Raw genomic sequence first — 136,537 nt, forward strand, 5'->3', positions numbered from 1 at the left:
AAGTCCATCAGCACCCCTCTTAGTCAGTCTGTAGCTGTCACATATTTAACTTCTTTTGAGTCTTGTTGGACCCCATGAATAGCCACTCCTCAGAATTCTAGGCTTGTGGGATATTGGTCACATGCAAACAAAGCCACAATGAACTAGGATCGTGCATATATTATGGCTTTCTCTTCTGGTTATGCATCCAACTTCATTTACAAAACTCAAGTTTCAAGATAAAATGAGTAAGAATTTCAGGACAGTAACGATAGAGCCTTTAATCAAGTGCAGGGTCCTTGTGAGCTAGGATCCTCTGGGACTGGACAAGATGCATATGCATGAAACGAGCCCTTCCCAGTGAACTGCCTTCAGATTTATAGCCAGATTTATGCATGCATATGTGCACCAAAAGACACGCTCAAGAACATTCATAATAGCCTCGTTTCTACTAACATAACTGAAAATAATTCAAATGTCTACTAACACAAACTGAATAATTGTATAGTATAATATATACATTTATAAAATGAGGTACTATATACCAATTAAAATGGAAGAACCGTAGCTCATCCCAATATAGATGACTCCACAAATACAATGGTGAGTGAAAGAAGCCAAACACTAAAAATACATGCTGTATGATTCCTTTCATATAAAGTTGTAAATCTGCCAAAATGATGCTGGAAGTCAGGATAATGTACACTCCTGGGAAAGAAGGAAGTAGGCATGGATTGAAAGATGAATGAAGATGATACTCTGTCTTTTGGCCTGGGTGGTAATTATACAGCTGAGTTGACTTTGTGATAGTTGGTTGAGCGGGACATTAATAATTCGTTCATTTTTCTGAATTCAGTCATACTTCTCTTTTTTAAATTAAAAACTAGAAGTATGGAAAAATATGGGAAATATATGGAAAAAAGTATTCCTTTATTTTTATTTATTATAGTAAAATTGTAGGAAATTATGAGTTGATAAGAATTTTTTGTTTGACAAAATATTAACGATGATATGTAGCATCTGCTATAATAATCATAAAAACCGTAGTAAATGAGTGCGTTACAGACTTAAGTTTGATGCTTAGGAAATTCCTCTTTCGTTACTATGACAAATCACCATCAGAGATCTTTACTTTTCTAATGACCTTATTTCCTTCTGGTAGTGTAGACTGTTCCATATATCTCCAAATATCACAATGATGGAATGACTCATGAAAATTGTTGAGATTTTTGCTAAAGTTATTATTTCCTATAATATTATGATTTTGTAAACATACGTATATAGTGATGTCTTAAATTTCTGCTTACAATTATCATGCATTGAGAAAAAAAAACGAGGAAGGAGAAAAAACCTTGAATTATTTTATGGACTCCAGGTACAAGAGAATAATAGTAACAATCCAGCCTGTAGTGATGACAACAATGTCTTGATTCCTACACCTGTTGAACACATAAAGCATGTGACTCCATAATTATTAGATTCCCACTTCTGATGAGTTGGTTGTAGGAATAAGTAATCCTTGAGAAATAATCTTTGGTTTCTGATGTAACTGGAAGAGGGATCTGTGGGAAGCAGGGAGAAATTCTCTAAGAAGATTGAACTGTGGCCACAAGAGGGTGTGGTGAGGAGCAGAATGGCTGATTCCAAGGCAATGAGATCTAAGGCCATCGAGTGCCATGAGAAAAATGCTAACATCATCTTCATCACTAGCTGCAACCATTCCAAATCCTGTACAGTTTTCTTCCCTGGACCAACGAGGGTAAATTAAGAAAATTAGGTAATCGGTGACTACTTTTCCTGTTTGTCTACTCTACTTAATAAGTAGCTCTCTTCCTTTTCAGGATGTTGATGTTGAATACTCAATTTAAACAGCTCACATGGATATATTAGGGAAGACTAGAATAAATTTTTTTCTCCTATCCTCAGTTCTTCTAGTGAACTCCAGTTCCTACTAGAATAATTATGGATGACAACATAACTATTCTAGAACCATTCCAACCCTTTATGACCATTACATGTTACCTACTTACTGGATTAACACTATCCTGCTCAGCATTTATGTAGAAAAATTAAAAATGTGAATGAAGATTACAATTGGCAAGGTTCTATAACAATTATGTACCTCTCTAAAGAACGAACAGATATGCCATGTCTATACTATATCTGTAATATTTCATTGTATTTTATATAATTTTTATCTATCTTTTTCAGGTCCATGGATTTTCTCTTTATCAGACTTATTCAGGTTGTATTACATTGATTGTTCAAAGTTAACTAGAAATCAACAAAGAGGAAGTATTTACAATGACAAGGTAGGTGATGAAAACCCTATGAGCACATATTATTTAACCACAAATCTGAAAGAAAGAAGCCACAAGATAAAGCCAGAAGTAGGAGTTGTCCATTCTCACTTCTGATGCGAGAATATGCTCAATTCACTGATGTCAATGCTTTATAAATTAGCCATACATGCAAGATTTCTTTTTCCTTTACTATTTGCCTAAGCTAGATTGTGAAATTTAATGATCAATTCCTTTAGTGCCTTCATATAACTAATATTACTTTAGTTAGAGCCTTTTTTTTAAGGGCGGGATTAAGATATTTTATACTTTAAAATCAGACAACTGGGAAACAAAGAGGTTAAAACATCTCCGATGCTGGAGGCTGTTTTAGATTCTAGGAAGATGTTCCTCAGTCAACATGTTGCTTGCAGTGGTTTTGAAGGTATGCCCACAAGTTCTTTGAATCTCCTCCCTTCAAGAGGTAAGGCTTAATTCCCTTCCCCTTGAGTGTAGGTGAGTTTTAATGACTAATTTCTCATGATTTGGATAGAGCAGATGTGATGGTATTCAGTTCTGAGATTAGAGTGTAAAAAATCTACAGCTTCCTCATCAGGAATGTGCTGCTTCTGTCCTGGATCACTGACCCAGGGAGAAACCATGTCATAGCAGGCCTGTGGAAAGAGGCTCATGTGAGGAGGAGAAGCCAGGGGAATGAGTGTGGAAATGGAAGCCCAACCCCAGCCCAGCCTCCATAGGCTGCAGCCCAGCTGACAGTCCAACTACAACCATGTGAGACATCTTGCAACGGAACTATAGCTAAGCCGCTCCAAGCTTCCTGACCTTCAGAAACTGTGAGATAATCAATATTTGTTGTTTAAAGCTGTAGTGTTTGGGAGTAATTTATTACAAAGTGGACAACTACTATAGATCTTGGTATCTGGAAGTGGGAGGTTGCCACAACAAAAATCTAAGGTGTGGGAGTGGCTTAGGAACGGAGTAGTGGGCACCGAGAAAAACACTGATGAAAGCCCAAAGTGTCTTGAAGTAGCTATTAATAGATGCCGCAGAGTCTTTAATAAGGCAGTGGGTAAGGGATGGCAGGAAGGTGATGTAATTGTTTCTTAAACATCTGTTTCAATTGATATTTAATTCCAAAATGAGATGTCAGACTGTATATACATTTGCAAGTATATCTATGAGAACTGTTACAGCACTTGTAAAACCCCTCACCTAGGGGCACCTGGGTAGTTCAGTTAGTTAACAGTCCAAATCTTGATTTTGGCTCAGGTCATGATCTCAGAATTGTGAGGTCAAGTCCCACAGTGGACTCCCACTCTCAGCAGGGAGTCTGCTTCAGGGTTCTTCCTCTGCCACTCCTCCTACTTGCTTTCTCTCTCCCTAAAATAAATAAATATTTTTTAAAATAAAACCCCTCACCTCCTGGAATGATATAAGAAATAGAGAGTAGACTGGGAGAATGGAATCATAAAGAAATTTCACCTACTGAAAAGAGTTTTGGGGATCCCTGGGTGGCTCAGTGGTTTAGCGCCTGCCTTCGGCCCAGGGCGTGATCCTGAAGTCCCAGGATGGAGTCCCATATTGGGCTCCCTGCATGGAGCCTGCTTCTCCCTCTGCCTGTGTCTCTGCCTCTCTCTCTCTCTGTCTCTTATGAATAAATAAATAAAATCTTAAAAAAAAAATGAAAAGAGTTTTGGCCTTCTTCCAGTGAGATGAGGAAACCTCCATGGTGCCCCTGGGAGACCAAACCACATTCCCTGAGCTGGGGTGTGACCCAAATCCGAGCACTCTGATGGGATACTGAAGTGACTGGTCTGAAGGTCAAGATAGAAATATCTAAGAGATTTGCTGCTGTTGACTCATTAACAGAAAATGAGAGCTAGTCTTGGAATCATTTTTAAAGGGATCTTACCTGGGATCCCTGGGTGGCGCAGCGGTTTGGCGCCTGCCTTTGGCCCAGGGCGTGATCCTGGAGACCCGGGATCGAATCCCACGTCGGGCTCCCGGTGCATGGAGCCTGCTTCTCCCTCTGCCTGTGTCTCTGCCTCTCTCTCTCTGTGACTATCATAAATAAATAAAAAAAAATTAAAAAAAAAAAAAAAAGGGATCTTACCTGTTCAATCACAGCTTTGGCCAGAGAGCAAGAGGTCCACAGAGAGTCTGGGCTTGGACTGGACTGCTGGCAATTGGAAGCTACGGAGTGCCTGTCACCAACAGAATGGGGAGCATTACACTCTGCGGGAGTTGAGGTAGGACAGGCCAGACAGGAGCTATCAAAGAGTTCAGGCTGGTCCCAGAGAGAGAAAGTCAACTCTAAACATCAGCCACCCTGAAAGGAAAAAGAGAGAATGAAAGTACCTAACAAGTAGGTACTAACAAGTAGGTACTTTCTGTTCTCTCTCCCCTTGTCCCTCCCTGAGCTCCGTGCTTTATAGTGTTATGTTCAGGAGAGACCTGAGGGTACCTTGGTGGGAGGAGCAACCTGGTTCCTCCCTGCCAAGATTGCTAGGAAGCAACTCAGGATAGAAGGCTGGAGAGAGAAGGGAAGGAAGCCTTACCTTGAAATGAAAACTAAAATTTGGACTAGACATGCTCATTTCTGAATCAAGCTCTGTTTTGAAAGTGAAAGCAACCATGGGACTTCCTATCATTAAGCCCCCTTGAGCTTTTATCCAGCAGCAGGAAAAACATTTCTCTTACTGAATACACTAAGGTGACAATAGGAGCAAAAATAAAATTGCTTTTCTTATTGCATTTCTCAAACCATGGTTATTCAATATACCAGTTGTACTTACTATAATGGAAATATTATTCAGCCTAAATCATGAAAAAATTTTAATAGGAAATTACACTGCTATCATGAAAAAGTATGATTATAAATAATGGCAACAATGCCTTACATTTTAAAAGCTTTAAAAAAAACTTAAAAATCACCTTCACATCTATTTTTCATTATCTCTATAACCCTTCACGGTAGTAGCAGGATAAGATATTAATTAAGTGCCACATCCAGAGACCTACATACCCACAGCTCTCTAAACTCTCAGAGGTTATAAATCTAATATAGATTAATAAAATAAATGTTAAAGGATCCAGCTCATCTTAGTTCCTCAACTCTCTATTTCTCCCCACCCAGCATCACTAGATCTAGATCCAGGTCCCCCCGGCTGCCTAGATCCCAAGACCGGGCCCAGGACTGCTCTGGCCCCGCATCCCAGAGCTACCTGTTGCTCCCTTTGTTCTGAATCTGATTCTGGCACTAGGCCCCACTCCTGGTATCTGGGCCTTCACTGAATTTCCAGTTTGAGCATATTTACCTCCTTCACTTGCAGTTGGCTTCTGCCCATCTTCATTATTTGCCTATATTCCTTTTCCTTTCCAGGGCTTCTTCTGAAGGTCATGTCTGAAGGACTGGAGGCCTGTCCTAGAAATCGGCCCAGGCAGTTGAGCTTTCACATCCATTGACAAATCTTCCTCAAGTCTTCATTGATGCATCTTGCTCAAATGCCAGAACTCCCTGCTACCATTCTGTTGCTGACTATTTGCCTAGTGGAACCTGACTGTATTTTTTGGAAAGTCTACTTACCTGACAACATGAACCTCCAGCTGAGCATATGCATCAGGGTCCAGCTCCTCTGTGGGTGGGTTTATTGTCAGGTCCTATCCCCTCATATGAGCCTGTTCCGATGGCAGTAATTGACATGCTCTACCAAATCTCAATAATAACGACTTAACATCTGTTAATATCTTATTAAGTTCTAGTCATTGTGTGAAATACTTTATTTTTTTATTTGGTCTTACAACGACCCTATGAGCTAGGTACTATTGCCTTTTACAAATGAGGACTTTTTTTTTAAAGATTTTATTAATTTATTCATGAGAGATGCACAGAGAGAGGCAAAGACATAGGCAGAGGGAGAAGCAGGCTCCTCCCAGGGAGCCAGATATGGGATTCGATTCCTGAAACCCAGGATCATGCCCTGAGCCAAAGACAGCTGCTCAACCGCTGAACCACTTAAGTGTCCCCCAAATGAGGAACTTGAGGCACATACTGGTTGTGTAATTTTCCCAATATTAATTGCTGTTAAGTGGAAAAGGCCAGATTTGCTCAACCATGTAGAAGTTTCTAGAAAAATTGGTAATTTAATGCATGCACATTCAGCAGGAGAGAAAGGCATTCCATTGACAGGCAATGACACAGAAAAACTTAAACCTTGTATAAAAGAAGGCTAAGTGCATTTTAGGAAAAGGAAGGACAAGTAAGAACAAATTTTCTCACACAGATGAGAAAAACTATAAAGAGAAAAAAAAAAAGTCGAGTCTGCTACTAGATGACTGGATATTTGTCAAGAGACAAAAGAGAAAAAGAAGAACCTTCTGTCACCAAAACCCTGGAGAGGGAAGGAAGCCTAGTCTTAGCCCTGCTTGGACAAGAGCTGGAATTGCTCCAAAGTGCTGTAGGAAGCTGTTGGTCTGACATGTTGAGTGCTTCAATTCACTTGTCAGGAGAATTTTCTACCATCTAAGGAGAAAGAACATGGAGCTCAACAGAACAAGGGTCCATAGCATCCAGGCTCCACCTCGGACTTTGAGAAAATCATCTCGTTTTTTCTGAGTCTCAGTTTCCTCAGTTATAAAATGGGAACATTAGCATCGACCACTCAAGGTTAAGATGTTGATAAGAGATAAGTATGTCAATAAACACTACAGCTACCTGGTGCAACACAGATGCTTGGCAAATATTTAATGATACCTTGCTGATGTGTGGAGAGAGAAGGGGAAAGACAACCATGATGCCAAGAAAAAGATTCTAAGCTGTATGCCTAGCTCCCGGCATATAGCAGGCAAGCAATAAATATTTGTTGGGTGAACAAAGGAGTAAAACAAGAAATAGATAAATCCTAGTGACTCCATCTCATGACTCAGAATAGAGTTGCTTACATAAGAGAGGGTAGCATATTTGCTGGCATCTGAAGTGCTCTCCAAAGTCCTGTCATCCTCTATGTCTCCCAGGGCTTCTGGATTCTGCAGGCTCGGTACTGCTGCCACACTGGGATGTCCTCGAGGCTTTCCTGCTTTTCTTTAGCATATAGGAATCATTTAAAGTAACGCATGTCATACCTGTTGCATTTCAGAACTTTCATATGACTAATGAGAATTTTCCCAGGCTTTTCCCTGGAGGTAGGGTGGGTGGAGAAAAGGATAAACTGATCATTTCATAGGCTAGCCTCCTCAGTTGCCCGGCTGACCTCATGGTCCATATTCATGTAGTGGTAAAAGGGTGGCAAAGGGCATTACTTGAATATGCACACATGAAAGTTCTGGAGTGGCATAAATGTGACATCTAGTACTTTGAAAAAGAATTGCAAGTTGGAGAGAATCAATAGGAGTTCCAGGAGTACACAGGGTGGATTAAAGGAAAGTCACTATAGAATAAAGTCATTCGAGAAAAATGCTTAGTCACACAGCAAAGTTTTCATCACATTCTGAGAGATCGGCTGTGTTCACTCCATACCAAGAATGAAATAAACTTCAACATCCTAATGAGCTAAAGATTTTTCATCTTTTCACAAAGAAGGAACAGAGAGTTATGTATACTGATGGCTTTGAGGAGTATTTAAAACTAGTAAATGACGGACACCTGGGTGGCTCAGCGGTTGAGCATCTATCTGCCTTCTGCTCAGGGCCTGATCCCTGGACCAGGGATCGAGTCCCCGCATCAGGCTTCCCACAGGGAGCCTGTTTTTCCCTCTGCCTGAGTCTCTGCCTCCCTCTGTGTGTTTCTCACGAATAAATGAATAAAATCTTGAAAAAAAAAATAAAAGTAGTAAATGATGCCAACTTGCACTGCAATTAATAAATACACAAAGCTGGTGACATGGAAAGGGACACCAGCTGCTTTCAGGGACCCACCCTTTGTGTGAGGGCTGAATCCTCAGAGCAAAAATGAATGCTAATGAAGAGAACTGACTATCATAAAAGATGACTGGAGTCATCATATGCTAGTTGGTTTAGTTCCAACTCAAACAGCAGACCAATCTGTGGTACTCTCAGATCTTTCTACAGGCTGGCACCATGCAACAAATAGCCCATCTGTATTGCTGGGGATGGCACCAATGAGAGCAGATATCTATTTACATAAAGACAGATTTCAACAGCTAAAATGATCCTATATTTGGCATGGCTTACTCATAAAAACTGAGCATTTAATATGCCAGTAGGCTATAATTGGTCCAATGAATTGTTTTCTTCATGCATGGTAAATTTTCAGTGTTTTTCAAGAGGCTAAACCTACAATTTGCAAGGGCTTAAAGCTAGCTAACTAGAAAAGTTATTTTACACGAAGTTGAAGTGTAACAATCTGGCCCTTTGTACTCAAAAAATACTTATTACTTCCTTTCAAAATCAAGGGGGTTTTTTGGTTGCTTTTTTTAATGGTTTATAAAATGGTTAAAAAAAAAAAGAAGAAGAAGCTTGCACTTTGAGGTCTACTGGACCTGGATTGTAAACATCTTTCCAGTCCTTGTTAGCTGTATAGCCACAGTTATTTGTAGGACTCTGTTCCTGATCTACAAAATAAGGATGGGAACACTCCCCTCAAAAACTATTCTGATGCTGGATGGGACAAAGAGAGAGCACTTAGCAAAAAGTCTGGAAAAATTGAATATTAGATAAATATTAGTTACCTCTGTTTTCTTTTTCTCTGCACCCAAAGTTCTAAGAGAATCAAATACAACGTTTTTAAATTTTAAATTTATGTAGCTATAATTGTAATAGGTATACCCCTAAAGCTAGTGCACAAATTGAATTTTTAAAAATCTTATTAATACTAATGTTTAATGGAGCGCTGGGGTGACTCAATCGGTTGAGCGTCTGTCTCCGGTCAGGTCATGATCTTGGGGTCCTGGGAGGGAGCCCAGGGTCAGGCTCCCTTCTCGGTGGCAGCCTGCTTCTCCCTTCTCCTTGTGCTCTCTCTCACTCTCTCTCAAATAAATAAATAAAATCTTTAAAACTAATGTTTAAATCAGAGTTTACACTTAAAGAATCCTGTAAAGTATCCTTGCTTAGAATAAATAACTACCCCTAATCAATGTCTATTTTTAAAGATTTTATTTATTTATTCATGAGAGACACAGAGAGAGGCAGAGAGAGGCAAAGGGAGAAGCAAGCTCCCTGTGAGAAGCCTGATGGGGGACTCGATCCAGGACCCCGGGATCACGACCTGAGCCAAAGGCAGATTCTCAACTGCTGAGCCACCCAGGCATCCCTCAATCTGTTTTATAATTCTGGGTTTCTGTCTCCCCTGTGAATACTTTGCCTCAAATGAGATCTATCTCTTTTAGTTCTTTATAAGCCAATAATTACATATTTATTCATCAATGTCAGTAGACTTTGAAAAAGAGTATTGTATAATGTTTATTATATTTCCTATCTAAAAACATACTGTCATCAGGAAGATAATAACATTGGATTTATTCAGAATCATGGGGTCATTGTTACATTTCAGTCTTCCATGGAAAAGGGACTGACTGCCTGCGATGGGGGGCAGGGGTGTATATATGTGTGTGTGTGTGTGTGTGTGTGTGTGTGTGTGTGATCACAAAAAACATAAGCATATACTCCAACCTAGGACGTAATAGATGTTTAAAGACTTTATGATTTCAGCAAATATTAAGCTATTATTAACCACTAACACTTCTTGAATTGGCTTAATGGGACAGAATCTTAAGGGGTAGCAAGAGGAGAAATAGATTGAAAGCATGGAGAGGGTCTTATCCTCTCCATTTGCAGTAGACTTTGGAGTTGTAAACCCTGAAGGTGAAGATAGGGCCATTGAAGATAAAAATTCAGTGCAAATGGAATACGGTTGACAGAAATCAGAAACACTAGACTATTCCTAGTGTATAAAAATTATCGTGTATAGATTCTCATCTTATATTGTTATAGTCTTAAAGTGCTCTTCCATTGTTGCATCATAAAATCAAAACGATAACAAAAATAATAGTGAATTACAGATCAATCTGATTTTGTAAGGAATTGAAAGTTAGTAGTGGTCATCTAGCAACAGATACCAATCATTAATACCATTGCTTCACGTGTTCTGCTTAATCCAATTGTGAATTCTGAATTTATTTCCAATGAGAAGAGATAAGGAATAATTTCCTAAGGACAATTTAGTTTTAAATTCTTCTAGAAACTGCTGTAAGAAACCTTAAAAAAAAAAAAAAGCATTGAAATGCCATCTGCTAAACAAATACTCTGGCATGACAAATTTAAACAATGTGAAATCCAAGAGATTAAAAATATGATTCAATCATATTACCAATCTTGTCTGCCATTGAAAAAGCAGATGTTAGAAGAAATTTTAGAAAATATTACATTTGAATATAATATACCTAAATTTCTCCCAAATGTCTTTGTTTATAACCCCCCAATATTCATATGTCGATGAGGTCTTTGTGATTTTGTCGTTGAAGTTATTAACTTGTCAGATCGCACTGCTTTTTCTGGGTCTGAAATCAAAATTTCTGTTTTAAAATAAGAGAATTACGGTTTTGTGATTAAAATCACCACTTTTAAATATGTCTGTGGTATTCAACTGGCATACCATTTGGAGTCCTGAATGCTACTGAGAAGGTTACTTACCTGCTAATGTATTTTAAATTAGCAAGACAAAGAAAGTGATTTCTAGCTCCCCACTACATGTTCCCTGGCATATATGGGGTTTAGTTAGGTACCTAACTTACCATTTCAGTGGAATATTATTCTTACTGGATGGCAATTTCTCTTTAACCTAACCTTAACAGCAAAGGTTTTGAAATGGTCTCTACCATCTACTTTATTAAACATCTTCAGTGAAAGAAGAAAGCACTTGTCACTCCTAACAATGAGTAGGCTCAGTCTGTAAATCCTCCTTCACTTTGTTCTTACTGAGAAATATCACACTGTCACATACCAAAGAGAGACCAGGTGTGTGCATTTTCTTTTTACAAAAACATAGCTCTTTCTGAAGAGGTTGTCGCAGTGTGGTATTTAAATTGATGTTCATATAGTATCTAACTACTTAGCACTTGAACCACAATGGGGCTTTGGGGGCATGTAGACTTCAACCACTTGAAGTCTCTCAGTTGCCAATTAACCTGAAGGAAAATATTTGCCATGCAGGGCTCTTGCTTTAGGGAAATTGCTCTACTCCTTGCTAAACCAAATAATTTAAGCATATTGAGTGGAAATGGGTCCATGAGCAATGTTCCCAAAATTTTCACTCCTTGGATGACATTAACCAAGGAGATTGCAACATTGTTGGGCTCTGACAAGGCTGATCTCAGAAGCCTTAGGCCAAAGCCAAGGGCCTTTGTATTCCTGAATGACCACTGGGAACATTGTTAGTCCTGCCCTGGCACTCCCATGCATGCCCCTGCTTTTTGCTTTTTTAATTCTTTTCTCTACTGTCTCTTATTCTCCTTTCATTTCTCTCTTCTTTAGTTCTTGAACTCTTCTTTACCTCTGTTGAACTCCACTCCAAATCTTTTTACTAGGACAGAGTATCCATCCCTAGATGAGATGGGTATTGATTGGCTGCTATAGGGCTCACACTACCTCCCTCAAGAGATGCCCGGGGACTTGTGTATCCCCGTATCAACAGTTCTCTAAAAGCTTTCTTCTAAGAAGATTCCCTCAACAAACCACATACAAGGGATTTCCATTTTAGTCTTGCTTCTGGAATGCTAGTCTAACAAGTTATCATTATTATTATGATTACAAATAGATCTTGGGCTTTCCACTAGCAACCATAGACACTTCAAGCACTCAGCTAAAGACAATGCTTATCTATACTGGAGCAAAGTTTCCCTTTCCTAGCTCTACTTCTGGCATGACAGTGTGCAACTCAGTTACTCCTCAGCAAAACTAATGAAAGTATTTCTAAAACAACCATTTAAAAATGCTTAACCCTATGGACATAAAAAATGGAAATGGCCCTATGGGTATACAGTAAATGAGGAAACATTTATTTGAGAATATTTACTAAAACTCCATAAAACAGCCTATCGTATTTGAAATAATATCCATACCCACCCCCACCCCACCCCCCCGCTTACTTCCAGCTCTATGAGATGGGAACTCCACTCCAGACTAGTACAGTCAAGACTACAAGGTTCTGAATTCCCCAAGCTTCTAATTGGAGGGCTATTTTCCTGGGAGAGATAAGACATTAGCATTTCTCATGGTGCCCCTGCCTACTAGTTGCTAAGGCAAATGTCTGGACAAGTGCAGCCAAGAGGAGGGAACTCCAGTCTTCTACTAGCTTCCACTCAGGGGACAAAGTCTCTACCTTGGGCACAATAGAACACTGAGGTCCCAATTTCTCTTGCTTCAACTCATAGGGCAGGGATACCATGCCAAGGGAGACAAGCCAAGGACACCTGGTGTTATTACTCCCACATCCACTGAGTTCTCAGTTCTTTAAGCTAGGGTTTCGCGTAGGAAGAAGTGAGCTATTGTTTCTTCCCTCAGCACCAGAGCTGTGGCTCAGAAATTTTGGCAGGTAGAAAAAGCAGGCCATAGAACAGAAAGCTCAAGCTCTTTCCCCAAAGAAACTAACTTCATTTGCAACAGAATATGAAGTTCAAGCCTAAGGGTGCTTTCAAAAACTGTACAGGTTTTGGGGGAAGACAATTGGGAGGAGACTGATAGATTCATGAGAAATATAGGCTAAGCTGTGAACTAAAGAGTTGCTGGGGAAAAATAAGCAAAGAAACAGGTAGAAGAGCTTTCCTAGAGTCTGAATAAACCTCAGACACTGATGTCAGGAACTGTCCCTCCAAAGGAGCCTAAATTTGATTAGATTAGTATATGAAGCAATTTATTCCCCGGAGCATTATTACAAACAATAGAGCAAGCAACGAGCAATTACTGGAGCTACGCAGATGTATGTGGGCACATAAACAGGCAGAGAACCACACCAAAACCACTGTCCCCCCGGAGTGACTGTGAGCATATCCAAGGATGGGCCCCCGAGGAACATCGGAGGTTCATCGTATGTGTGTTTATCAAGGTGGAGGGGAGAAGCAGGGAAGAGACTTCACTAAAGTAATCTAACCAGTCCCTAAACAAGTAAACAAGCTAATAACAACAAGCCCCAGATGAGGAGAGAGATGAAGCCAGTACCCAAGTTGCTATAATATATGATCTAAAATATTCTGTTTCCAAAAAATATGAAACATACAAAACAAACGGGAAGAAAATGTGACCCATATATCAGAAGAAAAGCAACAGAACTGCCTCTAAGAGTGATCAGATGTCAGACAGAAAGACTTCAAAGAAGCCATTATAAATATATTTAAAGAACTAAAGGAAACCACGATTTTTGTAAAGTATGATGACAATGTTACATTAAACAGGGAACATTAATGAAGAGATAGCAGTTATGAAAAGAACCAAATGGAAATTCTCGAGTTGAAAAATGCAATAACTGAAATTTGAAGGTTCACTAGACAGGCTAAGTTGAAAATTTGAACTGGAAGAATAAAGAAGTAGAGAACTCAAAAATAATCAACAAAAATTATACAAGCCAAAGGACAGAGAGAAAAAAAGAATGAATAAAAAGAAACAGAGCTTCAGAGAAACTTGAGACCCTGTTACGTACACGAAAATACATGTTATGGCAGTACCACAAGATCAGAGAGAACAAAACAGAAAATATTTGAAAAATTAATGGCTGAAAATTACCCAAATTTTCTGAAAACCATAAATCTACACATCCAGGGAGTTCAACAAACAATGAGGGTAAACTCAAAGAGATTCATATAAAAATAGATGCATTGTAGTTAAAATGTCAAAGAAAATCTTGAAAGCAGCAAGAGAAAAATGATTCCTTACTTATAAGGAAATTCAATTACTATTAACAGTCAACTTCTCATCAGAAATAATGGATGTCTGAAGGCAATGGGATAACATAATCAAACTCTTCAAATCTGGAAAACTGTCAACCAAGCATCTTATCATTCAGAAATGAAAGTGAAATAAAGACATTTGGATAAATAAAAACGGAAAGAATCTGTTGCTAGCAGAGCTGCCTTTCAAGAAGTACTAAAGCAAATTCAACAGACTGGAAAGCAAGTAACCTCAGAAAGTAATCTAAATCCATACACACAAACAAAGAGTACTCGTAAAGGTAATTCTGTAATTATAAAAATATAATACGTATGTATGCAATTGTATTGTTGGGCCTATAACATACAGAAATGTATTTGCACATAATAGCACAAGGAGGTGAATGGGGACAAAGCTGTCCTGGGCCAAGAATGGACTCCAGATGTTAACTTGAATCCACAGGAACAAACGCAGGGGATCTCAGATGATAAATAAGATGGTTAATATAACAGAAGTTGCAAATTATGTGCTTGTTCTTTCCTCTTCTTTCAGCTTCTTAAAAAAAAAGATTTTATTTATTTGATAGAGAGAGTGAGAGAGAATGAGCAGGGGCAGGTGCGGCAGAGGGAGAGGGAGAAGCAGACTCCCCACTGAGCAGGGAGCCTGACATGGGGCTCGATCCCATGGCCCCAGGATCATGACCTGAGCTGAAGGCAGATGCTTACTGACTGAGCCACCCAGGTACCCCTTCTCTCAGCTTCTTTAAAAGACATACAAGTAATAATAATTGCAACAATGTGTTATTGGGTTCATAATATATAGAGAGGTAATACGTAATAATATCACAATAACAGAGAAAAGAGAATAGAGATATATGGGAATGATGTCTCTATATCTCACTGGTATTGTTAATATAATTCTGAGCTGTTTTTTGATAAGTTAAGATCTACATGGTAAGACCTAAAGCATCACTAAGGAAATAACTGAAAACATATAGCAATAAAATCATTAAAGAAATGAAAATGCAACTTTAGAAAATATTCAGTTAATGAAAAAGTAAGTACTAAAGGAAAAATAGATGAACAAAAAAAGACTTGAGGCATATAGAAAACAACATGGTAAGTTTAAGTCCATCTGTACTCATAACAAATGTGAATAGACTAAATACTTCAATCAAAAGGCAAAAATTTGTCAAACTGGGTTTAAAACAAAAAACAGGATCCAACTATAAGATACAGTTTGTTTCTAAATTACAAATAGATTGAAAGTAAAAGGATAGAAAAAGATACATCATGTAAACAACAATAGAGCTGGAGGGACATTTTATAATGAGGAAACTATCAATCCATCAGGAAGGTACAATAATTATAAACACATGCACCTAACAAGAAAACACCAGAAATATGAGACAAATATTGACATAAATAAAAGGAGATGTATATACATGTATATAACATTCCATATCATTTTTAAGCCCTGGCCAGCATTCATTATAAGTCCAGATGCACAGTTTGGGAGTACTTGATACAGAATTCATTCTTGTATATTTTTTATTTTAAAAAATTAGCATACCTGAGAGTTTGCCTAAAAGAAGGTAAAAAGTTTATAAATTCAATAGAACCAAAATAACCAAATTGCTTTCTTTTACTTCTTAATCAGTTGTTTTGGCATTATACAAACACAACCTCAGATGATTTTTTTTAGTTGAAAACAAAACAGAGATGCCTGGGTGGCTAGTGGCTGAACATCTGCCTTCACCTCAGGGCGTGATCCCAGAGTTCTGGGATCGAGTCCCACATCAGGCTCCCTGCATGGAGCCTGCTTCTCCCCCTGCCTATGTCTCTGTCTCTCTCTCTGTGTCTCTCATGAATAAAGAAATAAAATCTTTTAAAATTAAAAAAACAAAACAAAACAGAAATCACTTGACAGGTTTACCTCTCCAGGAGATCTTTATATGGCAAAGTACAGGTTTAAAAAATCCACGAAAGCCTGACATTTTGTCCTATGGTTATTGCAACTGGGTGTATTTAGAGGACATTGATTTTGTTTAATAGCAGTTATACTGAGATGTAATTCACCACAAAATTCATCTTTTTAAGGTATACAATTCATTGTCTTTTAATATTACGCACACAGTTGTGTAATCATCATCACTGTCTAATGTTACAACATTTCATCACCCCCAAAATAAACACCCATTAGGTGTCACTCTCTGCCCCTACTCCCTCAACCCTTAACAAACTATTTGTGTGTGGATTTGCCTATTCTGGATATTTCAAATAAATGGAACCATAAGATATGTGGTCTTTTGTAACTCATTTCTTTCATTTAACATGTTTCCCAGGTCCGTCTATGTTGTAGACTATACTGCATTACTTTTTATGGCCAAAAAATATTCCGTTATATGGATATACCACAATTTCTTTATCCATTCATCAGTTGATGTATATCTGGGCTGTTTCTACCTTTTGGTTATTATGAATATTATGCTGCTATGAACATTCAAGTATAGGTTTCTGTGAGGTGATATTTCACTTATTTTGAGGAATAAAATTGCTGGGTCATAGAGATATTCTATGTTCAACATTTTGAGAAGCTGCTAGGCTGTCTTTCAAGGTGGGTACATCATTTTACAATCCTATCACCAATGTTACAAGGACTCCAGTATCTCCACATCCTCACTGAGACTTGCCATTGTCTTTTTATTTTAATCATCCTAATGAGTCTGAAGTAGTATCTCCTTGTGGTTTTGATGTGCATTTTTCTACTGACTAATGATGTTGAGTATCTTTTCATATGCTTACTGTCCATTCATATATCTTTTTTAAAGAGATGGCAACAAATATTTTGCCTATCTTAAAATATTGTGTTTTTTGTCTTTTTGCTTTCTCAATATTGATATTTTAATTAATGATGCCCTTCTCTTCTTATTCACAATGAGTGAGAAAGAATACAAAATTTGCACAAATGTATAGATACAAATGCTCTGAAGAAAGGTCAGAAATAGAAGGCAAAGAAATTTTGAGTGCAAATCATGTCATCTCCAGATATGTACTTGAAACAGTAAAATGTATCTATCTGCCAAATCCTATTTCTAAAATCCAGGACTTCTGAACTCAAACCAGAATCTGCCATCAAAAGCTAATTAACTGAATTCCTGCACTATGAATATCTCCAGTAGAGAGCACTAATGTTTCTTTTTATTATTTTGTGTAAGTAATGCTAAAATTAAAAAAAGGCTTAGGAAGCAGTTACTACCCTTTCTGATTCCCACACATCTGGGAACATAAGACACAAAGGCATTTATTCCACATTCGTTAGCAGCTTATTGAGCACTCACTATCCCTAGATACCATGTTAGACCTTGGGATATGGAAGAAGAAACCTTATATTTTTCACTCTCTAGAAATTTAGAGTCTAGTACAGAAGCTTGGCCTAATCTCCCAATAACCCTTTCTTTCTTTCATCAATCAGAGAAAGTATTTACTAACTAATCATCCACTTCCCTATCTCTAACCACACATATATATATGAATAAAGATGCATAGACCAACTGTCCTTGTTTGAGAACAATAGATTCAGAAGGGCCTCAAAGACAATCTACTCAAAACCTCTCATTTTGTGAATGGGAACTCTTAGTACAGAGTGGGTCACTTACCAAGGATCATGATAAGAGCTAAATTAATGTTTCTGGAGCTATCCTAACCATATTACTCATCTAATCCTTACCACAACCCATTTTTCAAATAGAAGACTAAGGCTAAGAGAAATTAAGTAATAGCAAAACTTAAACAGCTCATAAAGGCAAAGCCAACATTTGAATCCAAGTAGCCTTGCTCCAGAATCCATGCTTTTAGCCACTAGGCTATTAGGTATTAGGTAGCTATTTCTAAAGTAGTCATAATTTGTTAATTCACATTTTTGCACTGTCCTGCATGCTGTCTTGTATGCTAATCATCATGGGTTTGGGCCTCTCCAAAGCCAATCCTCTGGTCAAATGTTATCAAAGAAATCTCAAGGTATTATGACACTTCATAGCCACGAGACACTCAAGTTAGAAAAAAATGGCCCAATGCCAATGTGGATGTATATGTTACCAAGAAAGAGGAGATGAAGACCTCCACAGCCATGAGAAATGTAAGTGATCTTGTAATAAGTAAATATTTTTTAGCTAACTTTGGAAAATATTGCAGCTTTGTCGATCATCCCCTTGTCTTCTCAGATTGTCCCTATGTACTCCTTTGCACTTCCAAATCCCAGTCTCTTAAATTTGTTGCTTCTTCATGCAGTGAGAACATATTAAACCTGGGACCTGAAGTGGACAGAGCTAGGGCTTAAATCCTCAGACGACCCTGGAGTATACCGAATAGAGAATGTGTGCGTTTTAGAAATTTCAGACCTCTTTTACTTCATTTATTCATTCATCATTTGGCAAATATTTATTCTGTGCCCGGCATGAGCAAATCACTGTGTCAGTTTCTGGGGATATACTAGTATATGTGATGGATGTAGCCTTCATCCTCCAGAGGATGTTAGGGATCTGCAATTAAGCAATTGTCATCTTTCCGCCCACTGGGCCTCTGAATGATGGCTGGGCTGTAGGAGGTTTAGCAGAGTGCCTCAGCAAGGCCGGGGACTGCTAATAGGTGACAGCACTATTAGCATACAGAGTATAGAAGAAGTAAGAGAATGTGGTTCAGAAATGACTATCATACATTGAGTGATTGGTGTGAATTCGAAAGTAGCTTACAAATAGAAATTATTTGCATTTTTGTTATTTACTCAGAATGCACTTATCTTTTTAGTTCTGGACCCTGAAGAGCAAAATATTATATTTGCTTATTGAACTGATAAGTAAGTTTAGTAAATCCAGGAATTCTGTTTGACATTCAAGTTCACTCAAAGATGAAGATAAAATTGTAAAATTTCCACTCACCTATATACCTGTTTTCATCCTTCAAAATGCTTCCCCCTCATCTTTACTTGTAATCAAGTTGTCTGTAACTCCCCCACCTACACAAGGCCTTTGTCAGCCACCAGAAGCTGTTCTACTCACTAAAACAACAGGTTCCATGGAAGCTCTGAGTTCTTTAATTCACTCATCAGATCTCAATTTCTCCAAGAAGTTTTTCCTACCTTAACCCACACTGTCCTCTACCAGTGTAAGCTTTACTACTTTTGCCCACCAGCTTTGCAATGAAAAAGAACATCTGCTTTATTATCTTACTGCCCTTTTTCATAAGGTAACTAGATTAAACTAAACTATTTTTTTAAGATTTTATTTATTTATTCATGAGAGAGAGAGAGAGGGGGGCAGAGGGAGAAGCAGGTTCCATGCAGGGAGCCGGACGTGGGACTCTATCCCGGGTCTCCAGGATCACGCCCTGGGCTGAAGGCGGTGCTAAACCGCTGAGCCACCTGGACTGCCCAAATTAAACTATTATAAAGTATATTTGAGTCATAGGCTCTGAGCCATGTCAGTATCCTGTGTTAGGAGATTCTCCTGGGTCCTATATTGCTCACTTTAACTGGTGACCTATTCACCTCTATTTTTTCAAGTTTTAAAAACTTCATGCTTCTTGAGGGTAAGTGTCCTTTTGCCCTTATATGCTCTGAAAACAATAGTTTGGTGGAGTTAGTAAATTAGATGCAAAGAAGCTTGCAGGGATAAGTCAGTAGAATAAGTAGGTAATTGGAAAGTGTGTCTGCATTTAGATATGCAGGGTTCAGAAGACCAAGCCAAAGAGGATGGTGTTGTGGTGACAGCCTGGAGTTTGGTTAGTTAGTCCTTATTGATTTATAACATCCAGCCTACCAATGCTCAGACATTGTGGACCTCAGGAAGGCAGAGACCACATCTGTCATGTGGACCGGTGTATCCCTAGAAACTAGTATGGTATTTTGCATAGAATAAATGCTTGTTGGATGATAAATGAATGAGTGAAATGAAGTCTGGGACTTCTAAAACATGAATGAACTATTTCTATCTTCTCATATTGTTCATGATGGATACTATTAAATACCTTGTAAAATATAAACTCCTCCCTAGTCTGTTAGTGGCTTGACCTAGGTCTCATGGCCAGAAGAGCCACCAGTAGAACCCAAGACTCCAAGTCCAGTGCTCTTTCTTGCATGTAATCTTTTTCTTCTCCAGCTCTAAAATGTTCTGAATTCTGTTCTTTTACAATTATTTTTTCTTCTTAATAAACCACAGTGCTATAGTACCTCCTACCTTTAAACAATCAGTTTAGGGATGCCTGGGTGGCTCAGTCAGTTAAACGTCTGACTCTTAATTTTGGCTCACGTCATGCTCTCAGGGTTGTGAGATCGAGCCCCATGTTGGGCTCCATGCTGGGTGTGGAGCCTGCTTAAGACTCTCTCTCTCGGGATCCCTGGGTGGCGCAGCGGTTTGGCGCCTGCCTTTGGCCCAGGGCATGATCCTGGAGACCCGGGATCGAATCCCACATCGGGCTCCCGGTGCATGGAGCCTGCTTCTCCCTCTGCCTGTGTCTCTGCCCCTCCCTCTCTCTCTGTGACTACTATAAATAAATGAATTAAAAAAAAAAAAGATTCTCTCTCTCCCTCTGCCCCTCCCCCTACCTCTCTCTCTCTCCCATTCCCCCTCTTTAAAAAAATAGGTTTAGATGAGAATTGAAGTCAGTATTCAAAGTATATTATATTATTTTTTAAAGATCTTATTTATTTATTCATGAGAGACACACAGAGAGAGGCAGAGACATAGGCAGAGGGAGAAGCAGGCTCCATGAGGGGAGCCCGATACGGGATCTGATCCCAGGACCCTGGGATCATGCCCTGAGCCAAAGGCAGACGCTCAACAACTGAGCCACCCAGGTGCCCCTCAGTGTATACTATAATTAGCAAATGACCGAATATCAGACAAGAAATGCACAGGCATGCGCACACCTACACACAGCTGCTGAAGGGTAAAAAATGGGCAGAAATCAAGGTGTGGCTGCTTTTAGACCTGAGTTACTCTCAACCAATAGACAGGTTTGCTATGTCGAACCTCAGAAACCAGCCACGGTAACACCACCAGGAAACCTCTTGCCCAGATTCCAACGTGGTTCATGGAACACAGTGCGACTCCTTGCAGGGATCCCAGCAATCACTGTCTCAGTCACAGGCAGAACTCAGCAGGGCTTTTTAAAATCACTTAGCAGAAGCTGAGGAGCACCAACTCTGCTTTAATTCTAGGCTTTCAGCCTGGCTTCGCTTGCAAATATTTTCTTAGAAGTCGCCTCCTTTTTATGGATAGAAAGGGACAAAAGTCAGTAACTGGCTGGCTGCTGTATGGTGGATTCCAATATGTGACCCAGATGACAGTATGTATTCTTTAAATGGGATGCATGGGAAACTTTCAAAGAAATATTTGGACAACTTCCCAGAAGACAGTTCAGCTGGGGATGTCGGGCATCCTGCTGCAGGAATTGGTGTTTTTCCTTTGGAGAAGAGGCCTGGAGGTCACCTTTATAGCACTTTTCTCATAAGTAAGGGGCAGCATACAGTTAAGGCGGGGTGTGTGTGTGTGTGTGTGTGTGTGTGTGTGTGTGCAATCAGCAGGGTGGGTGGTGAGAACAGAGTAACTCGACATGAATATGTCAGCCTGGGACCATGATAAAGGATTAACTCACACTGAAGTGCACAGCAGCCTTGCACAATTGCAGTTTGGATTTTTAGGTCAGGCTACTTTATTCCAAACACATGTGCAATGTCCTACTCATCCTGTCCTCAGAATTCCCACCACTGAGCTCATCCTCGGGGGTTATTCTCAGAATTTTCCTTAGGCACAGGAACACTCATGTGAAATCTCTGAAACAAGTAGATTGAAAAGGTCAGGAAAACATGGTGAAGTGTTGGCCAAAAATAAAAATTCTTTATCAATAACAATGTGCTTGGCCATTAGCCGAAACAGGGGATTCAGGCAAACTCTGAGAATGCAAAACTGTGAATAACTTCTAATTTTTATTCTTTTCTTTTGGCCTGACATCTCAGTAAAACTAACAAACTTGAACCATGATGCTGAGACAATATTTAAAAGTAATATTCCAGTTTAGAATCTTAAAGCTACCCAAACTTCCTCAGACCCGTTCTAAGTATGATTCTCCTTCAACTCTACGTGGACCACCAACTCTCCTCTTTAGACGCCATCTGGGGATCCCTGGGTGGCTCAGGGGTTTGGGGCCTGCCTTCAGCCCAGGGTGTGATCCTGGAGACCTGGGATCGAGTCCCACATTGGGCTCCCTGCATGGGGCCTGCTTCTCCCTCTGCCTGTGTCTCTGCCTCTCTGTGTCTCTCATGAATAAATAAATAAAATCTTAAAAAAAAAAAAAAGACACCGTCTGGGTATACCTCCTGTATGCTATCTGGATATACCCCCCCATACTTGAAACCTTAACTTTAAGAACATGATTTATTATATTTATCTCCCTCACTTCTGAGAGAGATCCCCAGTCTTTTATATTGTGTAGATATCAATGTTTAATTAATTTAATGAAAGAGGATTTTTTATTATCATAAATCATTTTTAGAATGCAGAATTGGAAAAGAACTGTTAATATTAGATAATATTCAGTCTTCCATTAATCATAACAATTTTCTCAAGATTCAGAAAAAATGAAACTCTTACCAACATAGCTACATGGAGCATAGCTTATGCTGATGACACTCAGAGATGTGTGTGGGGGGGGTTGTTTATTTTTCTGTTCTCAGAGAATCAGCTCAGAAGTAGCCTGACAATATTTTGGACTTCAGTTAATTTGGCTGTGGAAATAGTGACTGAGTCTCGTAGATTTTTTTCTTTTCTTTCTTTCTATCTTTTTTTTTTTTTTTACCAAAATAACTTAATCAGAGAGTCCCTTAGAGAATTTCAGATATTCCTGTAATCCTGTAAAGACTGACATATTCTAAGTCATATTCTAAGACTCCACGGGTCCTGTTTCCAAAGAGATTACAAGGTAGTGGTAAAACTGGGTACAGACATGAGAGCCAAACAGGATTTGTGTTTCTCATTATAAGGTCTACCCTGGGATTCCAATAGTTTCCAGTTAGTAAATACCTTCTCCTCATTATGGTCCCATACCATGTGCATAGTATTAAAATTCTCAGAGACTAGCATTAGAGGTTATTCATCTTTCTCCTCACTGTAATGCAAGCAGAAGCTTATATGAAGCATCACAGGAGGAAGAAGAAACGAGAAACATATATTGGATGTTTCAGAGGAGGATTCTCAGAAGCAATATCACAAATTCAAAAGCCCGTGTTCTCCAGTGTCAATAATAAATGCTGCCATCATAGATGGTGACTTTGTTCATGAGAATTGGGATAAAATAACATATTTATAAGCTACATGCCGGAGATTCACCCAGAGCTAATGCAGTCTTAATGAACTTGATGACTTTAACCTCTTGCTAATGGTAACTTGGGTTACCTAGCATGGAAGTCACTTTTTTTTTTTTTTTAAGATTTTATTTATTTATTCTTGAGAGACACACAGCGAGAGGCAGAGACAGAGGCAGAGGGAGAAGCAGGCTCCATGCTGGAGTCCGATGTGGGACTCGATCCTGGGACTCACGCCATGAGCCGAAGGCAGCTGCTCAACTGCTGAGCCACCCAGGCGTCCCTGGAAGTCACTTTTTAATTCATACCATCATTAGAATTGGAATCTTAGCAATCACCTAGTTTATAATCTTTTATAAATGAAGAGCTTGATTCCCAAGGAGGTGAAATAACTACTGTAGTGATATTGCTGTCATAGAAGATGGATTATCTGTCCATGAATTTGGAAGGAAAGGGAAAAAGTCCTTTCCAAACATTCAAAGATACATATGGAAAATTAGACATTTTCAATTTTGAATCTCATGACTTTATAATCAGTTTATAACACTCACTTTTTTCCTGGTTTCATATTTAATTCTGTTTATCTTCCTCTCCAGGTGGTAAGCCCTTTGAGGAGCACAACTAAACCTAAATTGGCTTAATAGATCTGCACATGCACAGCATCTCACATATAAACTCAATAAAAACTCTATGAATGAGGAAATGCCGAAATGTTCTTTCAACCTTTCCTCCAAGACTCAGGAAGAAGACAGCTGCCAACCCAGAATGGAATGGACAAGGAAAGAACAGAGCAGTGTCAGAAAGACAGCATGCTTCCTACTCCCTTTGAGAAATTTATTTTTTAAAATTTCTTTTTATTGGAGTTCAATTTGCCAACATATAGCATAACACCCAGTGCTCATCCCATCAAGTGCCCCCCCCCCAGTGCCCGTCACTCAGTCACCCTAATCCCCGGTCCACCTCCCTTTCCACCACCCCCTTGTTCGTTTCCCAGAGTTAGGAGCCCTTTCAGAGTGATATAAATTGTAGTCCCAACCTCAACAGTCTTTGCGGACACAATTTGGTCTCACAGAACTCAGTCACGCCAATGTCTTTACTCCCATTTACACAAGCCCACCAGATACGCCGCCCCAATGCTGTCTTTTAGGGTCTTCATTTTATTCCTTTGGGCGGCCCCTGCACAAACATTTTTTTTTTCAAGGTTTTATTTATTCATGAGAGACACAGAAAGAGAGAGAGAGAGAGAGGCAGAGACACAGGCAGAGGGAGAAGCAGGCTCCATGCAGGGAGCCCGACGTGGGACTCGATCCCGGGTCTCCAGGACCACGCCCTGGGCCGAAGGCGGCGCTAAAGCGCTGAGCCACCGGGGGATCCCAACATGTTTTTTTTCTAATGGGAATGTGGTTGCCATAGCAACTGAGAGATGTAAATGTCGCCTAATTGAATCATTGTGTTGATGATAGTCTGTGCTAAATAAATAAATAAATAAACAAACAAACAAATAAATAAATAAATATAAAAATTTAAAAACCCAGATAAATCTGGGGTGGGGATGCGAGTGGGGCCTGAACGAGAACGACAAGGCTTAGCCCCCGAATTCCTGGGTTCGAATTCTTTGCCCCAGGACGCGGCGCGCCCCGACCTCGCCCCCACCCCGCCGCAGGGGAAGCGAGCGGGGCCCAGCGGGCGGCCGGCACCGGGGACCTGAGCCCGGCGGGTCGGGGCCCGGGGGCAGGCGGGCTCCCACGTGCGCCGGCGGGGCTCCCCGGCGGCCCAACACGCCCGGGGCAAGCGGGTCGGGGGCGCCCGCGGACACGCCCGGCCCCGGCCCTGCTGCCGGCGAGCGGAGCGCGGGGCCACACGGCGCGCTGGGGGGTGGGGGGGGCGGGGGGCGAGGCCCGGGGCGCCGGGGTCCCGCGGCGGCCGCCGCCTCCCGGTCCTCTTCCCCCGCCGCCGCCGCCGCCGCCGCCGCGCAGGCCCCGCCCCCCCGCCCGCCCACCGAGTCAGCGGTTCGCGCCGCCGCGCCGCGATTGGCCGGCCCGACGCGCCGCGTCACAATGGAGCCGGTCGGAGGCGGCGAGCCCGGCAGCGCGGGGGCTTCCCGCTGAGCCCGCCGCCGCCGGCAGCCGGGGCCGAGCCCGCGCGGGGCCGCGTCCGGGGGGCGCGGGGCACGCGGCGGGGAGCGCGGGCGCCCGGGGCCGGGGTCGCGCAGGCAGGTAGGTCGCGGCGGGGCGCCCCCGGCTGGCGGCGCAGGAGCCGAGCGCCCGCTGCAGGCGGGGCCCGGGGCGCGCGGCGCGGGGCGCGGGGCGCGGGGCGCAGCAGGTGGGGCCGCGCGCAGGTGCGAGGCTCACCTGCGGGCCGGGCCTGCGGGCAGGTGGCGCGGCGGCGCGGCTGCCCGGGCGCCCCCGGGAGAGCGGGAGCGAGCCCCCCCTCCCCGAGAAGGGGCGCCGCCGGGTGCCGGGGTCGTTCGGGGCGACGGGGCGGGCGGCCGCGGCCAGGAGGGCCCCTGGGGGTCCGCGCCGCCGCGGGGTCCGGGCGCGGGGCGGGGCGCGGCGCGGGGCGGCTGCAGGGCCGGGCGGGGGCGAGCGCACCTCTCCCGGGGGCGCCCGGCCGGCCCCGCCCGGCGCTGCTGCCGCGGCTGCCGGGACCCCCGGGCGGGTGCGCACGTCTGACGGCGCTGGCGCTGCTCCCCCGCCGGGAAGGGTGCGGCGGGGCGAGCTCTGCCCACGCGGGAAGCCCGCGCTGCCCTCCTCCCGGGCTCCAGTCGAGCAGGTCCCGAGAGGTCAGAGGTGGTGGCTCGTGACTCTGTGTCCCAACTGACTTCCCAAAGTCCATAGGTCGCCTCCAGTCAGATGACATTTGGGGAAGACTTTGTCTTGGTGGTCGCAGAGACTCCGCGACCCCCTTTCCCCTCCCAAGAAAAGGAGATTTCAAAGCAGAACCCTGCGCCTGGACTTTCTCGGATACGTTTGCTTTGCCTGAAAGAAAACTGTTTTTGAGACTCCGTGAAGAGATAGCAGTAGGAAGATCTTTAAATTGCAGATGTGTAGCCAGTTTGAAATAGTCCATTTGTGCCCTGCTTTCTAGGAGAAAATCAGATGGCCTGTGGCTTCATCAGTCGGTCCCGTCCCTTACACCTAAGTGTAGGCTTGAAGTGCTCAAAAGGAGTCAAAACGCAGGATAACCATATTCCCAGGATGTCCAGGTTGCACCTCCTGAGAAACCAAAACTGCTCCTTTGAGTCGTGGGTGCCAAGGTGACTTTCTTTGGCCCCTGGCCTTCCTAGTCGGTAGCACCACTCTTGAAGGGGATATGAGGTGACAGCTAATCCCCCAAGTAGTTGGGCCTGTGTGGTTTAAGAATATAAGCCTTAACCTGTGTGACATTACCTTTAGTTCAGGTAACGAGGGAGGCGAAGTTGTCACAGGTTGTACACTTGAGTCACGGCACTTTTTCTTGTACCCACTACCTCCCTAAAGTGTTTTTATTACAGCAAAAAATAAAAATCTCCACTTTAGAATTAAATTTACTATTCTTTCAAACCTGTTCTGTTTTTCTTCACCCGGAAGGGTGTTCCAGCATATCCAGCCTAACGTGTATTTTCACATATGGAGTGATTTTACTTGACTACTTGGTAAGATTTGCTTTTGTGAGACCATTCCACGTTGCTGTTTCATTCTTCGGAATCCTCACAGTGAAAGCACCACGTTAATTAAGATGAAAATGGCCCTAATCAATACAACTGAAAAAAAAGATACTGGATCCTCCAAGTTGGTTTTTTTTTTTTTTTGACTTTATTTTTTAGAGCAACTTTAGGTTCACAGCAAAATTGAAAGTAAAGTGCAGAGGTTTCCCTTAAAGCACCCCCCACCCATGTGTAGCCTGCCCCATTATCAACATGCCCCTGCCAGAGTGGTACATTGGTTACACTCAGCCTACCCTGATACTTCGTTATCACCCAAAGTCCATAGTTTACATTAGGGTTCACTCTTGGTGTACAAATATATGGTGACGCGTATCCACCAGTTTCATAACAGACTGTGGTACTAGATCACATTATCACTGCCCTAAAAAATCCTTTGTGCTCCACCTTGCATCCTTCCCTCCCCACTAACGACCACTGATCCCCTCATGGTCTCCATAGTTTTGCCTTTTCCAGGATGTCATAGTTGGAGTCATACAGTCCGTAGCCTTTCCAGACTGGCTTCTTACACTTAGTGTTATGCATTTAAGTATCCTCTAGGTCTTTTCATGGCTTGATAGCACACTTATTTTTAGCGCTGAATAATATTCCATTGTCACTCCAAGTTGTATAAGACTGTGTGGGTAATTTTCCTGCAGTGGCCTGAAATTTGTGTTGTTTTTGTCTTGTTTCCTTGAAACGGGCAAATATTTTAGTAGTTAGAAGATTCTTGCTTTAGCCAAAGTTTTTATTTGTAAACGAGGTAAATTTTATTTTCAAATCCTTCTTAATGGTATCTGAGTATTTTTATATGCTTTTCTAATTTTTTTTTTTTTTTTTTTACTGCTCATACAGAAAAAGAACCCAGCCTATTCAATCCTTAGGTTTTATTTGGTGTCTCTCAAGTTGAATTTCCACATTTTATTTTTGTTTCTCCTTTCTATCCTCCTTCTAGCATACACTGAAAATATCAGAAATGAACATACGCCAGACCTGTCGTGTTACTCCAGACTTGGTGGAATGGTTTGCATTGCCTTCCACGTAGCATGTCCCTCCCTGGTCCCCCTGACTAAGAGAATGCTGGATGTTCCACAAACAGTTCAGGCCTGTGACCACTCAAAGGGAATCTGGGAGGTCCAGTTCTAGCATAGGATTTTTTTTTCACCAGCTGTAGAATGCATTCTGATCTCTGCCGTGTATATTTTCATATTCCTGTCTTTACTTTTATTGCTATCACCTACTTTCATTTTATTTCCCATCTATATTTTCTACACTTTCCACATACCTTTATTGTGAATTTTTTTTTCTGTCATTTAAAATAATGTCTTTGGGCAGCCCGGGTGGCTCAGCGGTTTAGCATCGCCTTCAGCCCAGGGTGTGATCCTGGAGACCTGGGATCCAGTCCCATGTCAGGCTCCCTGCATGGAGCCTGCTTCTCCCTCTGCCTGTGTCTCTGCCTCTCTCTCTCTGTGTCTCTCAAGAATAAATAAATAAAATCTTTTTTAAAAGTAAATAAAATAATGTCTTTGGTGGACATTATTTTTCCTTTTCTGAATCATGAAGATTGATCTTAAATAAAATGAGGCCTAATTCTAATCACTGAATCTCTCTGCTAAGGTCTTACCACTGCTGTTCATTTAGAAATTGAGGAAAGGGTAATAATAAACTCCCTGTTCTATGACTTCCTCTCATTTAGGATTCTGTTCAATTGCAATACAATTTAAATTCACTTCTTCGATGCTGTTGTGAACCTGTGTAAAGGAAATGAATAAAAATGAGTTGTCGGAGCTCGGTTCTTGAACTTTCCTTTTGCCTTTTCGACCTTTATGCTGTCTTTGATACGGGTCACATGCTTCTGCTTGTCCCTTTCCAGACTGTGTATCTTTGAACTTCATCTCCTGCTTCTTCAATTTCAGAGTTCCTTGTAATTCTTCCTTCTTGTCAGTCTCATCCTGTGGCCATTTCCAGGGCTCCATTCCCCAGTGCTTACTCCTCAGCCAACATGCAAACAGCATCTTTCTCAGAAGCCCCCAACTGCACTGCTTCTGTTTCTCTTCCATTGCCAGCCCTGTGCAGGTGACTGAGCTCTCCCGCCACCCATCCCTGATGGAGACTAAATTCTTTATTGTTGAGTACCATATTCCTTCCAATCCTTTCTCAGGTGTGCAGATTTGAGAGTACATTTGAACCTTACTACTTTTCTTCCATCAAATTCCTTTTCACCATTTTTACATTGCCCCCTTCCCCCAATATATTGCAAATGATAAACAGGAGTTCTTCAGCTTCTGCCTGAGTGTGGACTTTGTAGAGGGGCCTGATGAACTAGTTGCTGGGTTAGTTAAGATTAGCTGCCAGTTACAGAGACTGCAAAGAACAGTGGTTTAAACAAAGTGTTGTTTCTCTTTCACTAAAAAAAAGTTTTTGGAGAGATAATCCAGGCTGGTATAATGATTTTACAGCCTTTTGAGACCTAGGCTGATTCCAGCTTACAGATCTATGACACATCAGAAGAGGCCCTCAACTTCATGGTCCTAGATGGAGCCTTTGCCATCACACTTCGGTTCCAAGTAGTAGAAAGGAGGAAAGGAAGGTAGGAAAAAAGGGGAAAGGCAAGAGACCATGATCTCTTACAGAAATTTCATCATACACTCCTTGTCACATCTCTTTGGCCAGAACTTGGTAATGTGACCTCACCTAGCTAGAATAGAGACTGGAGAATATTGTCCTTATTCTCAACAACCTTGGGCCCCATTCAAATGTGAGTGATTCACATCCTTAGGAAGGAGGGAAGGAACATTATGGCAGCCAAACACCACAGTTATTCTACACCTCTTCTTTCTTGACTATTATTTCCTACTTTACAGGATGCTTAAAATTAAAGGAAATATTAACATTAAAGCATCTAATACAATATCTGGCATAAAACAAGCTTTCAGTAAATGATAGTTCATGTGTCTCTATATTCCTTTGTCATAAATTGTATAGTTTCCCTGCTAATCCTTGGCATCCAAATCCTAATTTTTTAAATTAAACTTAAATATTTGCCCCAGTTGGTAGAATGAGACTGTTTGTAGTCATTTGCCTTTTCATGGGAGAGTGCAATGCATTATTACTATCAGCATTTACTTCTGAGCTTAACACATGGCTTAGATTAAAAATATAGCTCTTATAATCAAATAGACCTGCATGTGAAACCTGGCTCTGCCACTTACTCAGGATGCAACCATAGCCTCTTGTATCCTCAATTTTCTTATCTACAAGCAGAGGGTAAGAATCAGGAGGATTAAAGCAGAGTCTCTAATAAACTGCCTGATAAATTAAGTGGTAACTTTTTTTTTTTAAATTTGGCTTAATCTGGGTGAATCTTTCTGAGAATGAACTCTTATTCCATTTTTAAAAAGTTTTAAAATTGTTCATCTTCATACATATCCAAATAAGCATTGTTAAATTGGTGTACACTTTTTGAGAATTGTCTCCAAAATCAGTTTAAACACAAATAGCAGCAAAGTCTTTCCTGTGTTTTTTTTTTTTTTTTTAATAAAAAACAGAACAGCTCAGCCTTAACCTTCCTCAACCTTGACTTGAATGATTTTTTTTTTTTTTTTGGTTGATCTGCTCTCAGAAGCTGAAGCATTTCCACCAATGACTATATTTCATAGTATTTTTTTTTTAGCATCTATTTCGTAAACAGCTCCTGTGTGCCAGGTACTGTGCCAGGTTCTGGGGATAGAAGGTAAGCAAAAATGTACATGGTCCTGCCCCCATGGAGGTTGCAGGTTACTAAAGGAGACAGGTGAATGAAGCAAGTAAATGTAAGTGGCAAGTGAAAAATTGCCACTACAAAAGTTGTTAAGAAGAAAAGGGAAACCTGGATGGCTCAGTCGGTTGTGTCTGCTTTCAGCTCAGGTCAGGTCTTGATCTCAGGATTCTGGAATCAAGCCTGCATTGTCTGCTCCCTCCCCCTGTCCCCCTGCTCCCTCTGTCTCTCCTTCTGCTCATGCTCTCTCTTTCAAATAAATAAAATATTTTTTTTATTTTTTTAAAGGGAAGTACAGGTGGTATAGAAGCACATGTGAATGTCCTATGGTCAGAGGTTAAATGATGACTTGAGGAAGAAAAAAATTGGCCAGTGAGCTGAAGTAAAGAGATGGTGTGGGAGTGTAGTTTGAAATGAGCTCAAACATGAAATGAGCCTGCCCCTAGGCATGAATCGTAATGTGTCACAGGTTTCCAGCACCATTCCAAAGAAGGCATTTCATAATGCTTAGAGCCATCTTTAAAGGAAGTGCATATAAGCTATACCTTCTCAATGTGATACTCGGAAAGGGGCTACATAATTCGGAAATAATTTAATTCTTTTATAATTTATTCATGCTGCATTGGCAGAGTTTAAATACAGATACTTTTTTTTTTTTTTTAATATACCAAGCAGATGCATCTGAGAAAGTTGGCTTTAAAGTAGAGTCTTTTCACAGAGGGTCATAGGGTTGATCTGCATCACCCTTAGCAAGTGGAACTTAAAGCCATTTGGTTGAGTGAGGGCCATATGAAAGATTGTTGGCAGAAAACTAGGGAGCCCATAAAGCAGCAGTGGAAAATGGCCACAGGATAGGAGGCATGGGCAGTGTGTTCCAGATCGCTGGCTAGACTACTGTGCCTCAGGTGGCCTGTGTTAGTAGACAACTGCAACATCCAGTTGCTCCTCAGCTTTCAGGAGGACATAGACAAGAACCCAGCTCAGCATATTGGCAATGGGGTACCATTTTTTCCTGCCCTCTAGCTGAGCTATTGGAGGAAACTTTGGAGGAAATGTTGCCTTTCTGATCCAGCTGAGAGTCTTGGAGGGTGGGCAAAGAGGTTCTGCTTCTAGGTAGTGTGTTAGGGCATGACCAAGCCTTGGGGGCAGAGCCACCTGCCATTTTAGTGCAGATTGTTTCTTGCTCTGAGTGGATAAATATAAAATGAATTTTGTTCATCTAAAGATTTTAAAGCTCATCTCTCTAGGCAAAACTAAATGAGTTTGTTCTTGGCCCTATTTCAATGCCAAAATAGGCAGTCTTCACTGAGCAATGGCTTGTCTTCCAAAAGCGTTTGTGAGTCATGGTGCAGTTTCTCAGATGCCAGTGTTGTGTATGGTGGTCAGGTTGCAGGCTTCCCCAAGAGAGTTTGTGCTATGCCAGTGCTGCCCTAAGGGGCCGCAGGTTTTTCACCTTTGCCCTCCCACACCCTCCCAAGAATACCCTTTGAACTGGGACTTGCTCTCACTCCACACCTGCCCCGATATTTGGCATTTCTCCCTCAGTGACACACCAACTTTGTTCCTACCTCAGGGATTTCTCAAAAGCTGTACTGTGTCTAGAAATGCTCTTTATGAATTCACATGAATGCTTCCTTCTCAATGAAAGGTCAGCTCAAATGGGACTTCAGAGATACTTTCTCTGACCTCCTCTGATAAAGTTCCTATGCCCCCCTCACCTACCCCATCATAGTCTTTCTGATCTTGATTAATTGCTTATTTGTCTTCTGTTCCCCTTACCAGAAATTGAATGAATGGGTCTTCCTTGTTTACCTGCACTTGAGCCTGGTATATAGTAAGCTTCCCAAACTATTGCATGTGATATTCGGCAAATTTTTTTACTTCTTTGAACAGAGATTGGGGCTAATACTTGCGCTGCCCACTTCAAAGAATAAATGAGGGAGTTACTGTACTAAACGTACTTTTGTTTCCCCAAAACTTGTTATTTGTCTTTTTTTAAAAAATTATTTTGTTATTTGTCTTTAGACTCCATATTTTTTGTGAATAGCAATACTATTTACCCAATTACATCACCCATAGAACCCTAGAAGTCATTCTGGGTTTCTCCTTGCCTCATTCCCCAAAACTGCTCCTTATACAGTTTGTAACCAATTTGTCCAGGGGCCATTCCCTTCAGTTTTTTCCCATCTACACCCTTCCTGCACAGCCCTTTTACTGCCTTGAGTATCTTCCAGGATAACTGCTAATGGTCTTCCAGCTGGTAGTTCAGTTTGTAGTCTTCTGTATCCTCCACCCTGCAAATTAGTTGTCCATACTGCAGGAAAATAATCATTCTGAAAGGCAAATCTCATACCATAACTGCCCAGTTCAATAACCTTTAATGACTTGCTTTGCCACAGGATCAAGTCCAAAGGCCTTGTTGAACCATATAATCAAGTCTTCCTTTGTCTGCTTCCACAATTTTCCAGCTTCACCTCTTGCCACCCTGTCATTTCTAAATCACCAATGCATCCACCATGGACAGTGTGCATGGTCACAGTCGCATACCAGCCATCCTAAACTATTTGCAGTATAGGGAGCAAAGCATGAGGTAGCCAGGTGGCTGTACTCCATGGCTTTGTTCCTTCCCTCTACCTGGGGTGCTAGTAGCCTCTTGTCAAACATCTGCCCATTTTTCAAGGATCAGTTCAAGTACACCTATACTGAAAGACCTTTGCAGACAGACACCCTCTCTCTGCCTGCCACCCAGCAGAGCTACACATTCCCTCCCTTGTGCTGCCTCTGGGTTTTGTACACCTGTTGTAATACCTATGCCAGAGAACACATCTGTCACCTCCTAGGTGCCCCATAAGGATTATTTTGTTCATCTCCTGGGCTTCCTGGCCCAGACATCATGCTTGGCATATACATGAATTTCTGGGAAAGAATTAGGAATAAAACCCCACATACTTATTACCTAGTCCTGGGATTTGTGTCGGTAAATACTTTTGACTGATATTTGACCAAAATTTGAAAACTCTGTGAAGATTAGAAGTAGGAAGCAATTTTGCGTATATATGCTGTTAATAGATATCAGTTGAATGGCCAAAATATTTTGTCAATGAGCTAGTGTTTACTGAATATTTACTGTGTTGAGTTATGGATTTGGTAACTTGCAGGGGATGCTTCCGACAGATTTTGCACTTTTCTGAAATAGTCTTGGTTTTGTTTATTAGAAGTAAAAACTTCTTTTTTTAGTGTTTTTTTTTTTAATTTTTATTTATTTATGATAGTCACACAGAATGAGAGAGAGAGGCAGAGACACAGGCAGAGGGAGAAGCAGGCTCCATGCACCGGGAGCCCAACGTGGGATCCGATCCTGGGTCTCCAGGATCGCGCCCCGGGCCAAAGGCAGGCGCCAAACCGCTGCGCCACCCAGGGATCCCAGAAGTAAAAACTTCTTAAGTCAGTACAAGCTCTTCGCTTAGAGGTAGTTTAGAGTAATATCTCTGAATGTTTTTCTTCTAGATCTCTTAAAGGATTTTGAAAAACTATGTGCTCTCCTCATACATTTTAAAAGTTAATATCTAGGGATACCTGGGTGGCTCAGTTGGTTAAGCATCTGACCTGGACTCAGGTCATGATCTTAGGGTCCTGGATCAAGCCCCATATTGGGCTCCCCACTCAGTGAGGAGTCTGCTTGTCTCTCTCCCTCTGCCCCTCCCCTGCTTGTGTTCTCTCTGTGTGTCTCAAATAAATAAAACATTTCAAAATAAATAAAAAGTTCATAACTAAAGTTTTTAATTATGATTTAAATAGTTGTGAAAGATGACATTTGATACTATACTGATTTCCTTAAAAAACTCTTTGTAATGTACCCAATGGAAGCTAAATTAAATACCAAAGTGATTTCATGTCTATTATAACATCATCTAAAAAACATATGAATAAAAAACATATGAACAAGCTTTTCCAGAAGTCAGGAATTTTACATAGTTGTTTCATTTATGGAACTCATTTCATTTCTCTTTTCCTATAAAACTTTTAATTCCAATGTAACATTCTTATGTTTGAAAATCTTTCATTGATTACCTTTTCAAACTCTTAAGAGACACACGCATTTATGAGTACTGTATATCTTTTTTAAAACTTCTTGTGACAATAAGGCCCTGTTAAATAAAATTTCTTTTGGATTAAGTTGTCATGATTTTTACTGGTAAACAATTGATCAGAACAACAAGTATATTAAAATTTTGATGAATCATTTTTAGATATAGGTACACTTTTGCAGGCAAATTATCTCTCAGTGAGATGCTTGGGGCTTAAAAATAGTTTATACATAAATATTACTTAGTGGTAGAGTAAGGTAGCCTTTATTATCAAATCAAGTGTTTCTTTTTTAATGTAATATTTAAGAAATCTTGCTACATAAATAAGTATATAGGGAAGAAGGTAGTATAATTTTGCTGTTTCTTTTTTAGAGGAGAGGAAGGGCAGAGGAAAAGAGAATCTTAAGGAAGCTCCGCACCTAGCATGGAGCTGGACACAGGGCTCCATCTCATGACCCTGAGATCATAACCTGAGCCAAAATCAAAAGTCGGATGTTAAACTGATTGAGTCACCCAGGTGCCCCTACTCTATTTTTTAAACTCCTAGTTACATGCCAAAAGTTAGCTAGTGATTGATCAGAAAAATGATTTTCAGTTTTTCTTTTCTGTTCTTTTCAGTTTTCTATTGTCTATTGATTAGGTCTTGCTCTAGCATTTGAAGCAAAAAAAATTGGAAACTTTCTCCTGACTCCAAAAAGATTTGTTTCTTAGTCATGAAAGTCATTCACTTTCATTGCATCTATAACTTTTACAGGTATTTCAAAATGGCCCTCTGCTTGGGGCTTGGAGAGTTTTATATCCCAAGGCAATGCACTCACTGTAAGCAGACTCCTGAAAAGTGAAATGTTTGCCTTTCTTTCAGAATGTGGGAAAAGATAAATGGTGAAAAAGGAAAAAGGAGCTGGCTAGAAAGAATCAAGAGGACATCTGGTGTTTTGAAGCAGGCTCTTTTAGACAAAGATTAATTGGTGATCTAGAATAGATTCTACCAAAGTTCCCTTCTCTCCAAAAAATGACCCCCAAACACCAGACCCTGTTTGAAGATCAACTGATTTGGCTGCTACAGAAAACTTTTCAGTCAAATTAGCTATCAACTCTAAGGGAAAGGGCCCCTAAGAGGCCAATTTAAAGATTTCCTCTTGCAGTGGGTGAGGGGGGCGGGGAGGGAGACAGGAACATTCACTAGGGAAAGAGAGTGGTTAGAGCACACTGACTTCTTTATATATAACCAATGTAAGCTAATTTGATACCAAAGTGATTTAATCACCATCATCCACTTTAAAAACACACAAACTCCCAGAACAGTTAGAAATTATACATAACTTTATACTCGTTGTTAGACTAGAAAATAGAACATTGCAAAAAAACAAAACAAAACAACAAAACAAACAAAAACAAAAAAACAACAACATTGGTAAAGATCACCAGACCCTTATTTGACTGATAGTGAGCTGGGTCAGTAGGTGACTGATTTCTTTCTTTTTTTTTTTTTTTTAAGATTTTATTTATTTATTCTTGAGATACACACACATACAGAGAGAGAGAGAGAGAGAGAGAGAGAGAGAGGCAGAGACACAGGCAGAGGGAGAAGCAGGCTCCATGCAGGGAGCCCGACCTGGGACTCAATCCCTGGTCTTCAGGATCACGCCCTGGGCCAAAGGCAGCGCTAAGCCACTGAGCCATCCGGGCCCGCCCTAGGAGACTGATTTCTAAGAATAAGTCTCAATCCTACTGGAGAGAAAAAAAGTGTTTTTCAGAGATTTATCAAAAATGATAATTTCTAGGGTTCCTGGAAGTATCCAGCTCCCTGCTCAGCTGGGAGTCTGCTCCCCCTCCTTCACCCCCACTTCATGCTTTCTCTCAAATAAATAAGATCTTTCAAAAAAAAAAAAAAAAAGAATGCTAATTTCTTCCCAGGAGGAGGTTGTGAATTACAGCATGCAAAAATGTTTGGTCCCAGGTTAGATTTGGGACTTTTTTTTCTTTACAGAGTAATGCATCCTGAAGGGAGAGGAGTTGAGCCTGGCTGTCATCCTGTTGAATAAAGAGGCTTTACTGGGGTCCTCCTAGTTCCTGGATGCTCTGGCCTTGTATGAGTGAACTCTACAGGTGTTGCCTGCTGTTGTACCTCCCTCCAAAAGCTTATGGCAAATCTCTCCTGAAGCACTTTACGGGAAACCCCACCACATTACTTATCTTGGTAGATTGCTTTTTTTTTTTTTTTATGTAGATTACTTTTAACATACTAAAGCATTTATTCTCCTGATGACCTGCAGTAGGTGGGGCAAATATATTTGCATGATATAAATGTGGAAATGGAGTTTGTAAAGGGACACGTGGCTTGTCTAAGCAAACCCAACAAGTTAGCGGCAGATCTGATATCTGATGAAGCAGCTTTTTCTACGGTATATTGCTTGGCTCCTTTTCCCAGATGTGTTATAAAAGGCGCTAAGGATTGGAAAACTTCCTGTAAGGATTAAGCAAAATAGATATGCTTGCAACATGCTTAGTAAAATGCACGCTGTTAGCAGGCCCCCCGACCCTTAAAAAAAAAAAAAAAGAATGCACTTGAGTTTTTTGTTCTCCCATGCTTTATTTTGTAGCTTTTAAAAAATTAAATCATTTGGGGTTTTTTTGAGCACTTAATGTGTGCTAGGCATTGTGCCAGACACTGGGAATAAATCCAACAGTGAAAAGAGAAAAAAAAAAAACCCTTTTGCATGGAGCATACATCCTGGAGGAGGGGAATATAGATAATAAGCAAGTGCAAGATAAAATGTCATGTGCTATATGCTATGAAGAAAAATAAAGCAGTATAAAGGACTAGAAGGTGGTTGGTGTGGGGTTTAGGTAGGTGGTCAGGGACAGCATCCCTGAGGTGGGGACTTGAAAGGACCTGAGTATTATGCTCACCTGAGTCTGAGTTCAAAGCCTTGGCCTTATTTGGGTAAGTTGATTGAAGTCATGGTATTCTAGTGTCATGTGGAAGAGACCTTACAGAGTATTTGTTGATTTTTAACTTTATGTCATAGATATCCTTGAGAGTTTCTCAGAATAATACGCATACACTCATATGCATAGCATTTTAACATGCCTTGAGATCATCCTTAGATCCCCTCAAGTTCGCATCCCTGGTCTAATTCAGTCCTTTCTTTTTACTAATAAGACATTAAGGTTGAGAAAGGCAAAGTAAAAATTGTCCGCAGAGTCATAACTAGTTAGTGGCTGTGTAAAGATTCCCACAAAGTTGTCTGTTGCTTTTCCCACTAAAATCTATAAGTTTCTAGAGTGGTTTTGGTTTGTTTTGTTTTTGAGAGAGGGAAGGGGGGAGAGGAAGATGCTGAGGGAGAGAGAATCCGTGCCCAGTGCTGAGCCAAACAGGGGGCTGTGTCTCATGACCCTGAGATCATGACCTGAGCTGAAATCAAGAATCGGACACTTAATTGACTTGAGCCACCCAGGTTGCTAGAGTGTTAAACTCTCACAAACAGGGATCCCTGGGTGGCTCAGCAGTTGAGCATCTGCCTTTGGCCCAGGGCATGATCCCGGAGTCCTGGGATCGAGTCCCACATTGGGCTCTCTGCATGGAGCCTGCTTCTCCCTCTGCCTGTGTCTCTTCTCTGTCTGCCTCTCTCTCTGTGTCTCTCATAAGTAAATAAATTTTTAAAACTTTTAAATATGTTTAAAAAAACTCTCTCAAACAACTGTAGTCTATGAAGCATCTCCTGCCTTTTTTTTTTTTGTATATACATCATTTTTTATTTACGTAGAGTAAAACCTGTGTCTTAAAAAGCCTATGGTAGTAAAACAAGTAATTTATGTGGCTAGTAAGGATCCTTTTCCTATTTCCTGACAAGTAATAATGTAAATAAATCGCAGGTATTCCAAATACTCTAGAAAGGAAGACACAGGCTGGCAGCAAAAAGGAAAGAGAAGAAAAAGATCTTGGGAAGATTTCTTACAGATGAAACTTGGGCCCTCATGACTTTAAAGAGCATAGAGGGCCTGATTGTGCCTTTGAAGATCTCTGAACCTAGGGACAGCAGAGGGGCGGGCTGCACATGGGAATGGCCTTGTCCCAGTTTCAACAGGGGCAGTGCCTCCCTAAGATGAAACAACAGTCACCCCCCACTCACTACACAGTGATTTCCTTTTGGGACATTTTATACAAAAACTTGGAAGATGAATGTGTCACTTTCAGAAAAATATCCATTGTATCAACTTATATTCTCAGCCACACTTTCTTAACATATGTCTCAACTTTCAGTACTACAAAGTAACCAAAAAATCGTAATAGTAATCATCCATACTGTGAGATGAGTACCTGATTTCCCAAATTGCAAGCTGTTGTAAAAATTTCTATTTGCATACAAGATTTTCTAACAAAATATATTTGGCTTTAAAACCTCAGAAATCTAGCAAGTCTACCTTCTGTAAATAATGATATTTATTGAACTTTTAGGCTGCTTCCTACTGTGGCCTACTTAAAGACAAAACCCACTTTTTCAGTAGCTTGCCCATTATAGGAATGACAGCTCTGATAGAAGAAACTTTAGCCTTTTCTCTCTTAATCAAAGGCCCTTTCCCCCATATTCCCCATCCCCACCCCCATTTTTGGGTATTTCTAGCCTACTTTTCCATCTGTGTGCCTTGTTACTATGGTGATGGGCACCATAGAAATAGAGAACAAAGCAGATGTAATGCGCATCTCCTACATGGTTTACAGTGCTAAAAACGGATCTAGGTTTTTCAGGCATGGCTTGATCTTTATTGGTGGCAGAACTGGACCAACCCAACTTGGGGGAGTACCTGGGGTTACAAGCTGATTTTGGCTTCACTATTCCCATTGTTCTACACTTCACCGGACCTTTCTCTACCCATGAGTGAAGGTGAAGGAAGAGAAATGGGAGCCTGCAGAGAGGATATAGTACAGAAATTAGTGCCTTGGAGTCAGCCCACCACAAAAGACAATATTCCTGCCAAAGCATATTCCATGAGCGGGAATCTTGGACTGGTTTTAAGGTTTACCAGTTCCTAATCCTATTGCTTGATTTTGCATTATTTGACTGAATCTTTCAATAGAGCAGATATGCTAGTTTAGGTTTTTCTTCCTTTCAAGGTACTTAAATTCTTTTTTTAAAAAAATCTTGATGACTAACAGCTTGTAGTGTTAGCTCCCATTCATTGAATTTGTTTAAGTGGTTAAATTACTAATGTGTGCTTATTGTATGCTTGCTTAGGATTACAATGAAATGTTTCCTAGATATGGTAGGAATTGGTGTCTTCCATAACATCTAGTAGAAGGTGCCGATAAGTATTTTTTTACATTTTATTTTATTTTTTAATTTTAATAGTCACACACACACAGAGAGAGAGAGGCAGAGACACAGGCAGAGGGAGAAGCAGGCTCCATGCACCTGGAGCCCGATGTGGGATTCGATCCCGGGTCTCCAGGATCGCGCCCTGGGCCGGCGGCAGGCGCCAAACCGCTGCACCGCCCAGGGATCCCTTTTTTTACATTTTATAAAGCAGTCTTTACACCTAATGTGGGGCTTGAAGTTACATCAAGATCAAGAGGCATGTGCCCTACTGACTGTGCCAGCCTGGTGCCTTCCTGTAGGTATTTTTTAACCTTCCACATGCCTTGTTTTTCATATATTCTATCTTCACGAATCATATTCTTGAGTGCTCCTAAATTACCCAAAGATTAAATACAGTGTTCCAGTTACTCCAACTTCCAGACAATTATTTATTATATATATATATTTTTTTTTTGAGAGAGAGTGCCTGTATGCAAGTGAGGGTGGAAGGAGAGGCAGAGGGCAAGGGAGAGAGAACCTTTTTACCTTTTTTTTTTTTTTTTTTTAAGATTTTATTTATTAGAGAGAGAACCCGGACAGGAGAGGAGCTGAGCGAGAGCATAAACAGGCTCCCTGCTGAGCGGACACAGGGCTTGATCCTAGGACCCTGAGATGATGATCTGAGCTGAAGTTGGACACTTAACTGATTGAGTCACCCAGGCATTGGAGGGACTCTTAAAGAGCATGTACAGGGTAAAATAATTTAGCATAGTGTTTTAGATATAAAGTCCTTGTGTATGAACAAAGTTTTGGAGCTAAGGAAGTTGAATGTTCCATGTCCCCATTGCAGTATGGCATGAGAGCCTGAAGTTCCTTCTAGCTGTAGCTTATTATTTCTTTGGCCATGTGGTTCCTTTCTTTTTACCCGATAAACCTGTATTTTGCCTGTTTGTTATCTGCTGTAATGGCTTACACACTGGTGTGAAAATATGCTTAGGTCAACCCCATACTCTATGACTTTCTTATATACTTACACAGTGTACCTCTCTCTACAAAGGCAGCTTTCCCCCTTTGTGGAATGAATGAAGACATCCCTGGAGTGGGAGTTGGGAGACACGGTGCTGACGCTGGCTTAGCCTCCACCTGGAGTGGGCTTGGAGATGCATTTATTATATTTTATTTCATTTTAATTCAGTTAATTAGCATATAGTGTATTATTAGCTTCAGAGGTAGAGTTCAGTGATTCATCAGTTGTATGTAACACCCAGTGCTGGGGGAACCAGGGTGGCTCAGTGGTTTAGTGTCTGCCTTGAGCTCAGGATGTGATCTGGGGTCCTGGGATCGAGTCATGTATTGGGTTCCCCACAGGGAGCCTGCTTCTCTCTCTGCCTGTGTTTCTGCCTCCTCTCCCAGTGTCTTTCTCATGAATAAATAAATAAAATCTGAATCACACACACAAACCCATACCCAGTGCTCATTGTATCACATGCCATCCTTAATGCCCATCACCCAGTTATTCCACCCCCTTTCCTCCCTCGCCTCCAGCAACTCACAGTTTGTTCCTATGGTTAAGAGTCTCTTATGGTTTGTCTCCTTCTCTGATTTTGTCTGATTTTATTTTTCCCTCCCTTCCCCTATGCTCCTCTATTTTGTTTCTTAAATTCCACACGGGAGTGAAATCATATGATGATTTTCTTTCCCTGGTTGACTTAGCATAATACCCTCTAGTTCCACCTACATCTTTGCAAATGGCAAGATTTCTCTTTTTTGACGACTGAGTAGTATTCCATTGTATATACATGGACTATACCACATCTTCTTTATCCATGTCTGTCAGTGGCCATCTGGGCTCTTTCCATAGTTTGGCTTTTGTGGACATTGCTGCTATAAACATTGGGGTGCAGGTGCCCCTTCAGATCACTACATTTGTATCTTTGGGATAAATACCTAGTAGTGTGATTGCTAGGTCATAGGGTGTCTCTATTTTTAACTTTTTGAGGAACCTCCACACTGTTTTCCAGAGTGGCTGCAACAGTTTGCATTTTTACCAGCAATGTAAGAGAATTCTCCTTTCTCCACATCCTCCCCAACAATCATCATTTCCTGGCTTGTTAATTTTAACCATTCTGACTGACATGAGGGGATATCTCATTGTGGCTTACCCTGATGCTGAGTAATGTTGAGCATTTTTCCATATGTCTGTTGGCTGTTTGTATGTCTTCTTTGAAGAAAAGTCTGTTCATGTCTTCTGTCCATTTCTTGACTGGATTATTCTTTGGGCCTTTGGAAATGCATTTTTAACCATATAAGCAGCACACAGGTTAATCAGGAGGAGCCACAAGGAAGGTTTTAAAACCACGGCAGCCCCGGTGGCACAGCAGTTTGGCGCCGCCTGCAGCCTGGGGTGTGATCCTGGAGACCCGGGATTGAGTCCCACATCGGGCTCCCTACGTGGAGCCTGCTTCTCACTCTGTCTGTGTCTCTGCCCCTCTCTCTCTGTGTCTATGAATAAATAAATAAAATCTTTAAAAAAAAAAAGGAAGGTTTTAAAACCAAAGGTGACATCAGATTTGTTTGGGGACATAATGAAAGTATAGAGGATGTGTTGGAGAGTGTTAGAGATAAAAGAGATTATCTTGGGAGACCAAGTAGAGCAGTGGGGTTGGAAAAGAGGAGACTAATATGAAAGAAATTTGAGAAAGAAGTCATAAGATTAAATTGTCCCATTTCCTTTCATCACAAGGATCCTATGGCAATTACTTAATACAAACTATGCTCACCAAAGTTTTACTGGTCTGTATATACTCCTAACTTTTCAATTGTTTTTCATAGAAGGAATAGAATACTCTCCTGATTACTTATTGGGTTCCCCAAAAGCCTCAAATTTCAGAGTATTATTGAACATATATTGGCACAACTTTAAAAATCATAGCTTCTGCTATAGACTGCTTGCCTCCCTCCCTTAATTCATATGTTGAAACCTCACCTCCAAGGTGAGGATATTAGGAAGTGGAGACTTTGGGAATTGATGAAGCCATGAGGGTGGAGCTCTTATAAAAGAGAATCCAGAGAGCTGCCTTGCCCCTCCTCCTATGTGAGAACATGGTAGAGAAGAGATTTGTCTATGAACCAAGAAGTGAGTTCTTACCAGACACCAAATCTTCTGGCATCTTGATATTGGACTTTTCGGCCTCTGAAAGTATGAGAAATTAATGTTTGTTGATGAAGCATCCCCATCTATGGTAGTTTGTTATAGCAGCCTGAATGGACTAAGACGGCTTCTTAGCATGGATATCCTGTGACTGGAAATGAGAAGAGACTTGTTAGGAGAAGTAATATTTGTTCTGTGGGAAGAATAATGACTCTGTGCACAGGAGAGGTCTGCTGACACCAGGTAATCACTCCATGCAGGACAGCTCCTTGTCTTCCAGAAGGCCTGAAAACTGTGGGCACATTGGCTATATTTTGTAGCCAGAAGAGAACAGAGCTTGTATTTGTGAAGAGTTTACTCCTTTGTGGGTGACTGTTCTCTGATCCCTCCTAGGCGAAGGGAGTTTCCGTTGCTTTTGATGGTATCATCAATGGGAAGGTAGAAAGCAGGCTAGCTAGTATTATTTCTGTTTCTTTGATTAAAAAGCTGGCATCCTGATAGATTGCGTAGCTTGGCTAAAGTTAAGGTAGTTGGTAGGCAGGATTCAGTTCACTGTGCTCAGTCACCTTGCTCAGACTTCTGCTGCACTTTTTACTGAATGAAGGAGGGCATGGACAAATGCACATTTCATCTTTTGTTGGTTCCATGGAGATAAGCTACTCTTTATTCTTCTCAAATATCTCTTGGGAGATCATTCCTGGGGCGCCTGGGTGGCTCAGTGGTTGGGCATCTGCCTTCGGCTCACGTCATGATCATGGGGTCCTGGGATCGAGTCCCACATCAGGCTCCCGCGTGGAGCCTGCCTCTCCCTCTGCCTGTGTCTCTGCCTCTCCCTCTCTGTGTCTCTCATGAATAAATAAATAAAATCTTTAAAAAAAAAAAAGGAATTATTCCCATTCATGCTACTTCTACTATTACGAGTTTACTAGTTGTTCAGGCTTAGGTAAATCACACAACTGCTTCAGTTGCTTCATCTGTAAAGATGACCCTCCTGGAGTTGTTGGAAGCATTAAATAAGTTAACCGACATAAAGGGTTTAGAAGAATATTTAAGGTATGGTTACCTTGTGATGAGCACCAGCTTCTGTGATTCTCATAATGAACTGCTCGTTTTCAACTACTTCAGCCTCACATCAGCTACCTGGGGCCTAAGCATTCCCACACGGAGCTTGTTTTGTCTTATTTACCTGGAAGGAACTCGTAGGGCAAGTTCTACTTGATTCTTTGGATAATTTGTAATTTGTCATTTCAGTTAACTAGGCTTAAATGGACTTTTTCCCTGGTCATTTTTAAAGTACAAATTGCTTAATGTTGACAAATTAGGCTTGCATAGTTATTGATCAAATAGACATACTATAGACAAATTAAGGAGAAATTAGAGCTGTCCCAGCCCCAGATCAGAAAAGTCTCTTGAGTTTTTGTTATAGCCTGGAACTTTTTCAATCCTCAAGTTGTCCAGAATTCGATTTTGAATTACTCAGCAGAGAGACAAGTAAAAAAGAAAACTGAAACCCCAAAAAACAATAGTTTCATGTTTTTAATGGATATTTGGAGATGGGTAGGCTTTAACCTTGGAAAATCTTTCATGCAAATTGACCATCATGGGTACAGTACTCAGTCACAGAAGTAGAGGTGTTATAAAAATTCTTTTTATTTGTTAGAAGTTCTAGAATTCCTTTTTTTTTTTTTTTCCTCCCGTTGGACATGAAGGTAACAGAATCAGAGACTGGTAGTTTCCTTATTTTAAAAGAGTCTATATGAGAGAAGGTTCATTCTAATCATCTCATTTTTGATAGACAAACCATGATAACCATGATTTGAAAAATCTCTGTGAGCGTGTGTTTATGGAGAGCAAGATGTAAGGATACACAGGGGTTACCTGGTGTGTGCAGGAGGAGAGGAAGGAGAGGAAGGAAATTCTTGTTCTCTAGTTTACCCTTTTGATTCTTGTGTTTTTCCTCTCCAGGGAAGTCCTCAGAGATGTGGCACATGGTGAAGTCTTACAAAAAAACTTCTTAAACAAAATGTTTCCTTTCCTAATGAGATTCTGCTCAACTGCTTTGTTGTCAGTGTGCTGGGAATTTTGAAATATCCTCTGCGTATTTCTGTGGTTTTAACCTAATAATTTTATTTGGATTTACCAGGTATAGCAGCTGTTGTTTTCACCGACCATGGCTAAATTGCATTAATGTCCAAAGTTGAAAAACTCTTTTTTTTTTCTATGTTGGCCAAGATTACTTAGAGTTTTATAAAATGTAAGGCTTTTCTCCAACTCTTGTCATTTTCATTTTCTCGCAAGAAAACTTATAATATGAATATTCTAAAGGATGGCTTAGGCTGAACGTCTCTCTCCAGACACTGGTGCAGCTTGTAGTGTGGTAATGTAGAACAGTGTTTTCCTGATAAAGTCATCTATCCTCTTTTCTGCTGGGAGAAGGAGGGACCTCAATTCCATTATAATTTATGTAGTGTTTGGTGTGATATGCTATGGTTGCAGTTTGATATTAATGATTATCCTTTGGCAAAGCAGACTGCAGTGAGGGGCCAACGGCTTTAAAAATGCCCTCAGAGAGCATAAACTTAGAATTACAACAGCTTTGTTAGATAATTCTGCAGTCTTGTTCGGAGGGCATCAGATGATGAATTTTGCCTTTCCATTTAATTATTTCATGTAACATGATTCTTTGTAAATATTTTGCTTTCTATCCAATTTCTTTTTAGGGCTTCTTCAGTTAGTCTGAATTGCAAGGTCGTGGCTTTTGAAATCTCAGAAAGATATGCTCTTATATTGCTCACAGGGTTAATTTTGTGGTTTCTGAATCCCACCTGATCTCTATACTATCTATCATATTCCCATTTTCTCTGTTGAGAGCTTAAATTTTCCTCCTACATTCAGATTCTAAGGCGATAGTTTTACTTGTCAAATCATACAGCCAAGCATTTCTGCATTTATAGGTAACAATGTATATCAACAACATGCCCTAACAATTAATAAGCTATTTTTACATGTGTAATTGAGTTTGATTCTGACAGTCCAGTGAGGGAAAGAGGGGGCATGGCTGCAGTTAATTCCTATTTTATGGGTGGGCTCTGAGAAATTACTCAGACCCAAAATAACACACAAACAGAAGGGTAGGGACAAGGATCCAGGCCTTTTAACTCCAGTCCAGTGTTATTTCTCCCTGTCATACTGGGCCAGTGAACCCTGGTCTGTGCCATGAGACATTTCTCATATAAGGAGTCTGGTCAATATACTGTGTAAAATTGTATTTAAATTATGTTTAAAGTCAATTGAATTTAATGCACTTCATAAAATCAAAGTAGTATTCTTAAGTTCTTTCCCTTCTAAGCATTTGTTATTGCTCTGTATGTGTAGTGAGAGATGCTTTCCAGGCTAGGGACATTGTTAGTGAACAATTTAAGAAGTAAGGAACAACAGAAACGCAATAAGAGAGACGTCCCAATGTGACATGACTAAGTGACAAGTTCAGTGGAAATGACGTAGGAGGTGAGACCTGAGCTGAGCTTTGCAGAATGACATAGAATTTGGAAAGATGGGGGTGGGTAGGGAGAGAAAATATCTAAGCAGAACTGTGCAGCATACATGTGATGCTGAAATAAATGAAATGATATATTCAGGGTGGCTCAAAATAATCCTGAGCATGTGATGGGAGTTGATAACTGTTGAAGCTGGATGAAGGAGATATTGGGGTTTCCTTATACTATTATTTATAGTTTTGTATATATTAGGAATTATCTTCCTGGTAAAAAGGTTAAAATATAAAAATGGTACAGAAAGGTACCAGGTTGGCCTACCTGGAATGAAGGGTTTATTCAAAGGCATAGTGGGAAATGATGTTGGAAAGATAGTTGGAGATCAGATTTGGTGGGAGAGGGCGTTCATGACTATACACTGTAGAGTCTGGGTGAGTGCTAATAAACACTAGACTTCACTGACTGGACTTGAGTCTTACTGCAAGGTCAAGGTGGAGTTGCAGTGCAATCTGCCATCTTCATCAAGGATGAAAGGATGGCTGCAACCCACTTACGTCTTAGTAGGCCCTACGACATCTCATCTGGCATATTCAGTTCTGGAAGGCACCCGAGTTTCCGTGGTGGGACATCTTAGGCACAGAAGAGTATCTCACATTTTGAGAATCTTCCTAGCAGAATATTTCATTAACTGAAGGTTGTCTATCTGGAAGGGACTTATTTTCCCTTCTGCTACTGCTTTCCAGACCTCCTCTCTTGTGGGCCTAAGAGTGGGCAGTTAAATGGAAATATAATCATCACTATGATTCTCCAGTGATATGAAGATATGTGTGCATGGTGGATTCTAATCTCCTGAAGACCGTTTTTAACAGAAGACTGAGTTATACGTGGTGGCTCTGAACCATTTAGAAAGCCTTGATGCGGGGCAGCCCGGGTGGCTCAGCGGTTTAGCGCTGCCTTCAGCCCAGGGCGTGATCCTGGAGACCGGGGATCGAGTCCCACATCGGGCTCCCTGCATGGAGCCTGCTTCTCCCTCTGTCTGTGTCTCTGCCTTCGTCTCTGTGTGTCTCTCATGAATAAATAAATTTAAAAAACGTTTAAAAAAAAGGAAAAAAGAAAGCCTGATGCTTTACTGTAGCTTTCTGAAGCAGAGCTCCTTCTTTTTTCCCCATTTAAAATGTTTCTCTACTGCTAGGGAAAAGGAGGAAAGACATGTCAGAAATCTGGAGAGTTGGTAATATTGATGAATGATTATTAGGATGGGATTCAGTGGCATGCTAGAGTGGACAAGAGCTGATTGTTGTGTTTTCAGGAACTTTGCAAGCCACTTGTTAAATACACCCATTAAGCAATTAAATTATATAAACTTGATATATAAAAATAAATGATACTCAAAGCTCATCATTTCCTAAACATTTTACTATAATTTGCTATTATCCATGCTCCTAAGATTACTTATGTCTCATGTATCTGCAGAGCTCAAGTCCTATATAATAGCATCTGTATCAGGGATCCCTGGGTGGCGCAGCGGTTTGGCGCCTGCCTTTGGCCCGGGGCGCGATCCTGGAGACCCGGGATCGAATCCCACGTCGGGCTCCCGGTGCATGGAGCCTGCTTCTCCCTCTGCCTGTGTCTCTGCCTCTCTCTCTCTCTCTCTCTCTCTCTCTCTCTCTCTCTCTCTGTGGCTATCATAAATAAATAAATTAAAAAAAAATAGCATCTGTATCTTTGTTCTCAACCCTGCATTCAGTGCCATCATGTTAGTAGCTTGAAATGGACTCTGGTGAGAATAGTTAGGCCATGCAAATTGACAAAGACTACAAATCAGGGCCTTTTCTTCCCCTGCCGGGAACTGATTTATTGAATATCTACTATTCAATTGATCTATTGAATATCTAGGTTATATTCAGGTTTTAAAGACTCTTTACCTTTTAGAGATATATTCTGAAACAAGACAGAATATGATATCTAGAATTTATTTCAAGTAATCCAGTGGGAGTGGTGATTGTTGTATCAGAGTGATGGGCGCATGGGCTTCATTATACCCTTTTTTTACTTATATGTATGTTTAAAATTTTCCATAATAAAAAAGTTTAAAGCAATAATTAAGGAATGCTACAGTGAAAATAAATAAGTTGCCTATACCTAACAGATAATCTGGTACCTGTCAGTCCCCCAAACTTTGATGCCAACATTCCATTGATAAAGTATTTTCTTTTTTTTTTAAGCATTTTTTAAGAATTTCATTTATTTATTCATGGGGGACAGAGAGAGAGAGAGAGAGAGAGAGAGAGAGGTAGAGACACAGGCAGAGGGAGAAGAAGCAGGCCCCATACAGGGAGCCCGATGTGGGACTGACTCAATCCTGGGTCACGCCCTGGGTCAAAGGCGGTGCTAAACGACTGAGCCACCCAGGCTGCCTGATAAAGTATTATTTTCTAAATGTAGATCCCTATTTGTAACTGTTCATATAGATCACTGAGTTTAAATGGCTGCTTCTCATGAAATAAAATCAAGAAATCACTATGTGCAGTTAGTTACCCATATCCATGAGGACAGAGGAATCCAGGAGAACCCTCCCTAAGACACCGAAAACCTCTCTCTCCACAGTGGGGGAAAATGCATTTGTTGGAATGCAATCCTGTTTGCAGAACCAGTTGTACAAATAGATGAAAATGAATCAAGTTATTGCTCAGAGGGCTACTTTAGACTACATGACAGCTGTGTACCCTTTAGATTTATTTTCAGTCTAGCTGATTTGAGTCATTGCTCAAGAAAGGAGTGCTGTCAAGTGAATTGTCTTCTGTGCAGATGACAAGAGCCTTTCTAAACATTGCCTCGCTGGTACAAGTGATGTGTTTAGAATTGTTGGCCTATGAATTAAATTAGACCCAATCCAGTGACTTCAGAAGCATAGCGTGGGTTGTGTACTGACTGTACTTCACAAAGAGTGCACAAGCACAGTGTGTTTCCTCATACACATCTAGACATCAAATGGAAAATGTGTAAATTACATAGACTAAATCTCTTCTTCCCTAAGTTTAAAGTTCTTTTCATTTCATTCTTAATAGGAACTTAGATTATGGTAATACCTTCTTCTTGTCTTTGATTGTGTCAGAATTCATAGTAACTAAATTCAGTTGACCAGAAAAAAAATGATGGTGAGTGAGGGAAAGCAAGTGGTCACTGTGATGATCCCATCACATGGTGTGGTGAGGAAATTATTAGGTTTTATAGTTAGGATAGGGAAGGACTGTAAGAACCTTGAAGAGAAAGTAGTCTAGAGTATTGTTCTGTAATTTTAAGTTATGTGAGTCTCCGGTCTGTGTAGAAATACAGACTTAGACTGTTCATTAGGTTTAACCACAGGGGGAAAAAAAAATCAAAGTGTCAAGCAATGAAAACAACAGATGTCAAACTCAAACTCAGGTACCCTGGGTCAGAATACCAAAAGGAAGCCTAGACTGAAACAGAAATTAAGATCAGGAAACCAGAAGTGAGAGTTGCATGCATAGAACAAGAACCATAACTCACCCTCCTAAGACAGAGGCCAGACAGAGGAATCAACAGGAGAACCTGGAAGGTTTTGAGACCCAGCTGCAGTTTTCCCCATGTTAAAACTTCTTTGCATCTCTAACCTTTAGTGTCCTGTGGGGTCCCACCACAGTGTAAGTCCTGAAAGAATTTCTTCACAGTCTACAAATTGAAATCGTGGTTCAAGGGATCCCTGGGTGGCGCAGCGGTTTGGCGCCTGCCTTTGGCCCAGGGCGCGATCCTGGAGACCCGGGATCGAATCCCACATCGGGCTCCCGGTGCATGGAGCCTGCTTCTCCTCTGCCTGTGTCTCTGCCTCTCTCTCTCTCTCTCTGTGACTATCATAAATAAATAAACAAAAATTAAAAAAAAAAATCATGGTTCAAGAGTTAAGAGTGCAGATTGAGACATGAGTGCTAATGAAAAACACATGTTAAATTTTTGAAGTGTAAGAATCACAGGACTATAATTGATTCATATACAATATTTTTTTGAGCCCCTATTATCTGGGCTATGCGCTGGGTATACCTCAGTGCACCCCACAGGTAAAAGCCCTGTGTTCTTGGAGCTTACTGCCTACTGGGTAGATCTAGACAATAGACTAAATAATTATATAGTACATTAAACAGATAAATTAGAGGAAAACAACAGGAACTATTCTCCAAAATTAGATTCCTCAAGGGATACATTTTCCAACTCTGTCAAAGCTAACGAAGATTGATAGTTCTAAAGATACAAAACACCACATCTGGAATTCCTTCATGTTTCTATTAATTCTGCTGATAAGCCAAATATATTCACTGTTTTTATAATTAGCAAGTTTAGAGCACAAATGAAGGTTGAAGTACTTTTTTTTTTAAAACTGAAGTAAAATGAAATACATGCCCTTACATATTTTGTGAGAGAGTTGGCAGTTCATGATCAGGAAGGCAATGGTGATTTCTGTCAGGTGTCTTTGATTACTTCCAATCCTGTTTACCTCCAAATGAACAGACAAGTAGAAGCCATTCAAAGCAAAGAGGCTGGGGTGTGTGTGTGTATGTGTGTATGTGTATTACAAAACACAGACTTTATAGATTAGTCAAGTTGATTGCCTTCATTAAAAATTAGTCTCATCTTTAAAGATTTTTTTATTTTAATTTTTATTTATGATAGTCACACAGGGAGAGAGAGAGAGAGAGGCAGAGACACAGGCAGAGGGAGAAGCAGGCTCCATGCACCGGGAGCCTGACGTGGGATTCGATCCCGGGTCTCCAGGATCGCGCCCTGGGCCAAAGGCAGGCGCCAAACCGCTGTGTCACCCAGGGATCCCTAGTCTCATCTTTAAATGGAAATATTTAGAAAGGAGGGTACAAATGAATTTTTATGGGAGATGGACCCAGATTACATTCAGTTTTTTATCTTAAATGATTTTTTTTCCAAGTTACCAAGGTTATAAACCCAGTATTGGCCAGAGCCAGTACCAAAAATGTGCTAAAAGTTCATTTATATGTCCTCCTCTCCCTGGGGGCTCCAGTTTGTATTTCCAGCAGCCTACTAGACCTCACCATCTCGATGGCCCACAGATATTGCAAACTCAATATTTTAAAAACCACACTCATCACCCTCCACCAATTTTTAACCATTGACCATTGGCCCGGACTAGGGTGGTCACTTGTCCTTGAGCCCTGAGCATCTGGAACATCTAGTCTGCCACCAAGTCCTCTTGATCAATACCTGAGTAATCCTAGAATCTATGTCCATAAGCTATTTAGGAGAGTACCTGCTTGAGGGAGTTAAAAGTGTTTGCCTTTATCCCCTCTTCTCCTCCCATCTAGCCACATCTTTGTTTAAACCATCTTCCTTGTTTTACCCCTTGGACTATTGATCTGGTTCCCTACCTGCCTTGTACATTTTCCCCTTCTAATGAATCCTCCATGCTACCACCAAAACAGGAGATTCTAAATTTCTACACTTAAAATTTGACACTGACCAGATGACATCACCCCCTTGCATAAAACCCTTCACTGAGTCCATGACATGGTGCCCATGTTTCTTTATGATCTAACTCTAAATGTCCTTTTGTTTCACCCTTCTCAGCTTTCCTACTGGCTTCACTCTTGAGAGCTATACTCAGTCGAAACTTAACTATACCAGACCCCTTATATGAAACCTTAATTAGGTTAATAAATTATCTTTGATTTAAAGTGAAAGAGCAAAATTCACAGACTTGCTCATGGTCTTTAACTAGCACTTTATGATAAGGTCCTTTACCAGCCCTGGTTGATTCCTCTTTCCTTTCCCCATCTCTCCCAGCAGCATTTGGCAGATTTTCCCTCATAATACTACTTAAATTCCTTCATCCCTGGTCATTTTCACTGACCCTCCCCTATTCGCATCTTTGCTAGTTATTGAATTACTACAGTAGGATCCTACCTGGTCCCCTAGTCTTTATTCTGTCTTGCTCTCTTTTCTTGCTGCCTGTATTTCCTGTGCCCACTCCCCCTCTGGTTAGTCTTCCTGAAACATCACTTGTATTCTGTTTTAGAATCTCTCATGGTTCTCTTTTGTGAATCAAGTCAAGCTATACTCTTCATTCTGGAATCTTTTTTTTTTTTTTAAGATTTTATTTATTTATTCATGAGAGATACACAGAGGCAGAGACATAGGCAGGGAGTCTGATGCGGGACTCGATCCTCAGACTGGGATCATGCCCTGAGCCAAAGGCATCAGACGCTCAACCACTGAGCCACCCAGGCATCCCATTCATTCTGGAATCTTAATCCTAGATGTCCTCACTATGTCATGTATTTGTGAAATCATTACCCTCTGACAGCGACTATTCTGTCCTCAGTAGGACCTGCTGCCTATGGCTCTTAACTCCAGGCCTCTTTTGCCTGGACAGCTTTGGATGGTGGGAAGAACATGATGGTTGATGTCAGCTATGGGATCAAGATTTTGTTCACAAAACGTGGCTTAGGCAGCTTGTTTTTTCCTCTCTGAACTGGTATCCTAAAGTCAAGCAAATGATTTCAATGACTTATGGGGAAAAATGCTCCATAAACTTTAAGGTGTCATGCTATGTATCTCGTTTCAACTATATACTGTTTGTAATGTATTTTGATGTTGATAATATATTTTCCCGTTGCCTAATCACTTGCTGTATATTTCCTATCTTCCTAACTTTTATGTGTGTTTTAAGGGTAGACATAAGACGAAATATAAAAATAAAATGAATTCTCATTTACTGATTATTATTGCTTCTTGTCTTATTCATCCCACACCATAGCAAATGTTTAATAAATTTTCCCCTATCAAGAGAATCCAATATATAAAAGTGTAAAGTTTCAGGCACTATAGGAAAGAATAGTATTTGATACAGAGAGTGAGAGAGTAACAGGAAGAAAAGGTGCTAAGAGAGAAAGAGCCCATCTAGGGAACAGGCTTGCCTCAGTATTGACTTCTTTCATGGGTCCATGGGTAAGCTTAGGATTCAACTCCTAGGCAGTCTATGCAACCTTTTTATACCTCAACAGTAGAATTGCCTCATTTTCTTAAGAGTAACCATTATTGCACAGAATAGGCTTTCTAATGTTTGTTGAATTCACTTACCCACATACTTTTCCCACTGTTACATATCCATGTGAACACACAGTATGTTTATATGCATACGTATGTCAGTGGATTTGTCTATCACTCCTCGTAATTATTCACATTTCTCTTTCCCTTTAAATTTCTTTTTTTTTTTTAAGATATTTATTTACTTATTCATGAGAGACAGAGACAGAGAGAGAGAAAGAGGCAGAGACACAGGCAGAGGGAGAAGCAGGCCCCATGCACCGGGAGCCCGACGTGGGACTCGATCCCAGGTCTCCAGGATCACGCCCTGGGCCGAAGGCAGGCACTAAACCATGGAGCCACCCAGGCACCCCTAAATCTCATTGTCACATGTAGCAGGAGTGTGTGTCTGTTTTGTCTGCAGTGTAGCGCTGATAGTCACATTTGCAACGTGTTTGTGCAGTGATGGGGGTGCCTAAACACTTGATAAAGCCATAGGTACTTCCAGGAACTACCTTATTTATTTCAATTACTAAGAAATGTCCATAAAATTTGCATTATAAAAGTAAACTTATTTCAATCATATTTAAATTAATAAGCATAAGGAATAACAATCAGCAAATAACTCATTTTTGCATCGGTATTTTCTAGCCCCTCTCCCACAGGCAATTTCCTAGGCACAAGAGGCATGGAAGTGGAGTGCAGGAGTTTATGATTCTGCTTAGTGTCCACCTGTGAAGGAAAATCTAAACTGACAACTCTTATTGGATAACACTATCGTTGTAACTTACTATGCCTGGATCACCAAGTCTTAGTACTCAGTTGAAAAACAAACTAATCAAACAGCAAAATACAGTTCCTGTTTTCAGGGAATTCACAATTTGTGGAGGATAAAGGAATCATAGGAACTACAGCAAAACAATTAGGAGAGGTGGGATTTGCTTGTTACCTTAGAAGCAAATTGTGTATTTCTCCAAAGCAAGTCATTAAGGATTTGTGATTGTTTTGTTTCAGAATAGATTTAGTGGCGTGGAAAATGCTAGCTTAACCGTGTTCTCCACTCACCAGGCGGGCTGGGCGAGTGCTCACATTTCAGATGATCCAGCCTGGCTGCAGGACAAGATATTTGCATAGAAGATTGGGGAAATTGCCAAACAACAAAATGAAGACTTATGCTTTTGAAATTCTTCTTATTGCTGCTTTAATTAAATTGAAGTTTCCAAAGGAATGGACTTTCAAATGAAATTTTAATAGTGCCTCAGCTAATTCTAATGTATTCTTTCATTTTACTCGGCTTTCACAATGTGATCATACTTGGTTTCACTTCCTGGTTTGTCCACACAAGCCTGTTGTTGCTGGGAAATATTTAAATAAAGTGTTTATGAAAGAAGAATATTGTTTTGTAATGGATGAAAGCATTTGGATTTGATTTTGATTTAGTTCACGTAGTAATTTTTATAGTAAGATTTCTGACGCCTGAACTGGGAAATCGGTTGCCCAAAGAAAACTTAAGAAACAACAACAAAAACCAAAAAAACCTTTGGCATGGAAGTTAATTAAGTTACCTTGTGGTGAAGTGGTCTACAGAACTGTTTGATTAGGCACCAGTTGTGAAACAAATGAAATGTCGGCCCATAATTAGAGTAATTGTAACTTGATTTTAAGCAGAGGCTTGATTGTATGGTGAGTGACATACTGCCTAAGGATTTTTCCAGGAGGGCCCAGCATATTCTTAAACTGATGGCTTACTTATGGTGTGTTTCATATGGCCACTAGTCTGTCTGGCACCATTTTTTGTGTTTTTTTAAAATGACTGTTTTTGTGTGTTATATAGCATAGTATGAAGTATTTGGCTATTAATTCTCAAAGTGATATTTTTACCCCAAAGCATCTAATTTCACCAAAGTATTCAGGTACCATCTAGTGTTTTGTTTTGTTTTGTTTTAAAGCTGATCAAATCTATTTCTCTTTTAAAAACATCAGTGAAGCAGGAAAAAAGTATGCTCACTCAAAATCAAATTGTTTTGTCCAGATACATCATTTGACTGACTAATCTGAAAGTTTAAATTTTTTTTAAGTAGGCTCGACACCCAGCATGGAGCCCACGTGGGGCTTGAACACTCAACCTCGAGATCAAGACCTGAGCTGAGATCAAGAGTCGGATGCTTAACCGACCCAGCCCCCCAGGTGCTCCTGCAAGTTTAATTGTTTTAAGCATAACTATTTTTCTACTTGAGATTTTACTTTTACAGCCATTTATGTTTTATTTTATGATAATACCTTAATATAGAAGTAGGTCTCCTGGTCTTATTGTCAACTCCCTGCAATGAAGTCTTCCTGATGCTTTCAAATTAATTTTCCTAATACACACTAATATGCTTTTAAATGTATTTTTTTCCATCATTCCTCTGCTCCGATACCATCAATGGTTCCTACTGGTTATATGATCAAATCTAAATTACTTTCCGTTATCATAAAAATTATTTGGTGATTAATTCTAAAAGTGAAATTAAACTGATATAAAATGATCCTGGAATAGTCATTTCTCAGGTGCTTGTTATGCACTAATAAGACCTGAGCTATCCTTGAGAAGTTCTTAGCCTGACATTTGAGACTTTCTTTATTATTTGACTCTAATCTACTTATCTCCATTATTTCTGTCTCAGAAATCCCACTCCATCTGTATATGTCTCTTCACTAACTTCTAAAATTTACCTTGGCATCCTCTGAGCTTCTTGATTTGTTCCTCCATTCCTCTACATAAAATACTATGTGCCCTATTATTAATTCTCATCCCTTCACCTCCCATCTTTATAAATCTTATGCATCTTTCTTGGCCCACTCATAACTCCTATGCAGTAACTGTTATGCCTTCGTTGTATATTGCCCTAAGATGCAACTGTAATCCATTTGAGCTTTTTTGTATTCATGCTTTATTTCACTAAAGCAAAAGTTCCTTTTGAGGATCTGGTCTGAGGTTGACACACCCTTCTGTTCCCTTCAACATTTGGAATGATGCTTTGCACCTTTGTAAAGGCGAGGTCATGATTGTCCAGTACACCTAGTGTCAGAGTGGCTAGAGATGATGACATCTCTTGCCATGACAAAGTTGGTGGTACATAGGGTCCTCTTTATTTCTACATCCGTTCAACTAGCTATGTTGTCGCCTTCCTTGAGTGGGTAAGACTTTCCACAATAAAAACAGATGGTGTTGTCAAATATAAATGGAAAAATATTATTTCTTGTGTGTGGTAAGGGGAAGAAAAAAGGACTTAGGAAAAAAAAAAACACACCATTAGCTTTCTTGGCACAATCTCTCTGCCTTTCAAGTTTGGTTGCTAAGAAATAACTGTAGATTCATTTGCTGTGTACAAAGGAGAAACTTAGGTCGCTAACCCAGAGATTGTGCTACTTATGCAGCTGAACTTGTCATTGAGCCAGGAAAAGCCCCACCCTGATTTAGAAGTCATGTGTTAAACTTCCAGATGGGGAATGTGACTTCTGTTTCCTGAGAAGCCATCAAATTTCTTAAATTCCCAGAGGGAACATGGCTTCTCTCCTCTGCTAACACCAAATGAAGCTCCAGAACCCTGCCGAGTTCTGAAGCCCAAAGCCAAGCCCAAGAAACACTCTCTGTCACCTTTGCAGTATGGACATTCTACCCAATTCCTACTACTTATTTGTGGGTTCTTTTGGAAGCCTGACCTTACTCCCTCACTTCAGTATGCCTTGAGTGGACTGAAATTATTCTTAATGCCACGGCTGAGCTAAATCTTTCATCTTTGCTGTTAGGGCTTGGATCTGCTAACTGATTCAAGAGTCTTTACATGTCAAGCAGAATTTGGAGAATTGAAGACATGATGATGTAGCGATTGTAGGAAGTTGCTGTAGTCTTTGCTCCAAGCAAAGGGGTCTAATCTTAATTCTTTTATTCACTCACTTAATGTTTAATAGCGGCTTTTGCCTATGGGACACAGGGAGACACAGCATGAGACATGTAAGCCAGATGTCATAATGTGAGAGAAATAAACTTTTAATTAAATAATTGTGTGAAGGTGTGTGATGAGCCCTATGAAAGCAAGGGATAGAAAAGTAAAAGAGCTCACCGTGATGGGCTTGGTCAGAGTGGTCAGGGCAGGCTTTCCTTAGGAAGAATGTAAGTCATTGACTCAGGAAGCCAGTGGCTTAAACAACTCTGACTCTCCTGGTTGGGCCTTAAAAGGGAGTTTGACCTTCTAAGTCAACTGCTTTGTACTCTTTCAATTGCAACTATTTTGAATGAGAATAAGGCTTTTGTGACTGTTCTTATGGAGTACTGTACTACAAGTGGTACAGTGTGCATGTGGTCTTTGCCCTGGGCTCCTGGCACAGAGCTTAAAAACCCTTGAAATTTCCTGTTAGGAGCATCTTTTGTTACTCATAACAAGCCCCTCTCCACCATACCTGAATTTATGCTAATGAGGTGACTCAGGCTGAGCCCAGAGAGAGCTTCAGGTTAGGGGCTAGTCACCAACTATGTAACTAGAGGATTGGAACTTTCCATCTATCCCCAACCTCTGGGGAGGGGGGAAGTGTTGGAGATTTTTAATTATCGATGGCCAGTAATTTAATCGACCATGCCTATGTCTATGGGGAGACATAGAGAGTGCTTGGAAGAGTGACATGTTCAGATTGGGCATGGGAAGCTCCACACTCACATCCCTGGTCCCCACCAAGACTACCCCCAAATACCATGCCCCAGGCATCTCTTCCATTTGGCTATTCCTGGGTTGTATCCTTTGTAATAACCTGCTGGTTTGTGTTTTCCTGAGTTCTGTGAGTCACTCAAGTGAATTAGCAAACATAAGGCAGGCGTTAATGGGATCCATGGGAACCCTTAGATTGATAACTAAGTCAGACAGAAGGCGGGGGGGGGGGGGGGGGGGGGGGGGGGGGTGTGGGGGGGGTGGTTGTCTGGGTCCTGAGACTTATGACTGGCATCTAAAAGGGGGGAATCTTGTGTTGCTGAGCCCTTATACTCATGCTGTGTCACGCTAACTCGAGGTTGGGTCAGAATAGGACTGCATGGTAGGGCACCCATATGGTGTCAGAAAAAAGGACATCTCACCATGTTTACTCTAAATGTAAACCGGACATTTTTCTGCTCCAGCAGAGGAGCAAATGGAAATTGGTGATTTTGACTATCAGGAGCCATACCCAAGTTACAAACATGAAGTACCGGTTTAACACCAAGAGGAGCATGGACTTTTTACATGAAACATAGATGCCATAAGAGCTTGCTCTTTCGAAACTGACCTGTTTCTCTGTTAATACTCTTGCTGGATGTTTCACTCTTCCCACACCTTCCAGGGAAGAGATAAGCAGTGTCAGCTGATTGGAATGTTTTCAAAGGCCTTCTCTGGGCTGGGCAGATAGGCATGGCTGCACTTCATTGGTACTGTGAGCCAGAGGTTGTAGGTGTTGTGTTATCTCTTCTTCTTTTCTTTTTCCAATTGACAGAATTATAAATGGTCCAGTATGAGCCCATTATTGCAAGGTTGATTTGGAAAAGAATTTTCTACTTCTGTTGTTACCTTCTTCTCACTGTACAATTCTATGTTTGGGCTACATATTTCTACCCGGACCCCTGGGCCTTTTGGAAAAATTCCTTTTGACTTTTGTAGTGGGACTTAAGTGTTAGGAAGTGTCAGTGACCTTGTAACACTCACTGTTTTGTTTCCTTGGAACCAAAATGGAATAAATTAAGCTCACTTCATGGGTTGTTTTGTTTCGATTTAAGATAATGTTCCAAGGCTAAAGGTATCCTTTTTAAAAATTACTGGCAAAAAAAGAGAAAAAATTGGCATTCTTTATAAGAGTTCACTCTTATATTTATGTGCTACTTTCATGGTTCCAGAGTACTTTCACAATATTTATTTCATCACCAGTATCAACCCTTGCAGCCTAAATGATTGTCCATATTGTAAAGGCAAGGACTGGAGGCCTGGATTGGATGAGTTGATTTGCTTCAGCCCATAAAGATGGTGGTGGACACAGGCCGCGGACTCAAAGTACACATTTTCCACACTTCAGCAATGGGCCCAGGGTTGGGGGGAACAGGAGATAAGTAAGAATTGGGCAGTTTGCATTTACCTAACGTCACTCTAGAATATTTACAAAGCAGCATGTCAGCAGGAGGAGCAATCACTCTATATTGACAGAATTGACTGTCCTAACAATGACAGCTGCTGACCGAGGAGAAGAAAACTTCTGTAAAAATGCCCAGTATCTGGGAGCATAGATGCCAGTAACATGTAGATAGAAACAGAGCTAAAGGCTTTAAAAATCCCTTCTCATAGCATTAGTCTCAACTGTATCAGAATCCATGACACAGGCATCCTGAGCTGGACTTGGGGGGTGGGGTGCAGCAGGGTACAGCTAACCTTTGAATGAATGCCCACAGTGAGCCATAGGATGAAGCATCCTTTCTTCCTAGTCCAGCTATTCTCAAGTGATTGATGATCACAGGATATATGACCCATCTGCCCAGCCTTTTGGAGTCAAGCCCTAGCGTTCCTGGGAAGGAAATAGCAAGAGCCAAGAAGATGGCAAGAGAAGCTGGGTAGTATTTGTTCCCATCACATTTCATTACCAGGCCCCCAGACCCCTCCCTGTGATATTATTTTGACTTTATAATCACACACACACACACACACACACACACACACACAAAAACAAATCAAGAGGGTTTGATATGTTTTAGAAAGAGCTCTCTGACTGCAATTTAAAAATGGGACCAAGGAAGACAAGAAAGGAAACATTTCAGTTGTCTTCCCCAAAGATCCAGCAGGCTCTACCCAAGACAGTGGGAGTAGGAATGCAGAAGGGGCTAATTTAAGAAAAGAACTGGTATGTTTGAGGGAATCGAAGGAAAGAAGGTTTGGAGGCCGTTGATGTTGCTGTCAACCTTCAGCATCATTCAGCTGTCAGTCTTGTTGCTACCAACATTCGGCGATCCAAAAAAAAAAAGTTACTGTGGTGTGGGTGTGAGCAGGAACGGTGGATTTAGTTTGGGACATACTGAGTGTGAGTTGCTTCCACACCTCTCAATGGATAGCCAGGAAGGTGTTAGGGAGGTGATTCTTAGGCTCAGAGTTAGAGAGCAGGGCTCACTATGTTGTTTTGGGGATCACCTACATAGTGCTGATGGATGACCCTTTAGAGTAGAGTATGTCACTTGAGAAACACATATGCATGAGCAGAGAAGCTACTGGCCAAGGACTGAATCCTGATGAACCCCAGGGCTTCAGGGATGGGTTTGTATTAGGACCCTTGCGTGGTTCCCAGTTACTTTTTTACCTTCAATTAATATCAGTGCTTTTGTTACTATGCTTGACCCAATAACCTTTTCTTGCTATGACCTACTTTGACTCTTTTTAGGAAGACTGACTTATTAGTTACCAATCCTAGACCTTTCATTGCTCTCTTTCTAAGAAAACCTATACTGTTTGTCTTTGAGTTCATGTTTTCCTTGGTGCTGTCACCATTTTCTTTTTAAAGCCCTGATCAATTCTTGCCACTCCAGAGGAGCCTTTTCAGATTAAATGTCCCCCAGATCCAGCTGCAATTAATCAACTCAGAGGACAGTGGAATGTTGGAAGTAGAGGGTCTATCTATCATTTGGCTTTCCCTCCAATGTGACAAGTAAGGAAAGTCAGGTCAAATGAGGTGAGGTGACTTACTCAACATTATGCTGTCAGATTGGTGGAAAGCAGGGAGTAGAAATTGAGTCTCCTGACACCTAGTCAGGTTCTTCCTGTTAAGCCATGCTGCCTTGTAGTCTTGATTCTTCCCTATGCCACTGTGATGGTTACTTTCCTTCATTTAAACATCCAGTCTCATTCCTGTAATTCCCTCATCCTCCTCCAGAATAGCCCTACAGAGAGGCAGAGCAGTGATTTCTTTTATTAAATTAGCTCTCATTTGATATGGATCATTACCTCTACCCTCTTGTGCCTTGGATGGTCATTTCCGCCCTATATATCCAGACCCAAAAAAGTAACAAGGCAGTCCTACAAAGAATGAGTTTATAATTATGAGAATCTCAGAAATTGATTGATTGATTGATGAGTGTTAAGTGCCCAGTAAGTATATCTGCTGTCACTAATGCAAAGGGTTATGATTGTTTTTCTTGAACTACTTCCCAACACACAATCTCTCCACATTACCACCAACCTCCCTCTACTCTCTCCATCTGTCCCTCTCCCCAGGCCTCCCTTGATGCCTTCTGTTAGATTGACCTCTTAATAAAAGAAGATTAATAAGAGACTCAAATACTTTTCAACCAATATAAAGTTATTGGTGATTTTTACAAACATGTAGGTGCTTCCATGGTTATTTTAGGGAGAAAAAAAAGATCTCATATGAGTGCTTACCTAGATGGTCACTAGAAGATTTTTGAATATGTTACTTCATATATAGCTTATTTCTCTAGTATAAAATAAAATCTATGCCTTTTTCTGGACAAATTAGTAGGGTCATATTCTCTCATGCAGCCAAATCCTTTTAATTCAAGGTAACAAAATTGATAATTAAATGGCATTTATTATAATCTAAGAATTATGGATTAAGTAAATTTGACACAGTAAACATTTTTTATATGTCAGTATGCCTTCTAGTACATGGAGGCCCACTGTATATTTAATTTGTGTAATCCACTTATGTTCATTTTAAAGCAGTCAGAACAGTTTTTGTTTTACATGATTATAGGTTTTTTGTGATAAAATATATATCACTTAAAATGTACATCTTAATCATTTTTAAGTGTATAGTTGTGTGACGTTAAGTTCACGCACACTGTTGTGCAACTATGAATTGTAAAACATGGGTTTTGCTTGGGTGACATTGGCTATATCTGACTTACCTGAACCATGACGCTTGACTGGGAAAACAGGCACTCTATGGGGAAGTAGGGGTCACTTGCCTGGGGTAACTCATTTTTGCATCAGCGTGTATTGTTTTGGCCTCACAACACTGTCTTCCCTCTGGGCCATATGCTAAATAATTGAGATAAGCTATGATTATATTTCACAACACTTTCTAGTAACTGGAGTCGTGATATATTGTAAAATCTGGCATAGAAATCACTCATTTTCGTGGAGAACCAAACCCCCTGACATCCATTCTGGTTTCTCTTACAGGATGATACTTTAAAGCCAATCTTTAAAGGATTAATTTTAGATAAAATTGCTACTCTGTTAATAAATTACCAATTTTGAATGCTTGCTGGGTACCTGCTGCTGTGCTAAACATTTGATTTATAGTTATCTCATTTAATTCCTAAAATAACTCTATCGTCTCTGTTTTATAGATGAAAAAATTGATACTAAGCTTATCTGAGATCAAGCAGGCGGTAAATGACAAAGTTAGAATTCCATCAGACCTTAACCATCCTGCTGTGCTCCCTTCCAGGTTTCTCAAACATTCATAAGAGTTTTATGATAAGAACTAGGCCTATCAACGTAACTCACATATTGAAAGTAGCTAACCTGCTGAAGGCATGTGATACTTCTTTATTAAGTTATTCAGAAAGAATGTCCTATGTAGGGGATATGGTATTAATTTGTTTTAGCCACATTTTAATAGGAAAGCCAAGAAGAAAAGCCTTGTAAAATATCATTTAAATATAGATTAAACTTCAGTTATTCCTCTTGTTATTATATCGGTGGGAGAATGTTTCTCTGTAAGAGGCTGTGCCTGCAGGATGCACTCTTGCTCTAGCTATCTAATGTGTCAATCTTAATTATATAATAGAGACAGGCAGGAGGGAGGGAGCATTTGTTGATTCTGTTTCACGAGATGGAATACTGAGTACGAGCTGGAAAACCTCTATAGATCTAGCTTTTAGACTGTCTTTTGGTTCATCTAAAAGATAGCTTGTAGATTTTTTAAAAAGAGAGCTGCCACTTTCTATATAAAACTCCTTTTTATATAGTTCACTGGAGAGGCTGTGCAGCAGATGGCTCATAGTGCTGGATGGTGTGAATTTGGGGTTCGCTTTGTGAGCTTGAGCAAGTTTCTTAATTTCTCCATTCCTCAACTTTTTCACCTGTAGAGCTAAGATCATAATACCTACCTCACCTACCTGACTACCTTTTTAATTTAGCAGTTATTACTAAGAAAGTCTCATGTGTTAGGTCCTGTCCAGTACCCTGTATTCTAAGAGCTCAAAGTGACAGACAGGAGGGCATCTAACCCACTCTTTGTGATGCAGTTTAGTGGCAGTATAATAGATCTATCAGGACTCCCTAAATGTTGAAGAAGCCTGGAGTATGGAACAACTACTTGTTTGGGGGGTAGAATGGGGGTAGCAGCTTTCATTTTAAACATCTTTTGTGTTTAGCAGTCATTTAATACTTGGTGAACATTAAACCTTTACATTTTAGGGTCAGGAGTTAACTCGACCTAAATACTAGGCTGATTTTCAGTGCATGACAATTTGATCTTTGTCATTGGGTTAAGAATATGTTCTACTGGATATAGCATTCTTTACAGCTGAGCACTGTCAGAAGTTATTGATTTCAGGAGACTGAAACCATCCAGAGACATGTAATATTTTCAGCTTGATCATAGCTCCCGAGAATTGTGGAATTACAGTACTTACAGGGCACCTCATGTCTGGCAGACCCTGAGGAGACAAGAAATGTCCTTACCATCCCAGAGCCCAAGGTCTTGGGGGAAGGAGAAGAGGGAAAGGGCTCACAGATCAGCATGACACACACCATCCTCGATGAGATGAAACCTTGATAGTTCCCCTGGTCTTGGCATTATTCCCATCTCATTGTACTTTTAACTTGTAGAAAACAATGGTGAAATCATAATTTGATAAGATATTAAGGTCATATAGGAATGCTGTGGCATTTATCCAGTGATCCATCACTGATTCAAAGTGACTCACTGTCATTGGATTGTAGCCAGTCATGCTAAATTTGACAGCAGTTCTCGTTCAGATTTGCGAGATGACATATTTGATGACTAAGTTGAAGAGTATGAGTTTTTCTCCATTCCCTCTGAAGGGTGAAGGCCCAGCCTCTGCTTCTGAATCTCTGGGCCTGTCCCCAGATGATGGAAATGCCAGAGTTTCTGTCCCCTCTGCTTTGTTTTCCCACCTTTCCAGACCCACTGTGTGTGTGTGTGTGTGTGTGTGTGTGTATACCAATTATGTTCATAGATCATTCAGAGAGCTGGGACTCTTCCTCTGTACCCTTGGTTCCTAACTGGGTGGTAAAATCTGATTTGGTATTATTTGTTCACTCAGTAATCATTTGCTAAATATTCATGGTAGGTATAGGGGCAGGGTTGAGAGATACGGGGGTACAAGAGATAGGCTAATAATTTGTTACCCTGGGCAGGCTGATGATTTGATGCCACTTCAGATTATTATTCTTTAAATATTTGTTCACAACATTTTTAGGAGGAAAAGCCAAGCCTTATGTTAGAGGGAAGGAGGTAGCCAAAGAATCCCTCATATTCTCCTTATGCCCATTTTGAGGATCTCAACTGCCCAGAAGAAAAACATCAGACCCCTTCTTTTTCCTTCCAACCATATTCTCTATATTTCTCTCCTGAGAAGAGTTCTGATGGATACTATTTTTGTTTAATTTAGTTAACTTTCCAGAGATGTTTTCAACACCCCACTGATGACTCTGTACATGGAAATTGCTGTAACATCCAGGCTTTTAATCTAGCCCTGGAAAGATCCCAGAAATGTAGATAAATAAGATGCTGCCTCAGCGCTCAAGGAACTTGAGGCAATAGCTTATTATATACTACAAAACAGTGTGAGAGAACTGTTAATGTTATAGGAACACAGATGGAGAAGCAGTGAATTCAGGCTGTGGAGGTCAAGGTGGCTCATGGAGGTGATTCATGGAAGTGATGGCAGGGTGGGACAGATGGGGAAATGATATGTCCCTCTTTTAAGTACATCTGGTATTCTTAGTTTGAACTTTTCAAACTGATGAAATAGGCTAATTTTATATAACCTAAAACCTTAAACTTATGGAATTGCTCAAGGCAGGATGAGTAAGTGTGATATTGCAGTGATTCTTGCCATATCTGACTTACAAAATGAGATCAAGTTACTCAGAAGAGATTCTTGACTTCTTGCTACGGCTTAAAGGGCAAGATTTTATTTAAACCATCACTAAAACACAAATTCATGCAAATGTAAAGCCATTCTCAGACTCCAGAGTTTTAGAGCAGTTCCTTGCTTAACTACAAAGGGGTTCATTTTTTTCAATCTCCCCTATCTCTACTGACCAGAAGGAAATAAGAGCATCCAGACTTCTCAATTTTCAAAGTAAAAGGCAGTGGGGCCTCTTGTTTTTCTATCGTAGTTGATTGTCTCCTATTGTTCTTTAATCCACAGTCACTTGGAAATATTCCCTTGTATGTCCCTCACTGGGAAACCTTTTGAAGGGAACTCTTCTTTGAGAAAGGGAATTCTAAGTGTTATATTTGTCATCTCCAAATCTTCCAGATTTTTTAAGATTCTCTTGGAATTGACTTTTTAAGTGAAAATGAACATGTCTTGTGTACCACCAGTGGGGAGAGAAAATGTTTTTGAGGGGGTAGGTAATGCCAGTTTTGTAACACTCCTTAGCATGGCAATTGGAGAACCCACTGACGCTGCAGCCTGCGGTAGCCCCTGCGTCCCGTCTGCGTCAACCCTGATGGTTGAGTCCTGGTTTTTCCAGCCTTACATGGACTATTTATTCTATTCTAACAAGCATTGTCGTTTAGTATTTTCACATTTCATTTTTTCTAACTTGTACTTTTGTTTGCTGTTGGGGAGGAAGAAAGGCAATAGCTTTTGCTCTAGTTTCGAAAATTAGTTTGAGTGATTTGGGTTTAGCCTGGATAAAGAAACTGAGCTACATTTTGTTGTTTTTTCACTTGACAGCAGTGGCTTCACTCTGAGATGACAATTTGTCATTATGAGGGAGCTTTCATTACACTTCTGTCTTCTCAGCAGAATATTCCTCTGGTGTAGGTAAATGTTAAGTAGAAAAGAAGAATGAAACTTGTTAGTAAAACATGTTGAAAAGCATTCAACTCAACCCCATCAGAGAAATGCAAAATAAACAATAAGATAATTTGGAATGCAATTAGCACAGGCTGTTTGTTTTGTTTTGTTTTTAAGATTTATTTGTTTGTTTGACAGAGAGAGGGAGAAAAAGAGAGAGAGCAAGCACAAGCAGGGGAAGCAGCAGAGGGAGAGGGGGAAGCAGACTCTGCTGAGCAAGGAGCCATATGCAGAGCTCAATCCCAGGACCCTGGGATCATGACTTGAGTGGAAGGTGGACACTTAACTGACTGAGCCACCCAGGTGCCTCTTGTTTTTGTTTTCTAATGATGATTCCCATATCTGGATGCTACTCATACATTGTTTATAGAAAAAAAATTAGTATAATATAACCTTCTTGAGAAACAATTTGTTGTTATATATCAGAGACCTTAAAATATTTATGCCCTCTGGCCTATTACTCTCACTTTTAGAGATCTATGCAAAGGAATCATATGAACAGAGTACTGGGATGTTTACAGTATTATTAGTAATAAGGGAAATTTTAAGATTCAATAGGGAAATAATTTTGTGAACTATGATATATCTATGTGCGAACTATTATGCTTCCATCAAAAATAATGTTTAGAGGGGTGCCTGGCTGGCTCAGCCAGTGGAGCATGCTACTCTTGATTTCAGGCTTTTGAGTTCAAGCCCCATGTTGGGTGTGGAGATGGCTTAAAAATACAATCTATTTTAAAAAATGCTGTTTAGAGAAACTGTGAGAACATTGAGAAAGCCTATGGTAAATAATAAGAGGCAAAGTATTGTGCCATTGAATTTTATAATGGCATAATTGTGTGAGATAGGCCAGCAAACAACAACAAAACAAAACAGCAATAAAAAACTAGAAAGAGAAACTACCCCAGATATTTCCCCCAGGCCTCCCAACCCTTTTTCTAGATGGAACACAGATATTTTCAATGGGTTCTTCTATTATTCATGAAATAAGGGTACCTAAGATATAATGCTTATCTCATTCTGAATTAAAAATTTAATGTTTATACTTTATGCCTTATAAATTGCCATGGTGATGACATTAAATGTGTAATGTGACAGTGATTTGTGTCTCTCCCTGGGTGTTAATTGACAACCTTTACAAGAGATAAGAGAATAATAGCACTCACTGTTTAAGTTGTATGCTTCATAAAGTTGTTACAGATTTTGGAAATCTTAGAACCACGTAAGTGCATAACTTGTCTTGCAATCCTGTGATGAATAAAATGTAACAATATGTTTATGATTTCTTTTTAGGAATTTTTCAAATAGAAACTAATTGCAGAGTTTCCGGTTGACCAGCATTCATAGGGTAAGATTAACATTCTGAATTGTGAACACATGGTAAAGATAATTATTATTACATTGGTATCTTGGGGCAAATACTGAATACTTAGTATGTAAAAAAGAGATTATTATTCCTACAGACGTTTTGAATAAAATCCTTTTGATATTTTTAAACAAGTTAGTAAATCGAAAAATCAGTATACATTTTGGTAAAATGTCCTCTTCTTGTCCTTTGTTGGTCTTGTATGTTGCAGAGTATATGTGTGCATATGTTTGATGTTTGTCATTTTTCTAAACCTTAAAGATCTGAGGAATGTAATGTCTGTGACAGACTTAGACTCCATGATTCCATGTCTATATTTTTCTGATTTTTGTTTAAGATAGTGGTTTTTTTTTTTTTTTTTTTTAATTTATTTACGATAGTCACACACAGAGAGAGAGGCAGAGACACAGGCAGAGGGAGAAGCAGGCTCCATGCACCTGGAGCCCGATGTGGGATTCGATCCCGGGTCTCCAGGATCGCGCCCCGGGCCAAAGGCAGGCGCCAAACCGCTGCGCCACCCAGGGATCCCAAGATAGTGTTTTTTATGCCTGGAATTTGTTTGCCATGTTTCCATAAATAAACAATGGCCATCCTTTCCCAGATTACGTAAATCAGAAATACAAAAGCCCTATATCTGTTGCTTCCTACAAATATCATTCATCTTTTATAATTTGGAAGATTAATCTTAAATTAGCTCTGTGGCAGAACTTTTGACTTTGACATAATGAATGATTAATTTGTACACTTTATTAAGTAGCATGACTCGCTAGTATTGTGAACATGACAAATGTCTCAAAAAGTATGTCTGCTGTCCGGCTCTGAACATATATAAACAAGGTGAAGCAGTGGTGAGGACATATCCTCTGTGTATTGTGAACACTCTTCTTTTTATAGATGAAGGTATGGATCCTTTGACTTCTTGAATATATCCACATATCCCTGCTGATTCATTGTGTTGACTATGAATTTTTGAAAGCTAATATCAGGGATGCCTGGGTGGCACAGTCAGTTAAGCTCTTAGTTTTGGCTTAGGTCGTGATCTGAGGGTTATGAGATCACGCCCTATGTGGGCCTGCATGCCCTGTGTTGACCTCTGTACTCTGTATGGAGTCTGATTAAGCTTCTCTCTCCATTTCCCTCTGCCCTTCCCCTCCTCTCTGTAAAAAATATCTTAAAAAAAAAAAAATCTAATGTCAGATCAGCTACATCTCTACTTACGGCCCATTCAGTGGCTTTTCCATCCCTTCTGGACTATTTATTATCCAAACTCTGTGTTTTGGCTGCAGGCCCTCTCACTCTTCCGCCTTCCCCAGGCTCCTAACATCTCAGCTGAGTGGCCTCCCTTCTGATCTGCATCCATTCTAAGCTTTTTGCTCCTTCTACTTGGAATGAGCTTCCCAATATCATTGTATGGCTGGCTTTATTCAGATCTAAAGAGACCTTCCTGACTAAAGCAGCTCTATATTCTTCATGGCATTTGTGATTTTATAGTGTTTATATATTTGGTTGTCTCTCTTCCCTTCCTCTTTAGTGAGGTCCCTTAGAACAGGGATCTTTCTGTCTTGCATATCTGTATCTCCTGGACACTTAGAGCTCCACCAGGCACATAGCAGGTATCCTATAGACTAAAATCCTGACCTCTCTTTGAGAAGTGCTACTGTTCACTGATGTTCCACCCATTCTCTGTGGGTATTTTGTTTGTATAGAATCAAATGTAGTAGTTATTAGGTTTAGCCATCATCCCACCCATTTGGGACTGGTGACAGCATGAGATGGTGGTGTTTTCAGCTATGCAAGTCTTCTCTCCACAATGGGATTGTAAATCCCACAAAACTAGAAACAAGGCCTCATAATTCTTTGGTATGCCTTTGTAGTCCTCGCCTCCCAAATTGAGTGCATTTAAATGTTAACTTTAGGGGGTGGGGGTGAATGGGTGACGGGCACTGAGGGGGACACTTGACGGGATGAGCACTGGGTGTTATTCTGTATGTTGGTAAATTGAACACCAATAAAAATTAATTTATAAAAAAAAATAAATGTTAACTTTAGAGAAAGGGTTAAGGCTAGTGGCTTAATCCTATTTTCAGTATTTCTAGAGTACACTGGTGTGTCTGTCCCAAAGCTAAAACAAAAAATTTCTCATTTTGATTTATAGCTAAAAAATTGTTTCATAGAAATTTTCTGGACTACATTTGCAAATTCATGTTACAAAGCCCTGTTTATTTTATTAAGAAGGCGAGATGGCCTTCTTAATAATAATACCTATTATTAATTAGGTGAGGTGGCCAGAATCAATGCTATCAACATCCCAGTTCTTTTCAAATTAGGAAATTTGCCCATAATTCCATGCCCTAGAGAAGAAATTTAAACACCTCTACGCTTTAGTTTTCTTACTTGTAAAGAGTTAGACTCTAATCTCCATGGTTTCTTCCTGAATTAAATAGCCCATATGATTCTGCTCTTGTGAAAGGTAGGTCACCTATGGAAGAAGTAGGAGAAGCAAATGGAATGATGATCTCTGCTATCAGCCAGACATTCGACCGGAGAGCATGTAGATTCACAAGAGACTATACAGGAAAAGAGTCTGGCTCTACTTGATGACGGGCTTACTGTGGGTGGTGGGAGGGGGGGTCAAGAAAACGTTTTTGTAAAAAACGGAGATGTTGGAGAAGGGTTTAGGTTGCCTTCTGTTTACCTAGTCTAAGAATCATGTAGCCACCGGTGGCTTCTGTGTTAGTGTTAATATTATAATGTGACTGTACCTTCTTTCATTTTAAATGTATTCTAGATAATTTGATAGCTTATAAAATGCATAAAAAAGGGATCCCTGGGTGGCGCAGCGGTTTGGCGCCTGCCTTTGGCTCAGGGCGCGATCCTGGAGACCCGAGATCGAATCCCATATCGGGCTCCCGGTGCATGGAGCCTGCTTCTCCCTCTGCCTATGTCTCTGCCTCTCTCTCTCTCTCTCTCTGTGACTATCATAAATAAATAAATTAAAAAAAATTTTTTAAAAAATAAAATGCATAAAAAAACTGAGAGGCCTTTTCCTACAAAGACAATTATCATCTGCATTAAATAAATCATGTGTTCCATAACTGTCAGAAACAAAGAAAAGTAAAGCATTTTTTTTTAAAGTTCAGAACTCTGATTTAATTAGTATTTCTAGAGTTATTCCCCTGGTGTTAATTGTCATATTCAGTAACTGTCTTCTGGGGCTTCAGATGACTAATTTTCCTAATGTTTAGGATATTATTTATGATTGTTTTTGGAAACCCATTACCACCGTGCAGCTTTGGGTAAGAAACTGCTGAATTGTAGCTACACATCACTTTTTTCCTCTGGTGTCTCTGTGTTGTTGACCATGATGTCAGACTGTTTCCTTGAAACTGATTTCTGTGTTCCAGAAACACTGTGCTTCTCCTTTATCTCACTGACTCTGCCTCTCTCTCCCCCTTTCCTCTACGAGTCCTTCTTCATGTGATATATTATCCAGGGGAGAGAGTCTGTTCTTCAGTCATTCAATTCTTTCTCACAAAGAACTACTTCATTTCTACAGCAGTATCTGCTACTTCAATGTTCTTGAGTTTCTGTGGTGAATTAAAGATGGCTGGAAATACTGTGTGATTTTTCCAGTTTGTTTCCCTTCCCTTTAAACATCTGGACTGGTCTGGTTACCTTCTTTTAACCCTCCAGTCTGGCAAAAGCGGTGTGGAGTAATTTTGAAGGTTGGATTTTAAGGAGATGTGTCACTTCTGCTATTGTGTACTTGCAGTGTTCCATAGAACTTAGCCACCTTGCCCCCGGGAAAGCCTAAACAGCCACGTGGAAGAGTGGCAAGGCCCCTGGTTGTTAGCTTAAACTGAGCTGCAGGACCAGCAGACAGCCCAAGTGCCAGTCCTGTGACCGAGGCATTTCAGACCTTCCAGCCTTCTCCGCATTCTAGCCAACACCATGTTGAAACAGAACAACTGCCTCACCATCCTACAGAATCATGAGAAATGATAAATGGTTGTTTTAGCCACTCAGTTTTGGAATGTTTTTTGGCATAGCAATAAAGAACTGAAACAACAATTGATACCCAGAAGTGAGGTGCTGCCCTAACAAAACATCTGGCATTGGATTTGAGACCGGGGGACACAGTGAAGATCTGAAGGGAAGTAAAACAACTATTAGTGATGGCTGGAAAGAGCAGTGAGGACATTGCTATTGGGGGATGTGAAATTGTATCCCTGTTTCATACTGACAGAAAAATTGACAAGACTGACACCTCCGGTAACATGAAAGACAGAAAATGAATCTAATGTATTTGTGTGTCTAGCTTAGGACATTTTCCAACAGAATATTAGAAGTGCCCAGGCACCTGGGTGGTTCAGTTGGTTAAACGTCCGACTCTTGATCTCAGCTCAGGTCTTGATCTCCGGGTCATGAGTTCAAGCCCTATGTTGGGCTCCATGCTGAGCATGAGCCTACTTAAAAAAAATATATTGGAAGTGCCAATTGACTTTTTTTTTTTTTAACCACACACGACCAAAATATTACAAGAGAGAGATAAATCAAAGAAGAGACTATTCAGGTTTTAAGTAGACTTTAGAGGATATATTTCCATCCAGAATTGTCTAGGATTGTAAATAAAACTGTTCCTCATTCCCAGCTTTTCCACCCAGCAAAAGGTACTCAAAGTAAGAAATGCCCTCAGGTTGAAAGATCAGATCCTACTACTGTCAATAAAACTTAATCTCACAGTACAAATAAAACCCAGAGCATAGCTGTAAGACCCTGTATCATGCCTTCAAAAAGATATAAGGCTGTGCCTCCTGGATCTTGTCAGCTAGATAAAGTCTAAGGACTTTAAGAATGCTGTCCCACAGCCTCCTAGACCTAATTTAGATGACAAGATTCTAGACTTCAAGCCTGAGCTTGATGCCATAGTCAGATGAGATTTTTAGGGGGTTGGAAGAAGGTGAGTGTGTGTTGCATATAGGACTATAAATCATTTTGGGGCAGGGAGACCCAGGTAAGTTAAGCATGGATGTACATCTTTTACCACTCCTTCCATTGAGAAGTCACGTTTCCCATCCTCTGGAATCTGAGGTGGCTGTATGACGCCTTTGACTGATAAAATGTGGTGGACATGACCCTGTGTAGCTTTGAGGGCCTGTGCCATGAAAGACCTGTAGTTTTCACCTTTGTGCTTAGAATGCATCATCTTAGAGCCCAGCCATGTTACATGGGGACGGTCAAATAGCTATGAGAAGTTACAGTTAGAAGTGCTAGCCAGCAGTCAGCTCCAACTACCAGCCTGATGAATGAGTACATTCTGGACCTTCCAGCCGCTTTTGTGCCAGCCAATACCATGAAGTAAAAGAACCACCCACAGAATCATGAGAAACAAAACCGTATTGTTTTTTTAAACCATTAATATTGAGAATATGCTGAATAGTTCGCCAAAATCCTTCCCATCTACATGTGACGGAGGGCTAGCCTCTCCCAGGAAAGCCTTATTACCTTAGATACACTCTGCCTAACCTCAATTTATTTTTTTTCTGCTCTCTGATATGCTCAATTATTTACTGTACAAATATTGTAGACCCCGTGCTAGAAACTGTGGAAGATACTGCAATACTATAGACTCAAAATCTGAATCCATTTGACCCCTGCTTCTCAGTTGACCCTTCTATGGGCTATTGCTAAGTGGTGTTGAATTTTCATTTACAGTCACTATTTTATTCATTTTTTTTTTCAAACCTACTGCAAAATTTTCCTCCATTACTTCAGCCCACACTATTGAAGTAGCCTTTCAACTGGGCTCATTGTCTCTGATTCTTCCTCAAGTCCACTCTGCGAATCTCTATAGTTCAGTGACCCTCTGTTCTACTGCCTCGCGCCCATGGGTCTTAGGTCTCTTAAGGGGTCACAGAGCTGCTGGTCACTGTTACCGGTAGTCTTTGGGGAGAGGCAGCACTCTAGACACCTACTGAAACTTCCAGGAAGATTTCAAAGGTCAGCACTTCCCCCACATATTTTATTGCCAATCTATCTTGTAAGCTTTCTCCTCCTCAGGAGATTTGGAGAAAACAAAAAAAGTACTGGTCTCAGCTACATCAGTTGAGTTGCTTGATCAATTGTAGGAGTAGGGCTTGGATTTGAGTTTTTTTAAAAAGGTGCTCCAGGTTATTCTAATGTGAAGCCAAACTTAAGAACCACTGTCTTAGATTTTAAAAAATGGTCTCTGCATCAGCAGCATCAACATTAACTAGATGTTTCTTAGAAATGCATTCTTGGCCACCTGGGTGGCTCGGTGGTTGAGCATCTGCCTTTGGTTCAGGTCGTGATCCCAGGGTCCTGGGATCGAGTCCCATATCAGGCTTCCTGTGGGGAGCCTGCCCCTCCCTCTGCCTATGTCTGCTTCTCTCTTTAGGTCTGTCATGAATAAACAAATAAAATCTTTTTAAAAATAGTTTAAAGAAGAAATGCACATTCTTAGGGCCTACTTCAGACCTAATGAATCATAAACTCGGAGAGTGGGACCAAACACTTGAGAATATGCTGAGTATATATTATTATATAGTAAGCTCTCCAGTGATTTTTATGGACATTAAAGTTAGAGAAACACTTCACTGTATAAATCTTAGCTCCCTTCTAGGAAGTCTCAAGACTGCAACTAAATTTGGGAAGGGTGTTTAGTATTTGAAATTTGCTCTATTGATAAGATCTGAAATAACTGGTAAAGGACATAAACTGGCATACCAAGTGTCTTGCTAGTGATCATTTAAGTCCTTGAGAAATGCTGAATGATTATCATCAGATCTCTGAAGAATGGCTTGAGGGGTTATTTAGTCTGAAGAAAATGAGCAAATTAATCAAGGGTACTGACACTATTTCCCAGAGAGAGAACTTAAAGAGGTGAATTTAAACTTCATTTGGGTATATGTTAGACCCAGGAAAATATCTTTTGATGAGTAGTACTAAACATTTTGAAGTGATATAAGGCAATTTCTAAATTAATTTGGAGTGAAAGCATAGAGAAACCCCATTTTGAATTGTTTGGTTATATCCCTGCCTGGGGTCAGAGATAGACATCTTTGAAGTAGTGTCCAGTTCTCTGCATAGAATGACTCTAAATACCATCTGACCATCATTTGTTTATTTTTTCACTGGTTATTTTGGAAATGCTTTCAAAGTAAAATAGGGACTAGTGGGAAGTAAAGATGCCTAACTTGAGTGTTCTTGTTTCAATCCTAGAGGCTTTGGGGTGAGATTGTCAAATGAATTCATGTGCTTTCAAAAGCTTTTATGATTTTTTTAATGAGGTTTAAAAGCTGAAGGAATGGGATTAGGACCATAAAATCCTTTACTCTTAACGTTGTTTCTTTGAACTGATTTAGTGGATTTGTATATTAGAAATAGAGATCTGATTTAGATTGAATTCTCGTTGCTTGCAAAAATATGGTCTGGAAAAAATTTCCTGGATACATAAACAGTATTAAATATTGTAATGACAAAGGATAGCTATGCTCTAGTTCTTGAGTTAAACACTTCAATTAGAAAAATTAACATTTTTTATGTAGGAATGCTTAAGATTCTTCATCATTAAATCCGGATGCTATATATTTATAAGTCTTAGTTCAGTAGAAAATGTTTGGTATAAAAAGTTTAGCTGCGAAAGTAGACTATATAATATGTTACAGGGGACATTGTAGAAGATTGTATATTTGCATCCTTGTTTTTCAAAAGATTAAAATAGAACCCAGTTACAATGCAGTTGTTGGGGTAAGTTGATGTCTTAAGCCTGTTCAGGCTGCTTTAACAAACTGCCACAGCCTTGGTGACTTAAATAGCAGACATTTATTTCTCACAGTTCCTGGAGGCTGAGAAGTTCAAGATCAAGGCATGGGCAGATTCTAAATGAGAGCTCACTTCCTAGTTTATAGACAGCCACCTTCTTGCTGTATCTTCACATGATGGAAGGGGCAAGAGAGCCCTCTGGAATCCCTTTTATAAGGGTACTAATCCCATTCATGAGAGCTCCACCTTCATGATCTGAGGCTCTACTTCCTAACACTCTCACATTGGGAGTTAGGTTTTCAACATATGTATTTTAAGGGGGACATAATAGGGGACCCCGGTGGCTCAGCAGTTTAGCGCCACCTGCAGCCCAGGGCGTGATCCTGGAGACCCAGGATTGAGTCCTACTTTGGGCTCCCTGCATGGAGCCTGCTTCTCCCTCTGCCTGTGTCTCTGCCTCTCTCTCTCTGTGTCTCATGAATAAATAAAATCTTTTTAAAAAAGGGGGGGAGGGAACAAAATATGTATTCCATTGCAGTTAGGGAAGAGAGATAAATACTCAGCTTTTTCTTTAGCCTTTAAAAGAACTGAGTGGCATAGTTAGTTGGATTTAATGAGACAGCGTGGTCAGCTGTCAGACATTTGAATCTGAGGACCTAGGTTCTAAGTGCAGCTATTTCTTGACAGTTTTGTCACCTTGGACAGGATAGCTCCTTTGGGCCTGCTTTATTTTCCATATTTTAAAATGTGTAGAATAAAAATATTTGCCTAATGGTTTATTATATGAAACAAATTAATGTAAATTGAAGTACTTTGAAAGTAGGAAATCAGATATTAGATTATAAATAGTATATTTTTATATGTTCTCTTATTGGCAAGGAATTCCTCAATGGAAATCTGAATTAGGTGATTAGATGGAAAGTTTATAATTCTTAAAAAGGTAAACAGGAAAAGTTCTTTATAAATCATAAGTTAGTATAAATATGGTAAACCTGTCATTAGCTGTGGTTCTCTTAGCATATTAGTTATAATAGTTTCTCATATTATATGAAAATTTGTGTTTTAAAATATTACTGTAGTTGAAGGTTTGTGACTCTCTTCTTTGATAGAAATACTGTGTTTAAAGTAGAAAATGTGTTTGCAATGTTTAAAAGAAACTGTATTTTACAAGAAATATCAGGATGGCTGAGCAGCATTCTGGAATTATGCAATAAATTCTTTCCTGGTACATTATAGATGCAATACAATGGAAGAATATGTAAAATGTTTCACACCTTAAATATCTTTATCATACTTGCTGCACATAAATGCAGTTGTGTATCATATGGTGTAAGCCTTTTAAAAGCGAACTGTGAATGAGAAACTCCTACTCTAGCAGTGCTAAGTATGGATTAGTACACGGCTAGATTGTCATACATACTAACTGTGCTTTCTGGCCTGCAAAATAATTTGATACTGGATAGTAGTTATTAAGCAGGCTTTTTTGCACATGGATTGGTAAATCCAAAGTAAATTTCAGACATGCCCAACTTTATGATCTTTGAAAATGACAAGGTCACAAGAGTATTACTAAAACCATCTTAAATACAATTTGGGGTTAGTACATTGAGCTGGATTTCAAGTACTTAATAAACCAAAAAAAGATTGTATCTTCAGGGCAAATATATCAACATTCCCAGCAACCTTTCAGAGGTGCCATAGGCACTAAAAAACACAATTTCCATGCCAAGTTAAAGTTTTTTTGTATGTTTTAGAATGTTCCCTTGTTTCAAACTGATCAATATATATGCAGTTTAAATTATTACAAGTGATTGCTTGAAGTAGATGCTAAGAATGGCTTCTATTAACCTACTAGGTTAAAAAAAAAGCTAATATAAAGGGAAGCTACATTTAGTAATATCATAATTTCAGAGAATTACAGCCATATTTCTGAGCTGTGTCTTTAAAAGTTATTAACTTGTGACTATTTCTAATGAAATCAGGCTAAATTTGAAGAGCACTAAATCTTCTTTAGAGAGATGTGTGGTTTTAAATTAGGATGCAGAAATTACATGATTTGACAGGCCATCTGATAAATGCAAATAAGACCAACTGTGTATGAGGACTGAATGAGAGAAATTAACATATGTAGGCTGCTTGGAAAAGTTAAGTGTTCATCTAAGTGTTGTAAATATGACATTTTAAAATATATTAACATCAAAGTTTCTGTAGAACTTCTCTGTAATTTAAGGGAGTTCATGGGCTGAGTATGATCTCATATATGGATGGGGTCTTGTATATATAGCTTTGCCAAAATGTCCTCCAGTGTGAAAAGTAAACTGACCTATGAAAATCTATTTGCCGTTTCATGTCTTATTATGATGGGAAGAGGGTCTCTGGAGACAGTATCTCCATTTTTGCTTAAAATACCACAGCTTTTATAAGATATCTATGCTTTCTCACAGAATGAAGACAAACACAGAGATGGTGTGTCTAAGAAATTTCAAAAGGTGTCGGCCTCCCGATTGAAGCACAGTCAACTTATTGGATTCATTTTTTTCATCCAGTGAGTATAAATATTTAAAGTACATGATTTTGGTCAATGTTGACTTGTGTTCTATGTTGAATAAATATTCGCTCTCTGTCAAATACCTTTGTCATGGTTGGGGCCATTTGTGTTTACATTCTTCTGCAATTTCAGTTGTATGTCTTAAAAGAATTTAACTCTCAGGACCTTTAAGAGGACAAATACAGCCATAAGCTGTAAGGTAGCAGAGCCTTAGAGATGATCTGAGTTCATTCTCTTTATCCATTAAAACACGATACTATTGTGATTTTCTTTCTTCTTAACAGATATGTTATTAGATCCAAATATTCCCTTTTGTTTGTCTTCTAGGTGGTCTGGGTTTTACTCATTAGCAGTCTTTTAAACAATTGATTTATGTAAGGTTGAACATTACAGAAATCATTGCTGTAAGGAGCACTGTCTGGATACTTTTTAATATGAAAAAATGCAAAATCTACCTCTTGTTTTTTGAAGGTAAAAATAATTTAATAATAGAGTATACCCTCAATAATTTATCCTATTAGTACTTTGCCATCAAAACAGTAATCATGAGAGAGTCCCCCATAGAGCAATGTTCTAATTGGGTTTTTCTTCGCTATCCCTTTTTAAGCCACTACTGTTGTTTTGTCAACTTTTAAATCTCTGAGTTGGACGTGAACTTAAGTTATAAAGCAAGAGCTTGGGGGGAAAGGAGATAATGCATTAACTCACAGTTGGTTTTGAACATAGAACTGATAGATCCCTATAATCCTAAAGGATAATTCTACAAAGCAGTGCTTGCTCAAGAGTCTCTCCCGATAGTAGTTGAAACACAACTCTGGAGCTATAACTGATGCACCCAGACATGGGGTGGGCTGTGGAAAAGCACTTATTCAGACCATTTGCAAGGTATAAAATGTGGCCCTAAGAAATAAGTAGCATAAGGATAAGTTTTCGTAATGTTGATTGAAGAAAACATGGCTTCTAGTTTTTAATAGCTTGGCAGAGGATAGTCAAGATCCAGGAGGAAACTAGATAGTTGCTTCACAATCTGCCCCGAACACCTTTATAGATCCAGTCTGGCTACCACCAAATGGTCTCTCAGCTGAAGTACTTCATAGTGCACAGCTGGGATGGCTGAAGTTTTCAAATGAAACCAGAAGATGTTTGTATTGTCCAATTGGCTCTGCCTCTGCCAGGTTTTGTCCCTGAGCTAAATCCCACTCGGGACGTACAAGCCATTAGAGTTAAATGCTTATTTTGGATACTTGCGTCAATGGCTTTTCTTTTATTTTCCTCTTCCAGTTTCTGTACTCCTATAAGGGAAAGTCATGATTACACTAACAGAGCTGAAATGTTTAGCAGACGCCCAGTCATCTTATCACATCCTAAAACCATGGTGGGACGTCTTCTGGTATTACATTACCCTGATCATGCTGCTGGTGGCTGTGCTGGCCGGAGCTCTCCAGCTCACACAGAGCAGGGTTCTGTGCTGTCTTCCATGTAAGGTGGAATATGACAATCACTGTGCCGTGCCTTGGGACATCCTGAGAGCCAGCGCAAACATGTCCTCTGATCCCGGGACACCGCTTCCGCTCCCCCTCAGAATCCAGAATGACCTCCACCGACAGCAGTACTCCTACATTGATGCCGTCTGTTATGAGAAACAGCTCCATTGGTTCGCCAAGTTTTTCCCCTACCTGGTGCTCTTGCACACGCTCATCTTTGCAGCCTGTAGCAACTTCTGGCTACACTATCCCAGTACCAGTTCTCGGCTCGAGCATTTTGTGGCCATCCTTCACAAGTGCTTCGATTCCCCGTGGACCACCCGGGCCCTGTCCGAAACGGTGGCCGAGCAATCAGTGAGGCCCCTGACATTCTCCAAGTCCAAGGTTCTGCTGTCGTCCTCAGGGTGCTCAGCCGACGTCGATTCCAACAAGCAGTCATTGCCCTACCCACAGCCTGGCTTGGAGTCAGCTGGCATAGAAAGCCCAACTTCTAGCGTCCTGGACAAGAAGGAGGGTGAACAGGCCAAAGCCATCTTTGAAAAAGTGAAAAGGTTCCGCCTGCACGTGGAGCAGAAGGACATCATTTATAGAGTGTATCTGAAGCAGATCATAGTGAAAGTCATTTTGTTCGTCCTCATCATAACTTACGTTCCGTATTTTCTAACCTACATCAGTCTTGAAATCGACTGTTCGGTTGACGTGCAAGCTTTCACAGGCTACAAGCGCTACCAGTGTGTCTACTCCTTGGCAGAAATATTTAAGGTCCTGGCTTCGTTTTATGTCATTTTGGTTATACTCTATGGTCTCACCTCCTCCTACAGCTTATGGTGGATGCTGAGGAGTTCTCTGAAGCAATATTCCTTTGAGGCGTTGAGAGAGAAAAGCAACTATAGCGATATCCCCGACGTGAAGAACGACTTCGCCTTCATCCTCCATCTGGCCGATCAGTACGATCCTCTTTATTCCAAACGCTTCTCCATATTCCTGTCGGAGGTCAGCGAGAACAAGCTGAAACAGATCAACCTCAACAACGAATGGACAGTTGAGAAGCTGAAGAGTAAGCTTGTGAAAAACTCACAGGACAAGATAGAGCTGCATCTTTTTATGCTAAACGGTCTTCCGGACAACGTCTTTGAGCTGACAGAAATCGAAGTGCTGAGCCTGGAGCTGATCCCTGAGGTCAAGCTGCCCTCTGCGGTCTCGCAGCTGGTCAACCTCAGGGAGCTTCACGTGTACCACTCGTCCCTGGTGGTGGACCATCCAGCGCTGGGCTTCCTGGAGGAGAACCTAAAAATCCTCCGCCTGAAATTCACCGAAATGGGGAAGATCCCACGTTGGGTATTTCACCTAAAGAATCTCAAGGAACTTTATCTGTCGGGCTGTGTTCTTCCGGAACAGCTGAGTACCATGCAGCTGGAGGGCTTCCAGGACTTGAAAAACCTGCGGACCCTCTACCTGAAGAGCAGCCTCTCCCGGATCCCACAGGTCATTACAGACCTCCTGCCTTCTCTGCAGAAGCTGGCCCTCGATAACGAGGGAAGCAAGCTGGTTGTGTTGAACAACTTGAAAAAGATGGTCAATCTGAAGAGCCTCGAGCTGATCAGCTGTGACCTGGAACGCATCCCACACTCTATTTTCAGCCTCAACAATTTGCATGAGTTAGACCTAAAAGAGAACAACCTTAAAACTGTGGAAGAGATCATTAGTTTTCAGCATCTCCAGAATCTTTCCTGCTTAAAGCTGTGGCACAATAACATTGCTTATATTCCTGCCCAGATTGGGGCACTATCTAATCTAGAGCAGCTCTCTTTGAACCATAATAATATTGAGAATCTGCCCCTGCAGCTTTTCCTATGCACCAAACTACATTATTTGGATCTAAGCTATAACCACCTGACCTTCATTCCAGAAGAAATCCAGTATCTGAGTAATTTGCAGTACTTTGCTGTGACCAACAACAATGTAAGTAAATCCATTCCTCCCTTTGTTTAGCCAGTCTTCTGAGCCTCTGCTGTTGCAGTGTATAAAGTGGGTAAAGTAAATGGACTTAGGGGCAAACTAAGCATCATCTGGGCCTGGCCTGACTCCCACTTACTAGATATGTGACTGTGAGTAAATTACCAAAATACCGAGCATCAGTTCTTAATCTGACTTACAAGCTGTCATGGAGATTTTATGAGAAAAATATAAGCGCTGGGCATAGTTCCTGGCACATAATAACTGCTCAATGAATGTTCTCTTTATTCTCTTTCCCCATTTTTTTTTACATAAACATCGCAATTGAAGTATTTTAGACTAATTAGTTATAACAGAGCTTACTTTTCATTTTGGAAAGATCTTAAGTAGTTAGAAAGCTTCATAAAAGTTTTTAGCTTTCCAAATCTGTCATAGGAGAAGAACTTTTTGTTAAAAATACTGGGATCATGAATTATTCATAAATCTTTTTTGTGATGCAGTAAAAGAGACTTGAAATCTACATGCATGTCTAGAAAGACGATTCAAAATGAAAGGCCTGGTTCTATAATGCAACACTAGGGCTTCTTAGAAGCTTTTTCCAGCATCCATACTTTAAAAATGAACCATAATTTGCAACAGTAAAGCCAAGTTAAGGAAAACTTGACTTCACTGAAACAAGAAAAAAAAAAACAAATGAGTAGTTTCTTAGGTTAAAATGTGAAGCAGGAGGGAAAAGAAAAAAAAAAAAAATCAAGCTAGCCAAAAGGACAAGAGAGTGATGGTAATGTCCATATGAGAAGAAGAAAAAAAATCTTTCAGAAATCAAGTCTGCCAAAAAATGAAAGTGATCTTCCTGTAGTAGAAAATGGGGGCTGTTTTCTTCTACTCTGCCCCTCAAAATGTATTATCTCCTAGACTTTTTGTAAGTCAAATTTCATTCTAAATGTGACTATGAACATGGTATTGGCTAATGAACATATTAATCACCAGACATTATTTTCAAAAACCATGAATTGTTGGGAAAATACCAGAAAGTTGGGGAATGAGAGCAAAATTCGTGCTGATTTTTTGAACCCTAAGACCTGACTCACATACTAAAAGGCTAGAACCCATTTTAAGATAAATGCAAAATCTTTGGGTCTTAAAGAATTATGAGGCTGTAAAACTCCTTGAGGGTTGAGTTACATTAGCAGCGTTCATAAGAATTACCCAAAGGGCTTGTTAAAACACAGATTGCTGGACCCCACTCCCCGGGTCTTCGATTTAGTCAGTCTGGTGTAGGATCCAAGAGTTGGCAGTTCTAAAAAAATCCCAGGTGAAAATTACGCTGGTGCTGTGATGACCATACTTTGAAAACTATAGGTCTATAGATTTTTCATTAGTGTTGTTTATTTATGCAGTTGATTAATACTAATATTTAGGTTATATTTTCCCATTGCTAAGTCAGTAATAAAAAGTATAAAGAATTATATTGAAAGGCATTGGTTCCACTAAGTTATTATATGGTTATGTCACTACATGAATTTTTGAAAGTCGCAGCTGATTAAATTATTAGCTGGCCATGAATTATTTAAATGTATGTTAATTAATAAGTTAATGTGTTTTTCTGGTTTGATTTAATAAAACCTTAAGACCATTTGTACTTTTGACACTAAGTTTATTAACATCTTGACTGTGTCTAAAAGAAAAACTAGGTATAAGTATCAGACACAGTTTATCTTGAGTAAGGGAGGATACTTGGCACACATGAAAAGTCCTCTTCTGAAGGCAGTTGATGGCCAAAGTAGAGTGATATCTTAGCCTGAGTTGTCTCAGAAGTCTGATAACCAGCAGTTGCCAAGCATCCCAGAGCCATAACAAGGACCTTTGAATGGGTGAAGAACACTCTCCTCAGAACTGTGAAGAGACTTATTTAATCAGGATATGGAGAAAGTGGAATTCACTCTGAAGACAGCAGCCAGAGAGATGAAAAGTTCTCCGGTGGAATAGTTAACCTAAAGATGGGAAGTATTGGGAAAGGAAGAAAAAAAGAATAGTTCACAATATTGGTCTTTAAATATTTGGAAGACTTAATCTTCTTGCAGGTAACCATGAATCTTAGAACCAGGACAAGCAAGGGAAAGATTTCCCATATTTCCCAAAAAGCTTCCCCAAAGTTAAATCTTTGAGAAGGGGGAAGTGATTTCTTATTAATTAAACTATCCAGATATAGATTGTCAACCACTTGCTAGGAGTGTTGTTAAAGGGAATCAAGGATTCAAGTTTCAGTTTCAGGGTTCCTTCTAACTTTGAGATTCTTAAGATTCTATGAGATAGACCAAAATATTTTTTTAATTAGAAAATAAAACATGAAATTGGATGTGTAAATATTTAGATATGCATATACTCAAAAATGTGAGTTGATTCATCCATTTTGAATAAAACATGGTAAAGGTTCCTGAAAGGAGAGCTTTTATTTTTTTTATTATTTTATATTTTTTTTATAAATTTGTTTTTTGTTGGTGTTCAGTTTGCCAACATATAGAATAACACCCAGTGCTCATCCTGTCAAGTGCCCACCTCAGTGCCTGTCACCCAGTCACCCCCACCCCCTGCCCACCTCCCCTTCCACCACCCCTAGTTCGTTTCCCAGTTAGGAGTCTTTCATGTTCTGTCTCCCTTTCTGATACTTCCCACTCATTTTTTCTCCTTTCCCCTTTATTCCCTTTCACTATTTTTTATATTCCCCAAATGAATGAGATCATATAATGTTTGTCCTTCTCCAATTGACTTATTTCACTCAGCATAATACCCTCCAGTTTGAAAGGAGAGCTTTTAAAATACTCTTCTAAAGAGTTGGGCAGTATACTAGGTTCATGGATGGATGCAACGAACGCTCTCTGTGGTTAAGGAGAAGAGACATTCATTGTCAGGATGTTGTGTCTCATTATCACAGAAAAGCCTGCAGAATCAAGCTTAGAAAACAAGCGTAAAGTTAGATAACCAAAAGGTGAAAGTCATAGCGCAAAAAACAAAATGGTAAGGGTATCCTGCCACTGACCATCAGGGGCACAGTGCTTCCCCTGAAAATTGGATACTCCTGCTACTGCAGCCCTTGCCCTCCTATAAAATAAGTTCTTCATGGTTTCTGCTGCTTTATGACACTAGCCCCAATTTAAAGTCCAAGTCTGAGCACCTGATTGGCAGAGCTTATGAACACCCACCTCACATTCAAGCTGTAAGGGGATCTGGGAAGACTGGAATCTGATGTTGTCAGTTCCTCCAATGGGAAGTGGACTCTGCTTCCCACCAAGAGTCCCACCACCAAGATAAGGTAGGAAATTCTCCAAACATTGAAGATAGTGGGCATCCCCCAAATGACAGACATTCACAGAGAGGGCACTCTAGAGTTTCTTCCACAGGGTAGTAATAGATGTTATCACACAAAACATTAAACATTTATTTTTTAACATTTTTTTAAGATTATTTATTTATTCATGACAGAGAGAGGCAGAGACATAGGCAGAGGGATAAGCAGGCTCCCTGTGGGGAGCCTGATGCAGTATTTGATCCCAGGACCCCGGGATCACCACCTGAGCCAAAGCAGATGCTCAACCACTGAGCCACCCAGGTGCCCCCCTAAACATTTATTTTTATCATAGTTTTTGCTGCAGGATTCCTTAGAGCCTTTAGTATTTGAATATGCATTGTGCTTCTCCAAGAGTGGGGTATGATATGCAATGTTTGCCAAATAGATTTGAGCAAGCTGTTCTTTTTTTTTTTAAAGATTATATTTTTAAGTAATCTCTACACCCAATGTGGGGCCGAAACGTACAACCCCAAGATCAGGAGTCATATGATCTACTGACTGAGCCAGTCAGGCACCCAAAATGTTCTATTTTTTTTTATAGTAACTCTTGAGAGGAGTGTTCCTAAGACTCTGGGGGTTTTGGAAATGTAGAAGGATAGAGGTCATGTGCAGAGGATTGCAACAAGGATACCCAGATGTAATAAGAGATGAGAGCATTTAGAAGGTGGGTTGGAATGGAGAATGTCTTGAAGACTGCCAGTCAAGTTCAGATTTGAGTTCACTAGACAGTAGCTGGGGTCAGACTTGAGCTTGAAAGTGATACTTAACATGAACTGGTACCTTCAAAGGACGCTCTAATTGTAACCCATTTAGAAGGGTTGGGAGATTACAATCAAGAAATAAAACCCCTTTAAAAAGTTTAATCAGTTATGATTTTGAAGTAGGACTATAAATCCAAAACAAGATCTAAAGATTTACATCTGAAAGGAACACCACGGGCAATCAAGTCAGCAAACTGCAGCCTGATCCCACCCAGGGCCTGAGCTAAGAATGTTTTTAAAATTTATATACAGCCCCGACCTAAGAATGATCTTCTAAATTTTTTAATGATTAAGGAAAAAAATGTTTAAATAACATTCTGTCTCACATGAAAACTCTATGAAATTCAAATCTCAGGATCCATGACTAAATTCCATTGTTCTCATTCGTGAGCCTATATTATAAAAAATATTATACTCAACCATTATTATATTTTGAATTTCCTTATTTAAAAATGTAGGAAATTTTTTCTCTCTTAATTGTATAAGTACCTACATAATATTTCCAGTTTTACTTCTTAACCCATAAAGCCTAAAATATTTACTATCCTACACATTTAGAGAAAAACTTTTCCAACCTCTGCTCTAGTAACTGCCTTCATACTGATACTGACACTGATGCTCAGAGTGATTTGCCTGAAGTCTGAAGCTTCTTAGCATGAATCTGGGATGGAACCCAAGTGTTCCAACTCCCACTCTGGCACTCCCTCTACTGCATCTCAGATGCGTCAAGGCAAATGCACGCGGGAAGCAGTGGTGTGTGTGGATGGACGTGGGAGACGGGAGAGGAGGAGGAAGCATCTCTATGCCAGTACCAAAGTGTAATTCAATTATGATGGTATCAAATGTGATGGAGAAGCATAGGAAAGGGGGAGGACTTAATAGTTTCACTCAAATCTTAAAAACCACTCCAATTTACACCTAGGTCTTCCAACTTCTACATTTGTGCATTTAATGCGTTTCTTTTATTGACTCAAAGACTTCTAGCTGGAAGTAGAAATTCCTTCTAAAGATCATTTATGTGATGGAGCTTGTTTTTGACATCACTACTTAGAAATGGAAATATTCATTTTTGTTTCCTGAAATGAATGGCTTTTATGGATTTGCTTAGCATGTACTGAGATGATGTGTTCACAGCTAGGAAAAAAGGGAAATCTGACATTGAGACAGATTCTGAAGCAAGGTCTCAGCCTCTGGAAACAGGGGAGTATTTCATTATCAGATGTCAGCAATACATATAGGAAGAGGACCATCCTTCCTTAGATGTTCTGGGAGCTTTACTACAATTTGTTCAAGATATTTTGTTGTCAGAGAATTCTAGGATGTAGCATTAGTTTCCCTCTTTTTTTCAGTTTGATAGCTTGTTGTATGTATAACTTGTAATTTATTCTATAAAATCATTCTGCATATGAAGTGTATCAACTCCTTGATAGTCTGCAAACATTTCTTTTGATTTTTTAAAAATAAATCAGTAGTCCATTAAGGTCATTTTTTCCTTTTTGGGGGTGTCTATCATATTGTCTAAGAAAGAGCATGTTAAATGAATTCAGAATAAATAAATGCTATCTAAAATTTTATTAAATGTATCAGCCTGGGCAAAATGTTTTTGATGTTCTTGTAATACAGCTTCAGGGTAAACTATTTTTAAGGGTTTAAGTAGATTTTTCAGAATAGAAATGCTGAATTGAAGGAAAGTCTTGCGTCCCTACCACAGCTCCCCAGCCTTCTTTAACATAATTGAATTCAGGCAGGTGAAGAAAGGTTTTGTGCCTCAGCTGGGTGCTGACTCTGAAAGAAAGTCCCTGAGTTGGACACTTGGCACTCAGGAAGTAGAACCGCTGAGCACAGCCCTTGACTCACTTTCATGACAGCAGCACAGCTGAGGGACCCTGGGGGCTTGCTCCCCTTGCCTCATGAAACCCCTCTCCTGGCTTAGGGGGCTGAGAAGTTGCTAAAATCCCAACTTTGGAAATTTGAAAGAAGATTGGTGAACACATGGTAGTGTTGATAGACAGGAGAGTGATGGCAAGGGCTTCAGGGTTTTCACCCAGTTGGAAAGGAGTCCAATTAAGCAAGGTCCTTGCTGGGCATCTGGAGGCTATCTGAAGTAAGGAGATGGAGCAGTCCCTGCTACAGTCCCTGCTACTGTCCCTCCTTCCCAGCGCCCATGACAGACTAATTATTGATTTAATTGTTTAGTATTTCTCAGTGCACCAGTGCTGCTCAAAATGGGGCACTTTTGCCCCCCAAGAGACATTTGTCTGGAGACATTTTTGATTATCACAGCTGAGAAGAGGCATAGCACTGGCATCTAGAAGGCAGAGGCCAGGGATGCTGCTAAACAGTCTAAGATACACAGGGCCCCCCACAAAAGGAATGATCTCACCCAAAATTTCAACAGTGCCAAGGTCGAGAAACCCTGCATTAGACCATGGTTCTCAAAGACCCATCTGTCTATCAGCACTTTATCCCCAACACCTAGCTGGGAGCCTGGCACGAAAGGAGGCTGTCTGCCTGCATTTACTGAATCAAGATGAGCCAAGCCTACCCTCTTTTTCTCAACTGGCCTCCCTGAGTCATTGCTTAGACACTAATAGGCACTCTCAGGGTTGAGCTTGGGTTGCACAGGATGGATTATTTACTCTACTTGTACGTCACTGACCGTACTTCTGAGCTGCAGGCGTATGACCAGAAGAGGTTGCATGAGAAAGGGGTTAGATTTCTCCTGTCTCTTATCTCTGCCATAGCTTCATATCAAAATCTACATAGTTATGGTTTTGTATCTGCATTCGAGAAGGGAACGAGATAGAAGGGTCAATACTTTTCCTTTGCTCCTACCTAGTATTGTGGTGTACAAGGAGGAGCTTTATTGAATGCCATACTTAGCAATGGTGATCATTTGATTTATTTCCAGGGATAGCCATACCGAGTGTATGTGTGGACGATGGAGGAGAGAGGAATTTCAAATATAATGAGCACTCCTGAATGCAGTTTGACTATTTTTTAGTTTGTATAGAGAATGTCTATCTTTTTGAGGAATAGTTCTGGATGGCCCTGGAAATTCCAGCAGAGAGCTGACTCAGTGGGACTGTGTTAGCCCATCAGAGGCGCAGGCTGAGCTCTTGAGTGCCCCTTTCATCCCTGTGTCTAACAAAGCCCCATCCTGAACCAGGAAGCCTGCACTATTTCACAGTTGCGGAGATACCCTCTGTGCCGCATTATAGATCGGCCTGCGTGCTGTCCAGCACCGCCCGGTACAAACTCCCCTCTCAGTGCCATGACAAGAGTTGAGGATGCTGGCTCTCAGCTCTTCCGTGGATGTCTTTTCCAATCAACTTTCACAGATGCCCTGTGGCTCGCTTAGAAATTCACGTGCAACGGACCGACCACATGGGGGAGCAGCTCCTTTGAGCAGCTGGAGGAGTTGACCTAATTTCAGGCTATTTATCATATTTTAAATTATTTCTCTGTGATACATGATTTAATTGAAACTGTCAGAGGGCAGGAAGAAGGGTAAATACTCACAGAAGTGCATATGTAGAGGGAAATGAAATGTGTGCGTCTATATGATCATATCTTCTTGTCTGCTTCTGTCGACTTTTTTCTTTTCATAGAATGAAAAGAAACCCTTAGAAATAGCCTTGTGTCTGTACTCACAATATTTTTGAGGATATTGCTCATTACACTACACAGTAACTCTTTATGAGGACTCTTGAGAACAATTTACTTCTGATCCTCAGCCTCAAGAATAATTACGATTTTCCTAAAATACTGTTGTTGTTGCTTTTTATCCTAGGGGCAATGAGTAGGTGACTAATTAGGTTTTGAGAATTGCTTGTTGGAATGCCCTGAATCAAATCTTTTACCCACCCACGTATACAATAAGATTTTAGGGGTGCTTGGGGGCATCAGTACCCGCGTCAATTCAGGACGTTCTTAGGTTTCCTTTTTCTTTTCCATCCCCTTCACATTTATCATCATTGTTCTCCATATTCCTGTAAATGATCAGAAGTGTCTGTGGGAAGAGGTAGGGGTATAAATAAGTAAATGCATTGTCGTAGGCCATAGAAAACCAGTTTTACTGGCTGCTTTCTTTTCCCCTTTCCAGATTGAGATGCTACCAGATGGGCTGTTTCAGTGCAAAAAGCTGCAGTGTTTACTTTTGGGGAAAAATAGCCTGATGAGTTTATCCCCTCACGTGGGTGAGCTGTCGAACCTTACTCATCTGGAGCTCATTGGTAATTACCTGGAAACACTTCCTCCTGAACTGGAAGGCTGTCCATCCCTAAAGCGGAGCTGTCTGATTGTAGAGGAGAACTTGCTCAACACTCTTCCTCTCCCTGTGACAGAACGTTTGCAGACGTGCTTAGATAAATGTTGATCCAGAGAAAAAAGAATTTTTATAAGTGTGCCCCCGGGGCTTTAAACAAGAACTAAAGTTTCCTAAGTTATAAAGATGAAAAATGGGTAATAATTATGACTTGACTATAACCCAATGTCTCGAAAGCAACTCAAGTGTCTAGCCCTAAATTAAACAGGTAAAAAAGTGTTAACACTGAACTAAAGTTTTGTGAATAACTGATCTTTAACTTATTAAGATGTGAGACGTACTCTTCGAGGGTGGCATGGGGGACATGAAATTACTGAATCTCCGCCTTGCGGTTTTTACCTTGAAGATGCGATATCCTTTCATGTCCTTCCCCCAGTCCCCAGTTCTTACTTATTTGCACACTTGTTTTAACTGGCTTCTTCCTGTTTTGATATTTATCACCTAGACCATAAATTCATCAATATGTCCTTGATGTATACTCAACACTGTCTTTGATCTATGGTCTTAAATATTTTTAGGCAGGGTGTACATTGTGCTTCGCAGAATTCCTTCTTGGCTTGATTTTATTTCCTTTCCCAGCCCACTCGAGTCTTCCTTCACCTTGTTTTCTCTTAACAATGGCGAATCCTAACAAAAGCCCCCAAACGAGGGTGAACCCTGAGAAAAGTGCCTGCCTTTGGCCCTTCCATAGAAAAGGACAGGGTACTTAGGACAGGTCACCCTCGGGGCATCCTGAAAATTACTCCTATTTCCTAAAATTAATTCAGACGTATCAGCAGAGCCTTTTTTATTTGCTAATAATTTTTCTATTAAATGTAAAACATATACTTTCCATGGCATAATCTTGGATTCAAAATCTGTGAAAATAATTTTTGTAAGGTACAGAGAACACATGCATTTCTTTAAGAATTCACTGTTAATATACTTGGTTTTGGCTGCTCTCGAGTCGCATATTTGTGTGCATCCTGCTCCAGAATGTTTTTCTACTCTGCAACTAATTACTTTTGGATAACAAAAGCCTTGTGTTTCTGCCCTAAAATATTTGGGGGGTTTCCTTATAAGAGGATGGCCACATCATCTACCTCTCTCTTCCCTAGTTGCTGTGCTATTGTACGGGTACAATTAATTACTTCAAAAACTGTGATGGAGGGGAGAGGTACAGATTTGAATCCTTAAAGTTGATTTCAAAAACACTTGGAGAAATTAAGGCTTAAAGCAAAATACTTTTCTTCAAAATCTGCATGATCTCTAGATATGATTATAATGTAAAACACTCCACCTCAATTCAGTATTTAAGAATTCTCAAAGCTCACAAAGAAGTATATCCATTTAACTGAAATTCATCTCATGCCTTTGTCTAACTTCCCTGAAATACATTTTGCTCTCTCTCTCTCTTTTTTTTTTAATAAAGAGCTTTGTGTTTAGCCTTCTATTATCATGCATATTGTAAAATGAATAAAATCAATGGATTCATTTTGCAGAAATGTACATTCTTACCATGTTTTTCTCTAATGGGTCTAGGCACTATGACGCCTGTCTCATTTTGGATGTTAACTATGAAGTAACCTATTAACTGCATCTAGACAAAACTGGAAAACATTATGGGTGAATACTGTAAGCATGGAATTGTGATGTGTACTATGTTGTTTCTTGCTCTGCCCCTCCCAGAAAGATGAAAGTGAGTCTTTAAATGATAGCAAAATGTAGCTCCCCTCACCTACCACACACCCCTGAACTGACACTCAGAGAAAGTAATTGCTTGTGTCAAATGTAAATTGAATAATATGAGCTATAAAACTGTAAACACCAAAAGCTGCCTAAAACATTATTTTTATTCTGAAGGAGAAAGAACAGTGTAAAAATGTTAATTCTTACCAAAACTTGCCTTTAGTCAGAACATTCAAGTTCTCAGGGACCCAGGCATAACTGATGAAACTTTCTTCTAGGACTTTAGAAAACACATTCTGACTATATCTAGGGTTTTTGTTATTTCCATTTTTTTAATGTAAGTTAATGGCCATTTTAATGTTTCACAATAAAATTGTCATGTGTACTGATTGCAGTGTTGGATAGGATTTATCTTAAGTTTTTGGAATATGGAATACAATGCATGGAGAGGTATTTAAATGTTTGTGGCCATATAATTAGCCATCGTTTCTCTGAAAAACTCCACCCCCCACCATAAAGAAGAGTTTTCAAAACAGATTTCAGATTTGCTACCATTTTCACAAACTAGAACTTCTCCACAGCTAGGCACACTGGTTGTGTTCACCCGCAAAAGTCATTAACTAAATCTTCCTTATCACTTCTCTCAATTTCTGGAAGCATATTACTTACCATCAGGATCAATAATGAATATTGTAAGCTGCTTTCCAAACACTAGGGTATAGTTACTGGTACAAATCTTGTTCCTTGATGCCATAGTCTTTAGATTTCTGTTTTATTTCAATCTTACACACCAGTGTTTAGGTAGCTTTTGAAATAACGTAGCCTCGATGCAATGAACTCTGAGACCACCACTTGACATTTGAAAATGTGGTGTTTGATGCCACCTTTACTGCATTGTTGGAGCAGATCTTCATTTTGCAAGTGTTCATATCCATTTAAGAGGATCTTCAATGAGGAAAATGCAGTTTATTCAATTATGACACTTCAGTTGACATATGATTTCCAAGAATGCATAGTTCATTTTCCAAAAAAAAAAAAAAAATACATGGGGATGTTCAGAACAAAGTTGATGACTTATGCTAGCAATGGCATAGGTTCGTTTTATTTGCATACGCACACAGACACACACAGATGAGCCTTGTGCACACAGAGAGACACACACACCATAGGCAGTTTTGAGCACTGCTGGTAAGGTATGGTGTTCTCTCCCTAACCTACATTAGGATACATCTGTGTGGCACACAGATACTGTGTTTTCATTCTTCATCCTCAGTCTTAATTTTTCTCCCTGGATGTCACCATACTTCACTATCACTTAACAAATGTTTGTGTTAAACAGGGTAAATAGAGATCCGTAGGCTCTCAGCGCTGTGGCGTGGCTTCAGTTTGTGTGGTAAGCTTACTACTGTGCTGTGGTAAGCTGCAGTGAGTTATTTGCATAATATTATTGTTTGAGAGTGACAATATTTGTTTCTGTTCTTCCTGTGTTTCATGATTCAAATTTTGTATGTTTAAGTAGAATATTGCATAATGATGGGTTCAGAAACCATTAAAATAATCAAACAGTTATTCTGTGGGTTTAGAGCTTTATTTCCTTGTGTTTTCAATAAAACGCTCCTTCCATCTTCACATTCTCTTAGCATCATCCTAACTGCATAGGTATGTTGCTTCCCCTCTCTACTCACCTCCTTAAAGTTGGTCAGCACTTGTTTATAACAGAATAGATTTGTGCTAAAGAACTCGCAGTGATACTTGAGCATGTATTTATTTGGGGGGAAGCCAGGGCCTTTAATGAGGCCTAATTGAGTAGTTCCATTTTACCCATCCCTGCAGTATTTAGAGCTGATTGATTCCATGATTTCTCATCCCTACCAAAAGCATGAGAATATAACTGTAAGTCCACTTTGTTTCCAGGAACTGTATATGCATCAAAATCTGTGTTCATTTCTTTCTGGAAACAAGAGGAAGGCCGATGGGAGGGGGAGGAGCTACTTTGTATCCTCGTTTGAATTATGAAGACATTATATACGTGAAATGGTATAAACTCATGACTGTTGGAAAATGTCCTGGATATAATTATTTCTTATCTTCAGTTGAATGTGAAAGCAGTGAAAACCTGCAGACCTGTTTAATTGGTTTCTTCCTGTTTCTGGTCCATCACTCTTACATCCACTGGGACCTATCTGCTCAGTACCTTTGGTAATGGACAACATTCTCCTCAACTTTTATTTTAATATGAACAATTTCATCAACACTAAAGTGTTAACACCGACTATATGAGCTGAAGTACTGAGTTGAGATAGCTTCCAGTTGAACCCAATTCATGTTTAAGTTTTGCATTTGATTTGTATAATACACCACTGCTGAGAAAAAAAAATTATGAATGCCTCCTGCATGTTCTATATTATCTCTAACAGAGATGGTGCAATTTAAAAAATATAAAGGGGCATAGAATTAGAATGGATATGTTTGTGCATATGCGTGTTGTATGTAAACCTAAATATTTATGTTTAAATATTTTTAAAGCTCCTCAAATGTTTCACTCTGTGTGAAATAATGGGCCAGTCTTGGGTAGAGACATTTTCTTTGGTTAGCTTCACGGTGAGAGCTGGCATTTGTTATTTTATCTTTGTCACATATTTTGAAACATGTACATAACCGGGTTTTGCTTCTGGTAATGAATTATTAGAAAATAAAAGATTTTTTTTGTAAGTTGAATATTTCTGGCCCTCAGGTTTACCATGTAAATCTGCATTTTGGTGGTGAATCCCTTTGCCTGAGATTCAGTGGTTTTTGGTAACCTTTACTGTTTTAAAGTACCTTTTGTGTAAAACAAAGATTCAATTTTTATAACAAATGGCAAATAAAAACAGATTAAATGTTGGAAGAAGTTGACTGTACTGATTTGTCCCTGTGCTGTTGTATGGTTATATCATTCACCAGATGATCAATTTTAGATTTATGTGTGAATCTCATAACAAGTGTTGTAGTTTTCAAAATATGCTACAATGATCACAAAATAACAAGCCCCCAAAAAAGCTGGATTGATCCTAGACAACGATCTTTCTAAATAGGTCAGTCTCTCCAGGGGTGCTCATCCTTGGGGACTGATGCTCACAAAGCACCCCAGTTCTCCCTCTCTTCTTGGCTCTCATTTCTCCATGTACTGTTAGTTTAGCACTAACACTAATATGGACCAGATCAATAAAAAGTAAAGAACTGCAAGACGAAATTTTAAGAAGCTTTAGTAGAGGATCCTTGGGTGGCTCAGTGGTTGAGCATCTGCTTTCGGCCCAGGGCCTGATCCTGGAGTCCTGGGATCGAGTCCCACATCGGGCTCCCTGCGGGGAGCCTGTTCTCCCTCTGCCTGTGTCTCTGCCTCTCTCTGTCTCTCATGAATAAATAAATAAAATCTTTTTTTTAAATAAGCTTTAGTAAAGGGGGGAAATGGAATTATTGGGGGAAATAAGCATATGATAGTTCCTTCTGGAGACAAGACTTTCTTCTCTGTCTCCCTCTCAAGCTCATACCCACCCCCCAGCCCCCCAACTTACCCTTTCAGGAGCACATTAGAAAGCTGATAAAAGACTCCTCTCTGCTGGAGGACAGAACTCGATGTAAACTGAAGCAGATTGTGAAGGAAAGTGATGCTGCTGACACCAGATGGCCGGATTTTACCCTGGAAATGCGGTACTTCAAGAAAGGCGTGGGCCCACCTCGAAGCTTTGGGAGACCCGCTGAGGGAAGGAGGCCAGCGTCTGACGTAAGACCTCGGCAGCCATTCGGGGACTGCCAGGGCCTCCAGGGCAGTGACCGGGCATGCAGAAGCCACATTCTTCGGCATTCCCTTCCACGCTGCAACCTGCCTTTCCAGCATGCGGTGAGGGCGGGGAGAGGCTGTGCCCCTGCTGTTGGGGACACGCTCCCCTTCTCCTGGGGTCCTCTCAAATACTGCAGCCTCTGTCCCCCCCTCCCCCAGGGGCTCTGCAGAAAAGCTGGTTATCCAGAAGCACAGAGGCACACCTTGAACTCGAGCCCTCTGTTCACAAAAGAAGATAGATCTGATGCCAAAGAAAGATGAGAAAGAAAAAGTTCATTTTCTAAAACGCATAGTTTTTTTGTTTTTGTTTTTGTTTTTTTTAAATTACAATCTCCTCACCCTGTGTCGCCTCCTCATCCTCTGGACTAACTAGAATCATAAGTCCTGCCTCCCAAATACCAATGATTCTATAGGACTGCCTGTGTGCTACTCAGAAGCTTTTCAGATTATTTCTTACAGTAAACACCTTAAATTTCGTTTGCCTTTTTACACATGTCTATTGTTTGTGCAAGTAAGGCCTGCCACACACCGTTTTTTACTCTCTGCCTCCCTCTGCTGCTGAGCTGAGAGTAAGTCAAATAGAAGTTGACTGGCTTCTACTTCCTCCCCTTTTATTCGGTTTCTCCTCGCCTTGCCTTTATCAAAGGCAGCCCCCCAAGGTAAGCTCTTGACAATTCAAGGGCCCCCACCTAATCCCAGTGACTCCATCTCAAATGAGATGCACTTGGAAAGCCTCATGCAGAGCCCGACACCAGGACCAGACCAGGCATGTGGGGGCCCTGGGCAGGTAAGAATTTGGCACCTTTCAAAAACCTGCTTTGAATATCTATTCAATATGCATTTGGTAGAGATAAGGGAATTGATCTTCCATTAGTAAAAGTCATGAACTTTGGGGGCCCTTGAGTGGCTCAGTCAGTTGAGCACCCAACTCTTGATTTCAGTTCGGGTCATGATCTCAGGGTTGTGAGATTGGGCTCCAAGCTCAGCATGAAGTCTGCTTGTCCCTCTCCTTTTCCTCCTCCCCTCGCTCTCTCTTCTCTTTCTCTCTTTTAAATAAGTAAATAAAATCTATAAAAATTTAAAAAGCATAAACTTTTGTGTCCCTAATTATTCCCTTCTCCCAAAACAAGACTCTCAAGAGTAAGGTAGGGACAGCTGGAGGCAGGAGTTGTAGAGCCAATGAGAGTTCTCAAGGCTCATAGCATTTCTGTCAGACACCCCGGGTGAGAATCTCCTCCCAGGCCCCCTGAGCAGGCCTGGCAGCTGCTGGGGTTCACCTCTCCTTTTTCCCCTTGCAAGTGCTGAAGCACCTTACTCTCCTGGCCCCCACCCTCTCTCCCTTTCCAGATCTCTCTCCCTCCCTCTTCCTCTACCCCTCCTCTGGTTGTGCTATTTAGCATTTTCCTAATTACATACTCCATGCTTACATATCCTCACCCATTACTAAATGCCATCTTTGAGAATATTAAGTCATACTAAGAATGACATTTTAGCTTGTGCTCACCAGAATAAGTGTCTTTTGCTTAACAAGATGCTCCCCTCCTGAAAGGTGGTTTCTTACCATAATTTCAAATTACAAATAAGAGACTTCTTCAATATACAGAATGGGAGTAAGACCAATTTGTATTCCTTAGGCTGGTAACCTAAAGAATTGCATATGGAAACCTGACTTAACTGGTCCCCTAATTCCAATTAGTTCATTGGTATTAGTTCTGTGTAAATTAGTACCTGAGGCAAATGTTTAGACCCCAGGAGAACCAAATGCCCCCTGTGTGAGTGGCGTCTCCTAGCCTTTGCCTGAACCGGGTTTGGATTTACACCCTTGTCTTTTTTTTTTTTTTTTAATTTTTTTCTCCCATCTTTTTATTTTATTTTTTATTTTTTTTATTTTTTTATTTTTATTTATTTATTTATTTTTATGATAGCCACAGAGAGAGAGAGAGAGGCAGAGACACAGGCATAGGGAGAAGCAGGCTCCATGCACCGGGAGCCCGACGTGGGATTCGATCCCCGGTCTCCAGGATCGCGCCCTGGGCCAAAGGCAGGCGCCAAACCGCTGCGCCACCCAGGGATCCCTACACCCTTGTCTTGCTGTCTCTGTAGTGCTTCCCAGGGAAACCATCTAGATCATTGTGGGGAGAAGAGAAAAAACAGTCCTGTCACCCTTTTCGCAATAGACGGAGCCAGTCTCTGGCAATTGCTCTGTGAAAAGGAAAAGCCTGAAGAAGCAGCCAAGTGGAGGAGAATTGACTCAGTCTGCATCAAGTGGCTCGAGGAAAGCTTCCCAGGCTTGCGATACCTGGGCATCATCAATACATCATGAACCACGTTGATGATTTCAAACTGAGAAAAGATAAAAATCTAATTATTTTGTCCATGCTCCTTCAGCTTGGTGTCCACGCCGAAGGGGAAATAGCCTAGTGGAACAGAGCAATAACGTTATTTAGCACCTGCCACATGCCACGTATGTAGCAGGCTCTTATTCTGTGCTAGCTCGATCCATCCAATGGTCTTATTTGGTGTGTTATTCCTATTTTACGGATGGGAAGACAGACTTGAAAATGGTAACATTTTCCAAGGTCTCATGACTGTTCAGAAGAGGAATCCTATTCCACCTACAGGTCTGCAAAGCCTGTTCCTACAGAGTTGTAGGTAAAGAGCACTTGACCTCAGCACTGTGTCCTCTTGGGCCCCCCGTGGAGTTTGAAGTCTCACAGATGAGGCTCTGGTTTTCAGAGCTCACTGCTCTCTTCCCTTCACTGTAAGCCCCTTGCTTCCTCCTGCTCCAGGTCTGTCCTACTTGTTTTCTCCTGAGCCAATGAGTCACTTCCTGTCCATTTCATTTGCTCCCTCATTCCCAAATGTAATTCTAGAATTTTAGAACTTTCCAGCTGGAAGGAACCATGTAGACTTTTCTGAAGAAAACCTAACTGGTTCGTTTGAGATCACAGACCCACTGTCTGAGGGAGCTGGCACCTAGCTGTTTGTCCCCTCCGTTGAGTACTCTTTGCATTCTGTGGGGTGGTCCTCAGAAGCACTGAAAATCTGTATTTAACCAGAGTGGAAGGGCTGAGATTAGCACCCAGGCCACCTCCCTAACTCCAGTCCTGTGCCTCTGCTAACAAGCTGCATTCATCTGAGCTGCGTCTTGCATCTTGATAACAACCCCTCCCTGTGCACAGTGCATTACTGGGTGCTAAGCACTTTAGGTCCCTGTCCCCATTTCACCTACAAGAAAACTAGGCTCCAAAATAGACATCTTCAATAGTCAACATATTGAGCATCTGCCATAGACTTTATAAATATCCTTAATGCTTAGAACATACTAAGATAGGCATTATCTCCACTTTAAATGGAAAAAGAAATAGGTCCAAGCAAGTTAAATGACCTATTAGGTTCTATAAGAGATTGCCTAGGTTTGGGCGGAGCCAGGTTTTGAACTGGGGACTCTAGCACTAAATCTCCACTTGTTCTATAGTGCACACTGTCATGGTCATATGGCAAGGGTTGTGAGTACAGCTGAGGATTTCGGCATCTAATACGATTTTCTATCCTTTATGATGTACGGGCTCTGAATAATCTGGAAAAAGATTGGCATACATACACGCACATGCACAGACACAGCTTCAAACACCCTTTAGTGTAAATATAAAACTTCATCCAAAGCGCGAATGTATTTTTAAATGTGGTTATTTTTGAAAAATGCTGTTTTTATTTAAATGTCCGAACCTAAACCCTGAGCACATATGCAATCATTAGAAGAATGGCATGCCATTGTGAATTTTGAGTCCTGTGGGAGATGTTGGATAAAGACCCTCATCCCGTTAAGAGGAGTTGTTAACATTTTGGTGTTTTTTTTTTTTTTTTAACATTTTGGTTTTTGTTTCAAGGTACAGATGAGGCTCACAGTCAGTTTGGGTCTTACAACAGAATTGCAGTTTAACTCTCCGAGAGTCCAGGTTTATTATAGGGAAATGCTGGCAGACATTTTAGACTTGCAAAATGACTACCAATCACAGTGCAGGCTAAATTCGTTCTGCTGATTTAGACATTTGGAGGAGCGGGTTATGCTGTCCTTATTGAATCCATGCCATGCTCCAGATAAGAAGCTGTGTTTCTCACCCCAAGCTGATGGTGTGTCCCTCCCTGGCTTTGCCTTTTAGCTGAGTGCACAGCTGAACATGGAAAAAAGCCTTAACCCAAGCAAAGAACCCACTCCCTAAAGCACTGATTCCCTTGGCATTTGCCTTTGGCTTCTTCAGAATGCCTGCCTTTCAAGGCAAGTGGCATGTCGGGTCGGCTGTCTCCGGAGTCCGTGCACACAGTGGGACTACAGCGCTTACATGGTGCCTGTCCTCCACTCTCCACTGAGCTCTGCTAAGGAAGGGAAGCTTACTTACCAGGCAACTTTGTGCAATCACATTAGTTGTTTTTATATTCTTCTAGAAGATGAAAGAAATTAGCCCCCCTTTTTTTTTCTGGTGGTAAGTCTAATTCCTCCAGCTTAGAAAAGAGGCTCCATGGGGAATTTTTTTGCGAGGATGGAAATGAGCCAGATGGCTTGGGTGCTGCCTCTACATAACCAGCGGAGACCCTGGCTGGGCCCATGCCTGAAATATGTGTAGGAAAATAACACATTTCTCCCTCAGGGTGAGCTGTGACTCAGGGAATCTGGTGGTGCTGAGGATGCTGGAGGCTGGCTCATCAGGGGAGAGGATGTGGGCTCCCTGTGACTTCTGGAATTTAGCATCTGCCCTCAGGATGGCATTTCCAGCATGATCTGCATATATCAGCTTGCTCAGGGGCCGGGCCTAACTGAGCCTAATGAGAGGGTGAACTGAGGTGTTCCCTAGGGTGCCTGCGACTCTACTGTTCTGATCTACATGGAATGCTCAGTGAGTAGGAAGTGTTGATTAGGGTTAATATTAATTTTCTTAAGAGTTTGAGTACATCATACATTTATTTTTGAGCTTTTGAAATGACTCATTTTTATGGCATATGAATAAGACTTTTATTCACTAAAGGACCTAAAGCATTAATAGCAAGCGAAGGAGGTTGGGATTATTTTAAAGTGCTCCCTGCCATGCCTCTGCACCAGGAGGGCCTTCATCACGCTCAGGCTACAGTTCCCAGTAATGACAAATGTCCTGAGGTTGCACAGGTGAAGAGGTATCCTGTGAGGTACTTGACCCTCTTGGGCTTTAGTCCCAAAGCCAGAAATCTGAGCTAACCCATCACCACTGGCACTGAGCCCAGACTCTGACTTGGGGCCCATGGATACCTCCAAGTTTTCAGTTCTCAGGTTTCTGTTCCATGGGGCTCTGGGCCTCAGTGTCCAAGCAGCAGACACGCTCAGTGGGAGAGCCGTACCTCCGGTCTTAGTTGGGCTGGGACATGTCGGCTTCTCCCTGCATTTAGGGTACAGCTCCAACCGGCTGCCAGCTCCCACACCAAATCGCGTGGCGTCGGCCTCACCGGCCCTGTGGTGGGCTGTCCTGGAGCTGTGTGCTGTGGACCTCTCCTCTGTCCCCTGGTGCCCAGCTCAGGACTGTTCCAGGGCTGGGCTTGGGCTCCCTTGTGTCTCAAAGAAGAGAAAGCAAGATCATTGTCCTACACAAGCGGCCAAGCAGCAGACTACTGGGAAGGCGCTGAGCTCCACCCTGGCTTGGAGTCCTCTCTCCACCAGTCACACTTATATCTCTGAGCCTCAGTTTCCTCTTCCATAAAATGTGAACTCTAGTCTACAAATATCAAGTGTCTGCTCCTACCCAGCTGCTGCCCAAAGTGTTGAGGATTCAGTGGGATCAACGAGGACAAGACAAACAGGGCCCCATCTTCATGGAAGCATGACTTTAGGAGGATTCCATGAGATTATCTAAAATGCTGAGCCTCCTGTCTGACCCTAGTAGGTGCTCTCTTCGGGTTAGCTCTGATTACTTTTCCTCCAAATACGGTAGAAACTCTCTTAAAACCAGCCCTTTCCCACCTCGATCTTGCATATGTATTCTTCTTTGCCTAGAAGGCTCTTCCTTGCTCCCTTGGCCTAGCTAACTCCTGTTCATCCAGTTCTTGAGGTAAAACGTCACTTCATCAGTGTAGTGCCTCCCCAACCAGGTCCATGTTCAGGGTCCCCTGTCGTGTGTTCTCATTGCAACTGACACTCTACTTTGAGGTATCCATCACTTCAGTGACTTACTTGTTAAATGTCTGTGTTCCTGACTAGATTGTAAAACTAGTTTGGACAGCATCCATAGCTACCAGAAGTCTTGGCTCCCGGCTTTGAGATGCTCTACAAGTATCTGACCATCTGACTGGCTGACATGTGAATGGGATGTTCTCTTCCAAATGAAAAAAGTATCCTGGATCAGAAAAAGGAGAACCTCATCCATCAGGAGTACATGGGCCCTTTCTTTCCTCCCTCTCATCTCTGGCCTAACATGAAGAGGAAGGACAGCCAAGAGATGGCTGAAAAAACAGGCCTTGCCCTGGGCAGCACCTACACGTCCCTGGAGGCAATTGGGTAGCCAAGTCACAGTGAAGAGGATGGTATGTTGGGTTGCCCATTGGTAACAGGATTTATCCATCACCACTCAGGGCGCTGCTGAGAACAGGGCAGTAGGAGTCTCTTTTGGGACCATGTACCATGGTCACACCATTAGCTGCCCCCACCCACAGCCAGGCAGTGTGATTTAAAGGAAAAAGCCTTGTCTCTGTAACCAGATAGAAGCTTGAACAAATTAAATCCAGCGCCACATGGCCAGAATGATAGCACAAATGTAACTGTGTTGACTTTTCACTGTCAGGCGGTATGAAAGGTGTCCCCAGCCTCAGTACACTGAGAGAGAGACTTCCGCAAACACAGTCGTTTACGTGTGACTCACTGCAAATGTTAATGTTCTTGCCCTTTGGGGCCCTGTGGGATTTAACACAGCAGCGATGTGACCTGACCCCAGTGGTTTTCTTTTGGCCAGAATCCAAATGCTCTGGGCAGTGCTGGACTTCCCACATGCATTCCTGCAAGCCCACCGTATGGAACTACATGGCAGTCCTCTTTGCCAGGCCTTTCTTCAACTTGCATGTGTCTTTGCCCACGCTGTTCTCTCCACCAGAAGTTCCTTCCCTCCATGGAAATATGGAATAGTATCTGTCATCTATCTACCTGTCATCATCTATCTGTGTATCTGTCAAGCCTACATTTATTCTTCAAGACTAAGATGAAATATCATTTTGTCTCCAACACCTTCTCCTACCACTTTCCTTCTCCGAAATTGTAGTTAGGTGCTTTTATTCTGAATAACTATGTAATGAGTTTATTTATAGATTTCCTCCTCACTAAACTGATGACAGAAACCAAATCTTGTTCTTTTTTTTTAAATCCCCTTCAACAAGTACAGTGTGTCGCATGTTGCAGGTGCAGAATAAGTAAATGGCAGAAAGCCAGGCATCGGCAAACTGTGTCATGGGGCCAGTGGGTTAGCCAGGATGCCTAACTGCAGAAACTACTAGTGGGTACTTTTGTGGATAGACTGTGAAAACGATAAAGTAATTGAAGGCTTGTGGGCAAAGAAACAGCATAAGGAAGTAGAACATTGGGTACAGTATTTGAAGGTGCAATGCGTATGCTGAAATTAAAGGATGAACATCTTACGCCCATTCTACAGATGAGAAAACTAAGGCTCGAGGAAGTTAAATGTTTTACCAAAACACACAGAGCTAGTAAGCAAAGCAATCTGCTTTAGTAGATCTGATTTCAGATCTGATTTTAGACGCTATGCAAAAACTCAACCAAATCTGGAAACGCTCCCTTGAACTTGGGTGTTCCTTCAGCACTTGACTCTACCTCTAATTCTGCATCATAGTGAAATGAAGTCCAGCATTGCACGCCCTAAACCTCGGGCACCCCACCCCATCACAGAAATCTCAATCGCACATACACGCAATTCTCTGACTTCAGGCTGAATTTTAGGGTCGAACACATCTGAAAATGTCTGTGTGGTTCAGAGTGAACTCTGAAATGAAAAGTTCCCACCCAAACCACTGAATAACATCCTGTTGTTTTCATCAAATCTATGCAGTAACTCCTTTGATTTGGCTTTCGTTTGGAATAATCTGTCCATTGCCATTTTTCTGAAACATTCAGAACAAGATACAATCTCATTATGGTCGGCTACATAGAGTGGACCTTTCAGAGCATAAAGAAACATCTGTCCTCCATCTGCAGTGCCTAGAAAATAGGGCTTTCAATGGAGTACATTGTAGGACGCTAACGCTTTTTAAAAGGCAAAAGATCCATTTCTACTAAAATCTCAGTAAATGTGTCTAACAGAGTATTTTCATCTCACAAACTGTTTTCCAAAGAGCATTTCAAAGAGCAGAGGGTTTAAGAGCATAATCTCTAGGTTCAGCCAGACCTGGTTCAAATACTTGTTCTGTCATAGACTAGCTGCGTGATCTGGAAAAGTGACTTAGGCCTGATGATTTTAAGTTTTTCTGGGACATAAAATAGAATCATAATACCTACCCAAGGCGATACTGTTTTCAAAGAGATGGGCCACAGCAGAGCACGAAGTAAACATCAGTTCTTGTTTCTGCTTTGTTACTGCTGTTGTTCATACCAGGGGCAGAACGGCCTGATTTCCGCTGCAGTTGAAAGAACACGGCATCTGGAATGAGAAGACCTGAATTTGCACTCCACCTCGGCCCTGCTTACTAGGTGTGTGACCTTGGGGAAATCACGGAATCCTTCTCCACTCAGCTCCCTCATCTGTAAAACAAGGAAAATAAAAATAGCTAACTCACGGGTAAGGATCATGAGGTGCAAATGAGGTGGTTTATGTGAATTCACTTTGCCAGCTGCTAAGCTGTGTGTGTGTGGACTTGTTATTGTTAGTATTGTGGACTGAATGTTTGTGTCACCTCAAAATGCAAATGTTAAAACCTTAACGTCCAATGTGATGAATATTAGGAGGTGGGGCCTTCTAAGGTAATTAGGTGAGGTCATGAGAGTGGGGCCTCCAGGATGAGATCAGGGTCCTTAAAGAAGAGGAAGAGGGGCACCTGGCCGGCTCAGGTGGAGGACCTTGCAACTACTGATCTCAGGGTTGTGAGTTCGAGCTCCATGTTCGGTGTAGAGATTACATAAGTAAATAAAAGTTTAAAAAAAGAAGAGGAGGAGGAAAAGCTCAGAGCTCTCTCTCTCTCTTTCTCGTGATGGGCAGGAAGTCAGCCAGGAAGAGAGCCCTCACCAGGAACTGAATTGGTGACATCTTGATCTTAGACTGTAATCTCTGCAACTGTGAGAACTCTTTACTGTTTAAGCCACTCAGTCTATGGTATTCTGTTGAAGCAGCCCAAACTGTGACAATTACACCACCAGAACTGAAGAACATACCTAGTTGTTTTTTTTTTTTTTTGGGGGGGGGGTGGATTTCAATTTATAAAAATCTTAGTGGAGCACCTGGGTGGCTTAGTCAGTTAGGCATCTGACTCTTCACTTCAGCTCAGGTCCTGATCTCAGGCTCGTGGAATCAAGCCCTGCATCCAGCTCCACACTCATCTCAGAGTCGGCTTGAGATTCTCTCTCTCCCTCTCCCCTGCCCCTCCTCCTGCTTGCACTCTCTCTCTCTAAAATAAATTAATCTTTTTTTTTTAAAAAAAAAAACCTAGTTATGTTCTTGAGTGATCATAAACTGACTTCCAGTTAGCCACAAAAGTAGGGATTCTGGGGATGGACTAAGGCAGCGCACATAAAAGTAGAATGTCTACTCTTCCAACAAAACTTCACCATCTCTGTGTCTGTATTAGACTGGGCCTCTGTGAGTACTTAAAACATGGCCTAGTAAGGAGTTCACATGTCTGAAGAGGTGCTGAGACAGAGAAGGGTTGTCGTCTGTGGTTTCTGCCTATTGGGTGTGGTTTCGATGTTACAATGTTAGTCAGATTTCACCTCCCACCCCCTCCTAGAGCATTTAGAGCAACTAGCAGATCAGCCATCTCCACCCTCCTGGTTCTCTGCTCCCCTACATCCTTCCCAGAGGGTGGAAGTCGTTGGGCCTGGGACTTTGATATCAGCCAGACTTACGTTGAATCTCGCCTCCAAAACTTTCTAGCTGTGTCACTTTGGGCAAGTCACTTACCCTTTCTACAGTTCAGTTTTTTCACTTGTAAAATGAGAGAGAATAATAACCATCTCCCAGGGAGTTGGGAGAAAATTAAGTAAGATAGTACCTTTAAAATTCTTGGAGCCCTATCTGACAGTAGATAGGTACTCATCAGTTTCCCCTCCCTTTCTCTGAGCTCTCTTCTCACCCACTTCTCATTCCTTATACTTGATTATTGGTACCTCTCTGGAACCCGTGGTGAGGCAATTGCTAACTGTGTCAGTAGCTACTATGGTGAGCCTGCAAGAAAGTGTCCCTGGGGAAACATTCATCAGTACTCCTAAACTAAAACTCCTGCCCCAAGCTTTTATGAATGCTATGGCTTTGGAATATCTCAGTTAAAACAACAGGCTCCTATGGAATACATTTGTTCCTTGAGTATTTGAAAGTGTGTGGGGTGTGTGTGTGTGTGTGTGTGTGTGTGTGTGTGTTTAAGCTTGGATATTCACATACTATCAGGTGGATGCACAAAAACAGGCAACCCTTGCGTAAGATGAAATGAAACGGGGCCACTCATGTCAAGGGATTTTTTAATGGACCCAGGAGGCCATTAGGGAGATGGGCCTTATGCATGTCCTCACCTCGTGGAACCATGAACTTATGAACCAGGCCAAACAGCAAATATTCCAAGGACATATCGCAAACACCTGCAACTTCCTTTAGTAAGAGACTTATAGCTTTAGTGACCAATTATATTCAGGCAAGACTGGCTTTCTGCCACCAACGCCAATCAAAAAAAATGTTTAATTTCTTTTTTCAATAAAAAATTTTTGTATACAGCATATACATTCCCTTTTACAGCATATACAGCATTCCCTTTTGTCTTTTAAATCTTTTTTGGTGGGGAAGGGAGGCGTTACTTGGGTTGCTGCCTGAATCTGTGTTTCCTGAATTGCAATTCTGAGACTTCAAATAAATGCTTTTGCTTTTATGCTAGCTCTGCCTCTTTTCTCAGTTGACATTTCCGGTGTCTGGAGACGCAGGATCTGAAGTGACACACTACCTCAATTTGGTGCTGCTGTTGGACCAGCAAGGTAACTGCTTGAACCTTTTGTGCTATGTCGTCTCCCCACAGCCCAGGCTCCTGTGCCCAGTCCTCCTGGCTCTGAACCTCCCCCTTGGTTGTGGTTCTAGCCTCTCTTTGGGGGTCATTTTGCTGCTGGCTTGTACAGAGGAGTTTCTCCTCTGACCCAATTCTGTTAGGTAGAATTTCTCACAGGGGATTCAGACATCCTTGTCTGACTCCATCCAGGACTCACAGGGGATTAACACTTTCCCATCCAGAGGTATCTGGAGGAGTGTTCTACCTTTAAAATTGCAATGGCCACTTTGGAGATCCTTTGACATTCTAAAATTCATTTATTTGCATGCACAGCTAGAAAGGCATATAACCAAGTAAAATAAGTATAACCAAGCATACTTCAGTTGGTATTCGGAGGCCTCCAAGTAATCAAATGACTCAAAACTCTCTTCCTTACAATAGACTAATCCTGGCTTTCTAAAGACAACTCTGACCTTCCCCAGAGTAGAAAGGAGATGGGAAAGCTTTCTGGAGCTCCTGAACCAACCACTGTCACTGCTACTTCTCCTCTGTCTTCTTTCCCCCAACTTCTACCTATATACCCCAAAGTAGCTGTGCTTCTCATCTACAACAACCTTGAAGCCCCCCTGAATCTTCCACTCAGTCAAGTGCCCTTTGAGAAAACTCTAATGAAGGGGATTCAGGAAATCCTTCTTGTTTCTCATCACCCTTGGACTAAAGCTAAATCGTGAGCTATTACTGAAGAATTTCCTAATACCCTTCAAGATCCTCTAGAGTTTGCTTAAAAAAAAAACCCTGGTCATTCAAACTTATAAACCTAGTAATTTTGATCTCTACCAACTTACTCATATGCTTGTTAAGTGAAAGCCATGCTGGGTAAACTTGAACTTAGATCAATCTACCTTAAAGGGGCACCCTTAAAAGAGAGGAATCCAAACTACTGGGAGACAATAGAATATGCCCTTTGATTGATGTACAGAAGTTTCTTTTCTTTTTTTTTTTAAGATTTTATTTATTTGAGAGAGAAAAAGAGAGTGACAGAGAGAGAGAGAGAACATGCACAGGAGCTGAGGCAGAGGGAGAAGCAGACTCCCCACTGAGCAGGGAGCCCAATGTGGAGCTTGATCCCAAGACTCTGGGATCATGACCCAAGCCAAAGGCACCCAACCAACTGAGCATCTCTGTATATTTCATCTTCTAAAAGACCAGTGATTTCAAAAAACAGTTCTAAAAGGATCCTTATAACATACAAATAATAGAAAAGACTTTAATAAAAGAATTTGGCCATCTAAGCTAGTAACCCTAACTTTGTCCATCTGCTAAAACCATAATTTGGATCCAACTATTCTTATTGAGTGTCATACCTGAGGCATGGCTTAAATTCAAAACAAAACAAAACAAAACAAAAATAAAAACGATTATGTAAAAAAAAAAAAAAAAAACGATTACATCCCTGCATCTGTATGCTTATATGGATATGTTAGAGATATGTGGTATTGTTCTACTTCAGAATTGTATTGCCAAAATTAGTTCATAAAAGAGCTCTATTTAATTGGCTTAAGAAAAGTCAAGTGCTTATAAAATAAGTATTTTTTAAGATTTTATTTATTTATTCATGAGAGACACACAGAGAGAGGCAGAGACATAGGCAGAGGGAGAAGCAGGCTCCCCAAGCGTGGAGACTGATGTGGAACTTGATCCCAGGACCCCAAGATTACAACTGGAGCCAAAGGAAGACACTTAACCACTGAGCTACTCAGGTGCCCTAAATTAAGTATTCTTAAAGTTCTCAGAAGTATAATAAAAACTAACCCAAAATTTTTTCAAGTTCATATAATCTAAAATAATCTTTAATAAATAAAAGCTAATTCAAATTTGTTGGCTTAATCCTGTCTTCAGAATTATCAGCATTAAATATAATGAGATCAACCACTTTTTTTTTTAAACCTGGGTTTACTAGTCAAATAAGCTCATATTATCTCTATAATACAAAATTTGTCAGCAACAGCAAAAAATGACTTAAAATGATAATTAGCTGTATAATGGTTAATCCAAGTGTAATTACTAAAAACAGGTAATTTAAATAAATATAAATAAGATCAAAGCCTATACTAAGTTTAAACTAAATCATGGATATTCATTGAATATCTAAATTATCTTTCCAAATAAGACAGACAACAAATGCTAAACGTAAGTTTATCTACTTTTGGCTTTTTACTCTAAATTTTAAAATATTATGAGAAAAAATAGTTTTATAAAATGAAAAATTAAATGTACACATGGGATAGATTAAAAATAGAAAATATGTGTCAGTTTATTAAACTCTTATTTCAGCCACTTACATAGTCGTGTGTGCTGGGACATAACACACACTATGTTTCCTGCTGTGGAAGGATCCAGCATATTAAAAAGCCATTTTTCTTAATACCGCAGTAAACTGAGCGACAGAAGGTCTACGCAGCCAGCTGAAAAGGCCAATACCCAAACCACCACCCTTTCTGTCCTGCAGACCCGTGGTAACTCCTCAAGGCCAGGCTGTAATCACTGTTTGATGGGTTCGTACTTTGTTGCCTTGTCTTTTCAGATGTACAGCCTGGCAACATTCCTTGTTTACAAGGAACTTCCCCCATTTCTTATAACTACTTGCAAGGCTGGGGATTCTGGTGGTGGTTGCCCTGGTATATACAGCTCTGTCATCAGTGTAGGAGCTGTCCCATCTTTCAAATCTTTATTCTAACTCAACTTAGAACAACTGTCCTCAGCAACAGTATGGGGATCCTATTGCCCTTGCCTGTTCTATCATTTCCAGACTAGCAGAGCAATGTCAGGATGAGTCTGTAGACGAATAAATCTCACACTGTAATTTTCCTAGAAGTGTATGGCTTATTTTAACTATACTATGTAGAAGGAATTATATTCATTTAATGCAATGCATAAGCAATTATACTATCCTGTAACAGTAAATCTGTTAATTATTCTGTAACAACTGCCAAACATCACTTCTTTTCTAGATAAGTTTTTGAAATTAAAAAACGACCACTTGAGGGGTGACTGGGTGGCTCTGCCTTCAGCTCAGGTCATGATCTCAGGGTCCTGGGATGAACCCTGCTTCCAGGCTCCCTGCTCAGTGGGGAGTCTGCTTCTCCCTCTCCCTCAGTCTCTCCCCCTGCTTATGCTCATGCGCACTTACGTGCACTGTCTCGCTCTCTCTCAAATAAATAAAATCATTTCAAAAAATACCCTGGTACGTAATTGGAATTCAATTTTTCTCTCTGTTAAAAGGACAAAGTTTCCTAAATTATTGGATAGCTGCCCTTAATAGAAAATTGTAAACAAAGACTTTTCTTTACCATTAATATAATCTACCTAAAAACAAAGGCTCTATGTTTTGTCTTCATCAAATCTTTGTTTACTCAAGTAAACCAAGTCTTCGGGTATTGAGAGAGCTGTTTTGCTTCCAACTATGTGACCCTTTGTATTTGCCTTTGAAGTCTTTTGGTCAAATAAATACTTAAATATTGCTTTTTAATAATCTATGATTCTATTTCATCAAATGTTTAGACCTTTTGATATTTTTGACAGAATTCCCCAAATCACATTCTAAATAAAGTCTTTTTGACCTCAAAGTAACTAAGAATTTCTCGAGGGTTTCTGGAATTTCTCAAAAGATCTGTTCCCTCTCCTTATAAAAAGAGAGATACAACATTAATTAGGATTATTTGATATGCAAATTAATGGGAAGCAATGTCAAATAAAAAATAATACTAAGCTTCTCTATGTTGTATTTACATAAGTATATATTATAAATGTTATAGAAATTATATGAAATACCTAAAACTCTAATTAAAAAAAACTGTTTTCTTAATGTTTTGTTTTCCAAGTTTAAAGGATCTCCTTTTCCCCTTTGCTTTCAGCTGTCTCTAACTTACCACGATTTGGTACAATGTCTTTACAACAAAGGTCAAACATTTATTTTTTTCTCCCTACATCCAGAGTTTAAAACTCTTGTTAAATATTCTTATTTTTCATGACAAATGTATGTATTTGCATAAGTTTAATAGGAATTTGTTCCTATAAAAGGACACCCAATACTCATAGCCTTGGTTTCTTTGATCCACAGTTGACAAAAGACAACACACTTCAATGTTGGAAGGGCCTAATTGCTTCTATTAAAATAATTGTGCTTTGGTAGAGCAATCTTTTCACAGTGTGCTCTTGGGGAATGAAATCTTAAACATCACACCTTATAACTTGGAGATTTTACCTGTTAGAAAAGACATCTCTTGAAGAAGAAGAAGAAGAAGAAGAAGAAGAAGAAGAAGAAGAAGAAGAAGAAGAAGAAGAAGAAGAAGAAGAAGAAGAAAGAAGAAGAAGAAGAAGAAGAAGAAGAAGAAGAAGAAGAAGAAGAAGAAAGAAGAAGAAGAAGAAGAAGAAGAAGAAGAAGAAGAAGAAGAAGAAGAAGAAGAAGAAGAAGACATCTCCAAAAAATACTCCCTTTGACCCCATTGACAAGACTCCCATCAGGTACAATTAACCAATCCTTGTGCCAGCAAACTCCAAGAAAAAAGACCCTTGGATTCACAGGTCACATCTCAAAAACAAAACAAAACACCAAATCCTGACCAGACCTACACACCACCTGGTGACCTATAAATAAAATTTTCCAGGAATTGAAGCAGATGAAAGCTGAAAGAGACAACTTTCCCAGGATGACCCCACCAGGTCTGTTTACCATTTTCTCACTGTTGCTTCTACCTTGTTTTTTTGTTTTTGTTTTTATCGCTGTCTCTTGGAGAGACAGTGCCCTTACCCACATTTCTCAGCTTACTGCATGCAAAAGGAAGAAACCTCTCTGTTAGATCTGTCACCAAAAACTGATTTGTTCACAATGTCAGAGACCTCCTACAACTAAGTTCTCTTTAGTTCCAAATGTTACTGTTGATTATAACCACAAGCCTTTAAATGCTACCTTACAACCAGGTGTTTCCATACTCGCGACAGCCTTTCCCCAGTCATATCTGTCCTAGCTCAACTAAACACTATGAAAGAGGAGTTGCTAACAATGACTCCATTTTTGAACTTTGTAATCAATCTTGTTAAAAAATGAAACTGTCCTGTGCCTGCTGATTTGCCAAAATTAATGTAAAGTTTTACTTCCTTAGATCTGCTTTATACTGATCCTTAGATACTTAATAATCCAACACTCTTAACAATTTCTTAGATTAATGTCTAATGTCCATGAGGTTTATAATTTTTTTTTGCTAATTGCTCTGCTTATGCTTATAACCTTGCAAAAACCTCTATAAGCATCTGATTATGGTCAGTGCACAAATTGATTCATCTGGAATGCCAGGTGACCTCATAAAGCCCCACATGAGTAAACTGCTTAAGACCATTTCCTGACAGCCATCTTATTGCTCAAATGGGGCCTGACCCTAATGACAATCATCAGGGATTTAAAATTCTCCCTAACACCAGACATGACTTCCTGGGACAGGTGCATCTCAGCAATGAGGGACTAAGTCATCTGTGGTTGATCAGTGTTGCTTTTTGAGCACGATCTTCATCAAAAGGAGACATGTGAAAGGTGAAATGAGATTACTTATGTCAAAAGGTGTTTAAACAGAGCTAGGCAGTTATTAAGGAGATGAGCCTTATCCACATCCTCACCTGATGGAACCATGAACTTTTTTGAACTGGGCCAAACAGCAAATACTCTAAGACTGAGTCTGAACACCTGCAACTCCCTTTAGTAAGAGACTTTTTAGTGGCCATATTCAGCCAAGATTGGCTTTCTGCCACCAACACCAATCAAAATTTTGTAAACAACATATACAGGCATTCCCTTTTGTCTTTAAAAACACTTGATTTTTGTTCCCTCTATGGCGGCCACAGGGATGGGGAGTGGGAGGGTACACTTTCGATTGCTGCCCAAATCTTTGTTTCCTGAATTGCAATTCTGAGACCCCAAATAAATGCTTTTGCACTTATTTTAGCTTAGCCTCTTTTCTCGGTTCATATACTGTATACCCTTTTCTCTGCATATCTTGTTATTGTATTATCTTTTAATTTTGTATCACACGCATGTATTACCTATTCAGAAGTCACTTTGGAGTACCTGGGTGGCTCAGTCAGTTAAGTGTCTGCTTTAAGCTCAGGTCATGATCTCAGGATCCTGGGATCAAGCCCCGCATCGGGCTCCCTGCTCAGCTTCTCCCTCTCCCTCTGCCCTCCTTCCTGCTCATGCTTTCTCTCTCGAATAAACAATTTTTATTTTATTTTTTTTAATAAACAATTTTTTAAAAAAGAAATTACTTTAAAAATGTTAGTGATGCTGGGGGGTACCTGGCTGATTCAGTCAGTGGACATACAATTCTTGATCTTGGGGTTTTGAGTTCAAACCCCACATTAGATGTAGAAAATACTTAAAAATAACATCTTTAGGTGCACCTGGATGGCTCAATCAGTTAAAGGTCCAAGTCTTGTTTCGACTCAGGTCATGATCTCAGGATTGTCAGATCCAGCACAGCCCCACATAGGGCTCTGCTCTTGGTGCAGGATCTATCTGCTTGAGAGATTCTCTCTCTACCCCTCTTTCCCCCTGCTTGTACTCTCTCGCTCTCAAATAAATAAATAAAATATTTTTAAAAACAAAAATAAGTAAAAGCTTTAAAAAATGTTAGTGACATTGAAATAAGTTCTTGATTTACATAATGTAGAAACAATTCTCTGATATCTTGGAGTATATCCTCCAAAGCTTTCTAATATATGAACAAGGGAAACTGTGGCTCTTGAAGCTGAAAACCACTGTCTATTTATAGCCTGCTAATAGCTAGAAAAAAAAAAAGAGTTTCCAGTCCTGTGGTCTCCTTACCGGAGAACATTTGTAACCTCTTTCCTCAAGATTTGTAAAGTAACCATTTGTCACCAATAATAGTAGTAACCTTTATGGAGATCTTACTAGATGTCAAGCACTGTTCTGTGTCCAAGTCAATTTTCACAGCCACCTTATGAAGTAAGTCCTTACGTATTAGAAAACTGAATCTCAGAAAGTTTCCTAACTAGCAAGTGACAGAGCTGAGATTCAAACCTGTTACAGGTTTGTTATAAGGAGCATAGGACAATTACAAGGATTAAGTGCATTAATGCAATTAAAGTGCCTGGAAGTCTTACTTGTAGTAACTCTCTCTGCTAAGTACCAACACTAAGAATCTGGACTCGGGGAGGAATTTTCTAAGTTAGAGATATGATTGGGTCTGCAAAAGTACATGAAGTTATTTTGATAAACTGAAATGTAAGTTAAAGTATCCTTTATCCATGTATCCTGTGCCTAAGAGCTCTGTTTTTCTTTTTTTTTTTTAATTTTTTATTTATTCATGATAGTCACACACACAGAGAGAGAGGCAGAGATACAGGCAGAGGGAGAAGCAGGCTCCATGCACCGGAAGCCTGACGTGGGATTCGATCCTGGGTCTCCAGGATCACGCCCTGGGCCAAAGGCAGGCGCCAAACAGCTGTGCCACCCAGGGATCCCGAGCTCTGTTTTTCAAGATAGTTTTCCCCTTGTTTTTATTTCCTATGAGTGCCATTTCTCAGAAGATCTCCTGCCACCAGTTCTGAGTTATTTGTATCCCTCCCCCCACTACTATTTTTATGCTTTTTCATCATAGAGATTTTTAACATAAAATCAGAGGAAGGCAACATTTTAAAGCGCGGCATCAGGATGACCATAAGTAATATCTGAGCCTGACTGCCTGAAAATACACCATGTTTCTGTAGTTGAATGTCAGGCTCATAAAAATATAAAGCAAGAGGAAAAAAAAAAAAAAAAACCTCCCTATTGCCACCAGAACCATGCTGTCCAGTATGGTAGTCACTAACCATGTGTGGCTATTAAGTTCTTGAAATGTGGCCAGTTGTAATCGAGATGTTCTGTAAGTATGAAATACACACTGGATTTCAAAGAATTAGTTAAAAACAGAATAAAATATATCAATATTTTTATATGGGTCACATGTTGAAAGGATAATAATTTGGGTTAAGTAATTTCATTAAGATCAATGCTATTACTTTCTTTTTATTTTTTAACATGTCTATACTAGAAACAGAAAATTACTTCTGTAGCTTGCATTATATTTCTACTTGGTAGCGCTGCTCGAGATTAAAGTCTTAGCTTTACCTTGACCTGATCCTGAAGTCTCCAGGACCTTAGAAATATTACTATATGTTAGAATTAACATATATATAATATAAATGTATTAATATATAAAGTGAGTACACTCCAATCTGGAAATAAGCACATTATTATGTACCTACTCAGAGTTCAAAGGTTAATAACACAGAGTTCTTGTCCTTAGAGTCCTACTATGAGCCAGGCCCTGGGCCACCTTGCAAACTAGATATCATCATTTCTACTACACAGCTTAACTCCAATTTCACAGCCGTCTTTATCTGTGGGCCAGAAAGTCTCTTCAAACTGAGATGGGCATAGGCACCATGGTCTTCTCTACTCATCCTTAGTCATAAATACCCTCCTTCTAATCCCAGCCTATATGTCTTAGCCCATTTGGGCTACTATAACAAAATGCCATGGACTGGGTGGCTGCTACACAACAAGTATTTATTTCTCACAGTTCTGAATGCTGGAAAACCTAAGATCTGGTGCCAGCAGGGCTGGGTTCTAGTGACGGTCCTCTTCCAGGTTGCAGGCTTCTGACTTCTCGCCATGTCCTCACATGGTGGAAGGGGCAGGACATTCTGTGGGATCTCTTCTATAAGGGCCTCGATCCCATGTATGAGGGCTCTCCTCACGACTTCCAAAGGCTCTGCCTCCTAATACCATCACATTGGTGATTAGGATTTCAACATATCAGCTTGGTAGGGTCTGGGGGGCGGGGGGGGGGGGGTTGGGAGAGGGAGATACAAACATTCAGACTATGGTACTCTGTAACCTTCCTAAAGAGACCAAATAAATGGTTGGGTGGATGTGGGCTTTCTTTTTTCTTTCTTTTCTTCTTTCTTTCTTTCTTTCTTTCTTTCTTTCTTTCTTTCTTTCTTTCTCTTTCTTTTCTTTCTTTCTTTCTCTTTCTTTTCTTTCTTTCCTTTCTTTTCTTTCCTTTCTTTCTTTCTTTCTTTTGAGATAATTTTAAGCAGGCTCCATGCCCAGTGCAGAGTCTGACTTGGGGCTCCATCACACAACCCCAAAATTATGATCTGAGAGGACATCAAGAGTACGTTGCTTAACCCACCAAGCCACCCAGGTGCCCTGGACCTGTGCTTTCTATATTGTATGTTCCAGTGACAAGACCTTTCTTTACCTTCAGATTTTGGAACCTTTGAAATCCCATTAGATAATTAACTGCAAGGAGATAGCAATGTTAATAGTGACCATGCTGGGAAAGCACAGAAACTTCATTTCTCAAAATGATTTACTTCTCAGGCTTCTTGGCTTCTCACCACATGGCATCACCAGAGGTTACTCCTATTTTTCTTGAAGACAAAAGTAGTCATTCTTTTAGATCTATTGATTTGATAAGTTTTACTGTTTGTTGAGTACCATGTTTTCATTGCACTCATTTGGCTTTCCAATTGGCATCTCACCATTCACATGCTCCAAACTGAATTCCAGATGTGCCATCCCTCCCTACCTGTTCGCCTTAACTACTGCCAGTCTCAGAAAATGAACGCTCCATTCTTCCTTTAGGTAACCAGTCTAAAACTGTGGAGCCAGTCTTCCCTCCCCTATTTCTTTTTTTTTTTTTAAGATTTTATTTATTTATCCATGACACACACACACACACACACACACACAGAGAGAGAGAGAGAGAGAGAGGCTGAGACACAGGCAGAGGGAGAAGCAGACTCCATGCAGGGAGCCCGACGTGGGACTCCATCCTGGGACTCCAGCATCAGGCCCTGGGCTGAAGGCGGTGCTAAACCACTGAGCCACCCAGGATGCCTCCCTCCCCTATTTCTTTCACACCCACATCTACTCTGCAGCACCAGCAGTTCTTCCTTCTGAATAACATATAGGCCACAATTCAAGCCCTTCTCTCCACTAAATGCCAAGTCCCCTGGTGTTTTCCATCCCGGGCCCCCTCTCAGTCATGGTGATGGCAGCCCAACTTTGTCCCCCTTCAGCATATTCTCCATGTAGCAGCCAGAATTACCTTACCACAACTTAGATCAGATCCCCTCAGCTCAAAACCCTCTGGGAGCCACCACAGGCAAATCCTCTTCAGTGGCCTCTAAAGCCCCACGCTCACAGATTCTAGCCATCCTGGGCCTCTTGCTCTTTCTCAAAAACAGAGGTAGTCCCTGACTTGAGGGCCTCGCCACAAAATGCTCTTCCTTTGCCATCCACCTGGCACACACACCCACACACCTGCTTCCAGCCTCTCCTCGGCTGCCTCCTGTCTGGGGAGGACTTACCGGACTAGCACGTTTCACACCTGCAACCGTCCTGTGCAAATACTCCCTTTCCCTGTTCGGTTGTACTCCATGACTCCTATTACCAGCTAATATATTACGCCTTCTACCCTCTTATTTGCCCCCCCCAAAGAATTAAAACTCCACAAAAGTGAGGGTCCTATTTTCTTCGTTACTGTCTTCCCAATTCTCAGAACAGTGCCTGCCACAAAATAGATGTTCAGTAAGTATTTGCTGGATGATTGAATGATGTTTTCGGATGAGGAAAAGGGAGCCCAGAGAAGCACCGTTTCCTCCCAAGGTCACAGGACGAAGGAGAGCAGTGGTCAGGGGGGCTCGGGCCCGCTCCTTCCACTCTGTCTGGGCCTGGAGCGGAGAGGGGCGGCCCCGCTGCGGAGAAGCGCACACCAAGGCTCCAAAGGGGATCTTGCTGGAAGCTCTGAGCTGAAGCAGAAACAACTATTTTGGCAGCGTTTTTGACAATCTCTGAGATTAAGGAAAGTAATGTGAAGGCATATGCTGAAGCTTTCTGGGTTTAAGACTGGCTTTAACTATTTTTCTTTCAGCTGTAGCTTTCTGGGGTAATGAATGTACCATATGGCCCTATATCCAGGTTCTCATACAAATTAGGAAACTAAAAATGCCAGATGATGAAAACAGATTTCTGCTTGTTTCCATGGGAAATCAACTGCCATGAAACCTTCGGCAACGGGAGGGAGAGTGTGCTCAGCTCAAGGTGTTCTCTGGGGAGGGCTGCCCTCCGCCTGCGGCCCACGGGCTGCTCAGGATCTGGGGCCCGTGAGGCACCGTCCTAGGCCGCCGCTGTGCTGGTGGCCGAGCCACCCCGTGGAGGTCAGCATGTCTTGTCTGGGTGTCCTTCGGGCGTCGGCCTCCAGGCTCTGGGGCTCTGCTCCGGGCCTCGAGTGTCAGGCCCGGCCTACCAGGCTGGAAAAGCTCCTACCTGCGACCAAGACACCTGATGGGGCAGGTCCCCCAGCCTCTCAGTGTGGCTTCAGCCACATTTGATGCACCATCAAGGATGCTTGCTGGAACAGTCCCTGTTTGCTGCTTGGCAGCAGACAGAGCTACTTCAGGGGCATAGGGGAGCACTCTGGAAACGCAGGGGAGGCTGCCCCGAAGATGTCCCCAGGAGGCCGCGATGACTACTTGTTCCCGCCTGCCCCAGAATTAGCACCAATTTGCCTAAATGAGAGAATGCTGAGAGAGAAGGCTGCAGAAGATTTCAACGTTGTCTTGCCAGTGGCAATCTCTGGCTTGTCTGGGGGAAATAGGTTCAGGAGCTTACTCTAGATTGGGAGGGAAAAGAGACCCTCTCTCTGCTTTCCTCAAGCACAGTGCATGCCCCTCAGTGTGCCTGCGGGAGGCCCAGAGCCAGACTCGGAGAAGGAGGGCTGACGTGTGGATTCCGTCCGGAATTCTCCTGCTGCTTCTCTACCTCATGAGCTGGGAGGCCTCGGGGAACTCACAGCCATGGTTTGAGTCTCTGTGAGGTGGGTGATAATACCTCCTCCTCTTCCCCCAGAGACGCTATGAGGCTAAAATCAGTGTCATAACTCAAGGGAAAGCACTCATATGGAGTCTGGTAGGCAAGAGGTGTGCAGTGTCTTGGGGCTTCTCTTTTCCTTCCCCCTGTTGCTGTGTTTTCCAAAAAAATTGGAAACAGATGTTGGCAAGCAACAAATGGACAGTGGCCTCTCTCTTGCCAAAACACCGTCACCAGCACCAGCAGCTTGATTCTTCCCCGAAGTGCACTGGGGTGTAGACAGCACAAAGGACTCCAAGTCTTCACAAAGAACAGACCCATTTACTTATAACTTGCCAGCCCCTCTGTCTTGCCTGGGTGGAATATGTCTCAGGGAAACTAAGTGGAGAAGGACACTTCTTATGTTGTCTTCGCCCAAATACACTACTGGTAGGACCCCGTGGAATTAAGACCACAGATCATAATGCATTTCAAATGCCTTGCCCTAGGCTAGTCAAAAAATAGTTTGACTCTTCTTTCTTCAAATGACTCACAGGCACGGTTCCTTAGCATGAGGCCAACCCAACAGGTTCTGTGTAAGCCAGAGCACAGGAAGCAGTGTTATCGTTTTGTGGTCTTGAGGAGGCTTTTGGTAAATCAATCTTTCCATTACAGCTGTGATACCCAAAATCATGCTCTGGTGACACACTCTATTTCTGTAGATTCACTGATAGCTATTTAATACTGGATTTTGTTTCCACCCACCTGGATTCTGACCCTGACTATCTAGAGTTGACACAGACTCCACAAGTTCAGAGCAAAGCCCTCCACAGGATTGTCCTCCCTTCAGATCTAGTCACAAGTCTCAGTGAGTCCCCAGGCCACCTAAACTTCTGCCTAACTGGCTACAAAATTGGGGGTTCTGTGACTCCTTCAGGTTTGAGAATTCACTAGAATGACTCATGAAACTCAAGAAAATGCTATACTTATGATTATAGCTGTAGTTGAAAGGATACAACCGAAGAAGAGCCAAACAAAGAGAGCCTAGGACAGAACTCAGATTCTGTGCCCTCTTCCCTTGGATTAGGAGAGAGTGTGTCACCCTCCAGGCACTTCTGTGAGTTTACCAACTGGGAAGTTCCAATGAGCCTTGATGTCAGAGTTTTTACTGGGGTTTCATTAAGAAGACAGGACTGATCTCAATCTCTCGCACCCCCCAACTCCCAGCCCCTGAAACTTCTCCTAAAATTCCAATACTCTAATCACATGGCTTGCCTTTCTGATGTCCAGCCCTCTTCCTGAAACTCTCTAAAGGCCCACATGAGTCACCTCATTAGCTTAACAAACACACTTCTATCATTCGGGAAATTCCAAGGGTTTTAGGAGCTCTGTACCAGGAACCAGGAACAAAGACCAAATATATTCTTTATGATGTCATAGTCTCTTATTATTATTTACAAAACATAAAGTCTTTGAGTTTAAGCTTTTTCCTTTGGGCAGTGGGGAATCACTTAAAGTAGGTGATTTATTGAGCAGCTACTCTGGGCCATCCAGAATATTCATGCTGACAGCTATACTTTTGGAAGGTTAGTTAGACAATTGCATGGAGAGTGAGCAAAGACAGGAGGCCAGGAAGGAGGCAGTGGCCCCTGTGTGGCCATTAAGCAATGAGAGCTAACTCAGGGGAGCACAAGTGGAAATGGAAAATTTTGGAGGCATTTGAGAGAGGTTTTCCTTTGGAAAAGGAAGATTGCAATTTACCATCTAACTTGTTTTTGTTTTTACAGAACATCCATTGATCTTTATTTGATTTGATAAAAATGTGCATTATTAAAAGGTAATAAAATTTAAGCTTATATTGAATCTAGCATATTAACTTCTATAGTATTTAGAATATTACATAAGAAGTGTCAGCTGAAGGGGAAGCAGGATAAAAGCATCAGTATATCTGCAGGTGTGGTCCATAGTGTACAGCACATGTCCTAGAGACAATGCAGCATTTAGTAAAGTGTTTTTCCTTTTGGGGAGAGGAAGAGGTGGCACAGAGGGGCGGGAATTCAAAGACAAAGCAGAATGGCTTCTCCATTTCAAACTGGTAATAAAAATATATAGATCCTGACAGTTGGGCACCTTTGAGGAAAAAAAAAAAAAAAACCCACCTTGACCAGAATAGGCTCATTGCATAACTTTTTAGTAATGTGTACAATTTTCAAGTACTGGAGAGGACTTAAAGAATAATTTTACTTTAACTGTGGCTATTTTTCTCGTCACCCTCTCGAGTTTGATCTATTTCAGCATCACACAGACGCTTCTCCACATAGTTCCTAGAAAACCAAACTTGAAAGAAGAAAGAAGAAAGAAAGAAGAAAGAAAGAAAGAAAGAAAGAAAGAAAACCAAAGTCTTATTTTTGAAACACCTTCTATCAAAGGAATCATCAAGAATTTTATCTCCATCCAATCAGTATTATAACTGCCTCATGGCTAAAATGAACTCCCCTTTCTCTGCCTTATTTGAGGCTCATCAGTGCAGGGGCTCATGAAGATTTTCATTCTTTTTGACTCTTTTCTCAAAGGACAGCAGGTACTGCTCTTATCTTCTATTGCTTTATATGGAATGCTTCCTCTTTCTCTCTCTCTCTTTTTTTTAAGAGAGAGTGAGAGTGTCCATGATGGGGGGCCAGGGGCGAGAAAGAATCTTAATCAGTCATCATACCTAATGCAAACGCAACCCGGGGCTCAATCTCATGACCCTGAGATCATGACCTGAGTGGAAATCAAGAGTGTGCTTAACCGACTGAGCCACCCAGGCACCCCTCCTTGCCCCAGACTTTTTTTTTTAGAGACAGGGAAGGGCAGAGGGAGAGAGAGAAAGAAAGAGAGAAAATCTTAAAGAGGCTCCATACTCAGCATAAAGTTGACCTAGGGTTCAATTTCCCAACCCTGAGATCATGACCTGAGTGGACATCAAGAGTGGGATGCTTAATCAACTGAGCCAACCAGGCACCCCCACTCTTGATTCTTGTATCTGTTTTTTGTTTCAATTGTTCTACCGTTAAGCTCTACTGGTGACAGACTTCTCATATCGGCCCCTCAAGCCCATCTCCTTCAGGAACCCTGACTATGTAAATACCTGTTTAAAGTTCTTCCATCTACTTCCCATATCATAAGGTGGTGAAACAAAGACCTCATCTAGTTGGTAATATTGAATTCCATCTTTAGCCTTTTCTTCAATCCATGATTCAACAGAAGTTTTGTTTCTGAGAATTATTTTCATCTGCTAACAAAACAAAATCCTAACAGCTATGGTTGTTCCTAAAGCTAATCCCAAGGCAAACAAGGTTGCTGCAAATGCTGCTAACTCAAAGAGAATGACTGGAAGCGGTTCTCTCCAAGCTGCACTCGTATCAGTCTTTACCATGTTTCACCCAAAGGAGAGCCAACTATAAAGCTGTGTAACCACAGTCATAACAAAACTGAAGGCAGCATGGATACAACCCAGTGGTGCTAAAAGGAGAGACAGTATGAAGGAAGCATGATTTTGGGAGCCACAAGAGTTGTCTAAGGACAGTGGTGGTCCATCTTCATGATGCATCTGTTAGACCTTCTGCAGTGACACCACCATGGTGCCTTGTATGCTTGGCAGAGGCAGACTTTACTACCCTGAGAATTTTCTCGTTTCTACCCCAAAGGGACAAAGCCAGGACCAATAAACACAGTATTGAAATAATGATAAAGAAATTTATAATTTATAACTGATCAACATGATAAAATAAAGTCATGCTTCCTCCAGTTGTATGCAAAGGCCAGGACTACAACACAGAGTCAATCATGGGCACAGTAGAACAATATTGCTATATCCCCAAGAGCTCTGATGGGACCCCAGTGACAAAGTCGCATTCTTAGAGATTTTCAAACTTGATAACCAAGCAGAATGTATCCATTTTGGTGAGAAAGAATGAATTTAGAAAAGTATAAGTCTCCTTTTTCTGTGCACACATTTCCGTGTGCCACAAGTCCATGTGTGTTCTTTAATTGCCATGCCTTCAAGTTATGGAATGTTAACACAGATTATGTCATTTTCACTGTTACATGTGCAGAGTTCTTTATCTTGACCAGAAGAATCCAGGGTCTTGGCTTGAAACTCAATCTCTGCCTGGTCCGTGGTACTGGTCCCTTGACCATTGCATTTCCAAGACAGGTTTTCTCCTCGTCGAGTAGCTCAGTCAGGGTACCTCAGTCTAGTGCAAGCAGAAAGCAAATCTGGGTTGCAGGAGGGTGGAACGTGGGAACTGCCCCAACCAATCTGTCTCTCCGCCAGTTCTCTTCCCCATCCAGTTTTGTCTCCATCAGGAAATACTATGACTAGAGAAACCTAGTTGAAGAGTCAAACTACTTTCTAAAGAAATCCAAGTGATAAGCTAGCTCCCTTGTGATTAACAGAGCTTTATGTTCTGTACATTCAAAACTCAGCTAGCAGAAAAGTTCTTAATATTTCACCTCTTGAGCAAACTTTAGCACCCTGGTCCTAATTTTTAATGTTGTATTTCCATTATTCTTCTGAACAAAAATGTTGACTCCTCTTGTCTCCAAATGGCTGAACTATTTCTGTTTTAAAATGAACCTGGTCAGTTTTTTACCTTTCAAACAGACTTTTGAAATTTTTTTCTCTTTTGAATGCAAGGCCCTCCCTCCCCTTGTAGATCACAAATTCATGAAGCAGCTGGGGGAATGTTGGGATGCACCCCTGTGGAAATCATGTTACAAAAGAGAACCTGTAACATTGATGTGTTAAAACTGGCTATTTCTTCCTGCACGCAGACTTCATTAAACATTAAAAGCAGTGTTTCAAAATTCCCAGTGTGTAGGCTTTTTTCCATAACATTAACTGAGACACTGAATCACTTGTATCTGCAGAAGTTCTGCAACATAATAGATATTTTACATAAGAATTTCTCAAAAAAATAATTTCATGGGTTTCAACTGGGGAGAGAAAGAGAAATAATGATTATTTCATGTATCATGGGTGATAGGTTAAATTGAAATAGAAATAAAGGGCAGCCTGGGTGGCTCAGTGGTTTAGCACCACCTTAAGCCCAGGGCCTGATCCTGGAGACCTGGGATCGAGTCCCGCGTTGGGCTCCCTGCATGGAGCCTGTTTCTCCCTGTGCCTGTGTCTCTGCCTCTCTCTCTGTGTGTCTCTCATAAATAATAAAATATTTTTTTAAAAAGAAAAGAAATAAAGTATAAAAAATATACTTTATCCCTGCCATAAGTACTTACTATGTTTACTTTTTATTTTTTTTAAATATTTTATTTATTTATTCATGAGAGACACAGAGAGAGAGAGAGAGAGAGAGAGAGAGAGAGAGAGAGAGAAGCAGAGACACAGGCAGAGGGAGAAGCAGTCTCCATGCAAGGAGCCTGATGTGGGACTTGATTCCGGGTCTCCAGGATCACACCCTGGACTGCAGGCAGCGCTAAACTGCTGCACCACTGGGGCTGCCTATGTTTACTTTTTAAAAAAATTATTATATATCAAGCTGCAAGATGTTGGCTTTTAAGAAAACTGGCGACTGGCAATTCTTTGTGTTTATCAGTTTATTAATTTTTTCTAAGTAGGCATCACACCCAGCTTAAACTCACAACCCTGAGATCAAGACCCGAGCTGAGATCAAGAGTCAGATGCTACTCAACTGACTGAGCCGCCCAGGCACCCCTCAATTTATTTTTTAAAAACCGTGAAGGAAATACTCCCCCTTTGACATAATATTAAAATAATGAAGTCAACAAGTAATTTTTGAACCTCAGCTAGATGGGAAGTGAAAAAAAATGTAGTGTCAAAAAAGAGAGGACATGATTAACTTTGAATATTAATAAAAATTGACACAATGCATTATATATCTAAGACACACATATTAAATCTCCTAATCCTCACAACACACTACAAACTAGTATAATTATCCCCATTTATCTATGGAGAAACCGATGCTCAGAGAAGCTAAGCAATTTATCTAAGTTTTCACAGCTATGGAAGATTAAAAAAAAAGGTTAATTGCTATAAGAGTTTTGAGAAAAGAGAGCGTTAGAAAAACTTCACAGCGATAGGATTTAGATAGGGCATTTAAAGACTGATGCAATTTGGAGGAGAGGAGAGAGAGGAGAGAAAGAAAGTGAGAGAAATTAGGAGTAGTAAAGATATGTGCAAAAATCAAGGAGGTGGTAAAGAGCTGTAAAGCCACTGAAAGCATGTGCAAATTTGTCATCAGAACACTGAACAGATCTAACCTTGCAGAGAGTTTTACATAAACTTTGCTATCACTAGTTTTCAGAAATATTTTGGAATTTCAGAGGCTGGGCAGCAATCTATAAATGCTGTATAAAAAATGCTTTCCTCACCCTTCTAAGCAATAGTGCTCCAAGATTTTGAAAATTCCTTTCCTTTCCCTTCAAGCATGCTGAAGCCTGCTGATCTTCCCATTTCCATGCTCCTTGGGAGATTGAAGGGGATAAGGGGCCAGTCTGATTGGGAAAAAGCATTGTGATGTGATTGTTGGTCTAGACAGGGTCACAATGTGTCTGTCTGGGGACTGTGGCAATTGTGGCTAATTTGAGGGCTGGTATTACCACTCCTGATCATGTAAGATTAAAGCTTGCCCAAGTAAAGAATTGTTAACCTTCAAAATATTGTTGCTTTTTCCTTCTCTGGATACAGACTTAAAGAGAAACACTCAACATCTATTGTATAACAGTTTTATTTTATTTTTTAAAAGATTTTATTTATTATTTATTCATGAGAGGCAGCAAGAGAGAGGCAGAGATATAGACAGAGGAAGAACCAGAGTCCCTGCAGGGGACCTGGTATGGGACTAGATCCCAGGACCCCAGGATCACAACCTGAGCCAAGGGCAGACGCTCAGCCACTGAGCCACCCGGGTGCCCCTGTATAATTGTTTAAAATTATTAAAAGATTTTTCAAATGCATCTTATGTGAAGAGATCAAGACAAATCGAAATCTTACATGGAAGATTTCAAGGTGGTTTAGCTGGAGTGTCTCCCTACTCAAAATGGACTACATAGTATATCTTTTCTCTGTCGACATGGGCTGATGATGGACATAATTCACCCTTAATGGTCCTGAGATATATTCCTCAAAGAAAAATGAAGAACAGCATAATATCTGGGAAGATAATAATCTAGAGATAAAAATCAAAAGGAGTAAGACAATTGATGTTGATTTCTTTTAAGCATTCCAGGGGAAAAATCGCATTTTCTAGCCGTTTAAAAAATTGGGATGTTACACAGTAAAACAGGAGTTGTAAGAGCCTAGGCTTTGGAGTCAGGTTGCCTGGATGCTGTTCTTTGTTCTGCCACTGACTAACAGCATGATCTTAGGCAAGTAACATTGCCCATCTGTGCCTCAGTCTCCCCATCTGTGAAAAGAGGACAGTGACAGTGCTTATTTCATAGTGTTGTTTATATGGATTAAGCAAAATAATACATGTGAAATGCTTAAACTGTTCCCGGCATGGAGTACCCAACAAAGCCTACTTTACTACCCTGCTTGTGGCATTCAAGTCACTGTAGCAAGTTATCAGACTACCGCTGAGTCCCCAAACCAATTTCTAAAGTCCCTGAAAACATTTTCAATCAGAAAATGTTTGTTTCAAAGCAGCTGATTAGAAGCATTGTTACAGAAAGCATAACCTTGAGTTCTGGTTTGGCCAATGAAACTAAGTTAATGTGAAATGACATCGGATCAGACTGTTGTCAGGAGCATTTTATAAACTGAAGAATATTGAGGACGTTCAAGAAATCCAGATGCTGGGACGCCCGGGTGGCTCAGTGGTTAAGTGTCTGCCTTCAGCCCAGGGCGTCATCCTGGAGTCCTGGGATCGAGTCCCATGTCGGGCTCCTTGCATGGAGCCTGCTTCTCCCTCTGCCTGTGTCTCTGCCTCTCTCTTTCTCTGTGTCTCTCATGAATGAATAAATAAAATCTTAAAAAAAAAAAAAAGAAATCTGGATGTTTTCAGGGTTCCAGTTATTTTCATGTCATGGTAAAATAATCCTCCCTTTGGTCACATGAAACATTTATCTTATCTGAACTCAAATCTTTTTCTTTCTTTTTCATTTGCTTTTATTTAAGTTCGATTTGCCAACATATAGTATAACACCACTGCTCATCCCATCAAGTGCCCTCCTTAGTGCCCGTCACCCAGTCCCCCCAGTCCCCCCCCCCCCCCGCTCACCGCCTCCCCTTCCACTACCCTTTGTTTCCAGAGTTAGGAGTCTCTCCTGGTTTGTCTCCCTCTCTAATTTTCCCAGCTTAGTTCCCCTTCTTTTTCCTTATAATCCCTTTCACTATTTCTTATATTCCCTGTATGAGTGAGACCATATGATGATTGTCCTTCTCCAATTGACTTATTTCACTCAGCAAAATACCATCCAGTTCCATCCACCTTAAAGCAAATGGTAGGTATCCGTCCTTTCTGATGGCTGAGTAATACTCCGTTGTATATATATGGACCACATCTTCTTTATCCATTCATCTGTCGAAGGACGTCGTGGCTCCTTCCACAGGTTGGCTATTGTGGACACTGCTGCTATAAACATTGGGGTGCAGGTGTCCTGGCATTTCACTGCTTCTGTATCTTTGGGGTAGATACCCAGTAGTGCTATTGCTGGGTCTGAACTCCAATCTTTTTCTCTTTCTACATTGCTTTTGGAAGCAATCAGTGCAAGTTTCCCTGACCCCACCCCATGCACACACATATCCATTCTTTGCTGTAATATGGTACTTCCTTTTCATTGAGGATTAATTTTTAAATTTCTTTTAAAAACCGAGATAGAATGTAAGATATTATCTAATCATTTTAATGAACTGTTATCATGCTGGACAGAATTCATGGTCCCTTTCTTTGAAATTCCATAATCAGAACGCATCGCTTCTAACAGCCCTTTACTGAATGTACTCAGAAACATTATACTATGATATAAATGCTGCCACGGGCCGAGAGAAGCAGTTAGAGAAGGGAACAGTCACAAGATCCGGGATGATACAGGGAGGGAGAACACCTAAGCATATAAAGTTATTCTATCAATGTCCAATTTGCAAGGGGGAGAAAGCCAATTATTGTCAGAACTGTGAAGGATCTGAGACTTTCTCCTTTGCAAGCTAAAACTATTAGCCTGTCACAGTTTCTTCTTGAATGGTGGTAGAAGACAGGAGACTCTTGGATCAGATGAAAGTTTATTACTCAGCAAGAGCAGAAGCCAGAGTATTGGCATTTTTATGTTGGCTCCTGGAGTCCCAACACGGTGATAGTGGGTTGTGTTATAGGAGAGGAACCATAAATTTAGGAAATCTGAACATTTTTTTAATGAGTGTAAGTATGCCTGCTTCGTGCTCTGAAGAGAAACATTATCTTTATAATACTGGACAGTAGGTTGGCTTGCCTTTTGCTCCGGAAGAAGACCGTTTCTTGAACTTCAAAGGCTGTTCACTCTACAAGTATCCTTGAATTTTACTCTGGAAGAAAGGGCAGTCAGTGCCTTACTCACAAAATGTGAAGAAATACCAGAGACCCACGGAGAACTGTCTTCCAATTCTTTAATAAATAAACTATTATACACCAGCCCTTTAAGTACTTAGAATGTGTTTGTCTTATACTAGTTTCAAGTTTCTAAAAAGGATGTCTTATTAGTAAAGGCAAGGAAATACTCCTCAGTGTAAAGGAATAAGGCCCCACTATTCCTGAGAATGGGTGCTCTTTGTCTATTAAAGATGACAAACACTATTTGCGGCTGATGTTTGTAAGGAAAGTAGCTACAAAACACATCTACCAAGAGGGCTTAGCTTGGTAGGCATTAATTAAACAAATTAATAGGGCTGATAATTTCCTGCTCTTTCCAAAGGAAAAAAAAAGGTCATACATATTAAGGTTCTGCAGTCTTTAATAGTTCAAGTGTTCTATTCTGAGAGATTTTGTTCTTCCTGGAATGTTGGTAGTTGTGACAAAGGAAACAGTTCCATTGTTCAATAAAGTTTGAGAAATACTAGGGTCAGCAAAGTATTTTTAACTCAGGACTTCTCAGACTCCTAAGCATATTATCATGAATTTCCAAAAGGGATAGAGTATGCTCCCAGGGAATTTGACCACAGACCCCTATTTCTCAGAATGCCTGAAGGGGAGAGTTCTAAGGAAAGCTCTTGGAAATGTGTTGGTGGAGGAATGGCCCTAGCTCACTGGCCATGGATAGTGAAAGACAGAGGTGCTTTGAGAAGATATTGCCTGATGGGTCTGCTGTGCTCCAGGCAGATTTCCTACGGATAGCAGCAATGGGTGCCTTCCCTCTTCCTTGATCAGATGTTGGTGATTATACCCATTACTGACTGAAATCTAGGGAGGATACGTATGTATCATTTTAAGATCATTCTGAAAAGTTTTAGCACTGAATAAGTCCTAAGAAACCACCTATTCCAACCCCTTCATTGCAAATAAGGAGACTGAGGATACAAGGATATTAGGAAACTTATCCCAAGTCCCCAAGTTAGTCAATGGCAGAGCCACACCTGGAATCCGGGTCTTATTAATCCCAATCAATGCTCTTTTCACTAATAGCAAAAAAATGTGAACATTAATGACCACTGAAAAGGAAAACCAGGCTTTCTTGTTTTTTTTGTTTTGTTTTCCCAGAGAGGTAAACAACATGAGTAAATTCAGGAAGTTAATAAATGAACTCAAGAAACTACATCATGTATCAGTATGGGTGGTAGCTTTAAGAAGAGATTGGGCGTGGTTAAAGCGTTTTCTAAGTTCACAAAGCACCTTCCGTGGCAGTTTTCTTATTTTAAAGGTTTTATTTATTTGCTTGTTTGTTTCTTTATTTATTTATTTGAGAGAACACAAGTGAGTGAGCATGAGCAAGGGGAAACAGAGGAAGGAGAGAGAATCTCAAGCAGACTCTGTGCTGAGCGTGGAGCTGGACACAGGGCTCAATCTCACAACCCGGAGATCACGACCTGAGCTGAAATCAAGAGTCAGACACTTAACTGGCTGAGCCACCCAGGCGCTCCCGTGGTAGTTTTCCAAAGAGAGTCATGTTTATGTAACAAGAGCATCTTCAATTTCATTACCCTGGTAAGGTTTCTTGAGCCATCGATATTCATGCCTCAGAGAGAAAGCAGCTCCTTAGTCAAAGGGAAGAAGCAATTCTTTAGCCTTGAAGTTAGGTGCTTTGTCAGGGCTGATGTCACTGAAATTCGAAGCAAGTCAATGTTAAACTGTGACCTGAGATGTTCTAGTACATTCTATATGCATAATAAGATAGGGTGTTGGGATCCCTGGGTGGCGCAGCGGTTTGGCGCCTGCCTTTGGCCCAGGGCGTGATCCTGGAGACCCTGGATCAAATCCCACATCGGGCTCCCGGTGCATGGAGCCTGCTTCTCCCTCTGCCTGTGTCTCTGCCTCTCTCTCTCTCTCTGTGTGACTATCATAAATAAATAAAAAATTAAAAAAAAAAATCTTAAAAATAAAAAAAATAAGATAGGGTGTTAAAAGACTGGAAAGTGTTGAGCGTTGGAAAAATTGAGTTACCTTCATTAGGAGGTATATTTTAGTGTTTTGTTTTGTTTTAATAAATAAGGAAGTTCTAAGCCCCTAAAGAATGTTTTATTACCTTTAGAATAATTCAGTGCGTGGATACAGCTAGTCATTTACAGATTTAATTAATGAAATAACAAATGTAAAAGTTCTTAGAGCAGTGGTTACACATGCTTAATAAATAGTAGCAGGAAAATACTAAATATTATACTATTTAGTAATAGTATTTTCAAACTCATTTTTTTTACTTTATCATATATATGTACCATGCAAGAGTTTCTTATTATCATTGGCCCATATGAATAATAATTCTAAGAAGGAGTTTCTCTGCCTGGTATATTTCATATTGCCTAACCTCAGAGCCACAGACACTTTATGATCTTTCATTAAAAAGTTTGTTTTCAGTCATAAAATGCTTTTCAGCTAAAGAGTAAGCTAAAGAGTAAGCTGTAAAAGTGCCCCATGAAGACACATTTGGGATATGAGTACGCTTTTGGGAAAAGCACAAACTAATGCCATTTCAAAAACCACTGAAAAAGTACCTTTTCGAATATACCGAATATACTTGATGGATTCAATTTTAAAATATTCATTTTCCATATGATTGAGTAGTGGTTAAGCAGAACTCTGAAATTAGGGGTCCAAATCTTTCTTCTTCTACTCAGTGGTCGTATGACCTTTGATTAGTGACTTATTATGTCTGAGTTTTCTCCTCTATCAATAGGAGGAAATAACTGCCTGGATAGCTAGGGTAAATAAATCAGACAATGCATATAAAGGTAGTACCTAGCACACAGTATGTACCTAGTAAGTGCTTATTTGTTAATATTGTTTTTTAAGATTTTATTTTTTTTTATTCATGAGGGACAGAGAGAGAGGCAGAGACACAGGCAGAGGGAGAAACAGGCTCCCTGTGGGGAGCCCAATGCAGGAAAGGATCCCAGGACCCGGGGATCATGCCCTGAGCCTAAGGCAGACGCTCAACCACTGAGCCACCCAGTGTCCCTCATTTATTATTCTTTTTAATTAATTAATTTATTTTTAGAGCGAGGCAAGGCAAGGCATTCTGCTGAGGGAGAGAGAGAGAATCTTGAGCAGACTCTTGGCTGAGCATGGATCCCTCCACAGGGCTTGATCTCATGATCCTGGGATCCTGACCTGAGCTGAAATCAAGAGTCCGACACTCAACTGACTGAGCCACCAAGGTGCCCATTATTATAATTTCCAAAACATATCACAAATCAGTGGTACTGATCACCTCAATCTTTTGCGTCTATGTGTACTGACGGTGGGCGGGAGCTGGGGGGTGGCAAATAAGACTGATTTTATAAGCATTTGGCCCAAAGTTTTGTCGTATCCTATTTTTAGGTCCTCAGTGCCACCAGCTTCTCTGGCACAAATTCAACTGCCATTTTAGGGTCAAGACCACATTTGACCACATTACCTCTTGGGCAACTTCCTGTTCACATGATAGTTTCTAGGGGTGGTTTTATTCTCCCTGTCTTAGCATTTTTAATGGCATAGAGTCAAGGATTTCCAAACTGTTGCTAAAGGTGGATTTTAACTGGCAGCTATTAATTCTGAAAGTGCTAATGGTTGCAACAGAGTTAAGAGCTGAAACTTAAAACAATCATGCTTTCTGTTGGTTCAGGACCCTCCCATAAAAGCTCAGAAGGGATCTGGGGAGCAGATGCGCACAGGCTGGGTAGAGAGCGCGGAGTTAAACCCTGCTGGTGGTTTTGGTTTAGAATTTAGATTTTACTTTCACTATTACTAGGCAGGATCAACTGACATCAAATATAAGACAAAATATGCCTAGCAGGTTGTCAAGAACAAGACCAGCACTGAAAAAAATCGAGGCTTAAGCAGATACATATACATATCTATTGTCAGTAGAAACCCTATGAGTTAAAGGGCTCACATTCTGAAGCCTGAAGTCAAATACAAATTACTGTATACCAAAATACAGTACAAAAAACTGAAACTGTAAAAAAACTCATGCTTTCAACATTTAATACCAGGCTGTGGGCCAGGTGTTGACATAGAGATGAATAAAGATATAGTAGTGAAACAAAAATGTAAAGAGATAAATGGCAGCACATCATGGTACGTGCCATGGGAGCACAAGGAAGGAGAGCGCTTGTCTGGAGCCTACAGAAGCTTCAGAGAGAAATCGATTTTTGAAATATGCCTTCAAAGAATGCTATAGCCCAGCCTGCGTTTTCTCGAAGCTAACAGAAAAATATAATTACCATTTCCATACACCCCACCATAGGGGTTGCAGATATTCTTTCTAAGTCTCACTAGAACCTTAAAAAAAGTAGGTACTGATTCTAATAGACAGATGGAGAAACTGGGGTTCAAAGATTAAGAAGCTCAGGGTCTCATAGATAGTAAGGCCTACACCGAGGATTTGAGCCCAGATCTGTATCATTCCAAATCCCTTACCTTGGCCCTACACTGCCCAGAAAGATCTATTTCAGCTCCCTATGTCCAAGGAGTACATGGTTAACTTGTAGCCATGTGGAGTCTGGGTGTGAGAACTCACCCTGAAAGCCCATTGAGAATGTCAAATTTTGTTCTAAAGAATTGGGTGAGTGAAAGGTGAAGATGGTGGCTCTGTATACATGGTTCACCTGGGCTACCATGCCCTCTCCTTTCTCTGAAATGCAATCACATTTAGTTCAAAATGGTTTATCTTGATTCATGGGCTGCCAGATTCCCTCTCTCAAGCTCTGTGAACATCTTGAGGTCAGGGAATAAGCCTTATACAGTAGGTTTTGCTTTCCATGGTTTCAGATACCCATAGTCAACTGTGGTCCAGAAGGAGGTGATCCTTCTTGTGACAAACTGTCAGGAGGTTAATAGTAGCCTAGCATTACATCACAAAGCCTACATCATTCACCTCACTTTATCTCATCATGTAGGTGTTTTATCACCTCACATCATCGCAAAAAGAAGAAGGGGGGTACAATACAATATGATCCTTTGAGAGAAAGAGACCGTACTTACATTACTTTATTATAGTATGCTGTTATAATTGTTCTATTATTGCTGATTTCTTACTGTGCCTAATTTATAAATAAAACTTTATTATAGGTATGTATGTACAGAGAAAAACATAGCATATATAGGGGTTTGGTACAATCTACAGACTCAGCCATCCACTGGGTGTACTGCTGCATATTCCCCACAGGTCAGGGGGTCTACTGTGCTTCTTTGAGACCCTCAGAGTCCAGCACTCACAGGAGGTGGCTGATTGATTGTGGATTCACCCGGTGGTATTCTGAGGGCTTCGTAAGTGTGGATGTTAAGTTAGGTTGCCTGAAGTGAGGTGACGAGAATTAGAGGTTACACACTCTAAAATAAGAAAAAGGTGACCCAAGCAGTACAACATAGTGCCTCTCAGACTTTAGAGTGCATGTGAATCACATGACTACATGTAACCCTACCCAATACGCCCTAGTAAAAAACAGGTAAAGAGTAGACAAACGTAATCAAGCATCTGGGGGAGGCAGGAGACTCAATTTTCAGGGTTCATATCCCATTTCCAAACCTTGTTACCATTCCCGGTCCTTTTGTTTTTAGGTCTATGAAGAGTATAGTAAGTACATAACAGTTACCATCTATTGCGTACGCATAAAGCGCTTGGTACTATTCTTGCTGCTTTAAGCATGTTATCTAATTCGCACAGCCCCCTAGAGTACTATCCTTATATTGCTGATGATGGGAAAATAAAATAAAATTAGCAGTCACTCCCTTACATTTACACAGGAAGAGTAGGGATTTATTCTTGGCTCACCTGAGTCCAAAGTCTAGCATGGAATAATAGTTCCTTGCCAGTGAGTAATAAAAGAGCATTTCGGGGATGTGTAAGCTTGAAAGCTTGAGGTCAGGGTGACAATGGTACAGAAGGATAGAGATGCTCAGAAAGCACTCGCAGAACAAAGCCCTCGATGGGAGGCTCGTGCCCTTAGTATTTGCTTCATTGAGCATTTTAATCCAGGTAAAGTATTTGAGAGCTGGCTCTACCTTAGATAGCATCTGGTAGCTTGCAAGGTGCTCAGAATTTTAGCAAATTGCTGAGGCCAGCCTCTGCTCTTCCCCACGAACTCTTCAGGAATTTTTCCACCTGCTATCTAGGGAGAAAGGCCCCACCCTACATTTCCATGCGGCTCTAGGTTCATCAAGGCCGGCGTTAGAGTCCTCTCCTGAAGCCTAAGAGGGTTTAAGGTTGACTTGCACAATAGTACTCGGCTTGAAACAAAGGTCGTAGTGGGCCCTGCACAAGCAGGGGAAAAGCAGTTAAAAGCTTAAGAGGACAATTTCTGGGCACATTTTCTTTTCATTTCGACTTGGAGCTAGAAATGGGGTTAGAGGAGGTGCCTGCTTTCTGGAGGCTTGCTGTGCGAGAACAAATCACCTGGTGAGAGACGATTAGGGTACAGCAGCCTTTTCCCGAAGGCCAGGACAGGGTGCTAGGTGAACTGGGGGTTCTCTTGGCATCACTAGCACCGCTAAGCATCCCAGCCGACGTTATACAGGTTGGTAGTCGTGTCTGCACGTTCTTCACGGGGCACAAGACCTTCCCCACAGAGAGCTGTCAGCTTTCAAGACAGTTTGCTTCCTCAACCTGAAATTGGGTCGGAGACTACGGAGGAGAAAAACACGCTTGGTTCAGGTCCCGCGAGGGAGCTCCCCGCCCCCCCCGCCCCCCAAGCTATTGACAACAGGTGGTTGTGATGAGCGCGGTCCTGGCCTCGGTGCAACTGCGAACACGGCTGCAGGCGGGCGCCCGCTCCTCCCAGAGTCTCTGGAACCTGCTGCAGAGAGAAGAGGGGGCGCAGCTACCGGTGTCCGGGACCTGGGGGCGGGGGCTGGAGAGGAGCCTCAGGTGTCCGGGAGACTGGTTTGAGCCTTTCTCCCCCGTCTCCCGCAGTGCGCCCCCCCACCCCCGCGCCCCATTCTGGGGTTCCTGGGGGTCCTGCTGTTCTCCCGAGGGCGCGGGGGGATCACCTCTCCTGACCCCGGTCCTGCAGGGGAGGTGCCAGAAGGGCTATTTTAGGTGGTGCTGCCCCCCCCGCCAAGCCCAGGGCAGCGGCCGCGGAGCGCCGGGTTCCCGCCGGCTGGGGATGATGGGGCCGGGGCCGGCGGGGAGCGCGGGGGGGGGGGGGCGCGGGGTGGTCCCAGGGGCCGGCGGGGAGCGCGGGGGGGCGCGCGGGGTGGTCCCAGTGGCCGGCGGGGAGCGCGGGGGGGCGCGCGGGGTGGTCCCCGGGGCCGGCGGGGAGCGCGGGGGGGGGGGGCGCGGGGTGGTCCCAGGGGCCGGCGGGGAGCGCGTGGGGGGGCGCGGGGTGGTCCCCGGGGCCGGCGGGGAGCGCGGGGGGGCGCGGGGTGGTCCCCGGGGCCGGCGGGGAGCGCGGGGGGGCGCGGGGTGGTCCCCGGGGCCGGCGGGGAGCGCCGGGTTCCCGCCGGCTGGGGATGATGGGGCCGGGGCCGGCGGGGAGCGCGGGGGGGCGCGGGGTGGTCCCCGGGGCCGGCGGGGAGCGCGGGGGGGCGCGCGGGGTGGTCCCCGGGGCCGGCGGGGAGCGCGGGGGGGGCGCGGGGTGGTCCCCGGGGCCGGCGGGGAGCGCGGGGGGCGCGCGGG

General features: G+C 41.1%; 1 protein-coding gene and 1 pseudogene across 5 annotated transcripts; one reads left to right on the forward strand and one right to left on the reverse strand.

Annotated features, from left to right (window-relative positions):
* The first annotated feature begins 25,649 nt into the window (after positions 1–25,649).
* Positions 25,650–95,244, forward strand: LRRC8B (leucine rich repeat containing 8 VRAC subunit B). Of its 5 annotated transcripts, none has more exons than XM_055340901.1 (6): positions 25,650–25,726; positions 56,132–56,237; positions 68,410–68,464; positions 78,712–78,812; positions 80,097–82,261; positions 90,471–95,244. In XM_055340901.1, the coding sequence occupies exons 5-6, from the start codon at positions 80,123–80,125 to the stop codon at positions 90,741–90,743; spliced, it is 2,412 nt and encodes an 803-aa protein (XP_055196876.1). In that variant the 5' UTR covers positions 25,650–25,726; positions 56,132–56,237; positions 68,410–68,464; positions 78,712–78,812; positions 80,097–80,122; the 3' UTR covers positions 90,744–95,244. The 5 variants fall into 5 exon arrangements, with proteins under 5 accessions (XP_055196876.1, XP_055196875.1, XP_055196878.1 ...); XM_055340900.1 differs by having other exon boundaries at positions 25,658–25,726; positions 56,129–56,237; XM_055340903.1 differs by lacking the exon at positions 56,132–56,237 and having other exon boundaries at positions 25,696–25,726.
* Positions 95,245–121,538: 26,294 nt separating this feature from the next.
* Positions 121,539–123,006, reverse strand: LOC129519785 (palmitoyltransferase ZDHHC6-like; annotated as a pseudogene).
* Between the last annotated feature and the right edge of the window lie 13,531 nt (positions 123,007–136,537).

Source organism: Nyctereutes procyonoides, unplaced genomic scaffold (assembly GCF_905146905.1).
Source record: "Nyctereutes procyonoides isolate TBG_1078 unplaced genomic scaffold, NYPRO_anot_genome, whole genome shotgun sequence".
Classification (NCBI taxonomy): domain Eukaryota; kingdom Metazoa; phylum Chordata; class Mammalia; order Carnivora; family Canidae; genus Nyctereutes; species Nyctereutes procyonoides.

What these genes read in the sequence shown, in the direction of transcription:
- LRRC8B (XM_055340901.1), top strand. Translation starts at nt 80,123, where the DNA reads ATGATTACACTAACAGAGCTGAAATGTTTAGCAGACGCCCAGTCATCT. An exon ending in TTGCTGTGACCAACAACAAT is followed by an intron (nt 82,262 to 90,470) that starts GTAAGTAAATCC and finishes TCCCCTTTCCAG; the next exon opens with ATTGAGATGCTACCAGATGG.